The sequence below is a fragment of the Caloenas nicobarica genome, chromosome 4 (genome assembly GCF_036013445.1).
Source record: "Caloenas nicobarica isolate bCalNic1 chromosome 4, bCalNic1.hap1, whole genome shotgun sequence".
In the NCBI taxonomy this organism is placed as follows: Eukaryota; Metazoa; Chordata; class Aves; order Columbiformes; family Columbidae; genus Caloenas; species Caloenas nicobarica.
In genome coordinates this window covers 595,651-717,313 of record NC_088248.1, presented here as the reverse complement: position 1 = coordinate 717,313, position 121,663 = coordinate 595,651, and the positions used below count along the sequence as shown (strand labels likewise).

At 46.8% G+C, this 121,663-nt stretch overlaps 4 protein-coding genes across 9 annotated transcripts; 3 read left to right on the top strand and 1 right to left on the bottom strand.

Annotated features, from left to right (window-relative positions):
• Nucleotides 1-2,176: 2,176 nt before the first annotated feature.
• RUFY3 (RUN and FYVE domain containing 3) lies at nt 2,177-53,076 on the top strand. 6 transcript variants are annotated; one of them, XM_065634949.1, is made up of 18 exons: nt 2,177-2,580; nt 29,835-30,008; nt 31,348-31,465; nt 33,222-33,323; nt 34,320-34,443; nt 35,162-35,223; nt 35,677-35,742; nt 35,854-35,923; nt 37,944-38,036; nt 38,560-38,640; nt 38,955-39,122; nt 39,876-39,973; nt 43,716-43,835; nt 45,674-45,776; nt 47,626-47,705; nt 48,913-48,940; nt 49,697-49,771; nt 50,732-53,076. In XM_065634949.1, the coding sequence occupies exons 1-18, from the start codon at nt 2,283-2,285 to the stop codon at nt 50,897-50,899; spliced, it is 2,028 nt and encodes a 675-aa protein (XP_065491021.1). In that variant the 5' UTR covers nt 2,177-2,282; the 3' UTR covers nt 50,900-53,076. The 6 variants fall into 6 exon arrangements, with proteins under 6 accessions (XP_065491021.1, XP_065491022.1, XP_065491026.1 ...); XM_065634952.1 differs by lacking the exon at nt 2,177-2,580 and adding an exon at nt 9,504-10,148; XM_065634953.1 differs by lacking the exon at nt 2,177-2,580 and adding an exon at nt 9,505-9,890.
• A 387-nt stretch (nt 53,077-53,463) lies between these two features.
• On the bottom strand, nt 53,464-62,521 carry GRSF1 (G-rich RNA sequence binding factor 1). Its single transcript, XM_065634956.1, has 10 exons — nt 62,335-62,521; nt 61,226-61,370; nt 60,198-60,353; nt 59,700-59,840; nt 58,158-58,287; nt 55,668-55,828; nt 55,392-55,516; nt 54,558-54,693; nt 54,328-54,411; nt 53,464-53,599 (listed from the first exon to the last, which is right to left on the bottom strand). The coding sequence occupies exons 1-9, from the start codon at nt 62,512-62,514 to the stop codon at nt 54,353-54,355; spliced, it is 1,233 nt and encodes a 410-aa protein (XP_065491028.1). The 5' UTR covers nt 62,515-62,521; the 3' UTR covers nt 53,464-53,599; nt 54,328-54,352.
• A 6,165-nt stretch (nt 62,522-68,686) lies between these two features.
• Nucleotides 68,687-107,563, top strand: MOB1B (MOB kinase activator 1B). The gene is made up of 6 exons (XM_065633822.1): nt 68,687-68,784; nt 88,086-88,252; nt 91,788-91,881; nt 98,819-98,952; nt 101,094-101,257; nt 101,844-107,563. The coding sequence occupies exons 1-6, from the start codon at nt 68,771-68,773 to the stop codon at nt 101,919-101,921; spliced, it is 651 nt and encodes a 216-aa protein (XP_065489894.1). The 5' UTR covers nt 68,687-68,770; the 3' UTR covers nt 101,922-107,563.
• A 1,421-nt stretch (nt 107,564-108,984) lies between these two features.
• DCK (deoxycytidine kinase) lies at nt 108,985-120,306 on the top strand. Its single transcript, XM_065634232.1, has 7 exons — nt 108,985-109,079; nt 110,200-110,318; nt 113,026-113,219; nt 113,966-114,113; nt 115,569-115,684; nt 116,139-116,238; nt 119,047-120,306. Exons 1-7 carry the CDS (start codon nt 109,010-109,012, stop codon nt 119,071-119,073), a joined length of 774 nt encoding a protein of 257 aa, XP_065490304.1. The 5' UTR covers nt 108,985-109,009; the 3' UTR covers nt 119,074-120,306.
• The last annotated feature ends 1,357 nt before the right edge of the window (nt 120,307-121,663 follow it).

The following is a 121,663-nucleotide window of genomic DNA, read 5'->3' as shown; positions in this document are numbered from 1 at the left end:
ATGGCACAGCACGTCTCCCCAGACCTGCGGTTTGATGAAAATGAAACATGGCATTATCTGCAGTTGGTTAGTTCAGAGATTGGACAAAGCCATAAATAGTTCTTTCAATATGGTTTTATGTATGAGTGGTCACGGGAAGACTCTGTTAATGCCATGGGAGAGAGGACACTGTTATGTTGCTCTAAGAAATACTTGTTAGCAGGCTGTCTCGTGCTGAAGGAAAACCCCTGATGGTAAATAGATTTTGAAGATGCCCTTGAAAATGGAGGTGCGTGAAATGGGAAGGACCGCAGATGATGGTCATGAAAATAAGGGAGAAGGGAAGCAAGGTCATGGTTAATGCTGGTTTTTGTTTCTCCAGCAGTGTTTCTGGAGAAGGTGCTGACGCTGCCAAGGGATGTGCTTGGGCCGTGGGATGGCACTTGTCCCCCTGGGCTCCTGCTTAGCAAGTCTGGCTGCCCCGCTCAGGAAGGACTCGAGCCCGGGCCTGCCTCAGCAGCACTTAGTGCAGGTCAGGATTAAGGTATCTGGGCAACAGCTTTGCTTCCCCTGTGTCGTCCCGCACCGCTGGGGAGTTACCTGCCCCAGCGTCCTTTCCATCCGCTCGCTCAGGGCGCGGAAATTCAAGACACGGCCAGTCCCACTTGCATGTAAATGATGTGTATTTTAAAAGCACATAGGCAGCATGTGGAACCCTCAAAGGAGAGGTGTGAGGTACCCTGCTTGTTCTAGAGCTGGAAAAATTGCATTTACAGAGCAAAACTGTCCAAAGGACAATCTAGTCAGCAGCATCACATGTGAATTTCCTCATCGGCAGGACGATGGTAATGAAAATTATTGGTAGGTAATGTTGTTGTCTTTCTGCACCTGGAAAACATAATCCTCGGTGGGTGATAAGCATGCGAGGTAAGCCTGGCTTGCCTGTGGAAGCTTGGACAGAGGAGTTAGAGTGGCAGAGAGATGGACAGTGCTTTCTGCACCATCACCTGAAACTTCTGCTTTTACAGGGTAAGGAAAATATATTCAACTCACATGGAAATATATCTGCTGCTGCCTTAAATTGTGTCAAGGCTTTCATAGTTGTCGTCTATGATATTCCATCAGGTACAGCCTGGATGTTGTTTTATTCTCACTAGCACTGGCAAATATAAATCTCAAACCCAAATATTTGGGTTTTTGAAATCGGTTAAAGCATCTGTTAGAGAAGTTGCAACATGTTGCATGACTTGGGGCACCACTAGAGAAAGCAGTCTCCAGAAACTCGTTGCCTTTAGAGCTTCGTTTTTGCAATTGTTAATGTGAGATTTAAAAAGAAAAAAAAGCAACGTGCTTCAGCTTGACCACAGCGCAGTGGTAAAAACTGTCAGATTTCTGTTCTTTCTCCCTGTTGACAACACTGCGGTCCACGTTTATTGCCTTGCCTTAATGAAAAGGGTTTGTTACTCTCTTCAGAAAGACCTTCCTCCTGAGGGAAATTCCCATCAGCGTTGTCTTAATAGTAAGGAACATATTTGGACATTGTATTGTCGCCTCTAGCCAAAGGGTCGGCAAATACTGTTGTCCATCAGGTCTCACCCTTGGGAAAGCAAGGGGCAGGCAGGAGATGTGCCATCAACGGCTTTGCTGCGTGGGTAAGGTAAAGCAAGTCGGAGTCCGACTTCCTTGTTGCTGTACAAAGGTGGTTTTTTAAGATTAAAACCTGTGTTTTTCATGCGGACTCTGATCCAGCGCAGTACCGCGGCGGTGGTGACTCCGTGCACGGGGCTGCTGCTCGGGGTAGAAATGGATGTGGAAACACACACCGAGGGCTGGCGTCTTTGCTGGAAGAGCAGGTGAGCTTGTCTTTGGTTGTTCTTTCAGGGGTGAGACGTGTATTGGCTGGGAGGAACAAAGTGTGGAGTTTGAGGTTGGGGAAAAACCCCAAGCGCTCAGCAGAGGGGCGTCCCCTGCACCCAGACGGGTTTGGTTAGTGGCGTTTCTGTTCGGCTGCCGCGATCCGTCCTTCGGGCCGCGGAGCCGGGCGGCCGCGATCCGTCCTTCGGGCCACGTCTGGGCCGCGGAGCCGGGCGGCCGCGATCCGTCCTTCGGGCCACGTCTGGGCCGCGGAGCCGGGCGGCCGCGGAGCCGGGCGGCCGCGGCCCCTCCCCGCCGCCTGCCCCGCGCAGCCGCGGCCGGGAGCGGGGGAGCGGCCGGGAGCGGGGGAGCGGCCCGGGCCGCGCAGCGCCCCTCCCGCAGCGGGGCGGCCCCGGCGCTGCCTCCCGGGCGGGCGGGGCCCGGCGGCGATGGCGGAGGCGGAGCGGCAGCCGCCGGTGCCGCCGCCGGCGGGAAGTTCCCGGGACGGGGCCGGCGGGCAGGCGCCCCCCGGCATGGAGCGGCGGGCTGAGCCCGCGGAGCCGGCGGCGGCTGAGCAGGAGGACGAGGCGCGCCCGGACTCGCCGCCTTTCTTCCTGCTCTACCCCGGCCACGGCGCCGCCGCCCCGCCGGGCGTGTGGAGACCCGCGGCCCCCCGCGGCGGCACCGCGCTGCCCGTGCTGCTGCTCAGCTACGCGGGCCCCGACGGAGCCGGCGGCGACGGCGCCCGTGAGTGGCGGCGCGCTGGGGCGGGGCGGCGGGCGCGGCCGGGCCGGGGGTCCCCGCGCGGCCCTGCCGGCTGCGGGCGCCGCGGGCCGTGCCCCGCGGGCTTGCGTGGCAGCCCGGGGGCGCTCGGCAGCGGCCGGCGCGGGGCTGCGCGGCTCGGGGAAACGGCGCGTCCCCCGGGGACAGCGCGGGGCTCTGGAGGGAGCGGCTCGCGGTGGCGTTCGCGAGCGCTGCCCGCCCGCAGGCTCGGCAGAACCAGCAGCACGCAGAGTTCTCTGCTTTCTGGGCTCTCTCTCCTGGGAAGAACGCGAGCCGCCCTTTGAAGCCAAACCAGCAGCCCTTGACCCGGGGCGCACCGTGGGGTGACGCACCCGCTCAGGCCTGCTGCAGGGGCGGCTGTAGCGGACAGGCCCCGGCGAAGGGCACGGCGCGCCGGGCGAGCCTCGCCCGCGTGGCCGGCGTGGGCGTTTGGGTGCGGAACACTGTTCTGCTTCCGAGGGTTCCTTGTCGCGTTCTTGGGGTGTATTTGGGTAAGCTCAAGTCCTGTGAAGTAGCTGGTGCGTGTGCTTTAAAAACACACAAAAACTCTGCGTATGCGATCTGCGCGTACCTGTCCGTCTTAAAATAGCCAGCAGCTTTATCTTGTGGGCTCGGGCCATGTTGTGGGTGACCAAGAGTTTTGCCTTTGCTTTGTCCCCTTCCGTCTACATCCCGGGTGAATGTTCACATATTAGCTGATTATTTTGGGGTGGGTATCTTTCTTTTTTCTCCTCCTTTTGAAGCTAATGCACTTCATTTAAACCATTACTCAGCAAAGCTGTAACCGGTGAGGTAAGAACATAATTTCTGTAATGCTAAACGCAGGTGGAATGACCTGGCTTTGCTTTGAGCTATGTGAAGGGCTTCTCTGACTGCAAACTTCTGTCCGCAGACCAAAGCTCCCTCCCTGACGAGCTGTTTAAACTGATAGCATCCCGTAGAAACCTTCACTTTTAGATTTGTTTTCCTAATCACGAAATCTTTATGCACCGTAGTGCTGCGATGTGTGTGCAAGGTACCGAGCTATTTATGGCAGAAAATAAGCTTTTAAGAAAAATATTTAATCTTAGGCATCGTGCTTTCACTGTTCCAACTTCTTTAGGACAAGGTTTCTGTGTAGGTGCTGAGATGAGCATGGTCGTTCGCAAGGAGTTAGTGTAAGAACTGCTTGGCTGAGCGATGGCTTATCCCTTGCGTTAGCCGTCCTCTGCAGTGGCTGTTCAGCCCAGCTTGGTGAAAAACCCTCACAAAATGTATAGAAAAGTTCCCTTGTTGTCTTCCGTCCCAGAGGTAACAGCTGGCTGTGCAGCAGCTGTGTCGGAGCCCGCTTGTTGCTGACTGAGGCAGCGTTAGCCAGGTCTGCAGGGAACGGGAGTTACGGGAATCGGCGTCTGTCTCCATGGTGTCTTGGACTGTTTCTCTTGAGGCAAACTCTGTGAATCAATTTGTTCGTCATCCTGCCTTTGGTTCTGTGTTTGTGTGGTGGTTTTGTTTCTGAAAAAGCAGCTCTCGTTTGTTCATGGAGCAGCAAGAGCAGTGGATCCTGCTGCTAAGAAGTCGTGCGTGTCCACTGGATACCTTGCGATTGTCACCAACGCAGGCGGCAGAACTTCACTCTGGCACAGAAACGCTGTTTTGTGTTTAACTTACTTAACTTACTGAACTTAAATGCTGGCTACCTGTAAGCGTATGGCCTTGTAGGTGTCGTCATTCTTGCACCTCCTCCGAACAGCGGTTACTCTGTGCAGCACTGGGGTGCACTGTTGTTAGTCGCGGTCCCGCGTATGGAGGTTTTCATGTCTGTGTTGGTGTTAGCGGGAGACCCTTTGGTGGCCCGTGGAGCCCTGTTTCACAGGCTCTGCTCCAGTACCACCAGATCAGGTTGCCATAGCGTGTGACAGCTCAGCATCGTCTGTTCTGGATCTGCTCCTCCTTGTTCTGCAGTAGTACCCAGAGTGATTGTTCACGTCTGCTTCCCCTGAGTCTTCAGTGCTGCAGTTATTTTTAGAGTTAAGATAAGCTGAGGTGTGTGAAGAAGGCTATTTTTGCATCTTTTGTGTGTATTAAAAAACTGTGACATAGTCTGTGAAATCTTAACCCTTTTCCACATAGCTGTAAACTGAAAGAAGCTACTTAAGTGAGGAGTGTTTCCTGCTGGCTCAGGAGTTCTCCCGTCAGTGCCCGAAGGTTGTCATTTCCGTGAGAAGTCGTGAAAACTAATACTCTGCATGGACATGTATGTGTTTCAGCGGAGGTAGCGACCGATATACTGACAAGTCAGTATTTCAGAATATTTTGGAGGTTTATTTGAACGTCGCCGTGGGTTTTTTTGTTTGTTTCGTTATGATGCAATTGTTAAACTGTTCTCTTGAGAGGTCTTGCCACAGGATTGAATGGTGCTGTACAGCTGCTTTGCACTTGAAAATCTGGACAAGTGTGTTTGCTGTTTGTGAACTAAAGAAAGCCCCTGCAGCTCCGTGTCGAGACAGCCCGTGCCTCGCTGGGGTGGTGTGTGCGGGGGCTGCTGCCGGCTGTGAGGTGAGCCCGGGGCTTACGGGCTCTCGGACGGGGTGCGATGCTGTGTTAGCAGGGCAAGCCCCGGAGCGTGCCGACTCAAAGTCCAGCCACCGACGAATGAAGAACACGTGGTAACAAAGAATAACGTCGTCAGAGGGTGTCTCCTATTACAGCTTGATTTGCTCTACAGATTTCGTCTTGGACATATTTTATTTTCCCTCCAACTAATCTTTCTCCTTCTTATCTAAGTTTTTTTTATCTATGAGGTAAGAGAGATGAGATGATTCCACGTGTCAGGTAAGGCCACAAGTGCGAAGGGAAGTAGGTTGTAAAAGTTGTTCATGCCAACAACACCTCCTTTTCTGATCCAGATGATTCCAGACAGACAGAACGAGCAAAAGGATTTACCTAAACATGCTGAGCTGCAGTAAATCCTTAGAATACTTTTAGAATACAGTAAAACCAACTTGATGTAGAACCTTGTGTGCAGGGTTCAAAGTGTCACTGTTATTTGAGGTAATGTACGTATCTGTGTTGGAACTGGAGTCAAGCACTTCGCAACAGTGATGTTTTGTCACTAATATTATCTTTTTAGATTACACTCCAGGTGAGAGATTGCCTGGAGAGTGCAACCGTGTGCTTTGTGGAGTAGCAGCTTTACCGGCTCTCCAGCCCAGCATAGTCCTGATGCTGTTGTTTTTTCCTGGTCGTCACAGCTGGTACAGCTGCTAAGCAGAGAGATGGGTGGTTGGACGGCACATCGATGCGGCGTTGAAGCCCAAGTGAAAGAAAGAGAGGGGACGAGAGCAAAAGACATGGCATGTTCACAGGTTTGCTAGTAAGAGATTTTCACGTCAGGCAAGAACACGGGAAGATCAGAGTTGTTTCCCTTGGAAACAAGGGAGCTGCCTTACTGGACCAGCCTGTCAGGCCGTTTAACCCGATACAGCACCCACAGACAGGTTACATGATTTAGAAAAACTTGCAAGAACTTGCTCGTGATTCATGCATGTCTTAGAGTGTGATATACAGGCTTGTGTTTCTTCATAATTTCTGTCCTGTTTGCATGGAGTTGCCGCTGGCATTTTAGTCTCTCTCAGCCACTCGAGCAGCTATTTCAGAGCTCAGTGGTGTGTCTGAGTTGTTACCATTGGACCGTTTCCTTCGGCAGTGGTTCCCATTTGTATAGCATCCATGGCTTTTCTATGATTTCTGTGGTCTGCCAGGATTTTAAATAACCAGAAGCAGTGTAGTCCTCTGAAGCGATAGTCTCATCTGCCAACTTTGCTGATTTGCTGTAAGGCTGATTTGCAACCTCTGCACAGTGACTGGGTGAAGTCTTCTCCGAATCTTTGAAACCTGGTTTGGTTGCAGGCTGGACTTGCTGGCACTGGAAGGAAAACTCCACCCAAAGGTGCCCCCGGGGTCCGAAAGGTTGCTTGGGAATTTGTTTGGGTTTTATTGCTTAAACTGTTCTAATTTATTCAGATTTTGAAACTAAAACCACTTTCCAGTACAGCTGGTACTGGTGGCTGATGGAGTGCTTTGCTTTTCAGATGATTAGTCTTAAAATTCCAACGCAGCCAATTTCAATTCTTTTATCTTGAAAACACTTGAGCCAAAACCCTGCCTTGTCATGTCGCCAGAGCCCATCCAGCTTAGCCAAAGGGGTTTGTGAGACCAGTCAAGGCTGTCCGACTTGTTTGAGAAAACGATTCTTCATTAATAATGTTCTCTTCATTAGTATCTGCACTGGGTTTGCTTTTGTCCTTGGACCACTCATAGGAGCCTGATGGAGCTTTATCACTCAGCCTTGAGTTGCATGGTAGTTTTATCAAAGGCTTTAAGAAAACGCAAATATTTGATACCTTTCTTTTGTTTCTTTGTAATTCTTTGTTGCTTTAGAACCTTGAGGCACAGGCTGAGGGTAGGGGAAGGTTTGTCTTGTGTTTTCCAGGTGGTAATAAAAAGCTTCTTCCTGCCGCCCCCCCGCCGCCCATTTGTGTGTGGGTTTTGGTTTTTTTTACATTTTCCCAAAGTACTGTAGCTGATACATGGACATTACCTGCTTTTGTTATGGTTTTGCTACTTGATTTAGTTTTCCTGAAAGCTGTGCTGTAAAGGTGAGTTCTCTGTTTTTAAAGTGCAGGTGTAAATTCAGGCGTCTACTGGAACCTGTGGATTCCAGTCTCCTCTGGACAGCTGGAGAGTTCTTAGGTCTTCAAATACCCTGATCAAAATTTGCAAGAAAACACAAATCAGCTTGAAAAATAAGTTCTGAACTTGTCGTTGTTGTTTCCAGAAAAAAAAATCGTACAGCTCCTCAGAGTTTCTAAGCATCTGCATACGTTATATCGTATTTGTTTCCTAGAGCAGTAAAGGTACAGTTTGATAGAGGTGAAGTATGCCTGTTTCTTTTAAGGTGGACATTTGAAAGAAATCCGTTAGGTGGTGTGTTGTGTCCAGAGCTTGCTTTGGGGTAAAACATCCTAATCAACAGAAATTAATCGAAGCTGAAAACCATTTTTCAAGTCCTTTAAATATCCCTATGGAGTATTTGCAGCCAGAACATTGCATAAGGGAGCCTGAAAACACAACTGAGCCGGAAGAGGTAGGCTGGGTGCTTTTATTTCTTCATGCAGCAAATAGCAGAAAAGAAAACCAATGAAAGTGGAACAGTTCCTTAATTTTTGTAACAAAGCTCCACTGTGATCCTGGGTGTGGGTCCCCTCCAGTGCCGCGTTCAGCCAGAGCCCCGTGTTGTGAAATGGGAGCTCAGGGTTACACCTAACGCTGTTTGTATTTCAAATGGTTTCAAAACAAAAGAGCTCACCTGTCTCACAATTAGATATGTTTCGTAATAGCTTGCACAATAGCTGATGGTGCTTTGTTGATTCTAAAGGGTTTATTTTGATTATTTGCTGTCTGTTTAGACCCTTTCACAAGGTTGTTAAGGGGAAGCGAACATCTGTTCTCCTGTAGCTGTTTGTATATGGCAACTTTCACTGGTTTTAAGAGTGTATTGCAATGTGAATGCCGAAACTGGAGATAGTGATCAATGAGAGGATGCATAAATATCACATGAGTTACAAGGCCGTCAGTATGGTTTATAAACGCCGTTCTCTTAGGGAGAAGGAACAATAGTAACTGTTGTCATTTGTGAAATAGTTCTCCTTTGCATCACTGTAATAATATGCTGCATGGCTCTTTGTTTGCTTTAGTCTACTGGCGAGAAAGAGTTGCTGAGTCAAAATTTTAAGCACCAAGCAGGAAGTTTTCACTGATAGCAGCTGCTTCCTCTTGCCTGTTAGAAATGACTATTAACCTTGTTTTCCTTTTATGAGGCTTTTGACATAATGGGTGCTTTTTTCCCAAAAGCTGTACGCGTTGGCGTGAATTCTGTATTGAGTAATCAATTTTTGTATTTCACATCCCTGAGAAATAGACAAGCATCCTTTTGAGTATTTTTTTTTTTTTTTAGGGAAGAAAAAGTACAGAGAATGATTAAGGTCTCAGGCAATAATAATTCATCTGTTCCTACCAATATACTGTTTTGGTGAACGGTCAGCGTTCTCCACATGTACATCATTTCAGATGAGTGCTACACATTCCTGTCCGCAAACATACCGGAGCCACGGAGGGCTGCAAGAAGATGAGCTAACTGACTGCTGCTCGTCGCGTTGGAACGAGCGGTGATGGGGTGTCGTCTTCTCTGGGAGAAGGTGTGTGACCTGGGACGGCGCGGTGCCCTGGGCTGCGAAGGGACAGGGAGGGCGGCGCTGCCGTTTGATTCTGGGGTGACTGAGAGCTGGTTTCTCTGCTTGCTGAGAGCTGGGACTGCCTCATGAGCCTCTCCTGAGCGGTACCGATTTTCAGACGAGGTTTTTAAAGTGTAAGATTGAGTCTAGCAGCTATGTGTCCTTGTGGTGCTCTCCCTCATTGTTCTGCCGTGTGTGCGTGCCCTCCTAAAAGAGCTCAATCCTCCATCGCCGAGGTGCTTACAGCCAGATCTTTTTTCCTCGCTGTTGCCCCGGGAGGATAAATCCATCCTCACCTTTTTGTCTGTGTGGGAAGTCTTAGCTCAAAGGTACCCCTTGCGAAGGGTGCACAGTGAATGAAATGCACACTGCAACTTGCGCATCTCTGTGAAAACAAAGGTCCTGATTTAATTCCCGTGGTGACATCCAGGCGTGTGAAAGGAATACTGATGTGTCTTTGTATTGCCGGCGCTGCTCGTGGGGCTCCTTGGCGGCGCGGCCGCGGTGCGCCCTGCCCGCGGCAGCTGAGGGGTGCTGAGCAGAGCCCAGGCCGCCGTCACATGAGCCGGGACGCCGAGCCGCTCATTAGTCAGCCATTTTGGTCGCCACCCTGCTCGGTGCGCACAGCCAATCCTGCCCGCGCCGCCGGCGCCCGACCAGCGCTGGGGCGCAGCAACCCCGGGCAGCCGGCTCTGCCTTCCGCCTTTGTTTTTGCCTGGAGAATCATCAGAGGAAGCCATTCTTCCTTCTTCCTCTGCCTTTTTTTTTTTTTTTTCTTTTTATTCTTGCATTTTTTTTTCTCCGGTGTTTGGTGCAGAAGGCAGGTTTTCTACGGTCGCTCAGGATCAATAGCCTTCTAGCAGAGCTGAAAACGGCGACTGCCGGTGCAAAGGAGGGAGGAACAGACGAGCATCAAGGAGCAGCGTTTTTACCTTGCTTTGTATATGAAAAGGCCAGAGCAGTCTGCGATCCTGAGCATATCTGTCCTTTAATAGCAAGGTATTTCTTATTTTATTCTTCAGAAAGCTTTGCTTTTTAGTTCTTTCCCCCCGCGTTGTTGTTGTACCAGCTGAGTCATCATGTCTGCGCTGACGCCTCAAAGCGACATGCCAACCCCCACCACAGACAAGATCACTCAGGCTGCCATGGAGACCATCTATCTTTGCAAATTCCGAGTGTCGATGGACGGAGAATGGCTCTGCTTGCGCGAGCTGGACGACATCTCGCTGACCCCCGACCCAGAGCCCACCCACGAAGGTACGGTCCGGTTCCGCTGCGCGGGCGGCAGGGGGTGCCTCCACGGTGGGATGCTCTTGTCCTGCCCACAGAACCCCGACGCCGCTTGACGTATTAGAAAGCCAAACCGGTGCTTCAGGTTGCCCTTAGAATATGTTGCATCTTTTGTAATCCACACTTCGAGAAAGGCAGATTTGTGCTTAATTGCCTTTTTTTTTTTTTTAAGATATATCTGGAAAGATCAGGTTTGTATGTCTCAGGAAGGAGCATGCCACACTATGTGTTCAGTGATACATGTAATAATGATTTTACTGTTAAAACAAGGCTTATAGCTCTATTTGTCAGCTTTCACAAACAGGGCATACTGGCAAAATACTGACTCGCCTGCATACAGTCAGTGGGTAGTTTTTGGAAAGCCCCAAGTCCCCGAGTGATTACGCAGTTGTGCATTTGTCAGGTGATAAACCATCACAAGTCTTCCAGCTCGCTTCTGTTGAGTGTGCTGTTGTTTATAATGGCTTGGAAGCCTGAAATGTGGGAGTGTAACACATCTTGCTTTCTTCTTGAAAAAGGATTTGTGATCTGGGTCGACAAGGAAAACAGTATAATACTAGGTCACGTAATATGAGAATTGAAAGCTTTGTGAGCACATAAAAAACAAGAGGACGTCCACTCATTGCTCTACGAATAAAAAAGCGGGGAAGGAGGAGATAGGGTGAGTTTTTGCAGGGATTTGCACAGTAGCTGCTGCTCCCCTGGTAACTTGGCCCCGGCGTGTGAGGCTGCGAGTGTCCCTTGCGGGATGCCGAGGGCTGCAGCTGGCCCTGCCCGGCCCGCGTCCAGCAGCCGCTGAGGTGCGACTCCACCGAGTTCTCTCGCTCGACCCGTTTGCTGGCTCGTCAAGCCAGTAATACCTTACTGTATTGCTGCCTTGCTGGATGAGGCGGCTAAAATCGCGGTGAGGATTAGAGCTTTAAAATTAATTCCCAGGTGATAATTGGGTTTCCCTTTGACAGCCGGTTTCAGAGGTAGCAGCCCTTGGGTTTGGGTTTGCTGGCCAAGCGCTGCGTCGGGCGGCGGTGCCGGGCCGAGGTCTGGGCGGCAGGAGCGCGTCGCGGGCTGCCAGCGGCGCGGCGGGGCCGGGCCGAGGTCTGTGCGGCAGAGCGCGTCGCGGGCTGCCAGCGGCGCGGCGGGGCCGGGCCGAGGTCTGGGCGGCAGGAGCGCGTCGCGGGCTGCCAGCGGCGCTGCGGGGCCGGGCCGAGGTCTGGGCGGCAGGAGCGCGTCGCGGGCTGCCAGCGGCGCTGCGGGGCCGGGCCAGGGCTGCCGCTGCGGCTCGGGTCCCGATCCGTCCTCTCGGAGGCGGCACGGCTTACCCGCGCCTTGCTCAGCTCTCTGGGACGGCCTGGGGCTTCGGGATTTTTTGAACAGTACGTTCCAGTGTAGGTGGATTGATTTTTTTATTTATTTATTTTTTAAATGTATTATCTCTCTCATAAATGGTAACTACCCTTTTGACTCGCCATGTTGTAGTTAGTAAGTGGCCTCTAAGCAATCCAGGGCTCTTCCCATAGCACAGCCTGGAAAACCTTTCAGTCGGGCAGCGAGTCATTTCTGTCGATCGTTGCCTTGGTGTGTCCTCTCTGACGTTCTGGCTCTGACCACGCTCCTGAGGAGGATGTGCCTGGATGAATCCGGGCTCTGGAGCAGAGCTCTCCTGGGTCGCCTTTCTCAAACACGCTGAGCGCGCGTCCCCGCGGTGCACAGATGGCACTCCCGCATGCCTGTGCAAACAGTTCAGACGCTAGTATTACAGCAACTCTTCTCCAAAACGAAAAAAAGAATTGTTTTAAAAGTTGTACTTCTGGAAGGGGTTAGAAAATAGTATTTGCTTATTTACTTCACATATTATTTAGTTCACATATCAGAAATTAATAAAGCAAAAAGCTCTGTCATAATGACCTTCTGGAGGTTGCTTGTTGGGAGGCAGAAAGTCTGGTTGGGTTTTGGGTCTGGGTTTGTGGGGCTTTTTTTTGTGGTTTTTGTTTTTTTTTTTTTTGCACCCAAGTCATATTTTTAACGCAAATATGAGGTCAGGAAAAGGCGTTCATAATAGAAAAGCTGACACAGCTTTAGCCCCGGTGTTAGAGCTGGGGCTGCCGCGTCTTCTAATAGCTCCAGGAAACTGAGGGAGGAAGGTAGGGATTATGAGCAAAGAGGAAAAAAAAATGCCAAAGGCATAACAAAAGGTTGCGTTTTTTCCTTAGAAACCAAGATGTACAAATTCGTACGTTGCTGTAGCTTGTTGAAATAAGGATTTGAAGCCTCTGCTTGCTGTTCCTCAGCTCTTGCTGCTTCCCAAGAGAAGATAAAGGGTCAGGAGCAGAACAGCAGGCAGGATGATGGGGAAACAAGATCTTTAGTCTTGAGGATTTCGTCTGCTATACACGTCTGCTGGGCCGCTCTCCTGTGACCCCCTCAGTTGGTCCATTATATGGGAAACCGGCGGTCTGTAGTTTCTCTTCTCCTGGGCTCCCAGCTGTTTCAGCCGTGGTATCTTACAGCCCTCACACCTTCAGGTTGGCTTTGTAAGATGGGCTATGCTCAGAGTTTGCCCTTCTCTGTTTTTAAAGATACTTTTTTTTTCCTTATAACTCTACTAAAGGTAGAGCAAAACAAGTAAGTATCTGAGAAAACTAAAGTACTGCTAAACAAGCTGCAGTACGTTTATTTTTCTCTCCAACAGAAGTAGTCTGATAGTGTTAGTTTCATTATTGCTCTTTTTGTTTCTGTCAGCCCTCTCCTCCAGCCCGTCACCATCTTCTCTGGTCTAAAAACACTTGAGGCCAAATTTGTGATAGGAGTTGGAGGGGCAGGGGGAGAGCTCACAATTTAAGGACACAGTGATAATCAGTTTTACTCATTTACATTTAAAAACAATAGGCATCCTCCTGTGGTCGCGATGTTCTGCAGTACAACCAAGGCCAGTTCTGCTGCAGCTTAAGCCAAAGGCGATGGACTTGGGGAAAGGGATTGTGATCTGAGATGGAACGGGGCAAATTTGGAGCGGTTCCCTTCGGTGCCACAGAGTAGGAGTTTCTGAGAGTAACTCTGAGCAAAACTTCATTTTTGTTCAATTTAAGGGTAGTAGCATGTAGCAGAAGGGTGGATGCATGAGTATAGTTACTGAGTTTCGTGCAGCTGTATGTACTCGATACATCATGTAGCATGGATGCTCAAGTCGAACAATAAAAACAATTTTCTTTTTCAACGGTTTGGAGCAATTCTGGGTGTATGAAAAAAGCTGATTTTGCTACATACTGTAAATGTGCTTGGCTTAGAAAATGAGACTCTTTTAAACAAACAGTGGTTCTTAATTAGGTAATCAGAATGTTCTTGTGCTATGCAAGTACCACAAAATGATGAAATGTGACGCTAATGGCTGTTATGCTCTTGTTTGTTTGCAATGTATATAATGATCATTGAGGCATCCTTGGGGACTTAAGTGTAAAAAACCATAATGGTTGTATTTTTTGTTGCCCATTTGAGAGTGTGTGCAGGTATGGGATTGAACGCTGATCTTAACTTTTGGGGGAAGTTATAAAATCTTGCACCGTTCTACTGGACGGTGAATTTCTACTTTGAATAATCAGTCTTTACGAGGAGCTTCACCTTGGAGCAGTGGAAATTTTAATCCTCACGGGATCAGCTTGTGGTTGAGAGCAGAAGGAATACACGTGATAACTGTATGATCTGAATTTACTTGTTGCTGTGAACAGTATAGTATCTCTTTTTTTCAAATCCTATTGTAGTTGCACTAAAATGGGGGATTAGAGTGGTATATTTATAACATGCAAAGATGAAATAATCTTTTCCATAGTATAATTTTTTGTAGCTAAGGTCAGATTTTTTTTCCTTTTTTTTAACAATGAATTTAAAAGTTTGTTTCAGGTGCATGCTTGTGTAAAATGCCACGAGTAGAAATTGTGCAACTCTTCAGAAACAGCAAATGCTCTTCTCAATGCTCAAATTCCTCTTGCCTATTAGTCTCCTGCACTGTTTATTGAATCATCCTTCAGATTGCACCTTTTCTCTGCATTTTCTTTTCAAGTATTTTTCCATCTTCCTTGAATGCTTCAAAACGGTTCAAGGAGGCAGCGTGACCTTATTAGTTACGTTTTTGTTTTGCAAATCAGCAGCCTTGTTGGCACAGAAGGTTGGCATGGGGGAGCGCGGATCGCTTGTTTTCCGTGGCGGAGCTGCAGAGCGGTGGAGCCGTGGGCGCCGGGTGTGACAGAGGGCCCGTGTCCCCCTGCAGCGCTGCTGCCCCGGCACGGAGCTGCGCCGCCCTGCAGAGCGAAGCACGAGGCGCCCTCGGCTGTACCACGCTTCAGGTTTGCCCCAGTGCTGCGGAATAAGAAGAGCAAACTTGGGAGAGGTGAAGTCACTCTGTGGATTGTGCCTTTGCGATTACAAAACAAATCTGCTGCAAACACTGTCCTGAGCGTAGCAGGAGCCTTTCACATGTTGACAAAAATTGCATGAGTTTGGTTTCTTTTGTTAGGGAAAACAAAACCAAACACAAACCCTCTCTTAAAGTATATGTGGTGGTGGGAGCCCTTAAACAGCTCAAAAGTGTGAAGGAGCTGGAGATCAGACTTAATAGAACAGATGTGAAGTTCACAGTATGCAAGATAAATGAATTACAGTCTGTTAATGGCCATAAGTGTCTTGAATAACAAGTCATGTAATCCAGGCAGCACGTACTGAAAAGTGACGTGGTCGAGATGGTCACCCCGCCAGGGACGGGGAGGGAGACGTCCTGACGACTGTGTTTGCACCGAATCCCGTCGCGAGCCGTGAAGAGAGGGGGCGACCGAGAGGACATGGACACTGGACCCTGCACCACAGGAGACGGGAGGTGAAGTTTTAATCAGCTCCCCTGGATGATTAGCACAGCGTGCCAGATCTCAGCCTGCTTTGAGGGAGCTCGGAGGAAGGGTGAGCGAGCGCCTAGCAGGGCTAGGCTGAGACCCACAGCAGGCCTACTCTAAGTTAGTTTTATGTTTTAAATTGTGAACTTGTGTAGGTATTTCCTATGTTGTAATTAAGAAATTGCAGTCGAGAGATATTTTCTTTGCTTTTAAGCTTGTTCAGACCAAATCAAGTCAGATCTGGGAAATGTGGGGCAGGTTTATTTCCCTCAGAGATAATGAATCGAAAGCGTTGCAGAGAAAACTCTTCGGTGTCAACCGACATGGGAAGTGAAAGATGGGGAAAAAAAGTACTTGCATGTGATGTAAGTTTGCTGTTTGCTTGTTCCATACATGTAATGGAGAGTGGACTTGGAATTTCCGAGTCCTCTCCACTTTTTTTCCCTTCCTTTTTACCTCTTCCCAGTTGGTTGCACATCTGTGACTTTGCTGTTTGTTTTAGTGCAGTTCAAGCCTTAGCTTAATGTCAAAATGTCCGTGGGGCAGGAAAAATGGTCACGTCAGTCTGTGCCCTCGATGAGGAGCAGCATGTTTTAAAACAAGATTGGTGACAGTGCCCTTTAAAAAAAATAATTTAACAGTGGTAAGATTTACACTAAAAATATTGCAGTCAATTGTCACAAACTGTTGGTGCTGTAATGGGAGGTAAAGCAGTTCTGGGCAGTTGGATGCTGGATAAGGATGCGTTAACCAAGAGAACCGAGCAGGTGGGTGCAGGATGACACTGTGGGGATTGAGTCTGTGCATGGGTGGTCAGAGGAAATAGATAAAATTCACCGTTATCTGCAGAGAGCAGGTGGCGGCAAGGTCGGTAGCGTCAGCGAAGGCCGAGAGGAGGCCCGGGGACAGCAGCACCGCCGCGCCGCGTCCGCCCGTCCTGCCCGCCGGGACTGGCAGGGCCAGGCGCTGTGCAGCAGCACTTGCGGGGCAGAGCGTGACTGGGGAGCTTCTGTGGTATCCATTCTCCAACCTCCCGCGTTTGGAAACAGCTTTCCCAGACAGAAGTCGCGAGGTGAAATGAATACACTCGATTTTTATTTTTTTACTGCAGGGCTTTCTCTATTTACATGTATATTTAGAGATGGGATTCTTATGCAGTGGGTTTTAAAAAATGTTTTGTCTTAAGCCGCTTTCCAGGTTCTGAAGAGATCGTTCCTGGCGTTCTGGGCTGCAGGCTGCCTGGTTGCTTCCTCGATTTTTGCATCGCAAGGCGTTTGAACACGATGCTGAAGCTCTTCGCTGGCCCGTTTTCTTTGTCAGTGCTTCATGGTCTGCCTGATTTGCAAACCTAATCTGAAAGAAATATTAATTACATACGCATAGGTGAGGTTCTCAGGGGCATGGTTTAGAGGTGGACCTGACAGTGTGGGGTTAACGGTTGGACTCGATGATCTTAAAGGTCTTTCCCAACCGAAACGATTCGATGATATTCACCACAGCTACTTAATTTTCTTTGACCAGTGTAATTATTCCTAATGAAATGTATGATTTATCATTCCTAAGGCAAAAAATATGAGCTAATGCAATTTAAATAAATATAATAATGTGACTATAGGTTTTCATTTTGTGACCTAAGCATTATTTGTCCATACAATGCAGGAGAACATGTTAGTGTTAAATACGACATTAGTACAATTTGTCATGCATTTGCACTATTTCCCAGTAAACTCTTCCAGCTTTCCCTTGTGTTGTGGGATGCTATGGTCCAAAAAAGAACAGCAAGTGCTTAGAGCAGCAGACTAAAGGTTAAAATCAGACTAATGACCCTATAATTAACCTTCTAAAGAGCACACGTGTCAGCGTTTCATTTGCTGAACATTAGAACGTGGATGGTACTTAGTCTCCTTAGGGCACAACGAGGCAGCTGGGCTGTCGGGCGCCGGTGGGTGGAGCGAGGGGCGCTCCGGGCAGTCACGGCACGGGCTCACGCGGGCCAGCGAGCCCAGCAGGCCTTTGCCTGCCTTCCCGCAGGAAAAGGAGGGAGATCCCGGGGCGCTTTGAGTAGTAGGGCTTAAATGAAAGCCAGATGTTGAGTAAAACGGGGATGGGCAGAGCGCCCCCCTTGCTGCTTGGCATCTGCGTTTGCGGTCGAGTTCGGTTTGATTCGGTCCACGCCGTCATCGGCCAGGTTCCTGCGTTTGTCGCGCAGCCCTGGCTGACTCGCCAGCGCTTCTGTGGGGCTCGTCGGTCCGTTGGCAGTTCTTCAGGTCTCTGCTCGGAACGCGGCAGCGGTGGGTGGCGGGCAGGAGCAGAGGGGTCTGGCGGGGTGCGCTGGGACAGCCGGGCACCGTCTGCTGCTCATGCCTCTACCAAGATCTCCAATGCTGCTGCGGGCAAGTTTAAAAAATAAGCCCTTTATGTGTGGGTAAACAGAACATGGGGACCCGGGTCTTGTTGCATTTTTGTTTCTTTGTAACTCTTCAGTAATGTTTTCTGCAAGCCTCTGCACAAAAAACTCCCAGATTTGGGTCAAGCCCTTCCTAGTAGCCGAGGCAGCACAACTGACCTTTCTCTGTTGCTGGGTGCTTTCAGACTCGGTTTTCACTTCCCAAAGTTGATGCTGGGTTTTTTTTGGTTATTTTACTGACTTCTCAGTTTCTCCTTATGCATTTGTTAACAACTTCTGTATTTAAAAAACACCCCAGATTCTGACCTCTTTAGTCCATCTTTGGAGGAACTTGATTGTCATATGATGCTTGGAAACTATAAAAAGGATGTGTAAATTCATTGCTTTGTTTTGCGCATCTTTCTTTACACATGAAAAAATGCCATAGCTATGTCAGAAGCCCTGGTTTTTTCCATCCTTCTAGTTGGACTCACCAGATATTTACTATTTTGCTGCCTGTGTTCTGTATCAGCAGTATGAAGAGAATATATAGTTTGTTGTGCAGCCCAGGGCTATGGGAACGTCTCAGCATTGATCAGAAGACACATGTTCAATGCTTGTTTAGGTTTATTTAAAATATCTCAGGGATACTTGTGTGTATTTGGGTTACTTGGGCTGTTTTCTTCTCATCTGAGGCTGTTTTTATCCCCATCCTGCCCACAGTGTAAGAAGCCGCAATCTAGTTTTCCCCTTTACGTGGGCAGCTTTTGTACGGAGCGTGTTCTCTCAGCATCGTATATAGTGCGGCCGTTCTTAGCAGGGCTGCCCTTGCGCTGGACCTCGTTGGCAGCTGCTGGGGGCTCCCGGGGGCGCAGGAGCGTCGCGTTGTGTGCACGGCGGGGCGGGAGCTGCAGCGATGCGCCGTGAGCCCGGGGCACTCGGGAAGCTTTCTGGGCCAGCAACTTCCATCTTAAACAAAAGCACAAAACCAAAAAAACCCCACACCCAAACCAAAAAACCCACGACACTCTTTCTGTTCAGTAGCAGCATGAAATAATTTTAATGCTGGTACATTCTCTCAGGGCTTATTTTTAAAGGCTTTCATTTGCACGGGAAGGTATTTCTGCTGGCGATGTCCCTTATTCCTGCACGAGCTGGTCCACATTTCAATGGAACTGTTAGGTGTTGCGTATGGCTGTGAGAAATACTGAAGCAAAAAGTAAGATCTGAGCAAATTCAGGAAGCTAAAGTTAGGAGCAAGAGTCTGTTTGTTTTCTTACTGTATGTAATAATTCACTATTAATCAATCACCACTTTGTGAGCATTCCAATTAGTGGGAACAAAGTGGCAGCACAGAGGAGCTGCTGCTTCATATACGTTAGAATCCTTGCTCAGTAAGATGTTTTTATGTATTTTTAAGTTGTTAGCAAAGGGTGAAATGTCTTGATCAACCTTGTTTGACACTGGATTTGAAGGACTGGGTGGTTGGTAGCAAGTGTCTAAACTTGCATGGTTCCGCTGCTGGAGTCGTTGAGTCTGGAAAACTGGCTAAATCAGCTCAAACCGAAGCCCAAGCTGCGGCTGGACTGTCTGGTGTTCAAACCGGCGGAGACAACTGCTGCTGTGTCAGCAAAGCACAGAAGAAAGAAACTCGAGAAACTCGATGATTAAAATAATGGATGGGATTTTCACGGTTAATACATTACCGGCAGAAGTACTCCTGTTCCTTTGTCAAGTACTCACTTGTATTTATTCCAGTGGGATATTCAGTTCTATAACACTAATCTTCCTGGGAATCCAGTTGGAATGAGGTGATCGGTTTATAAAGACTTAAAAGTCTTGGTCATCCTGTTTTCTAAACTTAGTACACATTGTTTACTGGCTTTAATGTTTTTGCATAATAATCAAAGGTATTGAGTTTGTCTTAGATGTACCATGAGAAGGAGCATGGAAACTATCAAGTTGCAGGGGTTTGTGATTATTTTTTGTGTGTGTGTTTCTTAAGGGTTTTTTCCCCACTGTTGTTCAGTGGAAATTCCACACAAGTGGGGAAACTGTACCACGTAAAAGAAAAAAATGAAATGTGTGCAAGCTGCATGCAGAAATGCGTGAAAATGTGAAAGAAAAGGTGCTAATTAAAGGTGCGCTTTTACCTCTAAATCTGTACAGATCCCATAGTGCCTTAGTGCCAAATGCCCGTGATTCTTGCAGGTATTTCTCACTAGAAAGAGGGTAAGATTATTGCCTGTAGGGATATAACAGAAGAAAATATTTGTGACTCCACTGTGTTTGTAAGCTGTACATGAATCACTTGCCAGAGGTTAAGAAAAAAAAATCCTTAATCCTTCACTGCGAATTAGGTAGCAATGTCCAGATGGAGCCAGGACAGTCATGTGAGGGTTCTTGCTCTTTTCTGTGAAACATCCAGCGAGGTGGGTACTGGGCTGCCCGGACTTCGACCTAATACAGGTCAATGATTTCGTATGTTAACTTAAAAACAAGCCAACCAACCAAAAACCACCAAAAAACCCCCAACCAAACACAGGTAATGAGAAAGCAAAACCTTTGTTCTGTGTTTAAGCCTCACTACCTGTTGCTGGCAGCTGGTGGAGGTGTTGGGTGGGTTTTGGCTATGGAGCTGAGCAAAGAAAGAGGCTTATAATAGTAGGTTAAATAATCGGAGACTTGTATGTAGGCTGAGTAGTGTATGTAGGGAAGAGCTTGAAGTGACAAAATCCAAGCGAGAAAGATCACATGAAAGATCAAGTGAAGCCTGGCAATATTCTCTTTCCCCATTCCCAAGCCAATTGTTAATAGTTTGTTTGTTTTTTGTTATGTTCTTCACTTTTTACACTTCAGATTAAGGGAAAAAACCCATTTGTGAGTATGAGGTGAAAGACCATTCAATGATGAAGTTTGGCCTCGATCTTAGTGTGCAGGTAGGGATTCTGGGGTGATCAGAGTCTGGTTCTGATCTTTGCATGTGATGGAAAACGCTGTGAGGGAAATAACTGCATGTGCAGCTAGATTCTCAGCTGATTGATCTTCAGAAATGCTAGCGATACAGTGAGAAAATACTAGCTGTATTAGCTTGTTTATATAGTTTAGTATGCAAAGCATTTTCTAAAACTGCTGTATTTCTGACTTGCACTCACATCTGCTTTTTTAATTCTAAGAAAAAAACAAACAGTGGGGGGAAAGAACTGAAATCACCCGTTGAGTCACAGAGTCCAGTGCGTAGCGCTCCAAGGTAGGAGTGCAGGGAGGGAAACGGGCACGCGAATCCACTGCTGCGCTGTGAGCTACTGGGAGTTCTGTGACCCTGCCGGCGGCTCAGCCCCGGTCCCGAGCGCCCCAAAGCTGTCAGTGCAGCCGCGGGGCGGCTGGCGCGGCGGGTGTCACCCGCGCTCCTGCGCGAGCAGGGCTTCGGCACGGAGATCCGCGCTGCTCCTGGGAAGCAGAGGGAGGTAAACCCGGGTGTGCTCGTTGTCCGCCCGCAGCCCTGGGCGGCCGAGAAGTCCTGCTGAGTGGAAGGCTGTTCATCAGGTTGGCCTGGGGACATGGGCAGGACACAGGAGCACTGCTGTTCTGTTCTCAGTGTCGCGCTGACACTTACCTATAGGGGAAGAACTGAACTGGTAGGTGAGGAAAACTGGTCTCTAAAAGGCAGCTACTCGAATGAAATACTTTCAAAAGAGCGAGAAGTCTGCTGGCCAGTGGTATTGCAGCACAGAAAGCTTTTGGGGATCAGGTCAACTACTAGTCTCAGGGGTGTGTAGTTTTTTTATTCTTTGAATGCAGTGATTGCAAATATGCGATTGCTGGCCGGCGTGGCAGGAGCAGGCTGGGGATGTCTGGTCCGTGCGAGGGAGGAGGTCCCAGCAGCGCGTGGACTTTGCTCGGGACTTCGGCACTGTTGGCCGGCAAAGGGGAATAGAGCCTTTCCGCGCTTCGGACACTCAGCGCCCTGCAAATGAGCGCTGGGAGAGCAGGCACGTAAGTAGGGAGCTGAAAGCGCCGCAGGGCTCAGGCTCCCGGGGCTGCCAGCCCTCGTTTGCTGGGTTTGGGCGCACAGCCCTCCCAGCACACCCACCTCCTGGCCGCGCTGGCTCCCCCGAGGGCCAGGCGTGCTTTCCGGAGCCAGCCCGCGGGGAACCGGCGTCCGAGTAACGGTGCAAAACCTGAGACCGTGCCCAGCCCGAGCCGGGCCACCTCGGACAGGTTTTGCATGCGGAACGGCGGCTGTAACGGAGTTAAAGCTCTGGTTGACCTTACGTAGAGTGTCCTCAGTATGCCACTTTCCTGAAACGTGCAACGCTTGTCGTGCTTGTTTCTCATGTCTGGCTGTATTTCCTTGTGACTTGGGGGGATCTTTTTGGGCAGGGGTAGGAGGAAACCAAAGGAATGCTGACGTTGCATCAACATAAAGAATTGAGTACTTTGAACTTACAAGCAAAATAATGCATTTCTTTTCTTTTTAGGATGTGCTTTGCAGAACTGTTGCTTGTCTTAAAGAAAGCAAGCTTCTAAAGCTTTACTGAGGCCTGCCTTAATTTGACTCTCAAGGAAAAAAATGCTTTGCTGAATTGCTTTGTGCAGACTAATAAACCCTTTTGACTTGCAGATCTCTCACCACTATGAATTAAGTCTTGTATTATGCAAATCTCCCTTTCAGTTATCTTTTCCTTACACCTTGATTTTGAATCTTTCCTTTAGTTCATGGCTTGCATGACAAATTTTCTTTCTTTTCCTTTCTTTTTGCTGTTTGCAAAGACTCTTGGGAGGATTTGACAGATGTGGTGGAGCAATTGCGTGATGATACTGAAGGTGCGTGCCACACCAACATCTTTCAGCTCTTATTTCCGCTAATGATTGGCTTTTGATTTATTATTTTGAGCCTGAGTGCAAACCCCCGTTTTCCTCGGGGGTGGCCATGGCTTTCGGAAGGCGCCGGTCTGGTGAACCGGGTCCCCAGGCAGAACGCGCGGCGCCGGGTGCGCTGGCTGGGGACGCCTGGTTCCTGCTGTTGGGTGTTACCCAAAACGTCTGGCAGCGCTCTTGCCGTTGTGTGACTTTTCATTTAAAATGGATATTATGTGAAGGCTTTTCTTATACATTTTACCAGCCCCTTCATGGGTTCCAGGTGATCCGTTCTGGTTTCTAAATGCTTACCGATACTGAAAATATGTGCATACGGTGTTGCTTAAAAAAATTTGGGGCATGTTGACTTCAAGTGGACATAGAAAAAGTGAATAAACAAGTGACTGCTTTACTTGTGTGAAATGCATTCTGAGACAATTATTTTCCCGAGCCTGATATAAACAGAACTTAGAAGGTGCAGTGATATGTGGAAGCTAACTGCAAAAATATTTCAGAAATCACCCCAGAGCTTCAGATTTTCTCAAGTATTTCCATTTATCAACTCGAAACTTTGCAAAAGTGAGTCTAAAATCTTCTATTGCAAATTTTGGTTAAAACTTGTGGAGTACTAAATTTTTTTATTTATAGTGTTTCCCACTTGATTCTTATAAATGATGCAAGGGTGAAATGGATGAGTCCACAAATCAGCATGTGCTCGCGTGAATTTGTAATTTGATGACTAAAAACAACTCTTGATGCTTGGGATGAAAGTCTTTGCAGCACAAGAGGCTTGTACACCTTTTGGAATCAAGGGAATAAGACAGGAATTATCTTTTTGTGGCTAAGAAGTTTGTGTTCACCCTTAGGAAGAATATCAATTTCAATACAGAAGGCGATGAGGGGCATTTAGGCCCAAATCTTTCCAATGGCAGGCCCAAATGAGAAGCCGAAGCTGGGGCTGTCGGTACCTAGAACACAGAAGAGCACAACTCCTGTTATTCCCACACCGATAATCCCAAAGCAGTCACATTTCAGCTGTTTTTGTGAATTAAATGTGTTGGAAGGTGGTGCGAATTGCACATTCCATGGTGACTGTTTTCTTACCAGTGTTTTGTTCAGTTTTGGTCTAATCCTTAGCATTGGGATATTAAGAAAAAGCTACATTTGTTTCTTTGTAGTACAGCTAAGCAATTTAAATATAAAACTATATATAAATATCAAGTAAAATGGTGAAATTAAGCAAAGGACATTTATTGTATGGGTTCAGGGTTATAAATAGAAGATGAAATATGAGCAACAGTGTGAAGGATACATCTGGCTTAAAATACAGAGTTGTGATGATTATTAGCATGTAACCGATGGTGAGGGATGGCAAAGTAAGGCAGCTAGGTGTGGGACTCGCTTGGAAAAACGTCTTCCAGTGCAAAGAGTTTGGAGAACGTTTCTGGCAGAAGAAAAAAGCACAATCCACCATGGCACAGCAATATTTTTTTAATTGAAGTTTGGCAATTCCCATGGTACAAATATTTTTCAAGTGAGTGTGTTGTGCACAAAAGTGAGTTTTGATGCATTAACTACACCTGTCTCTTGCTTGTTCATCTTGGGATAGCCAAGGTGGTCTTGAAGGAAAAAAGGCGCTGGAGACTTTTTTCCCATAGAACACTGTACAGATTTTTTGCATGTGTTTTGTCTTGGGGGGGAGTACATTTGAAATGTGTGTCTTGTCTGTTTTCACTTGAACCTTTTTTTTCCACTATCCCGTTCTGGTTTTTTGAAACTCCTACGTGCCTGGTGTGTGGGGAAACCGTCCTCCTGGTGACGGATCCTTGATGTAGAGTGTGCTTCTCCGGCAAAAGTCAACATTAAGAGCATAATAGCAGGAACAAATGAAGCAACCTTTGAAACTCTCTGGCAATGTTTCCTCTATTGGGAAATCGGATTTCATTTTTGCAAGGTGGTGCTAGTCCAGCGGCATTCCGGTTTATCCACAGAGTCAGAACAGACAGGTTGAATTTGGAATATGGAAGCAAAAAACCAGTGGCATAAAACCCCTTTCTGTATCAACAGATGTGCCTTTGCTTTTCACGTGGGAGTAGTCGTGTCATTTTTACGTTTACCACTGCTGACCTTTAAGAGAGTGTTTGCATGATACGCAAAACATTTAACGCCTTCCAGGGGAGAACTATATGGATTATTCTGAGAAAAATGCAGATTGTGCTGCTGCTTTTTGACTCTCCTTTGATTTGTGGAGAGAGCGCTTCAGCTTGGAGGAGGTTTCTCGTCTTCTGCCTTGTGCGGTGTGGCAGAACAGAGACTAAGAGACAGTTAAAATGATGGAAGTCCTTAATTTATCTAGGGATTTGCTTTTCACATTTATTTGAAGTTATGCATGTGTTCATGATTTCATAGCCTGAGCAGCTGGAACTAATGTCGTTCCTAATGTCAATTTGCTTAACCGAAACTCAGTGCACTGTAGATAGCCGGCTGGTTTGCTTTGGAAAAGTGTTTTTCACCGTTAATGTATCTCAGTTAATCTGAATACAATCCAAATCCTTTACAGGATGGTATTTGAGCAGGTGTGCTCGCATCTACAGTGTTTGGTGACTCCCTGCATCTGAGGTAATCTGAATGAGGAGGGGGGACACAATCTGCTGTCACCAGGTGAGAAGTACCTAGACCGTAGTTGCAGCTTGGCCCTTTGAGATCCACTATCGCATTGACTTCTTCTTTGACCTTAGGTTCCTAGGTACGCATTTTATCTCTCCAATAGCTTCCAGGATTCCTGGGGTTCTTGAATGCTTTGGAAAACATCACCTTTGTGGAAGCTTCTCTGAAGCCCTTTGTTTCTCGTGCTGTTGGAGTGTGAATGGTTGTGGCGCACTTTTACCTCTTCAGGAACCTGGGAGTTCGGTGTTGTAAGGAAACCGTTAGGATCAGCTGGTGAGTTTACCCTGTCACTGTAGTGGGATGCGAGTTCGGTTCAGTCGTGGCCACTTCCATCCCGTGTTCTTGGTTACCGGTTAGAAAGCACATCTATTCTGTAGAAGCTGCAATTTTTAAATAGCAAAATCCTGAGAATTTCAGATTACTTCAGTTGAAATCCAAACCACACTGAAAGGCAAAGTTTAAGGGACAAGATTTTACGCTTGAATGTTTACGGCATGGCCTGCGTAGTAAAACACAGGTTGAGATTTTGCAGTTAGAGGCAGGAAGAGGAAGTTGGAGGTGGTATTGACTCAAACCGAGAATCTCAGTGCACACCAGGGTCTGATCATCAAAGCACAAAGTGTCTGGGTTGACTTAGAGCCAGCCGGACAGTCCTGTTGGGTACAAATCATCTTCGCTGGCTTTTAGACTCAATTTTAAAGGTGTATGTGTTGCAGCACATATAACAGTGGTATAAATTACTTAGGATTTCATTTTTTAAAATAAATATTTAGGATTTTATCCAGTTTCATACTGCATAACAGTTAATTGGTTTGCAAGATGAGACTCTTATGCAAGCTACATATACAGAGCAGCATTGTTCACAGCAGACCAATGAAGCACGAGCCTTCAGTTAATGTGACGAAAGCATTTTCCAGTGGTTTGATATTTTAGTTCTTTAGGCTGTGACCGGACATTTTAGTCTTAAATGAAGGCATGGCCCTGCTTTATTTTTTCCTAAATGCTTTCGTCAGCTCAGGTGTTGCTCAGCCGCTAAGTGCCGTGTGGTTTTGTGAGCGTCGTCTCAACCGCAGTTGACAGCCGGCGGTCACAGACCCGCAGATGGTGCCTGAGCCCGCGGCTCTCGGCCGAGAAACGCGCGTGGGTTCCTGCCACTATCTGTTGGAATAGCACCCGAGTGCTGAGCAGTGGCCTTGGACTCTACCCTAATTCCAATTAGCTAATAACCATAGCCAAAGTACCACTTCCCATGTAGTTGTCTTGTACAATTTCTTTAATTTTGCATTAGTTGGTCATTTGCCACAAAAGCAGAGTTGCTTTGGATGCTGGCTGGCTGGCGATGGACCCGGGGAGCCGTGGGGCAACATCCTAATGGAAAGGAGAGGAGGTCCCTGTATCTTTGTGTATCTTGCTGATTCACCTGATGGGGAAGAAGAAAAAGAGCTGTGATTATTAAGAAGGTTTCAGTCGAGTCTTAAAACTTGTGGATGTGTTCAGGAGGCAAAGACTCAGCTTTTTGAAAGGCTCTGATCTCGCTACTGAGATCAGGATGCACACTGTTGCATACGCATAGGAGTTTGTCTTCAAGGCCTGGTCAGGCAAATAATCGTGTTCAACCTAGACTTCAAAATTTATGTAAATTAAAAAAAAAAAAAATCTGTGGTTTTTACCTCAGCACCATACTTTCTTGTAAACTGCCTCAGATTATTCAGACCTAGTAGAGATTTCCACTGTTTTATCTGTCTGGGTCAGAAGCACGGATTTACTGGTGGAATCATTATACTAGAAGGATTGAGGGAGGGGGCTGGTGTTTGGTTTTGGTTTGGTTTTTTTACCAGATAAGCTTGTTCTGAGTGCATTTTGAGTCATCATAGTGAAGCAAAGCACGATTTTATGACCACACTTGGCTGTGGTAGAAGCAAACGCTGTAGTGACGTTTGTATACTCTTAAAGAGCAGCTGTGACGGATGCAGTCAGAGGTGGTGTTCATTAGTTTTATCCAGAAGTACACAGAAGAGAATATACAGTAATACTAAGGTTTTTTTAATTGCATGTATAAAAAATAGTTTTTGCAATCAATTGTGTGTAATGTTGTCTCTGACTTGTCTTTTTCTTGAGCATGCATTCCTAGTAATGGTGACCGTTATAGCTACATTGCTAATCATAAAATGGATTGCAAATCACAAAACAGGTCGTCTGCTCAACGTACCTGCCAAATCTATCAGCTTAAAGTAGTAGTAGTTCTGCCAAGGTGATAAAAATCACCCACTAAATTTAATCTTTCTACAGTCCTGAATGAGTACTTAGAGGTTTTCTAAATTATGAAAATAAATAGTGAATGCCTCAGCCTATTTATAAGCTGGGAGCCAAGACAGCCAGCGCTTGAAGAGCGTACAGTTAGCAAAACAAAACTGCCAGGGCATTTCGATGGGCAGTCGAGTGTTGTCAGCACTATTGCCAGAGTGCTGGGTCTGAGGGGTTTTTTGAATCATCAGCATCCCTAATAAAAATCCCTGATAAAACCAGCCACCCGAAACTGAGCAGCAATAGCAAGACCTCACCAACTAGACGACGACCTGCAAATCCACCTTCCATCCTAGGTCTCACAAAAGCTTTGTCTTGATTCCCTTTCATCATTTCTCAGGTTCTTTGGCTGAGGGTGGTTGTGTCTCCACTTGAGTAGTTGGTTTTCATCTCCCACCCCTGACGTGCCTTTCAGTGTCCCCTTTTGTCTGGCGTAAGGAGTCTCAGTCGCACTGTTGCTGCTCTTCTTGCCTGGTTTGGATTCAGCCATAGGTGACTGAAATCAGATATTCCTCCCATGGTCTACAGGCTGCTGGGCTTAAGTGCTTTTCAGCCTGCAGAGGATATCGAAGATGGCAAGTGGGAGCAATGTGATTTTTAATGACTCTGTAAAGTTTTGTTCCTTGCTGTTTTGGAATGGCGGGTGCTGACGATGCCTCGTTGCAGTGGCTGTACCTTTGGGATAACAAGGAGTTGGTATTCATCAGTACCAGCATCATGATGAAGCAAGATGATGACTTGCATCAGCAAGGCGAGTCCTGCAGGAGACGGCAGTAGTCTTCAGAAGAATATCCCGGTGACCTCTTTTGGCCAAGTTGTCGCATTTTAATTTAGGAGAAATTATTCTTTGCACTTTTATTGACAAGATAGTATGAGACTGTCACCAACAGAGCTCAATTGCACCTGCTTAGCAGAGCTTTGATGTCTGCTCGGTGGCAAACCTGCTGAAGACAACCCCAGACTTGACCTCAGGAGCGGATCCTCTGAGGATGAGGGTTGCATGTTCCCCTCCTTCACCGTGACGGCTGGTTTAAGGAGAGATGTAGGAGCCTCTCTCAGCCGTATGTGCGCAGGAGAGACGGAGCCTGCAAACCTCCCGAAAGCTGGAGAGCACGCTGGCAGTGCCGAGCGGTTGGGTGGGTCCGGCTGCTGGGGCTCCGCAGGGCCGGCAGGAACAGCCGCTTTTCCACAGCTTGGATTTCTAGATATTTTTATGGCTTTTTTCATCAAACTTGGCTATGTGCTCCCCTGCATTTTAAATAGCAATATATCTCCCTTTGTTCTCATTGAAGGATTTCAGTCTCTGAGACTTACTTGCTTTACCTGCTTGCAAGCATGCTTTGTCTTCCTAGCAGATAAGATATGCACCCTGCGCTTTGATCTGTAGCCTCCGATGTCCTCGGGTCATCTTTCTGCTGCTAGGTGCAGCAAATTGACTTGTGAAAGCGGTAAATCAGTTTGAGGGTCCATGGCTGTTTACAGCAGCTCTAGAATAAACATGCCGTACAGGGATGAAACTGCTTGTGCCGAGGAACCCGAGCTCTAAAATTGTGCGAGATTGCAGGCGCACCAGGCGCGAACAGAAAACTTGCCACTGGTGCAACGTCATTTCAGTAGCAAGATTTTTCCCCCTCACTGTGTTATTTCGTGGCCTGAAGCTTAAGCACACTTTGTGGATGTAGGGCAATTTTTCTCTAGTTATGGGACAGTACTGCTGTAAATGAGGGTTTTTTGCACGTTATACAGGTCAGGGAGGCCTGCAGGCAGGGTGTGCTTTGGAACATGGGTGTCTCTATTTGTTTCTTGCAACAAGAAGATGCTAGCAAGTATAAATATCTGAATACTTATGGTAGAGGAAGAATATAGTCTTGGAAAAGCTGTGTGAGTGTTGGAGATGAGTGAGCTGTCAGAGGAGCTGTGAAGGTCAGCTCCTTACTGTCAGTGGGGAAAAAATCAGCATCAGTGGGGAAAAAAATCAGCATCAGTGGGGAAAACCATCAGCAGTGTTGATAAAATGGGGAGAGAGAGAGGTGGGAATTGGCTGCATGTTATGTCAAAGTGTAAAAAAAAAAAAAAAGGTCACGAGAGGTAAAGACAGAGACACATTGGTGGATTAAGTGTGAGAGGATTCATGGTTATTTGTCGATTGAAGAACAACTCATAAACGGAGAATTCTTACCAGTTTGTAGTGACTGGACGTAGCTGGGGATTTGCCGTGACATTCAGTGCTGAGTTGTCAAGATGTAAAGCACAATATCAATAGCTGTCTTTAAACTTTTCTTTCTTGAAAACTTAAAGCTTTTGTAATTATTTGAAGTATCAAGACACGCTTAGTGTGATATATGGCCTATTCCCGTGTCATTGTGGCTTTGGCCGTAAAACACTAGTCAGCTTTGATTTCTCTCAACAAAAGGCCTGAAGAGAGCGCCTCAGGTCAAACTGTCGCTGCCCCTAAAAACGTCTCCAAAGCTGAGGGGCAAAAAGAGAGGGAGATGGGGTATCTTATTATTTAAAAAATAGCTTCTGTCACTCAACAGTGTTTTTTCTTTTTTTTGATAGATCCTAATTATCTCATGGCTAATGAGCGTATGAACCTGATGAACATGGCGAAACTGAGTATCAAGGGGCTGATTGAATCGGCACTTAACCTGGGCAGGACGCTGGACTCGGACTATGCCCCCCTGCAGCAGTTCTTCGTTGTGATGGAGCATTGCCTTAAACACGGCCTGAAAGGTAACCGTGCGTGAGGGGCCTTCTCGCGGCTGCTCGTCGTAGCGTAGGAGCGGGAAAGAGCAACCCGGTTTTTAAAGTCTAGTTTTGTAACCCACCGTAGACTGAAGAGAGGCTGAGTAGGGTCACTGTTGTGATCACGGTTGACTTGACAGGCCACAGGGAAAAAACGTCCTCTGTCTAAGGTGTGACACTGCAGGTGAGAAGTTCCCGGCTGCTGCAGCTGCCTGCTGGTTTTGAAACGGCTTTTCAGATGGGAGTCGAGTATAACTAAGAGACCGGTGATGAAATGAGCTGCTCAGCAAACTCATGACTCCCTCTTCTCTGCAGTTCCTCATGCTCCAGGGACACACCGGTCCTTCTGCAGGAAGAGGAACCGTAACACAGATCCTTTCTCAATATTTCTGCCAAAGCCGAGGACCTTGGCTTTGTGCGGCTAATGTCTTCTAAGCGACTTCTAAAATGGCAAATAGAGCATATATTGAACTATATCATACGGAGTCACAACTCAAATTGCCAAGTGGTGGACTGCTTTTCTTAATACGCTGCCCTTGTGTGATAGTAGCTTGAGATGAAAAGCAGGTGATTTAAAATTCCCCCTGAGCACCCACATTGTCATCCTGTGGTGCTGCTTTAGCAGCTGTGCTCAGTGTTACACACGGAAGGAGTGACTCCTGTTCTGGTTAAGGTGACATTTTGCAAGGGAGAAGTGCTCGTATTCTTCAGGTTGTTTATCCATGTGCCAGTGTCCCTGCTACTGGTCATAAATTTGAAGGTAACAGAGTTCTCAGTGTTCTCACTGCTGCTGTGGAGTCACAGTAAGAACTATAGAAAAAGAAAATTAATTTCCAGCTTCAGTACCTAGGCATGCCTAGAAAGCTTTTCTGAAGGAGGAAAGGATGCACAGAGAAGCCCCTGGAAGCTGTGGAGCGGGTTCAAAGTGGTGCGGTCCTTTTTCTTGTAATGTGGTGGGCAGTGAGGGAAAAAACCTGTTGTCCACACATCCAGTAGAACTCAGGGATGGCAACAGCACCCTAGCAAATTTTGGCTTCTAGCAGTGAGTTTAAGTTGCTGGTTATCACTGGATGTTGTTGTTTTGGTATATTTGGGACGTTTGAAATGTTTTCTGGTATATGTCTCAAACTCCTGTTGCCTTATTTGAACGATGCCAGTAATTGCCACACTCAGGCATAAAAAAAAATTGTCTTTTGTACTTGCCCAGTTGCAGTCCTAGAAGAATCTTTCTGGAGGTTTTTGTTTACTGCTCATTTACTTCTGACCATGTTTGAGAATGTATTTAGTACGCACAGACCTAATGGGCTCATTTTCTGTCTTTTTCTAGCCAAAAAGACTTTTCTTGGGCAAAATAAGTCATTTTGGGGACCACTAGAACTAGTAGAAAAACTCGTTCCTGAAGCTGCGGAGATTACAGCGAGTGTTAAAGATCTCCCAGGGCTGAAGTAAGTACAGTCTTTTACCGCGCAAGTACATAGTATGTTTTTTATTGTAAGGAGGATCCTGAAGAAGAGAAGGAAGGGCAAACATAACCTTCAGGAATCCATCTGCCACCTTCTGCTGATAGAAATGGATCACTACTCTCTTTTTCTTAATTATCTGTGGAAGTAGAGGATAAGATCTGTTATTTCGGTGTTAGGCACATGGGGTTTTATGGACGACAGCGCATTTATTGCTCGCACTAAGCCAGTGACGATGTGCTTTAGGTACAGGAATAGCCTTTTACTGACTCTTTCTGAAGTCGGACTGAAGAAGGGAGTTGGAAGGAAGGTGATTACAGGTCAAATAATTTTCAGGCTGACAGAGGTAATTTTTCTTCTGAGGAAATGCTGTTAAACTTGTAAAGTTTGTGTAAAAGGGAGGCAGAGTCACAAAACTGGAGAAGACACCAGCTTATGTTAATAGAGGAGGAAAAAACAAACAAAACCCAACAATAACAAAACACAAAACCAAAACCACAACAATTTAAGCATGTATTGCTTTTAAAAATTTTGTAGTAATTTCAGACATTACATTCAGGTTTGTTTAGTCCGTGCTAAAAGGAAACAGTTAAGGTTTCAACATGGAGACTGGAAAAAAGGCACGAAGAAGCTTTTGTATGATTAGCAAGGCTAAGGATTAAATGTTCTTTGCTGAAGGAAGAGATGAATGAGTTCAAGAGCAGTCTCTTTTGGGTTAGTGTTTGGTGATGTACATACTGACAAGTGCTTTTCCTGGAGAGCTGTGCAGGGCTCCAGCTTACAGGACCAGCACGGAGTGCCAGCCGCGCTGGGCCAGAGCTCCTGGTGCCGTCCCCTGTTGTGAAAGAATATCAAAACATGAAAGACATTGAAATAAAGAGCAGTTTTAGAATAAATTTCTAAACCTTAGCCTTGCATTCATACTAACCCTTGGGAAATGTTCTGTCATGTGTTAGTGAGGTCAAGGATGGGGAGCAGTGAAGGTGACTTTCATGGGCAGTTGCTGCTTATACTGTACTGGTTCAGGTTAGAAAACAAAGTGCCCCACATGCCGTCTGGGGTAAGACAGCTGGCTGACTGCTGGAGGTGGAAAAGAAATTTCCTTCTCATCAGAATGCTGCTTGACACGGGGGACTTGCACCTTCCGTTGGAGCATCCGTTCCTGGCCAGCGCGCCAGGGTCGATGAGCCGGGGCTGTGGTGCGGCGTATCAGCTGTTGCGTTTTTAAAGCTGCCTGCTTCACTTTGCCAGGAGAAACGGGGAAGGACTGGGACTATAACCAATTGCATCCCGTGAGTGTGTTAATGAGCAAAATACTTGAAGAGAACAGTACGGATTTTGTGTTTTCAGTTGGCTTAGTGGATTTTCACCTGACGTAACAGCTACCTGAAGGAGTGGTGCTCGGGCATCTGTGCCGAACTGAAGCGTGCACATGTTTTTCTGGCTTGCCTTATGCAAAGCTGATTCTGAATCAGAGGGTGATTTGAGGAAGCAGCTGATCTGTAGCATCCAGCAGGGATAAAGTCAGGAAAATATTTTTAGTATAACAACAAATACATGATTTGTTATGAGAGAAGCAGCGATTGCTGAGAAAAAACTTGTCTGTAACTATAGGCACTTACCTGTTTTCATCAGTATCAGCTCCGTCTTTGAGATGCAGAAACTTTAGAAAGGGATCATTAAAGCTGTTTGTGAATGTGCACTGCAGTGTCTGCAACTGCTTTGTTTCTGGCCTTTGTAGGACACCTGTGGGCAGAGGAAGAGCTTGGCTGCGCCTGGCTCTGATGCAGAAGAAACTTTCGGAATACATGAAAGCCTTGATTAACAGAAAGGATCTTCTCAGGTGAGCACTATACTCTCTTGGATTAGCTCAGGGTCACTTCTGCTCTCTGGTAAGACTTCTATGCTCATTTACACGCAAATGATAAAGTATGTGTGTACTTTTCTTGAGAAATGGTAATAGTCATGAAATGCAGAGCTTCCTCTGAGGGATTCAAAAGTCTTAGTATTCTTTCTTCATTCAGAAGTTATTTCTCCACTTTCATTGTCCCAAGTAGCCATTAGAATAACACAAATTTTGGTTCCCAAGAGATGATTTGGTGAAGTATTTGTACAGAAGTGTTACAGCATTCTCCGTCTGCAAGATCTTGGCCCCGGATTTATTTCTGGCCTTGTCACTTCATTACTACCTGACTTGGAACAAGTCATTTCACTTCTCTGTATCTCTGCCCACCCATAAAATAGCAATCATTTTGTAGTTTATTTGAAAGTCCTTATGTCTGTGTAAAGCAATTCAATAACTATGTTGGTGTTTCCTTACTCAAACAAGTAGATTTTTGTTGGCTGTCCATGCAAATGCACAGCTGACAGGGGTTAGAAAGGAGAACCTGGTATTGTCCACTGCCAAATGTGGTAGCTTGTGTTTGCAGAATGATGTAATATAGCATATATATAGTGCTTGCAGAAGTATACTACTTATGAAACTCTGATATTAAGCCCTAGTCTCAAGTCTCCCCTGTGCTGTTGCATTACTAGAAAATCATGCTTATTTTCTGTCACCTTTCACCAGCTGAGCGATCTGGTCTGCTATTTATTGGGTCTTTGCCCCACCTAAGGACTTAGTGCGCTGAGAGAGGTTTGTTCAGTCAGAGCAGGAGGACATATGTAGTACATAGGGGTATATTTCTGTGTGGACTATGTGCCACCGCCTGGGGTTTTGTTAAGGCTGCGCGTACATTGTATTGTCATATGAAATAGCAGGGGTCTCATGCTAGTTGGCATCATTTCAGTTGACTTGTAACGATGCAACACTTGTCTTCTCTTGCCATGCGTCCTGCAGTGAATTTTATGAGCCTAATGCACTGATGATGGAAGAAGAAGGTGCCATCATTGCTGGCCTCCTGGTGGGTTTGAATGTCATTGACGCAAACTTCTGCATGAAGGGAGAAGACCTGGATTCACAGGTACTGGGCGTTCAGTTAATGTTTTTTTTGACTTGTTTAAATTTGAACAATTTTCCATTGTAGAGGACTTGGATCAACTGAGATGGAAGCTTGTTACTATATATAATGGAAGACTAATACAAGCTTCTTACTGCGATTGTGTTCTGTGGTTAGAATCATAGATTAATTTAGGTTGGAAAAGACCCTTAAGATCATCAAGTCCAACCATCACCTGGCAGGGCTGAGATCAGAGATCCAGGATTTGGTTTTCTCTTAGCTGTGGTCCGCATGCAGGTCACTGTGGAGTGAAATGTCGTAGATGAAAAAGGAGGTGAACGTGGGGAAGATCTTTGCCAAAATGAGAGGATAAATGGACAGAATTGTGAATTCACTCATGCTGTGCGATGAGATCATTGTAGCTGCTAAACACGAGAAAATGAGCCTGTATGCACTTAAATTCCAGCTTGCAAAAGGAGTGTATGTACAGTCACGATGACAGGGATGTTTTGTCCTTATGTCCTAGGACCTGCATGCCAACTTGCTGCTTATCCTAGTATATATTTGCTTGAAATAAGCCAAGTTTTCATTAACTTTGGACAGATTGCTGGTATAATGAATCATTGCTATAATACAGTGTGTACTGATGTTTTAACTGAATTACTCTAAATTTTGATGGCTAAGGACAGTGTTTAGTCTCAGGAAAAGTGTTTAATGTAAAATGAAAGTTTTTGTTTTCTAGGTTGGAGTTATTGATTTCTCAATGTATTTGAAAGATGGGAACAGCACGAAAGGCAGTGAAGGGTAAGCGCAGGCACAGCTGTCCTGCTTCTCATCTTCTGTCACCTGTATTTGAGTATTTCAGGTTGCCCTGCGAGCTGTTACATTTTTCATCAAAAAGCTATTTAGAATGAAATTCAGTGAGATTACTCTTCTTGACTATAAATGTAATGCAAAACCAAGGTTTTTTTTTCTTTGAAATACCATTGTACTCATAGAAATGTTGTCTGCCTGAATCTTCCTGTTCCACGTGTTACAAAACACTGGAACGCCATCCGGTTGAATGTAGTAGTTGCATGTTCGGAGGAGTCAGAGGGCATGATGATAAAGGCGCGGGCTGCGCTCGGCTCTGCGGTTCGGTACGTGCCGCGCAGGGCTGGTGGGACCCGCGGCACCGGGTGCCCCGCCGGCGCGTGGCTGCGCCCCGCGGCACTGAGCGGCTGCCGCACACCGAGCTGAACCGTGACTGTTTTCCAGCGATGGTCAGATAACTGCTATTTTGGACCAGAAGAACTACGTAGAAGAACTGAATAGACACTTAAGGTAAGACATGATGTATTTTTTCTTGATTATATAGTATAGCAGAAGAGAAAACAGGCTGTTAAAAGAGAAGGAATTACTGATTGGTTTGTTTGTTTGTTTTTTCTTGAACAGTGCTACAGTAAACAACCTACAGGCCAAGGTGGATGCCCTAGAAAAATCCAACACTAAACTGACCGAGGAGGTAAGTGTGATAGAAAATCATCTAATGTTTTGGCCTTTTGGAATGGGGGATTAAAAAGCTAAGGGAGGAGGTCATTCCAGAATTCTGGTGTACATAGTGATGACTGACTAATGAAGGAACTGGAATAACTGAACTGCCAAGGAATTACACGGGGTGTTGCTACTAAGCACGAGGTGGAAAAACAACCAAATGTTTATGTTAAAAACCAAAAGCAGATGAATGCACTCAATCCTGTTGGAATCTTCACGTTTTCCCATTTTTTGGAAAATGTCGAAGAATAAATTGAATGGTGGATGTGGTTTTGAATGCAGTGCGGCTGATGTAGGTTGAGACATCCAGATGTGACACAGAAATTTGTACATGTCTGTTTATTAAGACAGGTGCAGAAGTTTACAGTGTAAAGATAATAATTGAAGTGTTTCAGTAACTTTTCCTCTAGCCTGTCACAATTTGCAAGAAAGAAAGGAAAAAACTATCCTTATAGACAAAACTTTATTCAGTTGGAGCACGAAAAATGGTTGGTACGTGAGTCATAGGTGTAACTAGTGTTTTAAAACTGGTCTCACAGTTCATCAGTAATGGCATCAATGTAATAAAATCTTTTTAGGTCAGTAGCCTGGGTGACAGTAGGTCTCATCCTAATGGTTTTATGCTATCACTGTACCCGTGTCACTTAGCAGAAGGATTCGGACTGGGATATCTCAGTGTTCTTGCAGCGAAATATGAAACAGAAACTCTCTTTTCCTTGTTCACCCTCATTAAAGGAGGTCTGTGTGTCTGGTTACTGGACATTAACGCCTGTATTCCAAATCATGAGAAGCTATAGCAGTGGAAGTTAGTGTATCCACTCTCGCAATTGAGGATTAAGACATGGGTTTTGCATTTTATTTATTTGTTTTTAAAAGGTGGTCTACAGTAGAGGCTCCCTTTGCCAGTGCTATGATAAATGGTTAATGATTTATTACCTGCAGAATGAGTGCTATGTCCATTAGGCGTGGTACCCATGAGATTAATGGCAAATGTTGGCTGAAGTATTTATTGATTTTTTTTTTTTTTAATAATTTACTTGCTTGTGTCTTAGTGAAATCTGCATACTGTTTAGAGTAAGAATTTAAGCGACACCGGAACACACCGTGCCAACCAGCACTACTTGCAGGGTGTAGTTAATGAACTGCATCACTTGTCACATCAGTTTATGTATTTGACTTGAGCTGTACCAAAGACTTGCACTTTTGTCAGATAATTTCTACTTGGGTTTGTCACTTAATGACATTGGTCTCTTGGGATGTCACTGAGCTTTTCTTGTGTGCAAGGCTTATGTGAGTTCTGATTGACAAAGCCGGGAGGAGTTTTCTGAGGTTATTGTGGCCTCTGACCGTGTGCTCACAGCAGTGTGTCAGTCTGTGGCCATGTCTTTGTGTGGAGCTCCTCTGGGGCAGATGTCCTGTCTCACAAGGGTGGTGTGTGCTGCCGTTCTGCCTTTTCCAGCCTGATCTTCCTCCTCCTCTGAGGCTGTCCTAATGCTCCTCCTGCCCAAATGCTGGAGCATCCTCTGTCTCGGGCGCTCTACCTAGCACTGCACCCAAACTGCTGAAGCTTTAGAAACCCCATACAAGTATTTATTCTCTGGTAACTTATTTCCATTGCTAGAAGTCAACTTAGCTGTCACATACTCTTGGGTTTTTCCTTTTTGCTGTCATCGGCAAGGGAAGGGGAATGGAGAGAGGATTTCTGTTGTTGACCTGAAGAAGTCAATAACTTTGCTGAAAGGCAGGACCTGAAATAGGTTGGGAAGGCTCTTTTTTAGCCAGTATTGGAAATCCATTACACTGGCACTAACCAATGCTTTTTCAGATCGGCTCTCTCTGTGGTAGAGGCTCAGTTGTCTTCTGCCATGCCAAACATTTTTTTCTCACTTTGAAGGTAAAAAAAAAAAAGAGTCCAGAAAACCTGTCCAGAGAGGAAAAAAAATGGTCAAGCATGTTTTTTATGTGTTCCTGTTGTTCTGTTTGGTTCACAGCTTGCTGTTGCAAACAACAGGATTATTACACTGCAGGAAGAGATGGAACGGGTTAAAGAAGAAAGTTCTTACATCTTGGAGTCCAATCGTAAGGTTGGTGTGTGTGAACAATTACGGTTCCAGCCCAAAGCTGACTGAGAAGCAGCTGTTTCAAAGACACTTGATTTCCTTATGTATCTAACACAAAAACTGCAATAGCTAAGAGTGGCTCCAGGCACATCCTCCGCAGAGGGTGACAGATGGACCCTGTCTGTAGCCGATGAAACCGTGAGCTTGCGGAGCCGAGAGCTCACACGGCGTGTTCACGGCTTGCCGTGCGGAGGTGTCGGAAGGGACGGGAGGAAGGATGAGGTATTCTGAGGGGGTGGCAGAAAAAATTGGAAGTAGCAGTTGTGCTTTTTTTTGGCCTGAAATAGTAGCCTTCTTTGGAAATCAAGGGGCAGCATCTACAAGCTTTTTTTTTTTTTCTGATTTAATGAAAGTTCTAGGAACTCTGACAGACAATCTGGTTTTAGTCTGAGCTTGTTTTCAAGGTGGTGGGAAGAGCAGATAATCAGCAAATGCGAGGGTTAATCGTATATAATGACAAGTTAATTGGATGTCTTCATTAACCTAGGTCACTAAAGACAGAACTGCTGATGGACAAGCCCTGACTGAGGCACGAAAACAATTAAAGGAGGAGACTCAGCTGCGACTGGTGAGTACAATGGGAGCTTGGGCTCGCTACAAATGGCTTTTTCATGTAATGACTCCGTGTCAAATGTGTGGCCAGGGGATTATCGTCATTCCTGCCTGCTTCAGCCAGACAATCCTGTCAGCAGCAGTGTGACTTTTTTGGCCCTATTGATCAGTCCGAGGTCTGTTTCTCCAGCCGGGCAGTGCAGTTGCATGTGTAGGTGTGACATACCCCCATGCACATAAGGATCTTGCCACTGAGCTGTAATTCAGTATAGTCTCTCCTGGGTGGTGAGGAAAGCTGCCCAGTAACGCTGCCCGACCCCTGTGTTTCAGGATGTGGAGAAGGAGCTAGAGGTGCAGATCGGGATGCGGCAGGAGATGGAGTTGGCCATGAAGATGCTGGAGAAAGATGTCTGTGAGAAGCAGGATGCGCTGGTGGCGCTCAGGCAGCAGCTGGATGATCTCAGGGCCCTAAAGCATGAACTGTCTTTTAAGCTGCAGGTAGGGAAATAATTAAATCGAATGCAGTGAATTCCATGTAAAAATGGTAGGTCTTGTTCTTTTTTCCCATGTCTATTTCAAAGGTGCTAGGTGTGGAAGGCATACAGGTTGTATACCATACTTCTGTCTTTCTGCAAGAAAACTGGTACTTGAACAATTGGAACTTGTCGGGCATTAAAGGAAAATGTAGTTGATTCTGAAGAAAGAATCTTGATGATCCAGAAATGTGTATGTTTGACTGGGGAAAGCATCATCTGTTTCATGGGGTGTGGCGTTATTTTTGTGCTATAAAAACTGAGCCACGGTAGCTTCTGTTCCAGTATAATCTAGTGTTTTGATGAACATAGTGTAATGACATACTCTGTGATTGACAAAAGCAGATTCTTGACGACAGCAACACAAAATGCTCAGAAATAAATACTAAAATAAATTCTAGAGCAGGAAAAAGTTGCTTCTGCTCTCTTTGAGCCGATCGTTCTGTGCAAAACAGTGGAATGACATTAGCAAGTACTGCATTAGTATGTATTACACGGAAGCTTCATTGATTATGGAATTGCCCTTCTGTGGGCTATATATGTAGCCTACACCCGTAGGGCAAGATGTTTGTCTTTGCAATATCAACCCAGCATTTGCTTTTTGAGCTCCTCTTGTTGCTTTGGCTTCTGCCCCTTTCATTTCGTGTGCCACATGATTTACCATGGCTTATTTTGGTTTTCGTGCTACTTACAAAAAACACAATGCTACTTTTTCCAGAGTTCAGACATGGGAGTGAAACAGAAGAGCGAATTAAACAGCCGTTTGGAAGAAAAAACAAATCAGATGGCTGCCACCATCAAACAGCTTGAACAAAGGTAAAAAAGAAACTTTTACAATAATAAAGTTGTGTGTTTTGTGGTGATACTGTTCCACTGACCTGAACAGAGCAGAGCTAGGTGAGGAGAGCAATCATGTTGTGAGATGCTGTTAGGAGAAGGGTTTGTGTGCTCAGGAGGGCTTCTGTTGGAAAAGAGTACACTACAGGAAGAGTAATGAACGTAGCAGCTTTGTTTGTTTAGGCCAGCTGCACTTCCCTATGTTACCCAGCCAGTACAAGTCAATTACTGTCTATGATAGCACTGATCAAAAATGATACATGTGAACTTCGACAAGTGCTCGACTGTTAATGACAGTATTCCAGAGGGAGCAGGAAGGACAGGCGTGCAGCAAAGACCAGTCTCAGAGCTGTGCGTTATTCCAGAGCTCTTGGGTACTGTTTTGAAAAAAATACCTCACACTGAGCCATTTTCCTTACGAACGGCCAAATGGTCTGAGCCTTGTACTTTCTGAGGAAGACGATCTTGGGGAAAAAAAAATCCTCATATGAAAGCAAATAGAGGAAGATGAGAGGGCAGCCTGGCTGCTGTGAGAAGCTCACAAAGATAGCTCGTAGGTTTAACATCCATTTGGACTGGGGCGAGCTCCATCCTAATGTTGCTCTTGTGTTACTAACCCTCATGAAGTTAGGAGGGCTCCCAGCAGCGAAGTCGGATGGACTGGAGAAGGAGCAGGTTTCCTTTTTCCCTTTGGTCTGTTCTCAAAACCAGGCCTTGCAGTGGTTTGGCCAAAGGTTCAGGACTTCAGTCCTTTGAATCACCTTGACTGTGGTGCCAGCTCTGAGTAAAACCAGGGGACAGCACAGGTCTCAGCAACGTGTATTGTCTATGACTTATTTAATGAATAAGTCAATGCACTGAACTAACACCATTTTAGGGTTTGTAGTGTGAGTGATTCTTTGTAAAACAGGTCATTCTGTGTGTCGAAAATGTGTGTTTGAAAATGTTTTATGGTATCTATTCAGCTAATTGATTTGCTCTTTTTCTCTTGCTGTTCTTATTTTTCCATTTCCTCATCATCCTCATTCTGACTTACTTATACAGTGAAAAGGATTTGGTGAAACAGGCAAAAACCTTAAACAGTGCAGCAAACAAACTGATCCAGAAGCATCATTAGACATTTTTATGTCTGGTCACCTCACAGCTCTGACATCAGAACTCATTTATGAGGGGAGAACTTGAGAATTGCTAAAAGCAACCATTAAAATGTTAATTGTCACCTAAAGTTGATTTGGAATTTGCCGAATTTTTAAAATCAGTGGGTTTTTCTTCAGAGATTTAGTCGGGTATAAAAATCCCTAACTTTGCCATTTAAACTGTGTTAAATACCGATGAGTTGGCCAATAAACACGCCAGAACAGCATAAGGAAAGGGAGCTAGTGGCTCTGTACATCGCGGCGCGGCGATGCCGCCTGCAGCAGCACACATCTTCAGCGTTTGCGGGTACTCGGTGCGGTGGCCAAGCCGATCGTATCGTGTTGGCCCAGCTCTGGAAAGTCAACTAGTTTTCTGTGTTTACCCTTTTTGTGAAGTAGGTGAAAAACATACGTCCCTGGAAGTTGTTGAAAGTAGTTGTGTGCGTACCCAAGCCGTTCCCCGCCGCGGGCTCGGCCCCGGCTCGGCAGCTCGTCACCGTCCAGACCAGCCCGCTCGTGACCGGGACTGCTTGCTACGGTTTGCCTTAGTGACCGGGGTGGGACTTACCCTTGTTCCTTTAAGCCTCATGTGTCCAGAATTAGTAGCTAGGTGTCTTAGATAGCGTGGTACGTTCAGTGGAAACCTCCCGACCTTTGCATTGCCTTCTACCTCTGCCACGAACCCCTCTAGGCGTACGGTGCGGTTCTTCTGGACAGAAGGAAGCTGAGGAGAGCTCTCTTGGGAGGTCTCTCCTCTTCCTAGAAAGGCAAGTTAAATGTTTTCCGAAAAATAATCTGATCTTTATACTCTAGTGTTTAAAAGAAAGAAAAAAAAATAAAAGAAGAAAGGAACAAAGTGCGCAGCGGTGGGGAGCGGAAATGGTAATTTGGTACTTGACCATTTCTTGTCTCAGTTGTTAGTGGTTTAAAAGGAAGAGTTGCCTTTTGCTATTACTTTTTTAATTTGCTTGTTTCTGTTGCTCAATGCAAATGGAATTTGCTAATGGAAGAACAGTAAAGCTTGGAAACAGCTCTGCATAGGAAAAGTCATCACCAATTTAGCACCCCAGTGCAAACTTTATGTAACTGTAGCTTGGACTATTGTAAACTAATACGCTCTTCCCTGTGGCCACAGAAATTCACCGTGCTGGCCAGTTACAGGCTTCAGTTTGTAAGGCATCCTAGAGATTATTTTTATTCTTCTGAGAAAACCAGGTTTTGGGGAGTTTCCATGTTGACCGAGGGACTTTTTGCCCTGGTGAGATGCCTGTAAAAATTCTCTGGTGCCAGTTCCCCCTTCGTCATGTGGGGTAGTGCTCCTCGGGGCAGCGAGGCACAAACGGGGGAAGACTACCTGTTGTTTTCCCGCGGGCGCGTTTGGCAGCCCGTGAGGCTGGGCCCCGGCCTCGCGTTTGGCAGCCCGTGAGGCTGGGCCCTGGCCTCGCGTTTGGCAGCCCGTGAGGCTGGGCCCCGGCCTCGCGTTTGGCAGCCCGCGAGGCTGGGCCCCGGCCTCGCGTTTGGCAGCCCGCGAGGCTGGGCCCCGGCCTCGCGTTTGGCAGCCCGTGAGGCTGGGCCCTGGCCTCGCGTTTGGCAGCCCGCGAGGCTGGGCCCCGGCCTCCCGCCCACGCGCGGGCGCGTTTGGCAGCCCGCGAGGCTGGGCCCCGGCCTTGCGTTTGGCAGCCCGCGAGGCTGGGCCCCGGCCTTGCGTTTGGCAGCCCGCGAGGCTGGGCCCCGGCCTTGCGTTTGGCAGCCCGCGAGGCTGGGCCCCGGCCTCCCGCCCACGCGCGTCCCTCGCTTGGCTTGTTCCCTGGGCTGCCGCACACAAGCGGACTTGAGACCCAGTTTAAATCTCCACACAGTGCCCAGCTTGAAACTAGAAACTTAACCTTCAGTAACCTTTAACTAGAAATGCGTTTTAACTACCTGGAGAGAAAAAAAGAAATAAAAAGGTGGAAGCTTTCATCGAGGTATCCAAATAGCAGGTTAGAGCAGTTAACTCCCCTGGCCCTCCCCAGATTTCTCCTGTAGAAATAGGGGTTAGGCTGGTTTGGTTTGTTTGCTGTCACAGTAACGCTAAAATAAGACAGAATTAAGGATCTGGCAAATTGTGATGCCAGGCCCAAAGCAGAAATGCTCTGGCGCAGCGATGCCGGGTGCCTGAGCAAAGTGAGGCTGCGGGAGAGACCAGGAAAATGCACCAATTCTCAGTCTAGTAGCTAACCTATGTTGCAAGTTCCAGTTACATGTGTAAAGCAGAAATGTAACGTACATTAAAATCCAATTTGACTTAAAATTCTGTGTACGTGAGGTTTGCTTTGAATCTGGATAAAAGTAATGTTTTATGTTTTTCATCTAATGGCTGTAAACTGTAGTAATAGAATAAAAAAATATTGAAAATCTGAGCTTCTGCCTGGTTCACCTGCATTTTGCTTTTCTTTAAAATATTTTCCTCCTTTCCATTGTTTTTACCATTCCTTTTTTTGGCTTTACCTTTTCACTGCGTTTTTTATTTGTTGGTTAAACTCGGTCTTCCTCCCCACCATGGCTTTTGTTTTTTATCACAAGTTCATGTGGCTCAAATCCAGATTGCGACAGGCAGAGAAGGACCGGCAGCTGGCCCAGCAGGACAACCGGCTCTTCAAGCAGGAGTTTGGCGACAAAATCAACAGCCTCCAGCTACAAGTGGAAGAGCTCTCCAGGCAGCGGTGAATAAATCCTTTTCCAATCTATTTTCTGGGCTGTGCCGATTTCCGTCTAGCAGAAAACAGGCAGGGCGATCGCAAAAGGAAGGTCGGGGTTTGGAGTGGAGGGAGACAAGTGTCTTTTTAGATGCCAGGCAGACTTGACTTTGGGGAGGTGAAACGATTTGTGAGATGGCAAATCTTTTAATATGCATGTCTTTAAAGGTACAAGTAGAAAAATCAGATTGGAAGAAAATACAAAAGCACTAAGCGGTCAGCCGAAACCACCAGTGAAAGTACAAATCTTCTGTGGCACTGGAATATCAGAAGCAGGTTGCAGAACATCTCTTGGGTGGAAATGAAACATCAGGATATTTTTCTAAACACGGAAACATCCGAGGAGGCTTTCTGCACTCCTAGGTTTGTTGGGCATCTGTGCGTGATCACCCCTTTTGCCAGCTGAAGCACGGAGATCGCACGAGCTGCAGCGCGTGTTGGGGAAGCCGGCAGAGCCCGGTCTGCCCGAGGCCGTGCCGCAGGCTAGGCTGCGCTTAGGGAACCCGGGTTAGCTGGATGTGCGCTTCAGTGCCAGCGCTGAAGGGTTTAGGAGCAAGGAAGGCAGTCCAGGTTGTCAGTCAAACAGACAGTGCTGTTATTTTTCTTTTTCCAGTTGAAATTGGTGTCAGTTTTGCTGGGAGGCAACCAAAAAGCTGGAAGCCCAATGCAGAGGACTTGGCAAGAGCTGTATCCCATTTTCCCTGCAGTGTCATCACTTTACCAGTACCGGGAAAAGAGAGAAACCCTCTTACCTTAAAATAGAGGAGCATCTCTCCTTCTGCAGGAGAGGTCTTCTGTTTGTAGCAAGGTCACTGCAGTGAATTGTGTAAAGCATTGATGGATGCTTTTTTTTCTCTCCCTCTTTTTGTCCCCCTTCTCTCCTGACACAGCTTTTTTGTTCCTTCTTTAAAAAGGTTCTAGAGGCCACCACAAAGCCAGCAAATGGCTTTTATCAGAAATTTGTGCAAGGGCCCGGGTGTGCATGGGCAAGCTCAGCGCCATTCTCGGGTGGAAATGGGGAAGGCACCTTCTCTGCAAATGCACCTCGCGCTGAGTCACTTGGACTGAATTAGCATAGCCGCCTGGGAGAAGCATCTGCAAATCAGTATATTTTTGTGTCAGTTGGACTTGTTCTGATTATTTTCTCGCTCAAGCTCAGTCCGGACGGTGTATGAAAGGACTGAGCCTCCCTCCCCGGAGGCTGTGCCGCGTTACGGGTGTTCAGAGCGGCGCGGGTGGCAGGTTGGCTGGTTCCAGGCGTGTTCCCTGGAGAGGAAATGGGGCTGCTGGTGCTGCTGATACACGAGAGTTCCCGTGGCTTGGTGGTCTATGTCAGCATGGGCGAGGATTCATTCCTGGCTCTGTCTCCACCGGCTTTACTCACTTATGTAATTAATGAGGCTATAGTCATAATGAGTGATTTAGAAAAACCTGTTGGAGCAGTATGGGGACTAATGAGGGTGATAATGGGTAATGCTGAAGAAAATGTCTTTTTGAACAGGGCACTGGTCAGCAGTTCTGTAATAGATGAATAGCCAAGTGGTTAGATTTTAAAAGACTTGCAGATTGGGTCAACAGATTTCCCACAAAACTGTGCTGGAATTAGATGAAAAACTTTTAGATTTTCCATCCTGACATACTGTGGCTTAACACAGTGCGAGAAAACTTATTCAGTGGCAGTTTTCAGCTCCTGAATTGGGGTTCAGTTGCTGTAGGGAACGAGAGGATTCAATAGCTCACTAGCTCTCGACGTCGAGTGTTACAGAGCCATGGTCTTTATTCCCAATTCCACCTCGTAATTCTAGGAGCCACCTCGAACTGGAGCTGAAGCGGGAAAGAGACAGATGGTCCCAGTGTCACCAGCGCGTCCAAGAAAACAAACAAGGCGCAAAGGCCTGGCTGAGACCGGTAAGGTGGCTTTTATTTGTCTTGGCTTGTGCTTTTTAAATATGGTTTCATTTTGCTTGTTTACTTTTCCTGAGCTTTATTAGGCAATAAAAATATGTACTGTTAATGTGCCACACTAAAAAGAGCTCTGGAACATTTTTTACGTTTGCTAAAAAGATACTTTAATTATTGGAGCCTCACATAAATATTGCAAGCATAATGCTGGATTGCAGAACACAGGTTTCCTGTTCCAAGCTGGGTACCTGCAAAACCTTGACAGTGACTGCGCTTTTCCTTCGGCAGTTTAATAAAACCCAAGTGTCACACAGGTCAGATGCTGTACATGTTACATCCAAAAGCAAACTTGCTCATTTTATTTTTTGCATCATAATAAGGGAAATTCTCCTGAAAGAGGTAAATAGTAAAACTTGGAAGATCCAATGATCTTCTGTGGGCATAATGCATCACTTAGTGTTCTTTTGATGCTGCGTTAATGAATTCAGTGTTTTTTAAAGCCAAGCGCAGTGTTCATCTCGAGAGAAAAACTCCTAGTCCCCAAGTGAAACTGCCTTTTTAGAAGTAAATTTGCCTTCGAAATTGAAAATCTGCTGTACAGCTTTTTCTGTAAAATGAAATGGCTCTTTTGCTGGGAACTGGTAGTAAAACAGTTGTTTTGGAGAACAAAACATGTAACCATGAGACTGTGAATAGGTGTCGTTTCAGAGTTCTCGTGTGCTGCTGCACTTCAGAGCTGCTTTCACTTGGCTCCCCTGGCCTGCATAATTCAGTTTTTCTTTTTTTTTTTTTAAACCCATATTACACATAATTTCTGTGAAGTTATTTATGCGTCGCGGTTCATTTATCAAAAAGTCCGTAGCAGAACAGCTGTAGTTGAGTAGAAGGAATCGGGAACCGAGTGTGATGCAGTTGGCCAGTAGAAATGAAAACAAGAAACCCGCAAGCGCCGCGGTGGGCGGTCGGACCCGCGGGGCAGCTGGGTGGGCGGTCGGACCCGCGGGGCAGCAGCTGGGTGGGCGGTCGGACCCGCTGGGTGGGCAGTCGGACCCGCGGGGCAGCTGGGTGGGCGGTCAGACCCGCGGGGCAGCTGGGTGGGCAGTCGGACCCGCTGGGTGGGCGGTCGGACCCGCGGGGCAGCTGGGTGGGCCATCGGACCTGCGGGGCAGCAGCTGGGTGGGCAGTCAGACCCGCTGGGTGGGCGGTCGGACCCGTGGGGCAGCAGCTGCCCCGTGCAGGGGACGGTGTGAGCTGCTCTCCGTTACCCGTGGGAGAGCTGCAGCACGGCCCCCGCCACCAACAAATGGGCCGACGTGCAAAAAACCCGTTTCAGAACAGCCTTGTGTTGTGCCACGAGCCGCGCGGGTCGTTCTGCCGCGGCGGGGCTCGCGCTGCCGGCGGCTGTTTGGCACGGTCGTGTCGCGGTGCGGGGTGCTGCGCCTGGCCTGGGACCCGGGTCTTGGCTGCGCCTGCGCGGGATTCGTTCCCTTTCCTGGCTGAGCGGGTTTGTCTCTGGTCCCTTTTTAAAAAGCCTCCTCGGCCCATCTACCTTTTCAACCTCTGCTGTGAAAATAAAAAATAGTGACTGCGAAGTTTCTTGTCCTCTAGTAAAAGGAGAGCATTGGACATGTTTAAGTGCCCATCTCTAAAATGTGACACAACTTCAGGAAAGTGTGTAGAGCGCTCCTGGGGCGGACTGGTGTTTGTATGTGTTCCCGTGTCCAAATACACCCAGAACCAAGGAGGGCAGATCGGCATTCCCTGAATATCCGTGTAAAGTCTCCTTCGCAGTGTGGTGGGGGAAACTGGGATCTTAACGCAGTTCAACTGACCGGTAGATGTTTGCTTTTGGCAGGACGGGAAGCTCAAAATCCACGAAGAAAATGCTAAACCGAAACAGTCGCCAAGAGAGGAAAACAGTGTCCTGCCACACAAGTATGGAGGAAATCTTATTTATGCCTTCTTCTTTCGAAGTCCTTCTCCCCTTCTCTAATTTCTCTGCTGATAGGAAGTTTGGAATAGCGTAACTTTCCTGTCGAAGAAAGATTTTCAACCTCACACCCTTTGTTGAGGTCTCCTGGCTTCATTTTCGTAGCTCAAAGGGAACGAGCAGGTTCTGCTGCTTGCCATCAGCACTTCTGGATCAGAAAAGCACTCTCTCCCATTTACCTTTGAACTTGTTTCTACATAAATCTGCTGTTTACGTAGTTTTCTTAGTTAATGAACCTTCATAAACTGAATCCTGTGGAGAGCTGGACCTTTGGTACTTGTCTCCAGAGAGGATGTCTTTACTGGTGAGGGCAAGGAGAAGGGTTGGTGGATCAGCGGCCTCTAGAGACAAAAAATAGTGGTTTCTGGGCAAAAAGAGAACTTGAAATAGTATTTCAAGAAGATGGTAATGTAAAAATGCAGTTCAGGTAGCGTGTTTCCAAACTGGATATCACCGATACAGAAGAGCTCTGTGAGAGGAGGACGTGGCTCGGAGATGGTGACAGCCTGGCTGCAGTCCCTGAACATCAGTGAGAAAACGCAGCGTCGGGCAGCGTGCTGAGTGCGATACAGGCTTCATCCGAAGAGCATTGTCTTAAAATAGCATAAGCTCAATTAAAATCTGCTTTAGCAGATATTGAAAACCTTGTAGGCCTTAGGTGCTTTTTAGCCCTGGTTCACCTTGACCGTTCAAGCCACGTGAGTGCCAGCCTGCCAGTTTATCTGCAAGGCTTTGTAACGTGCTGTTACTGTTGCCTGCTCACAGAAATTGTAGGGGCTCAAACATTTTGCAGTAATACGTTTAGAGCTAGTCTTAAACTGTTTGTACCCTCTAAACAGTCTTTAATGTGTCCATGCTCCATTTTCTATGCTCTTCAGAAGGCATTTTACAAGTTCCCACGTACGCAGGGGCGCAGCCTGCCCAAGCAGCACCGCTCCGTGCCGCCTCTCCCGGCTGCCTGACCCGGCTTACGGACGCCTCATCTCTCGGGAGCAGACTGGGCAGCCTGGCTTTAAAGAAACAAACCCCAAAATCTGTATGGGTAGGATTTGAAAACCAGGATGAGGGAATTTGCTGATACTCCAGATGTTTTTCTTAAACATAGCGGTGACTGAAGCGCCAGCTCGAAGTGACGGTGTTCTTCTCTTGTAGGTTACCGAGCAGCACGCAGGAAGAGCAGGTTGGTGATTTCTTCTCTTGCTTTGAAATGCTGAAGGGCAGGGTACTGAGGGAGCTGTGGGGTGGCTGCAGCACCTTCCTTGGCCCAAGTTCCCTCAAGTTTGTGCTTTGGGTTTTGCGTTTGAGGGGATTTGTCTGCAGAGTCCGTAGCAGCAATCGTTCCTTAGAGGAAGAGAGGAGCTTATCTTGGTAGAAAGGCTCTTAGTTGGTAGGGCTGCACCTACGTGAGCTCGCTGTTGCCTCCTTAGCACAACTGTGGTGTTCTTTTTTAAACTAATATTAACCCTTTTTATGATTGCTTAGCCCCATGCCTTTCCTGGATTGGTGTCAGTAAAAAGAATAATGAAAGCATAATATAATGTAGCATTTGTGAAAATGGCAGTGTTTAACCTGCTTGGTCTGGGCTGGGGTTTTGCCAGGTGCTGTGTGGGTTAGAGGGAAGGGATATTTTGTTCTGGTTTTTCCGTACATACCAAGCTGACCAGTCTGACCTCTCTGCCCTGGCAAAGCACGGGTAGAGCCGTAGCAACGGGATGCTGCAACACTCCCTATGTGCCCTGTTGCTGGGGATGGCTGCGTCTGTCAGCTCTTTTTTCACACTGAAAAAGGTGTTGAGTTCCTGTGCTGTTGCTGGGCCTGCAGCCTTGAGCTCAGCTGCAAACGGAGCCGCGCGCTCCCGGCTGCTCCCGGCCCAGCACAGAGCTGCAATACAGGTGCCGTGTAGGGCACAATGTCTTGGGGTTTACTTTGGGTTTAGGAACAGCTGTCAGGACCTGGGAACACTGAGATCTGCCAGCTCTGCCGGGAGGAGAGCAGCCACAGCAAAAAAAAGGTAACTCCAAGGGCTTGTGTTGTCATCTCTGCCACGTGGTGGATGTACATTTCCTCTTATTTTCATTTTCAAATAGCACAGATTTGGCACTGGTGACTTGGAACAAAGAAATGAGCCCTTTGCTCAAGTCCACTTTACCCTTAAGGCAAATGTAAGAAACGGAGGTCGCCTGAGGGTTCCTCAGCCTGCTCTGCCTTCAGTGGTTTATTGCTTCGTCCCTTTTTAGCTAGGTGATTTTTTATTTCTGGGATCAAACAGAAGTGAGAATAGGAGAGGTTAACACTTGTTATTTCTGCACTTGAGCCACCTTGCCTCTTTCTCTTATTTTTATTCTTTTTTTGTGGCTTGGCCTCTCCCGTGTTACAGTCTAACTCTAGAGGGATTACAGGAGAGTTACCGAAAGGGTGTTCAGCGGCGGTGCTGCCTTCATCCAGACTTAGTTCTGCATGTGGGAACTCTGTAGGACTTCTAGTCTTTGCCATTCCCGTGTTTACCTTGAGAAAATGCATGAGTTCAAAGCAAGCAAATGACCCAGTTTTACATCCAACATTGATACATTTCCAAATGTATGTGCACATTTAAATACACTTCTCAGGGCAGCCTTGTTCCAGTGTATTTATGTGGCCAGACTCTGTACACATCTCTTGTGACAAAATATAAGGTGTAACTAGCCTGAATGAATGAACATCTGAATGGTTCATTACTGGTAACTCAGACCTGCTTCAGCACAAGCCTTTGCCTGCTCTGCTCTGACCCAAGGAGCTTTGTTAGAGCCTGGTCCTGAGCACAGGAGCAGGCTGCTGGCCTTAGAGGGGACAAGAGTGGGGCTTTAAGCATCTTTCTGTAGCCCGGTAGAGTATTTGCATTGACCGAATGTTAATGAGAGAAAACATAACATTTGTTTTGTGTTGCTTGTGTCTTGAGTGTCTCTAATGTCTCCATCCTCTTCCTGCATTTCAGAACATCTGCAAGAACTGTGGCGGGATCTTCTGCGAAGCCTGTTCGGCGCACGAGCTGCCTCTCCCCTCCAGTATCAACCCCGAGCGTGTCTGCAACCCCTGTCACAAGCAGCTCATGCAGCAGTATTCCAGCAGTCCCTTGCAGGGCTGGCTGCAGACAGCAAAGTAGTTGTAGCTGAGGATGGTTTCTGGAGTTGTTCGGGGCAATGTGCAGACACTCGCCTCTGTTCTTTGGAGGTCAGAGGGGAGGCAGCTTCCTGGTGTTGAGTGTTGTGCAACTAGAACAGAGCAGCCTGAGCCTTCCCCGTACAAAAACCTGCCAGCTCTCAGACCGAGCTAGTGCTGGGGAGCTGCTTTGGGGACCCCGTGTGACGTGGCCCCGAGGTGTGCGCAGCAGCCCCAGCACCGCGAGAGCCGAGCTGTGTCTGTGTGGGTGTCTGTGTGCAAGTGGGGAACGTTCTGTCCCCAGGTGTGTGGCGTGACAGCGTGCTGCTGCTGAGCAAAGGCTCTGGAAGCAAAATGGGAGCATTTTTAATCCTCATGTCTGGCTGCACTTGAAATATCATCCCCCTTTCCCTGTTGCCTTGGACAATCTGGCTCGACTGTGCTGCTCCAGGGCCCAGCGCTGAAGGGCAGGTGAGATGCCAACAAACACTTGAGAGCTTGGTTTCTTTGGCTCAGCTCTCTGGCCTGCTCTGCAAATCAGTATCACAAAATCAAACAAAGCTGTGAAAGTTCTGTATCTCAGGGGCTTGCGGGTGGGTGGTTTTGGGGGTGCACGACGCGAGAGCTGGGGAGCTGCACTGACCTGGCACAGGGGTGCCGTAAGGGGGGGTCCCGGCCCCCGGCCGCAGCTGTGCTTCCCCTCTGCATGTGGCAACCCCAGAAGTGGATTCCCCAGCGTTTAAATAGCAAATCCTCATCACCACACAGGTTTAGGGCCACTTGTATCCACCGCTCCCCCTTGTGCATGTGAAAAGGTCATTTGAATAAACCTGGTATTTCACTTTTTGTTGTTAGATCAAAAGGAAGGCAAGATGCAATCAGAATGTTTTTCACCTCCTTGAAATCTGAATTTGAAACACCATTTAAAGAGGTTTCACAGTTCATGCTACATCACTCTTTGTTGCTGTTACCTCAAGGAATTGTATGTTACTCCAAAAGTGGTGGCAGCTCCCTCATAAAGCACGCGGCACAGCCCTGTCTTGTTTGGTCTGGTTTACACTGGAATCCTACTTCAGTTTTTCAAGACCACAGAATGTTTTGTAGTCCATAGCAAACTGCTGTATTTGTATGTGACAAATGCATTTTGGTTTGTACAAATTTTATTAGGGGTTAGTGGTTTAATTCCTTTGAGGGGATTTTCTGTTCATGAGGCTGGCTGGAACCACACTACAAAGCGTCAGAGCTGTGGGTATGTACGTGGTGGGCGCTAGAGCTTGTACCAGGAATTACTCTCTTCTCGTTGGAGGCCTCGGTGAATTCAGCCACCCGAGTTCTCCAGCTCCTCTTGGTGCCCTTTGGAGCCAGAGCACTTCACTGGGGGTGCAACTTTAAATAGCTTTTCATTTCTGATTTTTTTTTTTTTTCTCTTGTGATAATTACCACCTGCGTTTCCTTGCAGCTGTTCCTTAAGGTAGATTAGGAACTGTAAATAGTCTTGCAATTTGAAAAGCCTAGAATTCAGGTGTGGGCACACTGCTTTCAAGGCCTGAGACAGCAGATACAATACTGAATTTATTGAATTTAATAGTTTTGTGTATGTACCGTACACATATGAGATGGCAAATTCCTGCATCCAAACCCAGAGTGACTCATCCCCCAGGAGAAAGTGTGACCCAAACAATTTCCATGTTGGAGGACTAAACTGGAAACCAGGCACTTAATGTAAATCATTTTAATGTCGGCATGTGCAGCTTTTGCAGCTCCAGAGCTCATTTGTGAGCTGTACCCAGCCCTGGGCTCTGCTGGCAGGAGCGGCCGCTGCTCGGCTTGTCCCAGGTGAGCTGCGACTCATCGGTGTGAAGAGCGGGGCTGCTGCTGGCGGGTCCCTGCACTCACAGATCTGTACCGGGGAGCCCTTTGGGGAGGCACTGGGAACCCTCGCAGTGAAGCTCTGGCTGCTGTGAGGCACAGGGGCATTTAGGAAGGTCAGACTGTGGCTGCCAGCTGTGCCAGCTGTGCCGGCACCAGCCTCTTCCCTGCTGTCCTGGGCTCCGGGGATGTTTCTGCCTGGCAGAACTGGATGTTTCGCCTTGTGATGCTGCAAATGTCCAAGGCTGGTTTGCTCAGGTGCTGCTCGTAATGCTGGAGTGTGGGTTCACACCTGGATGTTTGGTGGGGGGGCGGGATGGAAGGCTTTTTTTTCCCTAATGTTAATTTTGTTCCACACAAAAATAAAAACCTGATCATCTGTATCCTGTGTCCTGAGTGGTCTTTCCATCCCATTTTGCTTCACTATGTGTTTGAAAGTATTTCAAAACCGCTAACGGATGACAGATGTGCAGATTGAGAGCAGCGTGGCGGAGGGATGAGGTACTGGCTGTACTGCACAGTGCACCTGCTGCCTTCTGTGTGTGAGGAACTTAAATCGGTCTGGTTTTGTTAATTGCTAATATCGGTGTTACATTAATGCTTTCTACACCATGATGCAGCTGGAGACTAGAACTGCTCTGTCCTGCTGCATTTTCCATTCCTCTGGTACAGCTGCTTCTGCTTTTGCAACAGCCAATCTTTCCACAGGATATCAACAAAATTTATTACATGCTTTTACACAATTCTAAAACATATACAGTGTATCTTTGTTATTGAGCAGCAACACTCACGCTCGATCTTTATGCTCATACCCACGGAATGTGTTCACTTTGGCCTAAAAAGAAAGAAAAAAGATAAATCACTACCTTGCTTGTTGCTTTCATGCAATTCTTTTCTTGTAAACCTCAAGGACAGATACACAGGCTACTTGCAACAACAATCCAAAAACTCTTCTGGCACGGGACCCCCCTCCGTGTAAAACATGACAGCCTGGTTTTGAAAGAGCGGATGGATTAAAAACAAAACCAAAACAAACGACAAAAAGCCCCAAACCGAAACAAGAAAAAACCAAAACAAACCCCAACAGAAACCACCAGTACCACCAAAAACCCCAAACCCAAACAATGTTACTTTTGTCAAACTCTGTTGTCTGTGACGATAAAGCAAAAGCCGAACTGTCACCCCAGGCCCTGGACAACGTTCAGCCATTTCCACCTCCATGCCAGGAACACCCCTGCTTCGAACCTTGAACCAATCACACCAGCACAGCTTTATGGGGAGCGGGAAACTGCAAAGCTGTGTGGGGCCCCTCAGCTCTGGACGGGCAGGTTCCTGCCTGGCTGGGCCCATCGCCGCAGGGGTTCTTCCCTGCAGAACCTGGATTTGCAGGCCAGAATGTCTGGGCTCGGTGCCCAACCTCAGATAAATCGTGACACTCGCCTTCAGCCATGCGGAATTTTATCCTTTAAGCTAACTGAAACACTAAGTATCAGCAATAATAAGCCTGAGGCAGCCGTTGTTAACAATGGAAAAGGATCAACAGGGAAGAAAGGATGCACTTACCAAACTTGAGGCTGTGCCACTGTCACTAGCAGTTCTGTTTCACCTTTGGATGTCCGTTCAGGAATAATTCAATGGCACTGCACTCTGGGGAACAATTTGAGAGAGGAAGCCTGTGTAATCGGGAGCAAGACCGTTCTTTTGCACAGGGTGTTGACAGCAGCCGACAAGCTGTGCCAAACGAGCCGAGAATCGGAGACCTGGGGTTGTCAGACCCCCTCCTCCGTACTTACGCAGCTGTGACCCCTCCTTAGCCATTGCAGCGACTGCGTCCTCGTGGCTCTCAAAGTGCACGTCCGCTTCTCCTGTGGCGTCTCCATGAGAGTTGTATTCTACCATGATCCTTGTGGGCTTCAGGGGAGCAAAAAACTGAAGGGAAGAAAACCAAAAATGTTTGGTGTGAAAGAAACAACAAACCACTAACACACTCTTCCACTGAGAAACTTGATGTTTTTACTCATAAAACATGTCCAGCTGTGGGAGTTCTGAACTCTTGAGCAGCAAAAGCCCCCCTTCTCTGGCCGGGGGAGGCTGAGGGACACCCAACTGTCCCCTGGTGCGCAGCTGCCCACCCTCTGCGAGCTCCTGGCAGAGCGATTCTTCACAGAACAAAAATTCTCAGGCAGCACATGTTCTGTGCATGTCAAAGTCATTAAGTGCTGGTATGTCAGCTTTGTGATGCTGTATGCTATTAAAACAAAGTACAGTTAACAATAAACCATTCTGGAATTCGTTATTGTACGGTCAGCTACTCTGAAATCTAAGGTGGCGAACGGCCACCCAAGTCCAAGGGGCGGTCAGTCAGGACAGCCCAGCGAGCTGCCAGCTGCTCCGCTTACAGAGCCCAGCGCGTTGCGGGTCTGCCTGTCTCCCCGGGGAGCCCGTCACCCCCAGCAACAGGACAGCTCAGGCTTCCGAACACATTCAGCCCGAAGCCCTGCAGCCCTGAGGGCTGACACAGACACAGATCAAGTAAAAACTTTAACTCACTTCATCTGTAGCAATTAATTAAAGGGCTGCAGTGGTAATGACAAGCTAATTTCATTCCTAGTTTTCCTGGTACTCACATTGATTATGTCTTGTGCACTAGTCTGGGTAGGAAAACCCCTCATGTGGACAAAGTGCAGTGGTGACGAGATGCTCTCGGATTCTAAAATGCGCCTGGTGCTTTCTGTTCCTTCTCCGCACACTTCTGTGAAGTGGAGAAAAAAACCCATCATTAATGCTTCCAATTATCCCCTCCCTCACATGAAAGCTGTAGCCAGGCAGGGTCACGCTCACAGCAGACAACAAGGGTAAAATGAAGGTTTCCTAAAGAACACACAGGACACAGAGGGACTCACGATTTTCTCCTTCAGCATCAGAGCTTTCCGTGTCGCTCCATCCCCTTTCTTCAGAAATGGACTCATGTTCTTTTCTCACTTTGGGGTAGGTCATCATCTGCCTGTGATACGGCATGTGCCTTTGCATTTGATGCTTTCTACTGACATACACCTCTATGTATCTGGAACGCAAAGGAAAAGGTTACATAGCACACCTTGTGCCTCCGCAAAGAGCTCCGGGGTTTGAGCAGGTACCGTTACTTCAGGACCTGCTCCTGTTTCAGCTCCATTCACGTACCAGGTGTGAGAGCTACGGTATGGCAAGCAACAGTTCTGAATAATTAATTCATTTAAATTGCACCGTTATTTCTATGAAACCCTTTCTCAACTTGCAATGACAGCTGCTCTCTTGTATAACCCCACATGTTGTCAGACACACTACCAGCTGGGTCTGGGCAAAGTCTTTCGTTCACAGTGTATAGAGAGTTTTTGTAGAAGAAATAAAACTGCATACAAGCCAAAATTACGTTTTGTTCCAGAAATACAGGTTTACTTTGAAAAATGTTCTACATTTCTTTAAATTCTATGTTTCCTTTTGAGAAGTGCTGAGGTTGCTTTCCTCTCGCTGCACCTCTGAGAAGTGCACTACTCCAATTTCTACAAACCCTAAAATAAAAAACACCACACACCCAACTCCACAAAAAATTGATTAATGAAACGGGCAGACACCGAAGATGCACAGGGTCATATTAAAAACTTCAGTAGCGCCACAAGCTTTGTATGTATTGCTATGAAATTGAGGAGATAAAATGTAATGGGGGGGGGCTGTGTAAAGTTGTGAGTGTAATACACCACTATGTAAAGGAGCATTAAGGGGCTCCACCAAAATCCCCTTACACTGCAGAAAAGAGTAAAAATCCAAGCACTTATTTGCTTCTCTAGCTGAAGTATAAAATTATAATGCCGTGTATTTCTAGCTACGTGCCCCAGAACCCTTCCTTAGAGTCACCTCCCCAGCTGAGCCTCACACAGACTGAACTAAGGGTGCCACACGAGGATGTGCTGAAGGAGGGGGCACAGCTGTCCCGGGGGCTGTCCCACTCAGCGCTGGACACAGCTCCAGCCTCAGCCCGAGCAAGTGATCCAGCACAAGGTGACAGCAGGTTTGGAAAACACTGTTTCTTGGCTCATGACAGAAACGGGTGGGTGGGCCAGATCAGCTCGTGTTCTAGCGTGACCAAAAAAAGGCTGATTGAGAAGTAATTAAATTTAATTAATTAATTAATTAATTAATTCTGTAGGGCAAGAAAGTGTGTCAGTTAATTCAATCATAGGGTACCCCTAAAGAGCAGCTGTTTTAATATGGGCGGGTGTAAATAAAAGGAAATGCAGATGAGGAGCAGGAAGTTGATGCTGTGTACTGTAAGTGGCAGAGTTTGGAGAGGTCTCTCAGCATCTGATATTCAGCAAGAGAACTTAGTGGGGTATTTAGGGAAAATTAGAAGCCTAATTAGGTTAAAAGAAAAATTTTCTTTCCCCTGAGTGTAGCTCAGGATTATGGGAAAAAGCTGTTTATGCTTGTGCTTGAGAGAGGAGAGGACTCTGTGAAAAGCTAACGGCACAGGGCTCAGCGTTTTGGCAAAGGGCTGTTAAATGTGGGTTCCTGAGCAAGGAGAGCACCCACCCAGGTGGATGTGCTCACCAAAGAGGTCACGGATGGTGCGTCAGCCGGCAGCGCGAGCCGCCCCGAGGCAGAGGTGAGTGGGGAGCTGTGCCTGGGCAGCGTTCTCTCGGAGGGAGACACTGAGAGCACCCGACGTGGCGCGGAAGGGAAGGGGGGGCTGGACCTGTGGGACGTGTGAGGGGACGTGTGGGAACCCAGCCGGGGCAAATGTCTTTGTGTTTGTGACTGGGCAGGTGGTGTTCACCCAGTGTTGCCTCCTCTGAATGTGACTGCTCGTTTTTGTTGGGATGAGGCTGCCTGCAGGAAAACTTAAAAAAAAAAAAAAAAACCCACAAAAAACCCCAGCAAACAACAACAAAAAAACCCCACCAAAACCAAACCAAACAAACCAAAAACCCCCCACTTTCTGATAGGCCCAAATTTCCCGTGCACTATGAGTGCTGAAGGTGCCTCTGCAGAGCACAGAAGCCTGTAAAAGGCTTCATCTTTTTTTCTCTGATTTTGTCAAGGTTCCTAAAAAAAAAAAAATCAGCACAGGAGGCAACACTGGGGTTATACAGAGTATTTCGGAGGACAGTATTAAAATAAAAATGTTGTAAGCCACAAAGTAACAGTCTTAGAAAGATGTGGCAATGACTTCTGAAATTTGAATCTAAAATCTTGAGTTCTGGCTATTAGGAGTATTGATGACAAAAGCATCTTTCATAATAACTGCAGTAGGGGCAGCCCACCACGGGCTGTTTGAGCCGGTAAGAAGGCAGCTGTCAGGCACACAGGGTGCTTCGTACCAGGTGCTTCCCCGCTCGGGAACCCCACAAAGCACGTACCTATTGCCCATATATTCCCTGTGTCGTGACAGGGCTTTAGCTGCCATGTCGGGAGCTGCAAACTGCACAAACGCTTCTCCTGTTCTTCTTTCTCCCCGGTAGACGAAAGCTATGTCAGTTATTTTCAAACCTGTAAACGGGTGGGGAGAAAGAGGCATTTGCACTGTCAGGAACTTGTGCCGTAGCTGTAAGAGCCCTCTCTTCCCTTCCTCTTCTGCTTTTGGCAAGCTAATCCAGCAGTTACCTAGTTCTGAAACAACTGCTGACCAAAATACCTTTTTTTAAAAACTTTTTAAAGTTTCAATGTATTGGATTTGGCTCAGTTGGTTTTCAAAGAAGCCTTAACTGCCAATAATGAATTCACTTGAGGCTTCAAGAAACTACAAAACCAACAAATGAATTCAAGTTCTAGACAAGAAGGAGGTCCAGGGCACAAATGTTCTTGACTATTATGGTAATTTTTTCTCCATCTGTTTAAAACCCAGGTCAAACTAAGTGCACATGTTTGTGCTGTATAGTATCTTTCTAGGGAGCCTGTAATCCAGTAAAGTGCCCTATCTGACATGACACAATGCACACTGGGCTGGGCTCCTACACCGATTTTTCAGGAATGCCTTTTTGCACCTTTTTACTTTCTCAAAGGGTCTCCCCAAGCTCCTAAAGAAATAGAAGTAGTTGCTCTACAGCGCTGCCCGTGTAGTTTCATTGCGATAGCTGTGCTACTAGATTCCTTTAAACATAACCAATGGCTATCAATTCAAAAATTGATTGTTGGTGGCCTTTGCTTTTGGTGTCGTGTTGGTTATTACAAGCCTTACTGCTGGAGGCCTCTGTGTGTGTGCACACCTGGACTGGAAGAAGTTGGTGTGTGGAACTGGTTTTGGTTCAGTCTACAACCTAAACTTTACCTAAAGAAATGTCAATTTTGCACAGCCTAGAGAGGCCTATTTCCTAACGAACGCAGGCAGCACCACTGGAATGCCCAGCATGGGGTGTGCAATGTGCGCACCTGTGCCTGCACCAGTGCTGTCCAGTACTTGCTCAGCTGAGAGCTGGTGCAGTTAAGTATCAAAACCATGGAAGAGCCACTAATTGGAGAAAACCAAATGTTTACAGTGGCATATGTGATCTTGCCACCATGATCACACAACTGTGAATACCTGTGCATATACATTTGTACTTTAACTATCATATAGATGTTTATTTCCCCTCTTGACTTTGCCAAATTATGCACTGGTAGCAATCCAACTGCGTAGAGTAGGATCTAGGTGCCTCTCTTTCCTTGCCCTGCCCCCAAAGAGTGCTGCGAGCACTGATCCTAGGTTAGGTCTGCAGAAAGTCACAGGTACAGGAAAATGTTGCTGCCAAAAGCTTGTCCAGAAAGCTTTAGCTGCTTTTAGCTGCAGGGAGACAGCAACTCTGCAGGGTGCTTAAGGCTGCACATGTGACTTTGCAGTTGTTCAAGAAACAGCAGCCCAGCAAAGCATGAATGTGGAGGAGTAAACACCTCATAGCTGGAGAGCACAGACTAGGCTGAGTTACCTGAGAAAAAATCTGCGATGTCATCCTCCGTGGAGCTGAATGGAAGGCCCCTGAGCATTACAACTCCATCATTGATGGCCTGTGACTCGTCCCGCAGGCTCTGTAGCAAGCTCTCCACATCGCTGTCGTGTACTTCAAAAACTGCGGGGAATACGGGCACAGAACGTGTTTCCCTTCGCTGTCCGCACAAGGTGGCACCCTGCAGGCTGCCTTCTAAGGCAGCATCCCCCCGCCCCAAAACTTGATGAGGTCTCTTCCCCCACCCCACACTCCCTGGTCCAGCAATGGCACCCCTTGCTGCATGAACCACTTTGCTTTTCCTCCCTGGTTTAGGAACTATGGCTTAACGGTGCCTGGTTTGCCAGTTTGTTGCTCTGTTCTACATGCTGCACCTCTCCACTCTGCCCCCTCACACCAGGCTGTTTTATTATCCAAGCAGTTCTTAGCCACTTTATCATGAGTTTTCTTCCAAAGTAACTTGTGTCATTTCAAACCCACCTTTCACGTAGCGTGGGCCCATATACCGCAGGTGTTTTTCCAGTGCTCTCCGGACATCTGCTTTCGACTCCAGCTCGATCAAGGCATCTCCCCTGCGTCTCCCATCCCTGTTTAAGAGGAAGTGTATGCCGTTCTCACCGTTTCGAATTCTACAGCCTAGAAGTCAGGGAACACACGATACAGAAACAGACGCAACTGCATCAAATGTGGGGGTCTTCCAATTGAAGTTAAAAAATGAATATTCTGTTTATAGCGGTTTCCCTCAGCAGTGCAAAACACTGTCCTGAAACAAAGGCTGTGAGACTCCTATTTCTAACCTTAGCTCTAAAACACAACATGGAGAAGCTCATTTGATGTCCATTATCTTCCACAGCTGTATAACTGTAAGATTTATTTCCCCATATTGTTGGAAACTTCTTGTTTCTGAGGTATTGGACATCTGGAACAAATACTTCAGTCTTTCAGTCAGTCATACTCTACCTGCTGTATTTGCCTTCCCCTCAGAATTCGAACTGACTTGATTTAGCTCAGCAGGTTATTAAACCATTTAGGAACTTGTACCTATCTATGACTATTCTGTAAGGATACCGTAACATTCCATATTACAGTATGGAAGGATCAGTCCTGCACAAGCCTATTAGTGGGGCTCCAAAAGCAGCACTGTAGTTTTAACTAATAAATTATCAAGACCCTTCAGTTAGTTGAAAGGAAGGCAGTGGGGGAAAAGCCAACCATAGTGGTGTTCAAAGGAACACCTGAAACTGGATCAAAGCAGAAACACCGACTAAGAAGGGAAAGGCATGGTCAGCTAAACATGAAACTCCATACTGACGAGTTTCTAGTCATCTTCCAGTAGTCAGGAAGCTGAATATTTGTTTTATATGCATAAATTGTGAATAATTTTACAGTAGTATTAACAACTGATCTTTCTTTAGCTAATGATTTTAAATATTCTTTCTGTAAACTTGTAATTATTAGGTTCAATAACACCACACTGAACAGTTAATCAGGAAGATTAACTCCCTTACTGTCAAAGAAAGTAAGCACATCTTCCTCTGTGCAGGAGAAGGGGAATCCTTGTGCCCTGATGAGAAAGACATTGTCGTTTTCTGCCTTGGGTGACTCGTGTTCCTGCTCCGAGAGGTGACCTTCCTGCGGAGGAGCATCTGTAACCTGTCACCGAGGAGAGAACACCGAGTGGCAGCGTGCGCCTTCCGCCGGCGCATTCGGTGGGTCCGGGCCCCGTGCGGCCGGGGGGCCAGGCCGGAGGGGCAGGGCCAGGCCGCAGGGCCAGGCCGCGGGGCTAGGCCGGCGGTGCGGGGCCGCAGGGCCAGGCCGGAGGGGCAGGCGGGAGGGCCAGGCCGGAGGGGCAGGCGGGAGGGGCAGGGCCAGGCCGGCGGAGCGGGGCCGGAGGGGCAGGCGGGAGGGCCAGGCCGGCGGAGCGGGGCCGCAGGGGCCAGGCCGCGGGGCCAGGCCGGCGGAGCGGGGCCGCGGGGCTAGGCCGGCGGAGCGGGGCCGCAGGGCCAGGCCGGAGGGGCAGGCGGGAGGGGCAGGGCCAGGCCGGCGGAGCGGGGCCGCAGGGGCCAGGCCGCGGGGCCAGGCCGGCGGAGCGGGGCCGCGGGGCTAGGCCGGCGGAGCGGGGCCGCAGGGCCAGGCCGGAGGGGCAGGCGGGAGGGGCAGGGCCAGGCCGGCGGAGCGGGGCCGCAGGGGCCAGGCCGCGGGGCTAGGCCGGCGGAGCGGGGCCGCAGGGCCAGGCCGGAGGGGCAGGCGGGAGGGGCAGGGCCAGGCCGGCGGAGCGGGGCCGCAGGGCCAGGCCGGCGGAGCAGGGCCGGAGGGGCAGGCGGGAGGGCCAGGCCGCGGGGCCGCAGGGCCAGGCCGGAGGGGCAGGCGGGAGGGGCAGGGCCAGGCCGGCGGAGCGGGGCCGGGCACATGGCGCGGGCTGCAGCCGCCGCTCGGCGGCCGGGGGTCGGCACCCGGGCCCAGCCCGCTCGTGTCGTGCAGCCGCCGGACGGGCCGCCCCCGCCGGGGATGGCCGGGCGCCGCGGTCCCGCCGCCGACACCCGGGCCCGCCCGGCCCGCAGGGTCCCCGCCCGGTTCCCCCCGCGCCGCCGCCATCTTAGGCCCCGTCCCGGCCTACCTGGCTGTAGCGGCGCAGCGCGGCGCGGAGCGGGGCCGCGGCCCGCGGCGGGACCGGCCCCGGCCGCAGCCCCAGCCCCGCGGCGCCGGGGAGGCCGCGGGCGGGCGGCGGGCGCAGCCAGGCCGGCGGGCGGCGGCCCAGCAGCAGCACGGCCAGGCCGCGGCGCGCTGCGGCGGCCATGAGCGACGGGCGGGCGGCGCTCCGCCTTCCTTCCCAGGAGCCGCCGGGGGTGCCGGCGGGCCGGGGCGCCCCCTGCCCCGCCAAGCGGCCCCGGGGCGGGCGGGCGCTGCTGGCGGCCCGGGCGGTGCGGGCCGGGCTGGCCCGGTGGCGCCGCGCTGCGCTGGGGAGCGCGGCCCTGCGCGTCTGCGCGAGTTAGTATGGCTTAGGCTTACTTAAAATTTCTGACACTTTTTTTTTTCCTTTTTATAAATCAGAACGGGAAGGAAAAACAAAACCCCACAGTGTATTTGCAGTGCCCAGTTTTGAGTGAGACTTAAGCACGACAACATTTTTTACACCCCTTCCCTGTAGAGTTTAGTAAGAGCCGATTCCCCGCTCCGTGCTCCCATCCTAGCTTGACAGTGCTCTGCGTTAGAGGCAGGACTGTCGTAACCTGTTTGCCAAGGACATGCAGCTTTCGGATGAGCTGGAAAAACAGCTGCTGCACCTGTAAGAGAACACGGGGGCTCGGGTGCCGAGCCCTGCTGGTGGCTGCGGGACGCGTGGGTGTTAGCGGCCCGGCTGGCGGCAAGTGCACGCATGGGGAAGGTAAGATGATGCTGAACTCAAAAGAATAATTAGGATGAAGCAGAAAGAGCAGGAAGAGAAAAGACAAGCCAAAATCCCAGCAGCAGAGGAAGCCAAGGGAGGCTGCGGAGGTGTCTGAGAGGTTCTTTGGCAGGATAGTGCACTGGGCTTCCCTTGTGTGTGGACCCCAGCGTGAGGAGGTGACGACTGTGACAGGGGACGTTCTTCTGGCTGGCATCCTGTAGCTCCCGTCTTGGGATCACCAGTAACAAGTTGTGGTTGTGAGCCTCTGCAAACTAGCAACCAAAATATGGTCTTGGGTTTTTCAGCAGGAGTCTTCCAGCTTCTAGTGCAGCCAAATGGTTAATTTCTTGGAAGCCTCGACTGTTTCTTATCAGCATTTTGAAAACAAGCTATTGCAAGTAATCTCTTTTATGAACTATTTCATGTAACTTTCATGCAACCTTGACAATAGCAGAGTTTCTTGACAATAGCGCTCTTGATCTCTTGTGAGTGTTCAAGGTAAATCATGTATTATCCACATTTTCAAAGGAATGTTGACCTCAGTGCTCAAGTGGTTCACATTCCAGTTTTTCAGAGTCTACAAGTCCGGTTTCTCTTCAAAGCCTTCTTTAAATAAGCAAGCGAATTTTATAGGAGCAAAAAATTAAGATAAGTGTAGGAATTCCTCTGGAACACCTATCTTTATCTAGATTAGCTTTCATGCTTGAAATCTAATTGAATCAGCAGATCCCTGAATCTTAGGGACCAAGGGAATGTTAGGTACGTTCCTCTCTTGAGAACCACGCAAGGCGCAAGGAGGACTCTAACACAGACACACGTCTTCCACCCATTTTTCCTTCAATATATTTGTTTCCCAAGTACAGTGAAAAATATTCCGCTGCTGTTTGTCCCATAGCTTGTCACTGTGTGTGAATTACCCTCCAAAGGCACCATTTTGTGGGGCATCTGTTTTCCAGGCATCTCAGGGCTTCCTTAGCAAATGTGAAGGAGCAAAGCCTCTGCACTTATAATGGGAAAAAAAATTAGCCTAGGGTGATAGAGTTTGTTTTTATTCACTAAACAGAATGGGTGTTGAATGAAGTCTACTTATGAGAGAAAATCTGTTACAGTAAATAAAAGCCCCGAGGCCCAGGAGATGCCCCTCCGTACTGCTGTTGAGCAAGAAGTTAGATTTATCTACCATGGAAGATACCCTTTCAATACCTACTGTAAAACAGGTTGTTGTTAAAAATAATTAATACCAGCTATTTTTTAATTTGATCAGAGCAAGAGGGGAAAATCCCCTCAGTTGATACAAATGCTTATTTTATATCGGGATATGTTACTTGTCACTCTGTGATCTGTCATCAAGAAAAACTGGCTTTGTATTCTGTTGTAGTATACTCCAAAATTATTAAGTTAGCTTTCAGTTACATGAGCAGCGGGGCTTCCATCAATTTCCATGAAAGATGAGCCTGGTATACAGTCGCTCATCTGCTGCTGTCTCCGCATTTGCCAGGAGACAGCATGCTTGGCCTGAGCGAGCCCGTCAGTGCTGGAAAACAGAGAGGAGAGAACATTTTGCACAGAGAAATTTAAGGAGCTTGATCCTCCCTGGAGATGGTATCCACACCATAAATACTGTTGAGATTTGTGGAGCAGCTCCTACACAAATAATTTATTTCTGAGACATTACTGAAGTGTATGTATGTTGTAGCAGGAATGACACATATCTGAGCACCGTAACAGTGCTGAAGGCAACACAAGGCCAAATTTATTATTATTTCTACAGTCCAGCAATGACAAGGCCGACGAGTTGTACTATCTCAGCTCCAGCATTATGGTGACTCCCGGGACTGCTGTCTAATAACCTCACAGTTCCTGTAAGTTCTTCATACATTGCATTTTTTGTAGAGAGTAGTTATTCTATGAGTACATACCACATGTTCAATCTGATATTGATACTTAGATGCTTTGCTACAGTTCTATCATTAGTCCTCTAGGTATTGCTTGTTCACAAATCAAATCCTTTACCTTAATGCACAGACAAGTATCCAATTAAAAAATTGATGGATGCTATCAGTTTAAATAGAATGTGGGGAGAATGTTTACAGAGCTTAGTATTTACATACTGTATTATTTACATTTAGAAATAAAATTATGCTATTCCTTTTTTGTATTCCTGATAACATTGCATATTTAGTATTTTGATTTTAATTTTTGAGCTGGAATGTTCTGTGTTAACTTAGTTGTGCTGCAGAACCTGGAAGCTTCAGTTGAGGACGAAAGCACTTTGTTAGCTTGAGGGCCCTTTCAGACTAGTTCTTTTAGCTCCACAGTACAATGGATAAACCAAAATGACAGACGCGAGGCCACGGGGGCGTTCACCGTGCCTCTCCTGGAGCAACTGAGCCGTTTGACTCTTACGTAAGACTGGAGCGTGCTGCCAGTCCCTTGTATCGGCAGCCTCTGAAGTGAGCACTTTGGGTGACCCTCAGCTGTCCTGAATAGACAATGTGAGACATAAAGTGTACATGTTACGCAACCATTTCTCCTGACAGCCACCCTGGCGAAGTATTTCTTACTGACTGCAGCAGTAATAGACATTTAACTTGCTGCTAAGAGAAAACATTCTGTGCATAGAAGGAAGCGTATGGGTGGGAACAGAAAATGGAGGTTGTTCGTGTCCCAACATGAATGTGCTTGAAAGATCAGCAATATTTTTTTTTAATTTGATGTACGTGGCCATATTAGTCTGACAGCGTCTGTTACAAAGTGCCCCGAGACCCTTTTTATGCCCGCTTTTTACTAATATGGCCAAAAGGAAAATTGCAAACATCATGAAATTATTTTTTAATTATACCTTCACTGCCTAGTAAAATACTTGTTTTTAAAAGTGCCCAAAGAAGAGCAGTATAATTTTCATTTACTTACGGATGAACTGACCTGGCATCGTGACTTGGTCTGAAGGACAGAGCCAGGAAAATAGAAAATGCAGTTTCAGCATTTAAAAGCATGAAAGAAGCAGATGACTGTCCTTGTTGCCACGTGAGGTATTATAGATGAAAGCCCGTATGTGCTGTACAGACACGTAGTGCTGCGCGGGGTTGTAGCATGTTGCCATGTGCTGAATTTGCCCGATAACAAACCTGAAAGCCAGCGGGTTTTCCTCTGGCCTACCTGCAGCAGCATGGGCCTCGCAGAATCCCCTCGGGCAGGGGGAACACCTGGGGGCTGTGCTGATGTCCTGGCCCTCTCTGAAGTCCAGCTGCCTTCTTATGGACCTAAACAGAGGCAAATTTGCATGTGAAATTACAGCCTGGGATTGTGATTTCTGCCAGAAGGAGGTGGCACCTGGGTGTGGCTAAGTGTACAGTGGAATGTGTGGTCCTTGTTTGATATGAATATATTTTATTTTAAAGCCTTCTGGACGCTGCTTTGTTTCCCCTGGAACATTTAAAGTGACTGAGACAAACGCAGGAATTAAGAGCAGCTTCCCTGGTTTGGGAACAGGAGGTAGGGATTCCCAGAGCACAGTCTCCAGCCCGCAGCTGTCATCTGGTGTCAAATGAGCTGCCGGACATTTTTTGCACTGTGTACCCTTGATGTGCAGCTCTCTTGCTTGGAAAGAGCAAGATAATTGTGATAATTGTTGCCAGCAAAGATGCAATTTGCTTATTTGAAAACTTAGGTTGAAGTGATGCTCTGACTATGCTGTACATTAAATTTCCACAAATGGAAGGATATGCATTTGTTAACCACGCTCGCACAGCCTGAGGTGGTTCAGGGCAGAGGTCAGGTGAAGGACTTCCCCAGCGTTTGTAAGAAAAACTGTATTTTTTTTACTTCAGTAGTTTGCAGCTGCCCATATCTTCCTGCTGAGGTGTGTCCTTAGCCGTCCATGGGCCCTAGCCAGCTTAGTTCAAAATTGCTCACAAATCAAACATTGAGACTTCTGAAATACTGGAAGCCATTTTGAGAAACTTCTTTTTAAAAGTGTTGGGACTATTGCGTGAAGAGGGCAGAAACACAGAATTTAGGGTCTCCCTGTTCTTTTTGTGACCACGGTGGTTATCTGTGGGTTGGGTACCTGCACCCCTTCTGTCGTGCACCTCAATAATGAGACAATGTCATTGACTGACCATGTAAGGAAGCCTGGATGGCATAAATAATTATAGTGTCGTGCTTTTCAGTCCGTGGCACGACGTGCAAAACCAAAGTGAACGGCCCTGTTCCTGCATCACGCAGGGGTGCTCCACAGCCGGCAGTTTGGGGTGGAAGAGGACTGAATACAGGCAGGCCACACTCTCGCCGAGGCACTCGTCGTGGCTCCCCTGCAATATCTGGTGGGTAACCTCAGGGCTGTTCTCGCACACCTGCCCAGAAGCTGCTGCCACAGCTGTCCCTGTCTCCACGCTAAATGGAGGTCTGCCCTGCCCGGGCCCTGCCGAGGGTTCACGAGGACAGAAGTGGTGTCATTTCCACAGTATACCTATCTCGATGCAGTTACAGACCCTGCAAATGGCAGCCTGAGGTACCAAGCCTGGACAGGCTACACGGGGCATGGAAAAAAGGGGAAAGGGTTTCACTGCCAGAATTGCCTGAAGGCCGTCAGGGCATTTAGGTGATGCTCGTTCCCACGAAGTCCTGCCCAGGGGCAGCTGGAGTGGAGCCGAGGCTTCCCGGGGCGGTGTCTGGGGCAGGCCCGGAGCAGAGCCCCGCTTACCCGGGGCAGGCCCGGAGCGGAGCCCAGCTTACCTGAGGCAGGCCCGGAGCGGAGCCCAGCTTACCCGGGGCAGGCCCGGAGCGGAGCCCAGGTTTCACAGGGCCGTGTCTGGGGCAGGCCCGGAGCAGAGCCCAGGTTTCACAGGGCCGTGTCTGGGGCAGGCCCGGAGCAGAGCCCAGGTTTCACAGGGCCGTGTCTGGGGCAGGCCCGGAGCAGAGCCCAGGTTTCACAGGGCCGTGTCTGGGGCAGGCCTGGAGCAGAGCCCAGGTTTCCCGGGGCAGGGTCTGGGGCAGGCCCGGAGCAGAGCCCAGGTTTCACAGGGCCGTGTCTGGGGCAGGCCCGGAGCAGAGCCCAGGTTTCTCGGGGCAGGGTCTGGGGCAGGCCCGGAGCGGAGCCCGGCTTACCCGGGGCAGGCCCGGAGCAGAGCCCAGGTTTCACAGGGCCGTGCCTGGGGCAGGCCCGGAGCGGAGCCCGGCTTACCCGGGGCAGGCCCGGAGCGGAGCCCAGGTTTCCCGGGGCGCTGCCTGGGGCAGGCCGGGCCCCGCTCCCGGCCCTGCTCCTTCTGGCTCCCCCCGGCCTGGGGACGCGTTCCCGGGCGCGCTGCGCTGCCCCGGGGCCGAGGCCGCTGCCGCACACAGCGGCGTTCGTGGGCAGAGTCCTGCAAGGAGACCGGGATGTTCGAGGGGAGATGCTGTTCAGCAGGGAAGACAAGGAGGCCGGAGGGACACGGGGGTGCCCGGCAGGGCCGCGCCCCCCGGCAGGCACCCCCCGCGGCTGCCGTGAGGAGGAGCCGGGCCGGGCCGCTGGGGGCGCTGGCGGCGGGCGGGCCGGGCCGGGCCGGGCCGTGTCCCCGCCCCGCGGCGCTCTGCCCGCACACACCGCCCAGCGCCGCCGCTGCCACTGGAGCCGCGCAGCGCCGAGCCCAGCCCAGGCAGCCGGTCCCGCTCCGCCGCCAGCGCCATGAGCTTCTTGTTGTGAGTAGCCGCGGAGGCGGTGGGGAGGGGAGGAGGCTGTCCCGGCCCCGGCCGTCTGTCCTCCCCGAGCAGGAAGACGGGTCCCTTCTCCTGCCCCCGGCGCGCCGGGCAGGGCAGCCCGCCGGCCCCTCCCCGCCGTGCCGAGGGAGCCGGGCGGCCGCTCCCCGCCGGCATGGCGCCCCGGCCCGCTCCCTCCCGCTCCCTCCCGCGCCCGGGGCCCGGCCGCGCTGCCGGCCCGAGCGGCCCGAGCGGCCGCCCGCGGGGCGGAAACGGCGCTCGGGGCCGAGGGGGCGTTTGGAGGGCGCGGGTGGGTTTGCCCGGGAGCCGGGGTTCGAGCCTCGTTCTCGGCTCGGACAGCGGGGAGGGGAATTTAAAGGAGCGGCCACGCGTGTTGGATAAGCCCGCACAAGGCTCTAGCTGGTTTAACTGGGGGAGACCTGCCCGGGGAGCGCGGTGGTGCTGCAGAGGGTGTCGTGGGAAGGCGAAAGCCGCCTTCAGGGGAAGAACACCCGTCTGCTGGAGTCTCCCCTTTTATTTTATGTATTTTTAAATTTTGTTTTTACTCATAGCAAGGACGGCGTGGGCAGAAGTTGCTGCCCGTGGCGTTATCTGTGGTCGGTAAGTTAAAAATGGTTGGCGTTGGTGCAGGTCGGTGAGTCGCAACCTGTACAAGTTAATTGCAGGTCCAGTGGGTCGCAGCCTGCACGGGTTAATTGCAGTTCTGGTCACGGTGGTGCAGGGGCTCTGGTACGGGCACGGCCAGGCATCGCTGGCAGGACCACGTACAGGTTAATTGCACGGGTTAATTGCAGCTCTGGTCACGGTGGTGCAGGGGCTCTGATACGGGCACGGCCAGGCATCGCTGGCAGGATGATGTACGGGTTAATTGCACAGGTTAATTGCAGCTCTGGTCACGGTGGCGCAGGGGCTCTGGTACGGGCACGGCCAGGCATCGCTGGCAGGACCACGTACAGGTTAATTGCACAGGTTAATTGCAGCTCTGGTCACGGTGGCGCAGGGGCTCTGGTACGGGCACGGCCAGGCATCGCTGGCAGGACCACGTACAGGTTAATTGCACAGGTTAATTGCGGCTCGGGTCACGGTGGCGCAGGGGCTCTGATACGGGCACAGCCAGGCATCGCTGGCAGGATGATGTACGGGTTAATTGCACAGGTTAATTGCAGCTCTGGTCACGGTGGCGCAGGGGCTCTGATACGGGCACGGCCAGGCATCACTGGCAGGACCATGTACGGGTTAATTGCACAGGTTAATTGCAGCTCTGGTCATGGTGGTGCGGGGGCTCTGGTACAGGCACGACCAGGCATCACTGGCAGGACGGTGGTGCTAGCGTGAAGGCGATTGTTTACTGCTGCGTAAAAAAGCTCCCTTAGGAATTTGTGGCAACTTAGGTGTGTGCAAAACCTTAAATTTTGCAGTTTTGCTTCGTAGACAAGAACCGAATGAACTTTGGTCCCTCCCCTTGGGAACAAAGACAAGGTACTTCTGACAATTAGCATAAACCGGTTCAGTGACCTATTAATTAAAGCGAAGATGTGCTCTAGGGAAAGCAGGGCAATCCGAGCCGCTGAAACGTGCCCCTGGCAGAGAGCAGCCCCACTGGGGCCCTGGCCCCGCTGACTGCACTTGCACATTAGAGTTACGTGCGAGCAGTTGGTGGGACTGTTGCCATGATATCTGACAGTTGTTAAAGGCTTATATTGATAACCAACAGATGTGTGTGTGGCCTGCTTTTAGAGTAGATACTTTATCCTGGGAGCTGGAGTGTTCTAGTAAACTGTGTTCTCACGGAGACAAATAGCGCCGATGCTAGCTTCCTTCTAAATCCCTGCATTGCTCTTATCCTTCAACTCTGCCGTACTGATCCAGCTTTGCCTGTAATTGCACTTGTGCTGCCTCATCCTGAGAGAGGTTTTTGAAAGATACTCATCAGCTGCAAGTGGGAGGTGGGTACAAATGACTGTCCGCAGATTCAGACTTGGTGCTCCTAATGAGAAGCCCAGCTGTCCCCCTCCTGCATAATTCTCAGCTGCTGCGATGGAGAAGGGGACGGGATTTTGAGTACGGTGCTGTCCTTGGAGTCTGGTTTGCCAATTAGAGAGCCTCACGCTCCGTGGCATTTGGCTAACTGGTAACGGAAAGGCGTGAAACCCTCCACCCTCCGTCACAGGCAATAATGAGATGTTTGTTTCTTTTTCCAGACCCTTCTGAAACCTAGGAAAAGCAAATTTTTACCCCCACCTCCATTGTTTCAAGTTGTCTTGCTGGATGAAATACAGAAATGGAAACCAGAGCTACTGCCTGGCAAAACTAGAAATCTTGGCAAGGCTGTCTCAGCTGTTGTTGGCAGAGTGTTGTAGATAGAACCTAGTTTACTCATCTGCAGTCTAGAAATGGATTTTTTAAAAATAATTTTAAAATATGCCTGGTAGGCCTTGGGGAGACCAAGGAAACTTTCTGTGTGTTACTGGTAAGTAGTTGGTTATTTATTTTTTTTCAAGTATCCAGAAAGTTAGCATCACCTTTTTTCAAATGTGAATTTCATGGTAACTTGACAGAGTTATTCAATGATAATGGTTGGATATCTTTATGCTTCTGCAGATTTAGTAGTACAAACTTGTATTTCAGCTGCAAACCCCCCACATTTTCATAGGACTTTTAACATAGTTTTTCATAGTACTTTTCATACTTTTCATACTTTTCATACCCTTTTCACCCAGAGTTTCTTTGATTTGGAGGTAGCAAAGTTCATTGTTTGTGCTGCTTCCTCTGTGTCAGCGGTTCCGTTGTCTTTTTGTGAAGCGACTCGCAGTTTTGAACCCGCAATGAAGACGCAGCAGCGGCAGATTGTCCTTATGCACCTATACTAGAAATGTTCTCTAAACGGCAGCAAACCTGTCACACAGTGTATCGGCAGTACCTCGGCTGTGGTTTGTCAGCTGAACGCTCCAGTCCGGTATCAGAAGCTGTGTTCTTGCAGACTCGCCTGCTGTCACATAACAGAGCGATTGTGCTTGGGTAGCGCAGGGTGCTGGGGCCCCTCGCCGGCCGGCCCGCTCACACATCCACTGCTATTCTTCTCTGTTGCTAGGGCTGGGGACACACAGAGCTACACGGGGGGCAAGAAAATCAAGGGAAGCCATTGTCTTCTCTCATTATGGGTAACATTATAAAAAGACTGTCTTGTGAGACAAGTCACTGAATTAATACAGCTTGGTTTTGACAGCGATTGTTATTTTCACTGCCACTGTTTGCTCTTTCTGATCTGTTTCTTCCTTTTTGAAAATATTTTATAAACCTCTTCAGTGATTGAATAGGTTATCCTGAATCTTAAATTAAAAAAAAAAAAATAGAAAAGGGGAATTGGGCTAGAAAGTATCTTCAGTTCCAAAAAAATTCAGCCTGACAAGTTCTCTTTAAAAGGAAATTACAGCATAGTTGCAGGTACTTCAGCTTACATCTCCAAGGAAAAAAATTAAAGATAGTTATGGTGGGCGTGCCATATGGTGACATGCTTGTGTTATCCTACGCTGGCAAAACTTATATAAAAAAGAAGCCAGATGAAAACTGTTTATTTGTAAAGGAAAAGATTCAATTTTATTATTGAAGTTGTGAAACTGTATTTTGTTCTTCAAAAAAAGCCATCTATATATTAGTAAATCCCTCTCAGAAAATTCCAGCGCATATATATATATATATATATATATAAATATATATATATATATAAAAAAATGAGATTGATGCAAGCACTCATAACTGTTGAGACTTTGAAAGACTAGGAGCTAATGGAAACCGCAAATAAGGGTGAGGATGAGCAGCTATTGTTCGGGGCGCACGTGTTTTTGAATCAACACAAAGTTAACTTGTGAACAGAATCAGGGGAAAGATGTGCTCTTCCTTCTCTGGCTTGTTGCACAGCATGGTGGCGCCTTCCAGTGCCTTCTGATGGTGCCCCTTTTTTAAAAAACATTAAAATAATAGTTTCCTTGTGTATACATATGTGCAGAAGGTGTGGTGGGACATGACTTGTTTTCCTTATGTCTGTTGCAGAGCAATAAGAAAAGCAGAGGTGCCGTGTTTCTTTCCAGACTGAGCAGCATTGTGGCCCTCCCGATCCCCCGCCTGCTCCTGAAGAACATCGCGGCTCTCTGTTCTTTCCCCTGCTTCAGCTCTGCTCCTGAAGAACATCACAGCTCTCTGTTCTTTCCCCTGCTTCAGCTTTCCTAGATGCTGAGCTGCTGCCACTTACCCAATGAAAGCTGTTTCTAAAGTGGGCACTGTGTTTCAGCTCGTTCTGGTCGGACAGCAATAGAGTGCTTCCTGAGTGCTCCTTCTGTAGTTAAAGTTGGAGATGTGGGATTTATCTCCTCTTTATCAAGGGCTCCCACAGAAGACTCTTAGGCGCTTCTAAACCGGAATTTCAGTCATTGGAAATCAACGTGTAGGCATTTACCAACTGTTAGAAATGGGAAATAGATGCTTGTCAAACATTCATGTTTTTCTCCCTGTATTTTAAAATACTGCTTTTCTTTGTGTTTTGCATGACTAATGTAATATTACTGTGCAGGCTGTGTTCCTAGAGAAGAGATTGGCGTAAAGGCTCTTGACACATTAATGTGTTACCTCACCACAAAATCTGTTGTTTAACCAGTACCATTAGTGACGCATTCACATTTTTTTTTGGAAGAGTACTGGGAGTGAAAAGTCTCTTGAGTTCGCCTATGAGTATAGTGGAATGAGAATTGCAAGGTTATTGCCAAGTTTTTAAAGAGTTTTCTGGTGGCTTTTTTAATTCTTTAAGTCCTGGTAACTAATTTTGAGTTTTGAGGAGGACAGGAGGATCCTTAGAGGTAGAGTTTATACAAAATCAGCTTTCACAATGAACTTCACAGAAAGTAAAACTTTTTTCTCGTAGCTGCGTATAGCTTTCATTGAATTATTGGCTGTAGAAAGACATGCTTTTACCTAGAATTTGTGTTTAATGTTGTTGAAGCACACGCCGCTTCACTCGCGGGGTTCGCTGTGTTCCACCCGTGTTTCCCAAGGCCTGCCGGCAGCAGACCTGCCCCTCGGCCGGCCTCGCGCTCTCGGGAGCGGAGCGCCGAGGAACAGAAAGCTTCCAGAAACCGGGGCAACGAACGGAGAGTTAAAACTTGGACGGAACTGCTCATGTTGCCTCTTGTGCTGCCTGTGGTACAATTAATTTTACGATTTTTGGTCTCTGTTGAAAACCACCCTTTGAAGTGCTTGTTGCATTGCTTCCCTCCTCATTCATCTTCCTGTAAGGCCTCAAAAGAGTTTGTCATGGTGCTGTTTGCTGAAAGGGTTAAGCTCGTTGGGGCACTTTGCATTCTTCTAATGAGGTGGTTGAAGAAGCTGAACCAGCAGAAAACTATTAATTCCTTTTCAGTGGGATTCCTTTTTTGCTAATGTAGTGTTTTAGTGTCGTTGCGTAGTGACTCATATGAGGGATGGTTTTGAAATAACGGCAGCAGCAGGGGTGTCTGGACACTCGGGAGGAGAGGAGGCTTCTGCCGTGTCCCGGGCCGTCAGGTCGGCTCCGCGCGTGGCCAGCCCTGTCCTCCAGCCGCGCCGCGCTTCACCTGCGCGCTCCTGCCTCCTTGGGTGCTTGAGTTCTTGCCGTTCTCCTGTCGGTGGCTCGGTTCTTTCTCGATGACTTCAATGAAATTTCTCTGAGCTAGGAATTGCATTTGGAAAACCTTTTGCTGCTAATACTCTGTTTTCGGGAACACATAATTGATGGAGCGAGCGATCAGCACTTTTAAATGTTCTCAGATGCTGCCTTCTCAGTATAGAAGCATTAGTTTAAAATGAAGAAAAGCAAACACAAAACCATGAAGAAAGGCATTGTTCAGTGTGAAAGTTGTGTATGCTACATCACAGTGATGTCCGGTCTTAATTGCTTCCTAATTGTTTGTTTTTATGCCACAATTGTTTTCCCTGGTTTGTCTTCCTCTGCTCATGTTTGCAATGTAAGTGAACTTATGCAATTAGCTATTTACATTTGTCAGATGAGAACAGCGGTTGAATAGAGATCACTTTCAGGGGAGGATTTGTGCACACCTAACATGGCTTGGTTTGTAATCTTGAAAAGGTGCCCAAAACATGGATAACTTTCTGTCAAGTCATTGGATTTAGCATCTCTTCATGGCAACAGAGAACTGTGGTCAGGACAGCCCGGGGTCGCGGTTGCATCTTATGCTGTGTGTGTCCTGCGAGATATGGAGTGTTGTTATCTTTTCTGAAAAAGGATAAAATATTCGAAGCGTTTGTCCATGGAAGGGTAGCTTAGGAGTTGCAGGTGTGGTTATATATGTTTGTGCGCAAGGCTGACAGAATGGAGCTGCTTGTTTTTCCTAGAGAAGTAAACAGCTGCATTTGATTCTGCCACGTGGTGTTCCATAGTACGCCCTAGAAAGATGCCGTTGCCAAAGCTATCAATGAGCCTTTGACCCACACATCAACCTCAGCCGCATGATATGCTTCGCGATGCTTTTACAATTTATAAACTAAGCCACTTCTGATTAGTTTTGAGCTACGATTAACTTGCTAATTGGTTTTTGTCTTTTTTCTTTTTTAATTGCACAGTGGGAGATAATTGGTTGTGTATTCAGATGCTGTAGAATCTGGTTTTAGCTATAACTGAATATAACTTCGTTGCTTTTTACAGACTTTGGGATGTTTTTCGTGGGGCGGGATTATCAGGATCCAGTGCTTTGCTCTGTAATCTGTGCGTTGCTTTTTTAAACGTGGCGTTCCTTTATCTTTCCCTTGGGTAGCACTTCTGTGGCACTGGTGTCGTTGGCGCTCGCTGTAGCTTGTCCGGCTGCGGCACGCGTGCGCGCCACCGGAGAGAGGTGGCGATGGACGCGTCGGTGGCGGTGCCGGAGGGAGGTCAGCGCGGGTGGACACGGCTGAAAGTGCTCGGGAGAAAGTCTGTGAGACAAGCAAGGGCGAGCAAGTGATTTTTCTTTGAGTTTTCAGGGGGTTTTCTTGCAGAGGGGGACGTCTGTTGCATTTACCTCTTCTGGAAGAAAATACGTTGCATTTTGGAATTGGGCAGGGTGTTATAAATTTCCCTCTACAGTTACAGTATATTCTGACTAGGTTATCCAAAACCATGTGTGTGCAACTTTTACGGATTGGTTTAAAGCAGATAAAGAAGTAACCACAAAGTTAATTTTATAATTTTTAAAGTAATTTCACAGAGCCGGTGCGTTGGTTATTGTGTGCGTGGATATGTCAGATGCTTTTCCAGGAAACTGCTGCTTGGGTCAATATTTTCAGGAAGGGATTCAAAAGCAGGGAATAAGAGCTGGGGTTTGGTTGTGAGGAGAGGCATGTATCCGTGCAGCTTAACTGGGTTCTTTGGTAGGTTTGGAACGCCTTCTCTCTTGGTTAGCTCTGTAGATGTATGCTGTCCACGACCTGGCACCCGGTTTGTGCTGTGTAGTGAAATGTGTTGTGTGTCTTTGATGTGTTCTGTGGAATTCAAGTCTTTGCTTCCCATCTCAACTATGTAGCTCGAGTCAGCAGACGCTAAATTAATGTGTACGAGGTGGTAGTTTTGTGTTAATAAAAGGACAGTCCCTCATGGTGAATTCACGAAGGTAACGGTACTTTTTCATTGCAAATTTCGAAACTTTTTAAATGCAGTGAATTGTTGGTGACTTGGAAGTGAATTCATTCACTCTTGCATTTTTTCTGTTTTTTTCTTCAGGACCAAACTAAGGATAAGGTGCAGCTTTTTGGTCAGTTTAGGCCTTGCCTTTCCAAACATTGACTTTGGTTGCTCTAATATAACTTGCAGATCTAAAGGGTCTTTCTTCTTTTGTTCTGTCTTTTCCCATTCATCTTGAAATCCAACTGTGACCTTAGATTCTTGTCCCAAAACTTTTTGTTTGTTTTTGTGAAAACACATCTGTCTTTTTCCCCCTCTCCTCTCCTCTCCTCTCCCTTCTTCCTTCTCCAGTTCACAGCTGTTCCCTTGGCAGGAATCCATTCCTTTTATTATTCTTATATACCACCTGTAATTCTGCCCATATTTTGGTTGAGTTTTATTTGAAGCTAGCTTCTTTTCCACATGCCTTGTTTTGTTGTCGTCTACCATTGCAGTTCATCTTTAAAATCTGGTAGCTTACCTCCAGAGTTAATCGCTTGTGTCCTAGAGACATGAGCACTCCTGACGCACAGTGTAAATCCCTTCCTTGGTGAACAAGAACATCGAGCAGATAAGACATCGTAATGGCTGGGCTTATTGTCTTTATGACAAGTCCAATTCCTTTCTTTATGACAACGAGCATAAGTAAGCTTTGGTAAACTCCTCTTTTGCTAAAAATTGAGAGGTGTGATTTTTGATATAGAAAAATTCAACGGAAATAATAATTGAGTGGATTTTCTATGTTGACCTTAATAAAATAACCCAAGTTTTGTTTTGCTTGATTGTACTTTAATTGCATTTTTACCAACTTCAGTAGCATAGTCTTGATTTTGCTTGAAAGGAGTAATCGTTTTAGGGACTTGCTAAGTGTTCTAAATCCAGGAATCGAAATGGCATTACCATGTCTCTTACTTGTCATAATTTGTGGCAACAATATGTTATTTTTTCCCATGCTGAAGTGTAACTTTTACAGAAAATCAGGTGTCTCTGATGTCCTTGTATTAGCTTCTGTGGTTGACAGCTGCTCTTAAAATTTCTTGCTGCAGTGTGAATGGAAAAGAGGAAAAATGTGTATATTTCAAGTCATTGCAGAACAGTTAAACTGACTGTGGATTCAGCTGCCAAATGCACAAGCTGAAATAATGTCAAAATAAGTCTTCTCCTGTATATGTAAGAGCTTTGTCCTCCCTCAGGTACTTCAGATGGATGGATTTTCCTGATATGATACTTTGCAAGATGCAAGCAAATGTTATTGAGGATAGTTTCACACAGCACATGGAAGACTGTATTAAACGTGGGGGGGATGTGTAAGAAATTCTTGATGACGAGATAATGCAGTGTGTTTTTGGAAAGCTGTTAGATTATTCATTCCTGCCTCCTGTCCATTTCTTCTTCCTGTTATTCTCTGTGTCATTTCTTGCTTCTAATTATTGTTCCGTTATTTCCTGAATTCAGACCCCGTTTTCCTATTAATCGAAGTGTAGATGTAATCCTGCGTATATGCTTTGAGGTGTTGTGTTGGGAAGCTGCTGAGTGGTTTTCATTTGACAAGTTGCTGTCACCAGCCTGTTTCTCATGGGGATTACAATAACAGACAGACTTTTATAAGGTGCTAAAGCGACTCCTCCCCCATTAAAATTGAGTTAAGTTCCTCTTTTTTTAATGTAACCTTTTTCCTAAATGCATCAGCAGATTATTGTTTTTGCTGTGTTTAAAATGATTGAAGACTGTCTGAGATGTGTTTTTTTTTCCTTTTTAAATGCCCTGCTGTGATTTCATAGGGTGTATGACTAGATATGCTTTAGTCATTCAGAAAGCTTTGGTTTTCGAAAGCACTGATCAGCATTTTGGGAAACCATCCATATTCTGAGGCACGTTCTCCGAGCACTATATTTGGTGTATAAGTAAGGATCTAATTTGATACTAGAGCCAAGCGTTTATTGCTGCAATTCATCATCCGCAACGGCTCGTAGCTTGCTTTCCGAAAAGCTCTGCTTCCTACCTACCTTATTAAATGTATTTAAAGGGCGTGACTGTTACCAGCAGATATGGTTTAGGATGCAGAGGGCATTAGTGATGTAAAGACATAAAGAGAATTTAGCTGAATATAAGGAAATCTCAAACGGGCAGAACAGTTTGCCATGGAAAGCAGCATATACCTTTTGTGGGGGACACTTCTGTCCTAGTTTCATCAAATAGAAAAAGTACTAGAGTAAAGAAATCATAGGTAGGCAAATACTGCAGATCGCCTGCTTTATTTCTCGGTCTCGCACGCAGCGGGTTCGTCGTGGCCCGAGCCGGGGATGCTCCGGCCGTGTGCGAGGCTGCCCCGGGGGAGGCAGCGGGTGAGATCTGCCTGCTCCAGGGGGCCAGTAAACCTTCCTTCAGTAACACTGCCGGTGTCTTCCTCAAATGCAGTCGTATGTCTTACTGAAAGAAATAACCCAGACTTGGAGCTTTATGTATTTCATCATGTTTCTTTTGTAATTTGCTGAGTTTCATCCACAGCAATACTTTCCAGTTTTGATTTCTGATCATGTGTGCCCGCTCATATTCTGTCGTTGATTTTTTTATTTTTATTTTTAATTTTTTTTTCCCCTCTCTTGTTGGTATCCACTTTGACTGCCGGGCCAGGACTTGAATGTTATCGCTTCTCTGTTAAAAAGAAAAAAAAATATTGTTCTGTTCACTAATGTTCTGCATGACGTTCGAGTTTTCTAATCCTGCTTTTCATGTTTCTACGTGTCTGCGTAACATGTGCTGTGTCATCCTCGCTCCCACATGTGTTATCAAGTATTTTCCCTCTGTCAATTGCTTTTGTTCATAACATTTTCTTGGAAACAACCAAGTGGCAGGTACTAAGAATTTCTCAGAAAAACACAGTGTTCTTCTTCCCGCGTTTGCTCCTGGGTCTGTGTCTTCATGATGCGCATAACAAACCGGAGGGAGACCCGCTATGGCGGTTCGCACTGCAGACTGCGCAGGGTCCAGTCTTTGTGCAGGTTTCACTGGGCACGGAGCCAGGAGGTATATACTTTGGTTAATAAATGTTACTTAATGTTCAGTCCCAGCCATCTGACTTGGTTGCTTCTGAGTTCGCTTCCTGTGGGGCAGGGCTGTTCGCTGTGGCCTTGCTGCGGGGCACGTACAGCATCCTTTTCAGCAGCCTTTCAGCTCCTCTCGGCAGCCTGCTCTGTACAGCTCGATTAGATCCTCTTCCTTCAAAGGAGAATGTGCTGTACGCTCATGTACAGCAGAAATGAGTGTTCAAATGGCTTTTTAGTGCCAAGTTTTATGTATGGCAGAGGATAGCATTTACAAAAGAAGCATAGTTCTTTTGTCTACTGGATGATTTATTAGGTAGACTCATGCCGTAAACTGGGGTTTGGACGTTTGTGGGAACTACACTTAGAAGCGTATCCGGGGTGAAGTTGTAACTTTTGTTAGAGCTCATGCTGTGCCCTCCCTTTTACATGAATTAATGCCACCTGACAGAAATAAGGATGTCCTGGGAGGAGAGGGGAACATCAGTGAGAACACAGTCCTATTTAGTTTGCAGCAAACTTGGTTAGTGACCGAAACAAGTAAAGATACTGAGCTCCATCTCGGTGGTCCCTCGGAAAACACAAAGTGGCTGGGGAGGAAGGAATGCTGTGTGTTGACCTTCTCCAGGGCGGCTAGCCTGCTCCTTTGCACTAGCTGTACATGAATGTTAGGATGTGAGGATCCACAGAAATCTGTGTTTGATTATGCCCTACAGCTCCAAGATAGGCGTGTGTGTATATGCACACAGTAAATGTTAGTGTTAAAGTGGGAACCTGGATCTGTGTGAAAGAACCCAACAAAACAGCCAGGGCCATACCTCAGCTTTCCTAAAAATCTAGCTTCTGTTTGTAATAAGACAAGTTTTGTGAGTGAAGACTGTTGTGTTTGCCCCAAGGTGGCTGGTGGATCCTTGGGAGCGTGCAGCAGAGCCTTCTGGATAATACCGATTCCTGTCACGTTACGTGTTTTCAAAGGGGTGTGGGAGAACGTGTGGAGATGCTTGGGTCTCTGCTAAAACCTCTTTCTTGCAAATCGGAGCGAAAACTTGTTTCAAGTTATGTTTGGTGGTCTTTTAAAACTCTTGTAAAAGTCTGTGGAGAAGGTTGGGAGCAGCAGCGCGGTGACAGGGACGAAACGCGCAGAGGGAGGCTCTGGGAGGCTGCGGATTTCGCACCACGGACACGTTCCAGCTCCTCAGCTGTCGTCGTGTCTGCCTGCCTGTCCCTGCCAGTCCGTGGGGCACGCTCAGCTGAGCGTGTGCATCTTGCGTTTTGCATCCCAGTTTTATCTGGTGCACGCTTCTGCACTGCTCTTTGTGCCGTGGCCGCTCCTCGCCAGCGCTGCCCGAGTCCTGCGAGCGCGGCGCTTGCGGGGTGAGTCGCTTCCGCAGCGCTTGGCTGCCCCGGACCTGCCGTGGTTGCGTGCGAGTGCACAGAGCGAGCTGTGCTGGACCCAGCGAGGGCAACTGTGGCTTGCTTTGTTTATTTTGAGGATTTTCCAGGAGATGAAAGTGTATTAAATGAATGTGTTGTAAATGAAACAAGGGAATTTGCTTTGCGTGTGAGCATAGCAAACTGATTACGATTTCCTGGTTACAGGATGGAGTTCTGGACGCTTGCCTGTTCCTTGCATTAGGAATTGTGATGAGCTGGGAGAAGGATTGCATCCAACTGGGTGAACAGCGGGAGCACCGTTGCCACCTCCACGGGTGGGGCTGTGCAATAACGCCTCCCCCTTGTTTACCAGCACGGTCCGAGCTCCCAGACGGAAAAGCGGAGGCGGAGAGACGTGGAGAGGTGCAGGCGCCTGGCTGGGCTGCAAAACGGTCCGTGGCCAGCTAACCGCTCTGTGGTTTGGCGGCCCGTGTGCTGGAGGTGCGGGCGCACGTGTCGGAGGAGCGTTCAGCCACCGGCGCCCAAGGGCTGTCACCTGTGCCTCTGCCACCCGCTCAGCCTGCAAATGTGTCTTCATCTGTGCTCTGGTGCGTGTAGGAGCATCCGACTTCTGCTGGACAGGTCCTGTATTTGCTTGGTTTCCCTGGCTCTAAAATGTGTATGTGTAGGGAAAAAAAGTATTTTAGGAATGTGGAAGTGTACATGTTATGACAGATTCCAATGCTGGGTGATAATGGTTGGGACAAGCAGAGCAAACCCATTCCTTAAGGCTCGCTTGAACAACTTTTTGCTTACTGGATGTGAATCATCTGATAAACTCCTGCTCTTCTCTTAACATGCAGAGTCTTGTGTATAATGATACCTGTGTTTTTTGAGAACCATTGATAAGATGATGACCTGCTTCCTCTCACACTGTCCTGTGTGAAACCTCAGTCTATGAAGGTACATAGGTGTTTTTCTGAGAAGGGGAAGGCAGTTCTTAGTCCCCACCTTGATGGGTAGAGAATTAAAAACCTCATTAAAATACCGGTTTCACTGTCAGTACTTTGGTAGAAGGAGGCAGTATTTCAAATCAGTTATAACAACAATGGTCACTAGACTCCTGGAGAAGTGTGTTGAGGTTGGAAAGCCTACAGAAAATGCAGTGTGCTCCATGGTATAGCAAAGAAAAAGGGTGACATGAGAAAGGATGGGTAGCAATGTTTCACTGAAAAGAAAAAAGTGGGATTTGGGGTTTTGTCTGAATTTGTATTTATTCCACTCCTGGGCATCTGAAGAAGCACTTCTTTAATAATGGGAATAAGGGGAATAACCCATGTTGTTTTGCCAGCGTTGTCAATTCCATGTGCTGAAAGATGAGGACGTCATTTTAAATTCCCCTCGTCTGTGACGCTTATTTTTAGTTGGGGAAACTTGTGGAGTCATATTAGCTTGTTGCTCTTTTTTAAGCATGGTGTTTAATACTTTAAAAAATGGTGTTTAATACTTAAATGTAGCACTTACAAAACCGCTGTGGGAGTGTGGTGGGGACGGGTCTGCCCAGCAGTTTCCGGAAGGCTGACGGCTCCTGTGCTTGTTTCCCGAAGACGCCCGGCGCAGCTTTCCTGGTTTCGGTGCTGCAGAGGGCTGACTCGGCTCCAGCCGGCTGGGCTATGAGGTTGGGTTTTCGTAGCCTTGGCCACGGGCTGTGGCCTGGGCGGGCAGCGGGCGGGTTTCTCACACGCAGGCATTCCTTAGCAAGAGCAGGCCTCTCGCTTCCCAGTGCGGTGTTAGCTTCGGGAGGAACCACGTCTTAGCCACCCTTACTTTCGCCGTTTTTAATTTTGGAATTTTTAATTTCTGCGGTTTGATCTAGATGTAGCAGACCATTTAGGTTATTCTTCTATCTCATGCTAGCTACACCAGGAAACGTCGGCTCTGTGCCGTTGATCTAAGTATTTTCAGTTATTGTTACCTACAGCAAAGTGTATGAACAATAAACTTGTATTCTGTTTGTATAGGAATGACCATGTGTCTGGAGAAATTTTTCAAGCCGGTGCAACTGCTGCTTCCTTCGAAAACCCAAAGGAGCAAAGCGACGCGAGGCCCAGGGCCCTGGGATTGGCGTGTAGGCGCAGGCTGGCCCGGGGCAGCAGCCGTGCTGCGTGCAGCTCGCGTTTGCTCCGTGGCCCTGGCCTGTGTTCCCTGCATGTCGACAGAGTTGTGCTTTTACAGCTCGGTGTTTGCGACGGTTATTTTTGTTAGATCAGAGTGCTCTTCGGAAGTCTGTTGCTTTTTTTAGTGTTTGGAATAATGCAGCGATGGTATCTGGAGAACTGAAGGACGTGTTTCAGGGGGGGAGCTGTCAGCTTGTGTGCTCAGACTCTCTGCTTACCCATTTGCCTGCTGGTTTTTAGTTCTCGGACCGTGTTGAACAGCCTTCAAGTATCTTCTAAAGTTGAGTTGTAGCCCCGTACTGTACTGTCCCGGAGCACTCTGGGTTGGAGTGGGCTGGGCCGATAGCACCAGGCCTCGCTCCCAGCCAAGGGCTCGCAGGGTGGTGTCCGCGGGCGTGATACCGGGGAGCAGAGCAGCCCTGGGGGGCGGTGTGTGGCGCCTGGGTAGCGGGGCGCTGGGCCTGCTGGGCCTCCCGCGGCCTGCGGCGCTGCGAGCGCGCGGCTGCTGGCTCGCCTCCGGGCCGGCTGCGCGGCGGCCCCCGGAGGGAGCGCGGGCTGCGGAACGCGTGCGGCCGCGTTCGTGCGTTGGGTTTGTTACCTCCAGATCTGAGCGCGCTGACTGAGGCTGGCTTGTTTTAATGAGTGGGAGTTTGACTGGAAAATAATTGACTTTCTGGTATTGTAAGAGCTGAAAAAACTAACGCCTGGCTCGCACACCTTCTGTCTTCAGAATAAAAATGTTGTGACTGCTCTGTTTTATAAATAGAAATGCTCAAGTTAAATCTTGTCGGTGCAGATTTTGAACGTGTACAACTTAATTTTACCTGCTGTCCTTCTGATGCTGCGATTGTCACAGGGAAAATGGGTTTAAATGCTGCAGCTGTTGATTTGATTTACAAAAAATAGCTTGAGCTTTTATTTCCTTTTCTATGTTGACATGTTGGCTGTTGGAAACTAACACAGTCCTACTCTGAGGTGTCTATTCTTAGCAGAATGTTACAATTCGAAACACCATATTATTGCTTGAAGGCTTGAAATGTTTGCCTTTCTGGAATTTGGTTCTCGTACAGGGCTTAGGAAGAGGCATGGCAGGAGAAACGAGACAAGGAGTGCAGAACTTAAACTTGGGATCTTCTCTGACAAATTTACTTGTTGGCCGTAGGCAGTGACTCGCTGCCTCAGTTTCCCTGTGTCTAACTAGACGCTAATGATGCCTACTTCAAAGATACTTTGTGGGAATTAATTAATGCTTGCAAAGGCCTTTGAAGATGAAAAAACAGGAATTGAAATACAAAGTTTCCATGCCCCAGGTAAATGTTCTGTGTACTGTCTTGAGTCAGGCTTTTTCAGAACCTCTTGAGCACTTCCAGATATTTTGAGGGGCTCATTTCAGTTGGACCATGGCAATGAACCCTTTTGGGAGACACCGAGGGGTGTCGCTGTCCTTGCAGAAGTCAGTTCCTCGCATGTTCCACCAAGGAAAGAAATACAGATGGTACCCCGCGGCCAACACATACCAGTCAGAAGAATATAAGCAGCAGGTGTATCCTGAAAATGGTACCACTAGATTTTCTGTTTGTTTTTCCCCAAGGCAAGTTTCTGTCTTTTCCAGTGTTTGATGCAGCAGTCCGCCTATAAGCTCGGTATGAAATGATTGACGGTAATTACAGCACTGTGCTCTTGAGCCAACGGGTAGCCTGAAACAGATTGCAGGAGCACTGTTCACTTTACTTTCTGTGGAAGTTGAATGCTTGTGATGGTTTAAAATAAGATCTTGATTTCTTGTTGGACATGTGAATTCGCTGTGTGATGTGCAAGTAAGTGTGCAGGACAAAAAAAAAAAAGGATTTTCAGATTGTTCTACATCTTCTCTGGGCTGGCATCTCCTCTTCTCTTTCTTCCATTTTGCCAATGGCATAGGAATCGCATACTTCATAAATACCGAACTAGTTCAGGATGCCGTAATGAGTTGTCAGCGAATTATGGGATAACTTGGTCTGGTCTTTTTCAGTTGAGGAATTTGAGGAAGACTTTGGAGCACTGTCAGTGGCTTGGGTGGCTTGGCAGCCTGCGCAGAGCCGGGATCTGGGCTTCGATCCGCATCCATACGCTTGATTGCGAAGCACGCGAGATTCAGGGCGAGGTGTTTGCTGCTCAGTTTGAGCCGTGTTAGACACAACAGTGGGTAAGAGCTTCAGGTTACTTCTGTGGCAAGGAGCAGCTGCGAAGTGCTAAGTTTTATGCATAAGGAGTCTTAAACTTTTCTGATTTAATTCCAGATATGCAGCAGACTTCATAGAAAGAGGTAAAAAGCTTCACTGAAAGACCTGAGTGCGCAAATACCTTGGGTGTGAGGAGGACTAAGCCAAAGCGCTTCTCTTGGGAGCGTGAAGCTTTAGGTGTCTCCTTTCCTGCAGTTAAAAACAAGTGTATCAAGAGTTTAGGTATTTAGCTGCTTCGGTTTTAAAAGATGTGCCAGGGCTGCGTTTGAAGCTGGAGCGGGCTGCTGAGGCAGCTTGGTAAGTGTGGTGTGAGCAGGACGCCTGAAAATTGTCCTTCATGCTAAACTAAGACAGAGCAGCCTGCCGAATCCGCATCGTTAAAAACCCTCCCTGTCAGCAGAAGAGTAGATAAAATTACAGCTTTGGAGGAGATTTTCTTCCTTGTTGTTGCTCAGAGGTGCTTCTGGCCCCGTCCCGCTGGGCGAGGGAACCGCGTCAAGCGCCAGTCCTGCGTTCTGCTCGAGCTGTGTTTACCTACCGAAATAGATGGGGACAATTTGCTAGAGATGTTGGGTGTGGGAGTGAAGGGAGACAAACGTCCCTGGAATTGCAAGAGTTTTTCGAGAAGTCCGTTCTTTTCAAAAGGCTGGAAATTGTTTGTGACAAATTGTGGGGATGATGCAACGTGTTCCCCATTTCATGACCTTTTTATGTCCGAGCAACATGGGATGTTCAGTGTGGCATTTCTGGGAGTTTCTCTGTCCGCTTTCACTTCTGCATTAATGTGAGGTTTCCAAACTGAAGGAGAGTTCAGACATTCTTAGCAGCGGAGGGCAGGTGCTGCCTACCAGCTCGGAGCATTTTAAAATCTCAGGAGAAATGGCTCACAGATCTAATTCTGCTATGAAATACAGGTAAAATAAACATGTCATACCTGATCAAGACACATGTTATTGTGTGTATTGTTGGCCACGAGACAGAACTCTTTCAAGTTACTTTTTTCACTTGATGCCCAAGGAGTTGAGGAAATAGACCTGGAACAAGAAGACTTTTAAAATCTGTCACCTGTAACAGACATAATAGGGGAAAAAAAATCTTTTTCTTTTTTAATTATGTTTTTGGCCCAGTGTTGAGAATCCTGATGGAGGGTAGCAGGAATAAGATGCTGCTGTACTTGGGGTTTAGGGAAGAAGCAGGATTGCTTAGTAACCTAACCACGTAAAGGGGTGTTCAACTGATCATGCCGAGGCAAAAATAAACGAGGATGGTTTTGGTTAAGTTATAGCACAGCTTTTGACTAGTAAGGTAGTTGAAATAATGCTTACAGCAACACCTACCTCTAGCCTTCCCAAGAGCACACGTGTCCCGTGAGGGTTTTGGCTTAGAGAAGCTGTAGTAGGCTGTTGAGTCCCTGAACTTTTGTTTGTATCAAGGAGCGTATGACCGTGCATGCAGTTACCTGGCTTCACACATGGCAAACTACATAAATGCATGGAAATCTGATAATTTACTGCCGAAATTGCAGATGCTTGCATAGCACGCGATGACGAGTAGCCTGCATTTATCCTGATTAATTTTCCTTTTGGATGCCTGCCTGCCTTTCGTGTGAGACCGTTTCTGCTGCCTTAGGTTGGCTGTGCTGAATTCGAGAAGTAGTGGTCAGAAAGGTAGTGGAGATAAAGAGAAGATGGCTTATTTGGAATAGTTGATGAGACCGTATCATTGTGCATCCTATTGTTAAAGCTTTTGCCAGGTTTTGAGGAGAAACCCCCTGTTTCTGGGAAGGGGATAGCAGGGCTTAAGTGATACCTAATGGTTCTCAAGCAGGGAGGAAGGAATCTCTTATTTTCCTTTCTCATTTATCATGAATGAATGACCCGAGCTTTGGAGTGGTGCTTAGTCTTTGGAAACCTTTGGTTTGCTTTTCATGAAAGTATTAGGCATTGGTTTCTCTTGTTGTCTAGTTATGATGGAGTGAGAGCAAAATTGTGTTAGCAAGTTGGGAAGGGCTGTGCTTGTGCTGCTCCTGTGCTGCGTTACTCCTGCCTACACGGGTGCATGTGGAAAATGCGGAATTGTATAGTCTTCAGCTAACGTGTTTGTGTATTTTTGAGCAACTGTATTTTAAAAACTAAGCTTTCAAACAATACCAGATAGCTGTAAGGCTGTGTTGTGTTGGTTGCTAAGATCCTGTTGTGAATGAGCTAGCCCTGCAGAAAGCGCGTGTTCCTAAATAGCCGCGGCTGGTTTGTGATGAGTTACCGGTGCTGCCCGAGAGGTCTGCGCAGGCTGTCCTGCCGTCTGAGGGCACCGCTGCACCTCTCGTGGTGCCGGAAAGAACGTCAGTTTTCTGTTGTTTAGTGGCTTTTATGACCATGACAAGCTGCATGACCATTGAGAATAAAGAAGGTTTCTATCTGGCTGGGCTGCTACCCTTGGTATGTGGCTGTCCAGATCCCGGGGAAGGAAATATTTTTAGTCTCTTGCCCATCATCCTGTTTGGTGAGAGAGGGAAGGGAGTCTGAGCATTTCCAGCTGTCTGGCTGGCTTCACAGCAGGGTGAGCAGATGAGGAGGCAGGGTAGTGGAGAATCATTTCAACGTTTCAAACGACTCAAGGCAACTGTTACTTTTGCATCCCGGTTTTTGCTAAATATCCTTTTTTGACAGGTAAATATGGGGAAAAGGTTTAACATTAATCCTACGCTTCTGTATGACTTGTCCACTCCTTTCTTCCTCCCGTCCCTTTCCACAAGTTCTCTAAATATTTCCTTTCTCTCTTGCAGCGGCAGTCGCTCTTCCAAAACCTTCAAACCAAAGAAGAACATTCCAGAGGGCTCTCACCAGTACGAGCTGCTGAAACATGCCGAAGCTACGCTCGGGAGCGGGAACCTCCGGATGGCCGTCATGCTTCCAGAGGGGGAAGACTTAAACGAATGGGTCGCAGTTAACAGTAAGTCCGCTAACTTTTTTTTCGTAAGGAGCGTGTTGAATGTGGGCTGGAACTTGAGGGAGGACCCCTGTGTACATCCTTCAGTGGGGTGGGCTCTTCTGTCCTGCACACATGGCTCTGCTGCCCTTGGGAGAAGTGAACGTCACGTCATTTAGAGCTGACAGGGGCAGAGCGGCTCACCGAAGCAAAAACTCCTGAGTCTCCTTGTGCCAAAAATACGTTCCTGTTAACAACATAATTCTCAGTCTTGGTGGTTACAGTCTGGGCACTCGATCTCAAACAAGTGCTGAAGTAGAAATGCCACTGCTGTTTTTAGAAAATAGCTTGTCAGTGCCATCTTACGATGTTTAATCAAGCTCCTTTTTAGCTAGGGTCGTTACCCAGTGGTGTGCTCAAGCCTCTACGTGCTAAGCGTAAAACCAGCGTAGGTGAGTGTGAGGGCCACGTCTCGGGTGTTTTAAGGGCTACAGTTACATGCGTGACCTGGTTTTCCTTTTGCCTGTGACAAACCCAGAAATCGTTCTTTGCAGTTTTCTTAAAGTTAGTTCCTTTTGTTCCAACCAAGTTCTGAGCCCGTGCTCTGGCAAGTCTGTGTTATTTTAGCTTCCTCTGAAGCTGTTTGTCCTACCTCTCTCCTTTCGTGCTAGGCCAGCCCAAACAATGGTGCCCAAATTAGTGTTTTCTGGTTGCTGGACCATGTTTGCTCCTCCCTCCTCTCCCTGCTGAATTTGCTGCCTGCCTTCTGCTCCTAGGAATGGATTAACCCCAGCCCCGTCACGCTCCGTAGCCTGTGCAGAGTTTTGGCCGCCACAAACTCTGTGCCCTGTCTGGGTCTTTCCTCATCTTTTGTGTTTTCAGCTCGGCATGCTTCCGTGGCTGTACAGCGTTGATTGTGCACTGCACTGCAGTATAAATTGTGCTCAAGATTAATGTCTTGTAATTGTTTATTTTATGTGGGTTTGTCTATTTCTTCTTGCTCTTTGACAGGTTTGGGAAGTGAAACTGTCATACTGGCTTCAGCCTTCCGGTTCTTAATGAGCCCGCAGTGCTCTGGTCTGTGACGTGCCGCTGCTTCCCGGGGATGCTGAAACTGCTGACAGCCTTCTCTGTGCGAGTTTTTTCACGCTGTATTGCAAAACTGTCTAGAAAAAATGCCAGCCCATTTTTATGAGTAAGCACTACTAAAGATGCTTAATATATTGCTGGCATCCTTCCCCTTTTGGTGGTTCCTGCACTCTGTGTCTTGTCTTTCCTATGTGACAGCGGTGCTTTTCTCCTCCCAGATAATTTAACTGCTAAATTAGCTGGGTGGAAAAAGGAAGCAAAGCACTTGATAGAGGCGAGTCAGAGCTGCCTTTTGGTAACAACTGCATTCTGGAATGGCATGGTCCTGCAGCAAAGTGGGATTTTATTTTAATTTTTTTTTGTCTGGAAGTGATTAGCTGACTAGGTGCTCCCTTCATTTACAGCATCCCTCTAGCACACCTAGTACCAGTCCATGGTAGCTGTGAGCCCCCTCAGTCGATGGAGGTATCTGATGAGGAAATGAACAGTGTGACTTCATGTTGTTGGTTTTGCCCTTCAGTATTGAGAGCGCAGGAAGAAACGTGCTCTGCTCTTCTACTTATTGCTCATCTCTTGGCTTTACTGATGTCTTATGGTAGTAAGTTGACTTATATGTAAATTTTTTCAAGCATATTTTCAAAATAAAAAATTAAAAGGTGAGAAGTGTACAACACGTTGTTTTCAGTTTTGTCTGAAATCTCCTTGATTCGAGGATGTTAAAAAATGATTTCAGAAGTACATCTTGCACATATCTTTGTAATAGAACACCAGACTGCACTTCTTTGCGTAGAAAACTCTTGGAAAAAATAAACGAAACCCTTGAAATTTAAGAACTATGAGTAGAAAGAGGAAATGAAAATCTGCCAGGACACTGTGCGGCTTCAGACGTGTTGTAAAGGGGTTCCTGCATTTTCCTTGTCAGGCAGACGCTGCTGGCTTGGGTGGGCGGGTGATGTGTCTCATGGCCTTTTGAGACCGGCAGATGTGGGATGCACAATAATCAGTCATCTCGCGGCGGTCTGTGCGGGTTTTTGGAACACACTTGCCTTGAAGCAAACATGGGGCTGTGGTTTCTACTGGAACAGAGGATGGAAACTTGATGAACAATTCTTTTGTGTACTTAAGAAACAAGGGCTGTATGTAATCACTTCTCGCTGCCGCTGGTGCTAAATGCCGCCTCCTCCTTGTCCTCTGCAACTCTACCAGCCCTTCCTAATGTCATTTTGCTGTTTTGTGCTGTTGCTGTGCAGGGGGCGAGGGGAAGGGCTGCTGGAGCTGAGCTGTGCGAGGTGCGTGCCGACCAGCTTGGGTTTGCTTCCTCTTTCGGATACCTGAGAAGTTGCACGACACAGTTGTAGCTTTTATCCTGCATCTGCTGAACTGTAGCAGTAACTTGCTGCCATGTCATCTTTGTTTATTCTCTGCAAAAATCCCTTCCCTTCAGCCGTCAGCTCTTTCAGAGTCAGTGGTACCTGCTGGTGCTGACACATTTGGGACGTCAATCTCCATTTCGTGGCAGCAACGCTGCTATAGCTCTGGGTCAGAACGAAGAGCTGTGTCTGTCACCCAAAAACCAAAACGAGTAACACGTGGCTATTTGGTGACGCGATTAGGCTGTTCCTGTGTGCTTCTCTTAGCTGGGTTCATCCAGAAGCAGAGTTTACAGCAACCATGGCAGGATAGGAGAGAGGGGAACATGCAGAAAACTGTTATTATGGAACCATGCTGTGCTCTTAGTCTCAAGAATTTAACCCAGCCTACTTAAAATTTTACTTCCTAGTACTGAATATTGGTCTCCTTTCAATTTTTACTCATGACATCCATTGTCTGAATGATATTTGGCAAAGATAAGCTTATATATTATTATCTTGGTAATGCGCTGTGCTCCCCAACAGATGCAAGGGGACCATTCACTGAGGGGAGATGAAGTGGATTTTATAAATGGATTACAATGACCTAAGAACTGAGTGTGCCGTTAGCTGGTTGAAGAGGAGCCTTGCTTTCAAAGAGTTCTGAGTAATCAAGCACCCATTCAAACTTTGGGAATAGTTAGATATGCTAACTTTTGGTCTTTTATTTCAGTAATTCAACTCTAGTTGGAAAGTCGACACTGAAAATCTTTGTTTTATTACAGACTGGCAAATAGAATTTGAGGTTTTAATAAAATGCACCAAACTTTCAGAAAAGGAAATAACTCAGCTTTCTTTTTCCCTTTTATTCTTTCTTCAATTGAAGATTTTGCTGCAGTGAACAATTAAATAGTTCTTCCAGAGGCTGTTGTGGAGAGTTGGTGGTTGCATTCTGCATCTTCTTTATAATACATCTTAAGAAGCGCTAACAGTGAGATTTTTTTCATGAAAAATACTCCAGGACCCTGTTCAGCACTGTGTGGTGTACAGTTAAGGCTGTCAGCAGCTTGTTTTGCAGTTACAAGTGCAGAGTATTAATCGAAGGTTTAAATGCTTTACAGCTGTTGACTTCTTCAACCAGATCAACATGCTTTACGGAACCATTACGGACTTCTGCACAGAGGAGAGCTGCCCCGTGATGTCCGCAGGCCCCAAGTAAGATGGTTTTTTACACGTTGTTGAGAGTGTTCACTTCTTGAGATCACTTTGCGTTTCAGAAGTTGAGACTAGCTCAGCTGAGCGTTGAAGACAAGAGAACTTCTGTGGGTGGGAAGGATGTCTTCTGTTCCCTGCAGAGAGGAAAAACTTGAGCTCTGGTTAAAGGAGGAGGGAGTGGAAAGGTTTGGTGTGTGTGGTGGGTTTTGGTGCGTGTTTTCTTCTTTTTGTTTGTTTGTTTTACTTTAGCCTGGGAGGTAAGGTGACTATCAAAACTCTTTTTTTTTTTCTCCTGAAACGTTAATGAGGGCTTCTTAAATTAAGATTGGAGGCATTTGTATGCAAGCATTCAAGTAGAGCTTTCCAAACCCTTTTTTTTAGGTGTTTGAATAGGTGTTCTAGAAATACACTTGGCTGCAGTTTTGTGTAGTCTGAACATGAATCCCCTATCCTGGCACTCAGTTCAGTTTTACTTCTTTGATTCTTGCTTATGCTTTTGTACAGAAGTGCAACATTTGTGTTTTTGCTTGCTCTCTCCAACTGCTTAATGTCTTGTAAAGAGGAAAATCCATTTCTAAGAGAGCGGCGAGGGAGGGCATTGCTGCCTTTTAAATTACCTTAAAATCTCAAATGAACAATAATGATAGAAAAACGCTCCCCTGCTGCTCTCCCTCCTCCCTTAAGGTGCCGTTGGTTGTTTTCTGAAGCAGCGACGGCCGGGCGGGCGCGCCGTGGGGCCGGGCAGCGGCTCTGCCAGGGCGCAGCCGCCCAGCCGGGAAAAGCGTCGGCAACGCGTTCTCAATCTAGAAATGGGTGCCGCTGGATGCCAGCACCAGCGGGGCGGGCAGACCTGCTGCCGCGGCCTGGGAAGGGCTGCAAATGCAAAAGGAATAGAGGTTGACCGCTTACCATTATGCAGAAGAACTTTGGGATAAGCTTGTGCAGTAATGTAGCCCATTGTCCGCTTTGTGCTTCGGCATGCAGAACAGACGCTCGCTGATTAAATAAGAGCATGAAAATATTTCCCTGCCTTATTGTTTGTCTGCTGAGAAGTGGTTATTTTGGGGGTGGAGGTTAATTATTAAAGGCTTAGCTGTCAGGTTGCCAGATTAAACAATTTTGTTTCTTTCTAAAGAGAGTGATAACTATTGACAGGAATGCATGTGTTACTGAAGTAGTTCTGAAGCAGGGTATAGATGCCAGCGGCTAGAAGATGGTTGGGACAAGGTTTTAATGAGGTGATGTTGTCCCCAGGATGTGCAGAGCGCTCCCCAAACCCTGCAGCCCCCCCGTGCTCAGGGATGGGTTTCTCCAATGGGTCAGAACTGGGGTGGGGGGGGCTGAGGCCAGACAGGCAGCAAAAATTGTTGTAGGGAAGTACTGCTGGAAAACCTGTGGGCATGACAGCTCCGCTGTTTACAGGACTTCTTCTGTTCGTTCTCTCTGTTTGCCGTTCTCTGCTGGTCAGGCTGTGTTAGTTTAAGAGGCGTTGGGTCTCGGGTGCTCACGAGGGCTGCTGGGCTGCAGGGTGCTGTCTGCTCAGAGCTGCGTCCTCCTCGCTTTTGGACAAAAGAGTGAGAGTTAGCTGAAACAGCTTAGACAAGGGCACTTGGAACGGGTTAGGCAGCAGCAGAGCGGGAAGCTGGAGAGAACCAAAAGCAGCAAGCACTCTATGGCCCTTAGGATTTTTTTTTTCCTAGGTTTTTTTCCTCCTGTGCAATAAAGTTGTGTAATTGCATCCACACTTGGCCTTTGCTATTTATTTTAATAACTTGGAGTCTGGAGCACCTTGGTATTCCTTTGTTTTCCTCCTGACAGTCCACAAACAGTAATTGAAAAACGCAAACCTACCATGTCACTTAAGTTGATGACGGGTGGTTCAGTCACATTGTTGACAGCACAGCTGCCAAGCCTGTAGCAGTTCATGGGGACATGAAACCAGATTTCTCAAGTGGGAGAGTAACCAGAGCAGAAGGGTGATGCCCGATGTATCCGCTTCCTCGTACTGGTGCTTTGTCTTAAAAACCCCTTCAGAATGAAGAAAAATGGCCCTTGGTGACAGGTCACCTAGGTTCGTGTCTGGGGTTATTGTGTTTTGTTTTTGACACAGGGAGGGTTGGTACATTGAGTTAGTTAAGGATAAGACATAAAGATGAAGAACAGATCGCCTTCTCCTGCTGCACAGCTTATTGTCTAACAATTTGAAAAAAGTAGTGGTTTAATTAGTTCTAAAACTTGTGATTACTCACGGTAACGTTCCATTCTTTTCAGCAACGATGAGCGGTTTCTTACCCAACCAAACCCTAGCCGCTGATCCTTCTGACTGTGCTTAGATCGGTTGCAGTATTGCTCCCAGTGCAACAGGCATGATGAGAAGTTAAGAACGTTCATGGCAGTAATATGTTTATTAGCCAGCCTGGGGCGAGAGAAATCCTCTTTCTTTTCCTCCCTGGTTGTGAGTCTGCGGTGAGAACACAACGCTGGGATGCGGCTGCTGCGCTTTGCAAGGCTGGGTGTCTGGCCCGGGGCTCTGAAACGCGTCCTTGGGCGTCGTGCGGGGGCGCGGGGCTCAGCCTGGGCGCAGGCGCGATGCTCGGCTCCCGGGTCTGCTCCCGCACCCCACACGGGCGTGCTGCGGTGAGACGGTGTCCTGCGCCGCCTGCTGCGCGTGTGCCCGCACGCGGCCGAAGCCGCCCAGCGCGGACAGCCCGCGCTCCCAGCGGCACCGGTGCTGGTGCCGGCGGGGACGCTGCTGCGTCACCCGCGGACCCAGGCGCAGAGCAGAGCAAGTGCTTTTCAGCAGTCTTGATGTAGTACAGTTCTGCTGAGATATAGAGAGAGCGAGCTCCAAATTGATGTCTGAGAAGCCTTTAAAAGGTGGTGTTGAGCCACTGCATGTAACTGCTGTGGGACAAGGGAGCAGCTTTGATTGTACTCAACCTGGTGGTTTGGGTGTTTTCGTTTGGTTTTTTGTTTGTTTGTTTGGGGTTTTTTAGGCCATATACATTGAATTGCACAGCAGATGAGCTGATCCTGTGATTATTTCTGCTTAGGGATATTTTCTAGTGTGAGAAGCATAGTTGGGTGTTCTATTTATGGATGGCAAATGGCTTGTGTTGGCCAGTACGCGAGAGTTCTACCAGAGTTGTTAGGGGTTCTTAGCTTTTCCCTGCACTTGCTAATGTGCACTGCCTATTTCTTGCCCTATCCTTCCCATAGTGTTTTGCCCTCAAAAACCTCGATTAAACTGTAGCGGTTTCTAAAACTGTGTTTTCTGTAGAGTAACTGCATATCACCATAAGGTTGATTTGTTTCTGTCACCAGAGCTGTAGGTGTTTGCTCACAAGCTTGAGCTGGAAATGTGATTTTTACCCTTCATCTCTTGTAGCTGTTCAGATGATTCTAATATATAAGAATTCTTTCTCTTTTTTTCTTTCTTTTTTTTTTTTTTTTGTTTTAAAGCCGGTGAGGAATGCTGATTTTTCAGAAATCCAGAAATGTTGTGGTCTGTTCGGTGTGTATGGAATTTTTGCATGTATTTTGAGATAGAAGTTAAAAATTATTTTGGACCCTCTGATTTGTTACCATTAAAAAAATTGGATCGTTTTATACCATCGTGAGCAGCACACTCATAATTACGTGTAAAACTTACTGTGAAAATGTTCTCCCCGTTGTTGTTCTGAGAAAACTGAATTTGTTAAACAAAATTTGAAGCCAGATTGATCAGATACAGTTAAACTTTGCATAAAAAGATGTGTATGATCTTTAAAATAGAAGACCTTCTCAAATGTCTACACAATACTAAGTGCAGGTAGCAAGGGAGAGCTCGAGCAGTGGTGTTCGCAGCCCAAACATCCCGGTCTGCTGCTGCTGCACCAGGAAACAGTAATCGAACTGAGCACACTGCCGTCTGCCCGAGCACAGAATACTAGCTGTTGGTAACACCTCTTCAAATTCTTTAGAAAGAATTGAGATAAATCTTGCAGGAGAAGTATGTTTACCGTGAAAGCATAACTGACCTGACAGCACTATCCTAGTATGTTTTGTTACCTTAAAAAAATATTTATTTTTAAAAGAGGAATGTTGCAGCTTGTGTGAATCCTGGCTCCTTGGTTTCTTTGGGAGGCTCTCAGGGCTGCAGAGCTCAGCAGGCCCTTTGCTCCGGGCTCAGCAGCTGCTTGCCCCACGGAGAGCGCAGCCCCACGGAGAGCGGCTCTGCCCAGCCCCACGGAGAGCGGCTCTGCGCAGCCCCACGGAGAGCCCAGCCCCACGGAGAGCGGCTCTGCACAGCCCCACGGAGAGCCCAGCCCCACGGAGAGCGGCTCTGCCCAGCCCCACGGAGAGCGGCTCTGCCCAGCCCCACGGAGAGCGGCTCTGCCCAGCCCCACGGAGAGCCCAGCCCCACGGAGAGCCCAGCCCCACGGAGAGCGGCTCTGCCCAGCCCCACGGAGAGCGGCTCTGCACAGCCCCACGGAGAGCCCAGCCCCACGGAGAGCGGCTCTGCCCAGCCCCATGGAGAGCCCAGCCCCACGGAGAGCGGCTCTGCGCAGCCCCACGGAGAGCGGCTCTGCCCAGCCCCACGGAGAGCCCAGCCCCACGGAGAGCGGCTCTGCCCAGCCCCACGGAGAGCCCAGCCCCACGGAGAGCGGCTCTGCCCAGCCCCATGGAGAGCCCAGCCCCACGGAGAGCGGCTCTGCGCAGCCCCACGGAGAGCGGCTCTGCCCAGCCCCACGGAGAGCCCAGCCCCACGGAGAGCGGCTCTGCCCAGCCCCACGGAGAGCCCAGCCCCACGGAGAGCGGCTCTGCCCAGCCCCATGGAGAGCCCAGCCCCACGGAGAGCGGCTCTGCGCAGCCCCACGGAGAGCGGCTCTGCCCAGCCCCACGGAGAGCCCAGCCCCACGGAGAGCGGCTCTGCCCAGCCCCACAGAGAGCGCAGCCCCACGGAGAGCGGCTCTGCCCAGCCCCACGGAGAGCGGCTCTGCGCAGCCCCATGCAGAGCGCAGCCCCACGGAGAGCGGCTCTGCGCAGCCCCACGGAGAGCGGCTCTGCGCAGCCCCACGGAGAGCGGCTCTGCACACCCCACGGAGAGCAGCTCTGCGCAGCCCCATGGAGAGCGCAGCCCCACGGAGAGCGGCTCTGCACACCCCACGGAGAGCCCAGCCCCACGGAGAGCAGCTCCGCGCAGCCCCACGGAGAGCGGAGCCCCACGGAGAGCAGCTCCGCACAGCCCCACGGAGAGCGGCTCTGCACACCCCACGGAGAGCGGCTCTGCGCAGCCCCACGGAGAACCCAGCCCCACGGAGAGTGGCTCTGCCCAGCCCCACGGAGAGCCCAGCCCCACGGAGAGCGGCTCTGCCCAGCCCCACGGAGAGCCCAGCCCCACGGAGAGCGGCTCTGCCCAGCCCCACGGAGAGCAGCTCCGCACAGCCCCACGGAGAGCGGCTCTGCACACCCCACGGAGAGCGGCTCTGCACACCCCACGGAGAGCGGCTCTGCCCAGCCCCACGGAGAACCCAGCCTCACGAAGAGCCCAGCCCCACGGAGAGCGGCTCCGTGCAGCCCCACGGAGAGCCCAGCCCCACGGAGAGCGTTTCCGCGCAGCCCCATGGAGAGCAGCTCTGCAGCTCAGCGGGCTCAGTTAAAAACAACATCTAAAACGGGGTCTCTGCGCAGCTCTGTGCTGATGAGAACCTGCTCACATGTTATGGCTTGACGAGGAAAATGAAGATAGATGCATTTGTACTCAGCAAGGCTTAGAAAGAAACATCGTGGTTCGCTTGAAAGCTGGTGTTGTCAGACTCTGGATGTTAAACGTGTTTGTGGTTTTTTTTAAGCTACGTGTTCCTGAGATTAGCCGTCTTCTCCTGAGTCTGGACTTGTGTGGATTGCACTCCCCAAGCCACTCAAAAAATCTGTTCTGCTCTGATTACACGAGGACTTGTTTCTCTCTGGTTCTGTGTGTAAATGGATCCTGTTTAGTACATTTTTCCATGGCTTTTTAAATTCCTGAAGTTAAAATGGTAACTGTAAAGGGAGTCACGCTGGAATCTACTCATTAAACATGCTACATAAAAGGTGTCCAAGTGACTAGCTCTGTGAACGGACAAGGGTAAAGAGAGCGCGTTTCGTTGATTCATAGTCACGTCAGTGGTGTGTAAAGGTGTGATACCACCTTATCTACAGATGGAAAAATTAAGCTAAAAGACACTTACTGGCCTGCAACTATCAAACGAGTCGGTGGTATAACTGGAAGCCGAGACTTTCCCAATTTTGGTCTAGTTCATCCGTGTGCTGCCCGGCAGCACTAGACCTTCCGCTGGGCCCCTTTTCCAAGGCGGACTACTCAATCCAGCAGCTTTCTTCTGACTTAGCTGAAAGGCACTTTATTCCAGCTTCCAGTTTTGTAACGTTATACCTTGGTGTTAACCTACCTCTAGATCTATTCCATGGCTCTAACACACTCATATTTTGGGGGCTCTGGCAAGATCCAATGTAGTTTTCAGTTATGCACGATCTATAGGATTATTTTCAAACGTAAGGAAATGAAATAAGTGTTGGGGGTGTCGTGTCCGGCTGGCAGCTGATGCAGACTCCGAGCATCACCACTCGCTTTGCCGTTGGTCCCATCGCTAGAGCTGGCGGGGTGCAGTGTCACCTCAAACCAGCCGGGTGCCTTCACCCATCCGAGCCCCGGAGCTCAGCTCGTACTTATAGATGTATTTATATATTTATGGGAGAACTGGATGGAACTTGACGTTTCATTGCAACTGCCTGTGATGTTTTTCTTGTGGAAGTTGGGGAAAAAAAAGCTTTAAAAAAAGGGCCGTGAGAGGGTGTGGGACTATGGGGAGTGGAGCAGGAAGAACAACCTTCCAGGCCTTGATATGAATGATTCACTCGTATTAAGAAATGTCTTGTTGTTGTCGTCCCAACCCAGGTACGAGTACCACTGGGCAGATGGGACAAACATAAAGAAACCAATTAAGTGCTCCGCACCAAAGTACATTGATTACCTGATGACGTGGGTCCAGGATCAGCTGGATGATGAAACGCTATTTCCTTCTAAAATCGGTAAAGTAAATAAGTAAAATTGAACATTGTACTTGATTAGTATTGTACAAGAATATTCAAGTCCTATAGTATTAAAAGGTTTCCTGAATGACTGACTGGAGTAGGACAAGTTTAAGAGGTTACATTACATATCTAAAGGCACTTTTTAGCTCTCTAAGATTAAAATACATGTGCTAGTACACGAACTCTGATCCACGTGTTAATACTGCTAATAAACATCTATCACAATCCTGAATGCGGGAAATACCGTTTCTATTTAATAACCGACTGCGTTGATCAAATGTTATGGTTTTTTTTCATTTTGAACAGTGGGTTATTTCCTGAGAAATAAGGCACAGGGTCTCAAAACCTTATAACCAGTAATCGGTATGAACTGGTGGGTTTTTGATGCAGGAAAGATGCTTGGTCTGTACGAGGAACTTCTCCCAGGCCTTACCTCCAAAGAAGCTGAATCGCACCTTTGATCTTGAGTTCGTGATTTTTTTGCTTCTCAAATGAAGATGAAAGATTTATTTGTTTAGGACATTTATTTCAGAAAAGCAGGAGGAAAATAACGAACCACCACCAGTTCTGAAATAAGAAAACCCTGCTTCTAGAGGCACGAAGGACTGTTTGTTCTAGAGCTCCTAACTGGCAGTTTTCCAGTGCACTGCTGCTCGTAGGCTTCTGCGCCGTTGTGGAAAAAGGAAGGGAGATGTCTTAATGGCTTTTATTTTGTGAATAGTTTCTGAAGCACTTGACACATTTTCAATAAATTCCTTCAGAGAAACAGGGCCACATGTCAGAATCAAGTGGCATTTCTTTTTACGTACAGTTGAGCAGATACACAAAGAAGGCTGGCTCATTTGGGAAGAAGTGGCTACAAGTTAAATCCTCCCTGCTCAGTAGATGTGAGTGTGGTGTCTTCACGTACCATGCCATTTGTTCTCGCGTTTCAGGGCAGAATTCACAGCTGCCGTACAACTCCACTACTACTAGGAATGCTATTAAATAGATAGTTAGTACTAAAGTTGTGCTCAAAAGAATGACTACACAGGGACTTGATCTTTCTTTGACTGCAGCATATACTTCACTGAAGACTTTTTTTTTTTCTTTTAATAAGATGTATTTTTGAAAGGTAGTGATTCAGAAAGAAACTTAAATGCCCCAGTGGATAAACAACTAGATATGAACTTGCCGCGCGATGCAGTAGCCGATGAAGGAAATGTGATGTACAAGTAAGCAGGGCAAGCTGAAGTAGGTGCATGGAAACGTTATTGGTAGGGATTTAAAGCATTAGTGAGATCACGGTTGGCCTGCAGCTTCCACCTTGGGCCTCTGGCCTTCCGATGGGACTTCAGCAATTGGAAAGACTGCGAAAGAACTAAGTCGACTGGGAAAAGGGCTGCGTGCCGAGATGTGAGACAGGCGTGATCTTTTTAGGTGGTTGATACATATATTTTTGTAGCCCGTGGATGTGTTGACTGAAGAGATCAATGCTCCCAGTAGCGGGCTGCTGTTTCCTAGCCAATTTTAACAGAACTCATGTGCTGACAAAGAGCTGCTACTGAACCTGGTTTAACTTGTCCTGGGTCATTTTTGCTGACATGGCTGCCGGGAGCAAGTTGCGGAGTACTTGAGCAGGCACGTAGGAAAGCAGCAGCCTCTGGCCAAGGGACGCGATGGGCAGGATGGAAACGGGAGCCCTTTGGTAGGCACGGGGCGGCTGGCACTTCAGCCAAGAGAAGCACAAAGCTCGATGGCTGGTGCCAAAGGTGGTTTCGGTTGCCTACACAAAGGCATCTGGTGTCCCTGGGAGGACCCTCTGGTATCTCGGACACGTGCTCGGGGCCATCGGGGAGACTGGGAACCCGCAGGAGACTTTTGCTGTCCTGCCTGGGCAGCCCAAGGCCAGGCCGGTCCTGAGAGGGCATCTCTGGGCACGTTAGATACCTGTGCTGGGCACCCGAGTCCTCCCGCAGGGGAGCAGAAGGCTCCTCGGGGAGCTACACGGAGGCACAGCGAGATTTACGGACGGAGCTGCTGAGGGAAACGAAACAGCCCTTCTTCTGCAAGAGGCGGGGTTGGTTTGTTATGGCGTTCAAAATAATGGAACAGAGCATGGACATTTAGAAATAAGCCATCTGTTTTCTTATTTCTAGGTGTACCCTTCCCAAAGAATTTCATGTCGGTGGCAAAGACAATTTTAAAGCGTCTCTTCAGAGTTTACGCTCACATTTATCACCAGCACTTTGATCCCGTGATCCAGCTGCAGGAAGAGGCACACCTTAACACTTCTTTCAAGCACTTTATATTTTTTGTTCAGGTAAGTGTGGCAGAAGCATTACGGTTACACTTAGATTTTTGAAAAGGAATAAATCGGAGTATTGCCCTTTCATTTTTTTTTTAACAGCTGGTGTGTTTGTCAGATAGTCAACAGCTTTAGAGCCCTAAGATGGTGTCTTCATTGCTTGATGGTGTATTTATTGCTAGAAACATTCAAGGCATGGAAATGTTTTCAACAAAGTATTTGCTTGCTACAAAAGTGAATACTGAAAAAAGTTTGCTACCAAATGATTAAATAGAACAGTAATTCCTAGCAAAAGAAGGAGGGGGGATGGCATCTGAAGTTAGATAGAAAGGAGTGCGGTTACTTCAAAGTTACAGTCCCACTCTCCCTTTTACGAAAAAAAGAGAAAAAGCATCATCACCTCACATTTTCTCACGGGGAGAAAAGCTTTAGGCAGTTGAATGTTGCTATTTGGCTGACGGCAGAGGGGCAGAAAAGGCTGTAGTGGGTAAGCCTGGACTCAAAGAGCCCGCGGCCGGGAGACGTCTGTCTGAATGAGGCTTCTCGCCCGAGCTGCACGTGTAAAACTGTACGTATGTCTTTCCCCTCATCCCTCTTACAGGAATTCAACCTTATTGATAGAAGAGAACTTGCACCACTTCAAGAACTGATTGAAAAACTCACCTCTAAGGACAGATAAAAGGAAGAGGATTTCTTGAAGTCACTTGTTTCTTTAAGCAAGCGTGTGGTATTTGTTTTTTGTTCATTTGTTTTTTTTAAAAAAACAAAACAAAACCCTGTGCTGTTATTAATGACAGCCAAGATCTACTTTCTGTGCTTCTATTAGGGAAAATCTTTTGTCTGTTAGTGACATGCAGTAAATAGCCTTTTTTTTTTTTTTTTTAATTGTTGTTACTCATTGTGGAATTTTAGCGGGTGCTGAGTGTTTGTAAAGGAAACGTGCTTGGCTGGGGGTGGACTCTGCTGGTGGATGGGTTCTGTGTTGCATCAGTGGTCATTCTCATGAAGTCCCTACAGACTTGCTTACATTCTCTAAGTGCCTTGGCAGACTCACTTCTGAGGTGCAAAGCACATACAATACTAGCATTGCTGGAAACAGAAAATATGAACTAACACCCAGGACACTTACTGATACTTGTCTTAGAAAAATATGTATTTGCTTACACTAAAAAAAGCCATAACTTACTGAAATCAATGATCTCCAGCTTTTAATACAAATGTTTGTCTTATTTTTTTAGAGCTTAATACAGAATTTTTCAAAGATAGTTATTTCTTAGAAAAAGAAGTGATGGTGAAGTTCTAGTCGCCAAATCAAAACAATGAAAGTGGTGTCAAAATTACAAAGAACCTGTGCTTAGGACGTAGTTACACGTCTGGTGCATTGGGTTTGGCTTTTCATAGTTGCTTTTATTTTTTTAATGGGAGAAGCATCAACTTGGGTCAGTCACTTTTGTTAAGTTTCCTAGCATTTGCCAGATGAACCGTTCGTTTGCACAAACAGGGAAAATATTCAATAGAAAAAATGCACTGGGGCAATACTAAGAAACATCTGGTTTGCAGAATGACTAGTGCGATGGTATTTGTAAGTTCTGAACCAAAAGCCCGGCTCTGTGGGGGAGCTCTGGTGGCCAGTGTTTTTCTGTGGGAGGAAATACATCTTGGAGGAAATACAGTTTCGTGGACTGCTTTGGATTTATGTCAGCACGATGGCATTCTCTCCCATTTAAATCGCAGCCCATCTCCAAGGAACTACAGCAGCAGGGAAGAGTAATAGGAACACACTGGTGGATTCTTAGGGGGTTGTAATTTGTAAGCGCATTCTGTTTCTGAGAAAACCTCATCCAAGTGTGGCCTTCCCCACCCTGGTGAGTGTCTCTGTCTCCCTAGGCTTGTGTTTGCTCAGACCAGAAATGAGAATCGTCTGCGGTGAGTTAGCTTTGGGGCGATCTGCAGACAACGACCTAGACACTGCTGCTGCGGCTCTGTCGCTCAGGGTTCCTGCTGCAGAAGCCCGTGACTGGTTTTCTTGTTCACGTGTAGGTCTTGTCAAAGCCGTTGTATTTTGGATTCAAATACATTTGCATTAGGTTCTGCGATGTGCTGTCCCATGATATCACTAGTTGCCAAATACAATACCCAGGTGGTTAATGTTGCCAGGCTTTGCCAGATCGTGACTCCACAAAAACACCGTCTTTAGACCTGACTAATATGAAGACCTTAACTGACTGATGTACGCTAGACTGACTCTCAAACCTCTAAAACTTACAGGTGAAGCCAGGGTTAGTGTGCGACAGTGAAGCTGAGCTGCTGTTTTGTGCACCTTTGCTGGACTGGAAATGCCCAGTAAAGCAGAAAACACTGCGCAGCAGGCTGCAAAATCTGTAAGTGGCCGTTTGTACAGCAACTACTAAACATCTAAACACAGCAATAAACATACTCCTTTGGGAGACTAGAATCACTACTTTTGAGGTAAAATAGTGTATTTTGGAAGCATCTGAAGGCTTTTTTAAGAACTATGTTACCTTCAACTGAGTTAAATTTCCTAGTTTGCTTAAACTGCTTCCTAGAGAAGCAATTTAATGTTTTGTCACCTCGTGTCTCTTTTTTTTTTTTCTTTTTTTCTGAACAGACTTGAGAACAGTTGAGGAAGCCTAGTGTTGAAGTATGGACTGGCATTGTGTACTCGCTTCGCTGCTTTTCATTTAGAAATGGAAACACAGAGTCTTGTAGCGTAGTGAGGAACGGTCACGCAGGGGTGTTCATACCGCATCGAGGTTTGGCTACACTAATGCTAAATACAGAGGCTGCTTGCAAAACACCTGCAGTTTAGCATTTGTAATTAAGACAGTCCTTGTTTTCATTCGAAGCTTCATTACAGTTCAAGAGAATGTGGAACATGTTTGGCTTGTTTGCAGATAAATGTCATTGCCCATTAAAATCTGCTCCAAGGGCAAGCGAAGTTTTCACTTATGTTTTAGCTTTTTTACATGATACAGAATTGCCAAGTTTTCTTAATGTGTGGGTGTCAAAGGAAAGGGCTTTTATCTTGTGTTTTTCTTAAAGTCGAGTGTTGGGATTGGAGTTACCACAGTCCACACTGGGTCAAGCTAAAAATACGAGAGCTTTTCCTCAAATGTTTGAACAAACTCCGAGTGTAAAAAAGGAGGGGTAAGGTCTTAACTCTTCTCAGCCAGTAAGGATCGTGTCTCTCCCGTGTGTGTACACATGTGGGAGAAAAAGAGCAGAGACACTCAATGTCGGTTACCTCTTCAGGGAGTTAGGGCTTGGAAAAAGATGTGCAAGGCACAAGAAAACTAGAGGCAAACGTGGTCAGCATCCACTTGACTACGCAAAACCAGCTGAAGTCCTGAATTTGAACTGCACTATTTTAAACAGGCTTCAGTCTTGCAGGAAGCTGAATTTAAGAATGTGATCTTGCACACGCGGCCTTTTGTGCCGTACTTCTGTCGGAGGAGCATTTAGTGACTGAACGTTTCAAGCTTGAGAGGGAGGTAAGCTCGCGCTCCAGAGGCGTGAAGAGCGCTGCAGATGCAGTTAGATACGAAAAATCCTGTGAAGGTTCCAATGGAAGCCGCCTCGCTGAGTTGAGTCAGTGCTGCTCGAGAGGCTGCACGTGCGTGTTCACTGCTGATAGCGCTTGCTGGAGAGGAGCCTTTCAGCCAGCGCTCGTGCTAGCGCATCCCTGCGAGACGCGAGGGCGAGGATGGCAGGAGAGCCCGCTCCAAGGCGCGAAATGGGAGAGATCCCTCATTGGGCTTAAAGCTGTTGCATTGGTTTGGTGTTGTGTACCGGCAAGAAACTCCAAAGAAAAACATCTGGAAGTGAGGATTTGCTTGGATTGATACCAGTGCAGTTTTTCTCATTTTTGTTCTACCTCTGCTGTGGAGGTCTTTTTTCTTTTTCTTCTTTTTTAATAGCCAATTCTAGAAATTCAGAGGCATCTGCTGCTGTTCAGCCAATCAGTATAAGAATCTATTATGTAAAAAAATCAGTGTATTTTTGTATTTAGTATCTGGCAGTAGAAAACACTTCTACAGAATAGCTTCTAGGCATGTAATAAAGGCTTGGAGATCATGATTTGCCTGACAGCTGTATGAACACATTGTTTAATTATACAACACTTGAAAAATAACAACATTAAAGATAGGTATGCAGTGTTTGGGATTTAGTATCCCTATGCTGTTTATATTTGCAGCTTGTAATTGTTCGGTTTTTTTCCTTAAAAAAGATATGGGACCAGAAGTTCATGTGTGTTTACACTCTTGAAGTAAGGGCACATTGAAATGCTAAACAAAAATTGCCATGTTTTACAAACTGACCTTGGATGGAGTGAATGTGTTTATACGACACCTCCCTCACCCCCCAAACAAAACCTGGAGAAACGAACCCTGAACAAAGCCCGTGCTGCTCGAGGCCCACGCTACCCATGGACTCTGTTATTCACCACGAGGACTTTGAGACAGGAACTTGGAGCTTGTTGCCATTCAGAGCGTAAGGTGCGGATGGGGTTAAACCAGGCTGGCTGGGCAGTGCTGGCCCAGCCCTTCTGGTTAATGGGGTCCATAAATTCTGTGGTTTGTGGTGCTTTTCGGCTACCAGCGTGTTAGACCGTGTCGGTGATCTGGGAGGAGATGGGACCGACTCTGCTCAGTTCATCAAGTTCTGCCGCCGTTGCCAGTGGTGACGCTGTTTAGACAGGGTGGATACGTGATGCTCGCAGAAATATTTTTTCCAAGTCCTTCAAATCCAGTCAGGGATGCAAGTTGGTGCAAATAGAAAATAAAAAGGCTACGTTCTGCTGTTGCAGGGAGCTGAATGGCAGACGAATGGAGAAAAGAGGTTTCAAGGGCAGGCGGCCCATCTGCAAGTATTGAGTTTCTTTTACTGCTTACTATGCAATAGAGAGCTTTGAACTTTGGCTTTTCCTGTCAGATAGAGGAGCACTGTCCTTACTCAGTCCTTACTCAGTGTGTAGGGGCTGAGCGCTCTCCTGGTCTCCCTGACACTCACTGAACAGGTAAATTACCTATTTGCTGCTATGGACTGTACTCACCTTTCCCATCGTTCCTTTCTGTGTGTCTTGAGTCACCAGACACAGTTTTACTCTGAACACATCCTTTTTGGACAGTTGTTCTTTTTCTCGCTAGTCTCCCCGCTTCCTACCTGCCAGAGTGCTGTGTTACTGTACATAAAAAGCCCCTTTTTGTTGAACTATTTAAAGAGCTGCAGCATGAACACAGACTCCGTGCTTTTCTTTCACAAAAAGATTCCCTGTTACCCTGAATCTTGTTTCCTTCACTGCTAATATCAGTTGTCTTTTTTTCCTAAAACCACTAGCAGTTTTATGAACACCTGTTGTCTCTTCCTGCTTCTCTTGTAAGGTGAGGCTAACATTGCTTATTCTAAGCATTAAACCTTGTTATTTTCCTGCTTTTCTTACTCCTCTTGCCAGGTTAAGATTGCAGTCTAGGGAAATACCAGATTATGTTTGTGTTTGAAGAACCAATTCCCTAAATTGTTCATAGAGTATTGTATTTTTAGGGGGAAATTAATTTTTATAGCCACTAAACTATACTCATTATTTTTGTACGTTTGCAACTTCTGACATTTTTCAGAGACGTGTCGCGGAGGGAACACTTATTTTCATGGGTGTTTTACTACTTCTGTATGCTGTGGTCGTGTTGCTTAGTACCAGTGAAGCACATACCCTGATGTGCAATGGCAGAGAGAGAAGGCAATAAAAGTGAACGAGGTTTCAATAAAAGGCCATTTGTGAAGGCAAAAAAAAAAAAGGATAATACAAAAGCAACACTAACCTTTCCTTTAGAATCCTAACACATATGGGAGAAAATATGGTGTAAAATATAAAATGCAAGATGAGAACCTTTACTGTAAGCTAACTGTGCCAATATCGCTTCAGTTTGTAGTCACTGATACTTTAGTTCTAAATGAGAACAGCTTTTGATTTAAAAAAAAAAAGATGAATGTCTGAAAATCTGCAACATGTTTATTTGAGAGTTGTAAATAATGTATACAGATTGTTGTATGTGATGGGGCAAAATATTTAAATTCTAGGTTTTTTCAATAAGAAACTGAAGGCTGTTTATAAGAGAAAATAAATAGCTATGTTTGACCATGATTGTCTTTTTTTCCTTCTTGAACTTGTTTATAAATTGTAGATAGAATTTTTTCTGTATATTGTACACATACGAACATTACACATACAAAACAGATTTTGTAATTGCCTTGTCTGAATTTGTGAATATTTGTATTGCAGGCAGACACAATAGCAATAAAACAACCTGATAACCTTTTCATTTCCTTGTTTCATGCCCTGAATGTACCGGGTACGAACGGCACTCAGTGCCGGATTTCAGATAACACCCTTTTTATCACATTAATCGAATCTCGGGGTTGGTCCCCGTCTTATTTGGAAAACCTTGCTGTGAGGAAGGTGTCAGAGCTGCAGCACCTGCTGGGTCAGGCAGAATAAGACACTGCTTCTGGCCAGCCGCAGCGGCAAGGGCTACCTTTTTTTTTCCTTATTTTTTCTTTTTTTCTCTTTTTAGTTTATTTCGCCTTTTTTCCTTTTCTGTTTTTCTTCTTTTTGTTTTTCTCTTTTTTCCCGTGGTTTTTTCTCTTTTTTTTTTTCCCCCCGTGGTTTTTTCTTTCCCCGCCCCCCCCGTGGTTTTTTCTCCTTTTTTTTTTTTCCCCCGTGGTTTTTTCTCTTTTTTTTCCCGTGGTTTTTCTCTTTTTTCCCCGTGGTATTTTCTCTTTTTTTTTTTTTTCCCCCGTGGTGGTTTTTCTCTTTTTTTTTTTCCCCCGTGGTGGTTTTTCTCTTTTTTTTTTTTTTCCCCCGGGGTGTTTTCTCTTTTTTTTTTTTCCCCCCGGGGTGTTTTCTGTTTTTTTTTCCCCCGTGGTGTTTTCCGTTTTTCCCCGTGGTTTTCTTCCCCACCCCCCCCCCCGCTTTTCTTTTTTACTTTCTTTATTTTTTCCTTTTTTCCCCCTTCTCCTTCCCTCCCGTGCCCCCGCTGGCTGCACGCCGCGCGTTTCCCGCGCTCCCGCCCGCGCCCGGCGCGCGCCTTCCCGCCCGCTCCGCTCCGCTCCGCCCCCGCCCCGGTGAGGCACCTCCGCGCGCCGCGGAAACGCCGTTGGGGGTTAAAACCCCGCTCCAGCCGCGCGCGCGGCCCCGCGTGCCGCCGTGAGCGCGCTCGGAGAGCCCGTCCGCCGCGCCGCCGCGGGGCGCTGTGGGGGCGCGGCCTCCGCGGGCACGCGCAGCCGGTGGCGTCACGGCTGCGTTCCCGCCACCCGCCTGCGCGGATCCGAGCGTTTCTCTGTGCTTAACCGGGCCCCTGGAGAAACGAGAGGGCCTTACGCTGCGGTGGTCGGGTGGGGACTGGGTGGATGTTGGGGGGGAATCTGAGGCTTTTCAGCCAAAAAACCCTCCAAACCTTGGTCGCGTTGAAATCCCGCGAGCGCCGCCCACCGACGTGCCGCCGCCGGGATCCGCGGCGCCGCGCCCGGCCCGCCGCCCTGCCGGCTGCGCGCCCGCCCGTGGCGCCGCTCGCTGCCTCCGCGGGCGGCCCGGGGGGCGCTTCGCCGTCGCGGCGTGTCCCTCGCGCTCACCCGTAGCGCCGCTGACGTCGGGGGCCGTGCCCGCGCAGCCCGCCGCGCGCCAGATTCGAAGGGCGCGCGCGGTGGTTTCCGTTGGGCCGTTAGCGGCCCGCCGCGCGCCGCGCCGCCGCCATGGCCAGCCCGCCCAAGCGCGGCCGGCGGGACGGCCGCGCCAAGAAGGTGGCGGTGGAGGGGAACATCGGTGAGTCGGGCCGGCGCCCGCTCTGCCGGCGCTCCGCGGCGCGGCGCTTCCGCGGCGTTCCCTCGCCTGCTGCTGCGGGCCGGCAGGGCCGCCTCAGGCGCCGCGCGGGCCGCGCTGTGCGGCGGACCCGCCAACAGCACCGGAGGCTTCCCGCTGGCGCCGCAGGACTTAGCGCTGTAAAAGTGGCAGGATTTGGGGGGGGGGGGGGGGGGGGAAAGCGTGTTTGATTACCGTTTCTGTTTTATCCACCTCTAAAGGTGCGTTGAGTGTGTCTGGATAAAACCTGTCCCACGCCTTTCCTGGTTGTGTAGGACGCCGGTGTAAATGCGGACTGTCAGGTCAGACTGGTCCTGTGCGGTGCTCTGAACAGGACGAGCCTGTCTCACTGTTGTGAAGAGCAGGAAAAGTTATGGGCTGTTCGTGATGACATACGCTTTTTTTCTTTTTTTTTTTTTCTTTCTTTTTTTTTTTTGGCAAGAGGCTGTGGTTAAAATGGAGGATAGAAGGTGCCAGGGTGTCAGCTTGTTCACTGCTACATCCTTTGGTGGTTTAATCCAACTGATTGGCCTCTCTCGGGTTTCAGTGGTGTTTCTTTTTAAAATTTCCTGAGCTGTTTTTTTTTTCGGTTGGCCGCAGACTAATGACTTCTGTGCTATAGGATGTAATTAGTCGTACAACTTTATGTATGCATGGGGGAAACCAACACTTTCACTCTATGTTTCTTTCATAATTGTTGCTTTTCTCTGTAAAATAACTTAGGAAGAGTGCAACTTTGTGCCAGAAACTGGACCACAAAGTATCTTAAAAACGTAAGACTTAGTGTTCTAATTGCACATGTAAGCTTCTAGAATTTAGATAATTGACGTGGGCTGAGTCTGGTTGTCACGACTGATGCTTGTGAAATTTGATATTCGCGTCGTGTGGTACAAAATAAAAATGAGAAACCTTGTTGATGGCCTGTGATACCCTGTGTCCTCTGATTCAGGCATATTATGAAGTCAAAGGTACTTGGATGTGGGAGACTCATTTATGGGACTTAGAACCAGAGTTGTGTAGTAGTTAATTAATGACACTGTCAGTGTTGTTTAACTGCCATTCTTCCTAAATGCTTTTTCTACAGCTGCAGGGAAATCAACTTTTGTGAATATTCTCAAACAAGCCGGTGAGGAATGGGAAGTTGTTCCTGAGCCTGTAGCTAGATGGTGCAATGTTCAGCAAAACTCAGAAGAGGATGGTGAGGTACAGTAAAAGAATCTAAGCTGAAACGTTTTTTCTTAAAATCAGATAAATGCTCTTCTAATTTTAGAATACAGATATATCTGATAAACTGGGTATTGTAGAAAATATATGTGATAGCAGTGTTTTTACTGATTCTTATCATAGTATTTGAGTTCCTGTTTTCCGGTCTGCTTGGTGTATTATATAATCAGTGTTACTCAGCATCAGGATGTAAAGTATAAAAGTGCTAGAAGTGTGCTCTCTTTTACGTATAAAAGGGGTGGAAAGAACTTCTAAGTTACTTTTAGCAACCGAGAACTAAGGAGGGTGAGAGCAGGGGGTTGCCCAAGTATCCTGGAAAGTGTTCACTAAAATGTCTACAAAATAATGAAAAAGTCCTAAAGCGTTTATATTGTTGCTTTTTTTGTCAGCTGCCTGTAATTCTGTTGGCAGTCCAGCTGCTACTTAGTGGCCAAAATCATCACTGTGTAGACAGCTTTTGATGAACTGTAGGAGATTTTTCTTTTTCAGTCTGACAAAGAAGTACAAGGTGTATTGGTTAATTAAATGTGACCTTTCAGTGGAGGAGCGGTGTTTCCCACTTGCTCAGCTATAATTTTTCAGAGTTAGACAGCTCTCTCTTTTTTTGAAGGCTAGTAAAGTAAATCCAAATACAAAACCAGAGTATAGAAAGCTCTTTCTTTTAAGAACCAAGCCAACAAGTTGAAGATGTTTTTAATTTAGTGTGGTGGCTTGACCCCAGCCAGCAGCTGAGGGCCCACACGAACACCAACTCACCCTCCCAGCAGAGTGGAGCAGAGAACAGGAAGGAAGTAAGCAAGAAAATGTATGGATCGGTACGAAGCCAGTTGAATAAGGAAAGGGAAGAGGATAAGAAAGGAGTGATGCAAAGGCAGTTCTTCACCTCCTTGTAGAAGCAATCTGCGGGGCAGCGTGGGCAGTGGAGAAGGCAATAATGGTCAGCCATAGCTGAAACGTTGGTGTGTTGTTAACACTGCCTTAGCCACAAGCACCAAACGCGTGGCTGTATGGGCCGTTAGGAAGAAAGTTAACTCATCCCAACCCAAACAGGTCTGCTGTGCTTAATATAAAATTTCAAATCTGTCATAATCATCCCTGAAGTTGGGCTTAATTTAATTTGCTCTTTTCTGCTGGCTTGCAGAAATATGGTGTTATATATTACTCCTAAAATTAATCCAGAAACGCTTTAAATAAAGTCCATAAGGACAAGACCGTACTCCATGTGTAAAGCTGTTTGTCTGTGTCTGTAGATATCTCTTAGTCTCATGTGCATTGTCGTAGCTTGTAGAGTTCCCCTTGCTGTTGGCTAATTCATGCAGTAACAGCAGCTGCTGTGAAACAGCACAGTACTGAACTCCGGGGGTGCTTCTAGTAAGAATATTGTACCACCTGAACAATCGGTTTTGGCCTCTTTTTTCCCTTTTCCTTCCCCTTTGTGAGAAAAATTATCAACATTCAAGATCTTGATTATTACTTCTTCAGTATAGTTTAATACAAAAAATAGACTCGTACTTTTCCATCTTTAGTGAAGTTGGTCCTTTCATTGTCACATGGAAAAAGAAATATTTAGGAAGGTTATCTTTATGTGTGTCTGTGTGTTCATAGAGAGAGGTGTGTCTTAACTGCTTTTATAGTTTTTCTTATGAAAGTTGCACCTGAAATATTTCAAATGACTCAGTACTGTGCATTTTAATACAGTGTTATTCAAGGTTACTGAAATATTTTCCACGGGATAGTTCTATATCTTTGATTTCTTACTTGTGAAACTGGTAAATAAGGGCATTCTGGCTTGGCGGAAGGTCACTGTAGCATTATCTTCTTCACTTAATTAGGGAAGGGAGTGGCGTATCCTGGATAGTGGAACCAGGCCGTGTCCCCTGTCCCTGGCAGATGTCCATCCTACAGAGTGTAGCTGCCTCCTGTGGGAGACTTAGAAGGCTTAGTGCTGTGGTGATGCCTCTTGTGCCGCTTGCCCGCAGTGTCAGAGCGTGTTTGGGTTCCTTAGGCAGGGTTTGGCTGCAGGGGATCAGAGACAAGGAAGAAATGTGGAATTCCAGAGTCTGAACTGCTGTCACCTAGGTGTTGACCTCTGTCTCTAGATTTTTGAAAATATATCAATATTTGGACTTACTGTAGCAAAAAGATGCAGACAGAAGCAGCCATCTTTGGTAGACTGCGTTTTCTAGTAAAAGTGAGGCACACAGCTTTTGGTTTCAGGCTTTAGTGGCTGCCTTGAGGTCTTTGGCCTGGATTCTGTTCTGAACCTCCCAGCTAAGATGACAGCATCATCATACCTTAAGATGCTGCATCAGCAGCTGTTACGGTAGGAACTGTAATTAATAGATTTTAAAACAAAGGGAGCTCAGCTTTAAAATTTCACTCACACTTGTTAGAGTAAAAGGAACATGTTTTTTTCTATGAAGTTGTTGAATTTTGTACTGAGAGGATGCGGTTCTTCTATTAAAGTTTGTAAATAGTGGCCAGAGTTTTTTGGTACTTGAGCATTTTGAAATTGTAGCTGGCAGAAAGTTGCTTTTTCAGCTCAGTGCCATAGAAGGAATAACATCACTTGCATTTATGCCTTGCCTTACAAATAGGGTTGAAAGGTGAATGATGCAATTGTAAACCTGAAATAAAGGCTGAACATGTTTAACTTAGTAAAGCCCTTCTGTTTTACCTTAAACAGGAGCTGACTGCTTCACAGAAGAGTGGCGGAAATGTACTGCGGATGATGTATGAGAAACCGGAGAGATGGTCTTTCACTTTCCAGACGTACGCGTGCCTCAGCCGGATCCGGGCGCAGCTCAGGTCCCTGGACGGCAAACTCAGAGAGGCAGAGAATCCTGTGGTCTTCTTCGAGCGATCTGTCTACAGTGACAGGTACATTGGACTGAAGTCCTTAAAGTGAAGATCAACATTCTGCTAAGTAAAATACAAAAAGCAGAGCGTGTGAGTTTCATAACTTACCTCCCTTCATCACAGTCACAGAAACATCTATAAGTGGCTTGTAATCTTTGTCTCATTGCTGGTGACAGTGGAACAATTTTAATGGTTTGAGCATTTCTATTTTTGTCGTATAACTTGATTAAGTATGTGTAGCTTCTCGTTCTTTGTGGGTAGGTTTTTTTATTGTTTGAGCATGCCCATTTCCCTTCACAGGAAAAAGAAGAGTAGGCATCAGGAAGACTCAAGAGCAATTTCTTTCTTTGTCTCTTAGTCTCGTGTGCTTCAATGTTTCTTGGAACAGGTCTAGCTGTTTCATATTGCCATACCCTCTGTTTCTGGATTAGGAAGGATAGATTTGATGACTAAATCCAGTCACATAATCCCGATGTGTTTACTGTGTTCTAATGTATTGTATATAAATTACCCAAGCGCTTCAGTGGTTTGTAGATTATTTCTGAACAGAAACCTAAGCTGCAAATGTTAGTGCTTTTTGTGGACACTGCTATGGGCAACTGCAGTGGACATAGTTACAGATGAGGATACCAGCTCTTTACTTCCAGTGCAAGCGTACGTCAAAGCAGTTCTAAAATTCCTATGCCCAGCTTCTTTTCCTAGTTACTGCACAGTACTTCAGGCAAAAAAAGTGGTAACTGTGTCCAAGTTAATTATTGTGTTCACAGGTATATTTTTGCAGCTAATTTATATGAGTCTGATTGCATGAATGAAACCGAATGGACTATTTACCAAGACTGGCACGACTGGATGAATGAGCAGTTTGGTCAAAGTCTAGCGCTGGATGGGATCATTTATCTCAGAGCCACTCCTGAGGTGAGGGATTGAAACTGATGACCACAGAGAGAACGCAAGTATATGCCTTGCCTGTAAAATGTGATCTTTGACTATGCTCCCATATTATTTTATTTTTCCTAAAAAATTGCAGGGTTTAACTATGATTCTAGGCTTTTTTTTAATTACGAAAGAATAACATGCTTGCAGGCAATTCCAGTAAGGTCACAATTGTGTCTCTCATTGTTTATCACTGAATGTTTGTTGTAGGAGTTGCTTTGAATGTCTCGGGTGAGGAAACAGTTGAGAAATTCTCCTTGAAATGTAATCTTCTCAAAACTTTGAGCTGGCCATTCACTGTGAGAATACTGCTGATTAGCGTTTACTTCAGATTGTACTATTGCCCTGAAGACCTTAATACTGGAATTATGACTAATACAGTCTGGAAATAATTAAAACAAGAATGTTCTTTCAAATGTAGCCTGTGTATTTTTAAATAAAATGCGATGATAATGATTTTCTAATTATAAGAACGGGATATATAATAAGTAAAGCAGAAAATGCCACTGGTACTAAAAAAAAAGGAAAGTACAAAATAGCTATAGGAACATTGCGCTGATAAATGTAACAATTCATGGTTCATGTCAAAGCTGGTTGGGGTCGTGTGAAGCCCTTTCACCCGGAGCAATGGAGCTGAGCCAGATGAATGCAATTACAGTATGTGATGCTTTTGCACAATGCTTTGATGTTTGGGCATCAAATATATTTTAAAAGGAGATAACAACATAATAGCTCTCTTGAGTATGACACGTGAACAAGAGAAAAAACTAGGAGTTTAAAAGAGCTCTAATTGCAGTAACTAACAGGCCACTTCCATACTTCCAGCTTTCATGCTTTCATCTTTGTTATTGTTGTAAACAACCGCATAATATAATGCTAGAATTTCTATTAAGGCTTTTTACTAGGCGCACTGTTGAGGGTTATTTTTCCCTTCTTTTAAGTCAAGAATGTATATTTAAGTTAGAAAGCAAACCATTTTTAATCAGTTTTGATTGACTTGTCATTGAGGCTTTGGATGTGTGTTCAGGACAGAAACCAATGAAAAATTACCTTTGAAAACTGAGCTCCTAAGAGTCAGAAATATAAGATTTTTGAAGTGTCCTCTATAATGCCACGTATTTCTGTGCTCTTTTTACACAATACAGTGATTCCCCTTCTTTGAATAAAGAGTTCGTTTGAGGCCTTTCCTTGTTGTGGCAAAGTAATGCGATGCATTTTCCATGGATCCTTCTTTTATTTTGTGTGTAGTCAGTGGGCTTCATCAGCTGAACATGGTGTCACATTTCTATGCTCCTAAAATAGTTAAGCAAGTTGAATATTTGTCTTGGGTAAAGAGTGTCATATTTGGCATTTAGAGCAGCATTTAGCTTTTTTCCCTCTGTAGGTCTGCAAAAACAACCTTTTTGTTTTGTTTTGGTTTTAATCTTTTGCATGTAGAAATGCTTAAATAGAATTTACTTGCGTGGAAGAGATGAAGAACAAGAAATTCCCATTGAGTATCTGGAGAAACTTCACTACAAACACGAAAGTTGGCTTCAGCACAGGACACTGCGGTAGGGTTTGTTTAATGGTTACCTAAAGATGTGTGCATCTTTGTAAGGAGGTTCCATACTGCTTTTTCCACCAGTGAAACTTCAGCTGTTCCTATGATACGCAAAGTTAAATTCCAGGAATATTTCTGTTCATGCTTCCCTAGAAGTATTGGTTTTACATGAAGTTAATTACTGCTAGGATGTGCAATGTGCCTTGAGTTCTCTTCACATAGAGCTCTGAATAGCAGTTCAATTTATCGTTAAGTGCTGGGGGAACAGAATGTTCAAGAATCAATAATATATCCTAGGAGCCATGCTGTAAATTCAAGCTGCTTTATATTCAGAATTCAGTCTGTAGTTTATATATGCAGTTCTTCTCGTGGGATTCTTAACAACAGAAATGCTGATGGAGGATTACATGATGCACGCTTTTTTTTCCGCTAGTAATATTTTCTTTGTTCCTATCCCAATACAGAACGGATTTTGAATATCTACAGGAAATACCTATTTTAACGTTAGATGTTAACGAAGACTTCAAAGGCAAAAAGGACAGATACGATCACATGACTGAAAAGGTAAAATTTGGCAAGCAGAACAAGCTGATGATTTAGGTTAATTGCCAGCATGTTGAAATGAGTTCAGGATACTTCTTGCATTTCCAAGTGTAGCATTCTTTGAAGTCAGACTAGACTTCGAACCTGTGTTTCTTCATGCTATTTCCAACACAAATTTTCCATTTAAAAAAATGAAAAACAGGGAAGGAAATACCTCCAGGCTTATTTGAGAAGACTTTCACTGGTAGCTTTGTTTGCAAATGTAGTGTCTAAATAATCCCTGCACTGTTTAAAAGAACTGTGATGTGCTACGTCCTGCTTCTGACATGGTGCAGGTATTGTAGGAAGTGTGACGGGGGCAGGAGAGGATGAGGGTGGCTGTTGGGGGACAGAGGAAGGCTACGCACGTCCGAGTGGGATGTCTGGGGTCAAGTCTTTACATGTGTGTTAAACCTACAGCGCAAATTGATGGCAGAATTGCCATCCCAAGTGCTGTGAAATTCGGTACAAAACCACCGCAATGGAAAATGCAAGGATGAGTTTAGTAAACCTGCAGCCAAGTTTTGATCCAAAACAGTGAGCCAATGCCAAGCTATTTTTTGTTTTGCAGATTTTTCTAGGTAAATGAGAGAGAATATGGGCTGTCCTCTCTTCTGGTAAGCCTGTCACAGTAAAGGGCAGTACAGCTAAAGCAAAGAGGGATCCTTTGCTCCAAAAATATGTTTCACAGTATAATCATCCTTCTAAAATATCGAAGTCATGGAGTTACGTTCAGATAATGAACAGTGTTATAGCCAGATGTGATATTGCTTAGTTTTGGTGTTGTGTATTAAGTGGCACTATCATTAAAGTTTCTCCTTTCCGTCGTGTTTATTAAAGTGGTCTCCAAAATCCTTCTCAAAAGCAGTGGTCCGAAACTTCAGGGAGTGCTTTTCAAACGTAGCTTTTCACTTTGCTTAGGAACTTAATGCAGAATATAAATCTTAAGTATTTTTTAGTTTTATTTGAAGGAACAGAGAAACAAATGTCTATCTGGTATAAAAAGAAGATTGAGATTTCTGTTTGCATTAAGAACATCTAATCCTTAACACAAAAAGGTGTAACCTACATGTAAGTTTTCAAGCTGGGCCAAACCATCAACATTGTAACTGCTCAGGTGTTTGGTGTTGGAGTCATGTTGGGATTCAGCTGAGGACATTTTGTCTCTTATTTGAGTACTTGAAATGAGTTACAGACCTTAGGAATGGTATGTGCGCATTTTTCTGCTCTTGGAAATAACTTGTTTACCTCATGAGAAAAGCAGCTTTGTCCTTTGATCTCAGCTTATCCACTGAGAAGCAGAACTGTTCACCTGATTAAAACCAGCCTTCACAATATTTGCTCTTTCAAAGCTTGTTAATTGATGGAATGACTGGACATCACAGCTGTGGAGTGAAAATGCTTTCCATCTGCACTGTGAGATGAGGCCAGGCTCAGGCACCTGCAGAGGGATTTCGCAGGAGTTTGGTCCTCTGTAGCTGTCAGGTTATCTGGGAAGAGCCTAGGCCCTGTGTTAACCTTTGGGTGGTGTGTCAGTGGTCCCAGAGCTCTTGCCGGGGCTGGGTGCTTCAGCCTCTGGTGTTCGCTTACACGCAGTGGGGACCCGGAACCGGTGTGTTTCCTTATCTCTCTCGTGCTGCTCGCTTTCAGAGACCGGTCCTGAAACTCTGCCCTCTGTGTTACATGTAAGGTTCTTCATGCACTGTTACTGTTGGTAGTTTCTAAAGTGGCAGGTGGCGTTCTCATGATACCTTTTGAGTGTTGGCGCAGTTACGTGTTCCCTGCCCTTCTCTAGGTGAAAGAATTTATTTGGCCTCTTTTTCAACCTCCGTGAGCCTTGGAATAGGAAAGGAAGGGTCTCAGTTGGAGAATATGATCAAAGATTTGTTTCCGTTTCGCATCAAGCAATTGGACAAAACGTTTACAGATGTGCTTTGTGTATGAGAGCCTCTGCCAAAAGAAAACCAGCATGTTGTCTAGTGTGTTGCCGATTCCTTTCCATGCAGCAGTCTGGCTTGAGTGGACAGAGGGGAAGATGCTCCCAGCTCAGACTGGATCCCAGCGTACTTGCTAGGATGTTCTTGACACTGAGAAATAGGAGTTTTGTGTCTAGATCCTGTATTCTTTGGGTCTTGTATCAACTGGGTTGTTATATTTTTTAAAAAAGGCGGCCTGAACTTCAAGCCAGAACTTGAGCATTAAATTTTAGGTACTTGTAGTCATTTGAGCTCCTCTTCAAATACCGGAAATCAAATTCAACAGTAGCTGAAATACGTAAGGCATTGTTCTATGGCATTGGGTTTTTTTCCAAGTACTGTGGTTTTGCTAGGTATTGTTTTATTATTTATTTGCCAATCTCAGATTCCAAGGAACATACTAATTAGATGCATTGGGTTGTGCATTGACATAAAAACATGAATGGTGTTCTGGTAGTGAGTGTGACTTGGTTTTTCCAAATGACAGGTCTTTTGAGGTGATCATTATCTTCCTTGTGTTTAGGGTAGACCTGCTTTTAAGATGTTTCATTTGTGATGTAAGGCTGTAGTTTAGGATAATGGGAGGAATGAGTGTCATTCCAATGCGGCTCTCTCTGCACTTGATAAATTACAGGTACTATGGCTGAAAACATTTTCTTGGACCAGAAATGGCATAGCTGACTCCGAGTTTATTCCTATCAGTTCCTGTTTCTGTAGCTTGTAGTAAATCATAAAGCAGTAGAGAGATAAATATTCTTGCTGTGTATTTCTGCTGATACATACCTTGTTTGACAATATTTGTTTCTTTTTGCAGGTCAGAGAATTTTTGAGCACCTTATAATCCTCTTTGAAGCACAGGCAGAGCCAAACTGTTCCAAACATCTGTGCCATCAAAGTCTGAAGTACAGCTTCTGCTTTTATAGGAGGCCGCTGGAGAGGCAGGGCTCAACTGTTGATTTAATTGTGAGGAACAAACAAATTAGGGAAATTACTACATAAATTGCTAGGTCTGTTCAGTCTTACATAAAGAACACACACAAATTCTGATGGTTCTAGAATTCTGAGAGTTCCAAAATATTGCGCCTGTTTCTAATCAGTCCAGTAAGTTCATCTGGAGTATATTATTGTAATTTTTTTAAAATTTATTTTGTGCGCAGTAGCTATTTAGTTTCAATAAGGTAGTGTTTTTAGATCTCTTCAGCGTTTTTAGTGGAATTGATGCATAATAGATGTCTCATGAGGAAGAAAAAAGTAATAACCATTTTTGCTGGTGAGGAAATTTTGATAAAACCTGGAGTTTTAAACTGGAAGCTATTGAAAAATGTTATCTGACAATTTCGATGTTCTTTGCAGAATATACTGAATTGAAACAAATTCAAATGTGGCTTAAATTGTGTAGATATCTAATTAGTTTTTACATCTGTTTTCATTGTGCACTGCGAACTAGGCTATTAAGAGACTTTCCATTCTCTAGCATGGGTTTTTTGCAGGTTTGTTGTTGCCTTTTTTTTTTTTTTTTAACCTCTTAATAAAACATAGCTGATTTTGGTTGTTGACAATTCCTCTTTTCCTGTAGAGGAGTATGTTTGCTTGATGGTTACCATAGAGGGAGGAAGAAGATTTTGCAAATGGCCTCCATCTGTAAATGACATGTTTCTAAACATTTCCTTAATCACAGTTTGGACGTCAGAGGTGGCTTCCTGCTTTTGTTCCATTTGTTCACTGGGCCTTCTGGGTGCTTACACAAGATCCTGCAGTATTTGAAGTAGGCTGTGCTTTCTCATCTTCTAGTAAGAATGGGAGACCTTGGTGGAGTAGCTGCTGTTCTAGTGCATCTTGTTTATTAACTGAGCCACTTAAGTTTCAGGTGCAAAAAATATAAACTATACAGGGTACGCGTCTTAATGTGTTTTATGAACTGCTTTGTTCTGCTTTAAACATTTCTGAATGATTGCACAGTTGGCTTTTGAATGCAAAAATGTTATTGTAAAGCATTTTCTTTCTTACCGTGGTGCCTGCGTTACCTGCTCATTTGCGATGAAATTTTTTCCCTTGTGGCTGGAATTGTGCTGGCGTTCTCTCATTGACTGAAAAATAAAAGTGATTGGAAAGACTTTCAATGTTTTAATAGTCTTGGCTCCCTTGTCTTGTAAAGGAAATAATGCGGTAGATGGCTAGTAGATAACAGTAGTACAATGGATTAATTTAAAATTATGTATTCTCAGTGTATTTGGTATACAAGTTCTCTAAGATGTTTGAAACACTGTGACTGGCTTCACATTTTTTCATGTATGGGAAATGAGCTTATGTGATAGAGACACAAGATTATGGAAAATCTATCATGTATAACTTATCAGTAGAAGTGTTTTGCATAATGTTTATGTTAATAACGGAGTGTGGCAGTAGTAGGGTAGAAAATCTTGTTTTGGACTTCAGGGTTGCCTAGTAAAAGAAAAGATTTTAACATCTTTGCTCCAGAAATGAGGTCAGGTGGAATAGATGAAGATTCAGTTCAGATTTACTTGAAACACATAGTAGAAGCCTTTAAAACATTCTTGGCAACAGTCTGAACAGTAAGAACTTATTTTGACTAACAATGCAATTATTCCTACAGTTTCTGCTGTCAAAATGGTGGATTTAATTACAGCATTTGGAATGACTGGTCATTTCAAGGAGTAAACAAGTCTGAGTTCTAATAAAGACTTCCTTTTAAACCCATCACAGAGCACACAGAAACTCTGTGGCAGGTTATCTGCATCTCGTTCCAGAAAGCTTTACAAAATTTCTGACTGCCAAGTTTGGGTTTGAAGGAGCAAAGTCATGACCAATTATTAGAATGTTTTTAATTGCCGTGGAGAAAAAAGCAGAAACAAAACACGCACCCGACCCGCCCCAGGCTTCTCAGGGCTTTGAAACTTGGTGGGCTGAAGTACATGGAGCTGCAGTTATTCGCGTGTAGGACAAATGCAGCAACACCAGAAGTGGAGATGTCCTTAGACTGTTCTGCCCGTGTGTCAGCTGAAACCTCGCGGCTCTAACAGCACCTCAGCTTTTCAAATCTGTCAGTATTCTTTTCTTGGCTTGAATCTGTTCCCAGCCTACCGCAATACAGGATCGATGTGTTGGGGTTTTTGGCCTGTTAGAGATGCAGAAAGTTTCTGAACTGTTGTCTGCTGTTTGGTGATGATGGTTTCTCAAGTCTTTGCTGTGTCCCTTTCTTTTCCCTTGGGTAAGAGATGCTTTGATGGAACTGGCTAGAAATGCTTGTTTTGATCAAGTGTCATCACAATTGGGGGAAACAGAATCGGTGTAGAGGTGTTGTTCTTTCCAGTTAGAATACAGATTCATATAGTGATCGGTAGTGTTTTAATTGCTGTGCAAGTACACGTGCGAGCAATGGACTCAATATTGCCTCATATTATATTTTCAGT

Coding starts and splice junctions, on each gene's coding strand:
- MOB1B (XM_065633822.1), top strand. Junction 88,253..91,787: donor CGAATGGGTCGCAGTTAACA/GTAAGTCCGCTA, acceptor AATGCTTTACAG/CTGTTGACTTCTTCAACCAG. Junction 91,882..98,818: donor GTGATGTCCGCAGGCCCCAA/GTAAGATGGTTT, acceptor GTCCCAACCCAG/GTACGAGTACCACTGGGCAG.
- DCK (XM_065634232.1), top strand. CDS start 109,010: ATGGCCAGCCCGCCCAAGCGCGGCCGGCGGGACGGCCGCGCCAAGAAG. Junction 113,220..113,965: donor CGATCTGTCTACAGTGACAG/GTACATTGGACT, acceptor TTGTGTTCACAG/GTATATTTTTGCAGCTAATT. Junction 115,685..116,138: donor CTTCAGCACAGGACACTGCG/GTAGGGTTTGTT, acceptor ATCCCAATACAG/AACGGATTTTGAATATCTAC.
- RUFY3 (XM_065634949.1), top strand. CDS start 2,283: ATGGCGGAGGCGGAGCGGCAGCCGCCGGTGCCGCCGCCGGCGGGAAGT. Junction 43,836..45,673: donor GAAGAGCTCTCCAGGCAGCG/GTGAATAAATCC, acceptor TCGTAATTCTAG/GAGCCACCTCGAACTGGAGC. Junction 48,941..49,696: donor GCAGCACGCAGGAAGAGCAG/GTTGGTGATTTC, acceptor CTTTGGGTTTAG/GAACAGCTGTCAGGACCTGG.
- GRSF1 (XM_065634956.1), bottom strand. CDS start 62,514: ATGGCCGCCGCAGCGCGCCGCGGCCTGGCCGTGCTGCTGCTGGGCCGC. Junction 59,841..60,197: donor GGGCCCACGCTACGTGAAAG/GTGGGTTTGAAA, acceptor TATTCCCCGCAG/TTTTTGAAGTACACGACAGC. Junction 54,694..55,391: donor GTGCACAAGACATAATCAAT/GTGAGTACCAGG, acceptor TCTTCCCTTCAG/TTTTTTGCTCCCCTGAAGCC.